The sequence below is a fragment of the Suncus etruscus genome, chromosome 9, assembly GCF_024139225.1.
Source record: "Suncus etruscus isolate mSunEtr1 chromosome 9, mSunEtr1.pri.cur, whole genome shotgun sequence".
NCBI classification, from domain to species: domain Eukaryota; kingdom Metazoa; phylum Chordata; class Mammalia; order Eulipotyphla; family Soricidae; genus Suncus; species Suncus etruscus.
In genome coordinates, this window is record NC_064856.1 from 97318992 (window position 1) to 97438965 (window position 119974).

Sequence of the window (119974 nt, forward strand, 5' to 3'; positions counted from 1 at the left end):
ACGTAGCCAGGAGTAACCCATGAGTGTCACCGGGAGTGGCCAGAAAAGCAAAAAACAAAAAACAAAAAAACCGAAAACATCTACACTAAAAATCCCCAGTTTAGGGGCTGGAGAGATAGCATGGAGGTAAGGCATTTGCCTTGCATGCAGAAGGTCAGTGGTTTGAATCCCAGCATCCCATACGGCCCCCCGAGCCTGCCAGGAGCGATTTCTGAGCACAAAGCCAGGAGTAATCCCTGAGGGCTGCCGGGTGTGACCCAAAAACAAACAAAAAAAAATAATCCCCCGTTTAGGGCCGGAGAGATAACTCAGTGGTAGGGCATTGCCTTGCACACAGCCGATCAAGGATGGACCACGGTTCAATTCCCGGCATCCCATATGGTCCCCTGTGCCTGCCAGGAGTGATTTTTGAGCACAGAGCCAGGAGTAACCCCTGAGCATCATCAGGTGTGACCCTCCTCAAACCCCCAGTTTAGGGGCCAGAGCGATAGCACAGTGGTAGGTAAGGTGTTTGCCTTGCACACGGCCAACACAGGACGGACCCTGGTTCAAATACCGGCATCCTATATGGTCCCCTGAGCCTGCCAGGAGCGACTTCTGAGAGCAGAGCCAGGAGAAACCCCTGAGCGCCGACAGGTGTGACCCCAAAACAAACAAAAAAAATCCCCAGTTCACATGAATAGATACTATTCCAATCCATTTCCTGCCATAGCATTTTTGTTTTGTTTTGTTTCACTCTATTAAACATTTATGCGGTTTTTTTTTTCTCCAGAAAGAGAATCCTGACTTTTTAGCTGCACACACTTACTCAATTGCTCAATCACACAGCAATAACATCTGCAATAGTGGGGCAGGAGAGGTCATAGAACAGGTAAGGAACTTACCTTGCTGGGATCCTGCCAACCTGGATTTGATCCCTGGCATTGCACATGGTCTCCCCAGGAGTCACCCTTGAGCACAGAGCCAGGAGGAACTAGGTCTTGAACGAGATTCAAAAACCGACAGAAGCAGTATTGGCAGTTATCTCCAGCCTGTGCACCAGGGCCTAGGTTTTCAGCCATGTTCATTCCTGGCAGGCTGGCTGCTGAGGAAGACGAAAGCAGGAAGGAGCAGGGGGAGGCCTGAGGAAGGGCATTTTGCTCAGGCACTGAGGGTAGCCCCAAGAGGCTGGAGAAATGGGCACCTGTGATTCAGTCCACTTGGTGGCCTATATGCCTGAAGCCGGCTGCTAGCCTGGTGGAGGGGAGAGAAGACAGATGGCTCAGACCGTGCAAACTCCAAACCCAGGGAGCAGACAGGTGGATACAGCAGCAGGAGGTGCTGGCAGGAGAGTGGTTGGTGCAAAGAGCCTGAATGGGGGAGGAAGTGAAGGCTACAGGGCAAGAGTGGAGACCAGAACAGGGTGGGCCATGAGAGGGTTTCTGAAGTGACTTACACTCAACCTAGCAGGCTTGGAGCAGCTTTCGCAAAGGCTGGCAGGAGACATGATTGTGCTGAGAACCCCCAAAGCATCTCTGCTCCCACAGAACCAGAGACTGAGGGAGGGAAAGTCTAGCTATGTGATCTGAAAGGGGCCATTGATTCTCAAGGTATAAAACCATCCAATGAGGAAACTGGGAACTCACTCACCTCCAAGTCATTTCACCTGTGAGTTTAGACACTGCCCCACTCCTGCTCCTCATTGGCTGGGTGTCAAATGCAGGTGTTACTAGCTTTGACTTGGCTTTGATTCCCCCCCCCCCTTTTTTTTAGGAGTTGGGTGGGGTTACACCCAGTAGTTCTCAGAGACTACTTCCTAGGGTGTTTGGGACTTTTCCCTGGCAGTGCTCAGGGAGTGTGTGGTTCAAAGGACTGGACTGGGCCTCCAGCAAGCAGAGTATGTGCTCTAGTCCACTGTACTCTCTTGCCGGCTCCCAGGCTCAGGTGTTCTGAACTTCACATCAGTGGCTCAAAAATTGAATTGTTTTGTTTTGTCTTTGGGGTCACACCTGGCAGTACTCTTGAGGCCATATGTGATGTGGGGTTTGAACTAGCATCTGCTGTGGTTGAGACAAGCGCCTTAATCGCTCAGGCCTCTAGTTATTCTTTAAGTCCCAGAAATGCTAGAGAATAATGCCACACTGATGGCTTATTTGTACGCATGCGGCGTGCGTGTGCGTGTGCGTGTGTGTGTGTGTGTGTGTGTGTGTGTGTGTGTGTGTGTTTTGTTTTGTTTTGGGTCCATACCCTGAGATGCTCAAGGGTCATTCCTGGCAGGCTTGGGGGGGACCATATGGGGTGCTGGGAATTGAACCTGGGCTGGACTTGGGCAAAGCAAGGACCCCACTTACTGTAGTGTAGCTCTGGCCCCTTTAACATTTTGGGGTTTTTGTTTATGTCTTTTAGGGGGGTAGTCATACCCAGAGGTGTTCAGAGTTTACTCCTAGTAGAGCTCAGGAGACCATATATGGGGCTGGAACCCGGGTCTGCTGCATCAAGGCTTGTGCCCTCCGTGCTGTACTATCTCTCTAAATCTTATTTGCTTGCATGTGTTTTGAGGCCAGTTAGCAATGCTCAGTGTACATGCAGCACCAGGTTAAGCTCAGGGCTGCAGTCTTGTTCTGAACCATCTTCTGGGCCCCTCTTGCTGGAGATCGTAAACCAGAGGAGTATTCAAGTTTCAGTCTCAGAGGGGGCTCCAGGGTGTTAACTACAACTTTGACAGGATAGTTTTTGAAGTCACAGAATCATCTTCCAGGCTCCTCTTCCTCCTCCTACTCCTCATATTTATCAACTATTATTTTTATTAATTTACTTTAGTTTTGTGCTGTCCCTGGCTGTGCTCAGGGACCACTCCTGGTAGTTAGTGCTTGAGGGACCATATGAGATACCAGAGATAGAATCTAGGTGAGACACATGACAGGCAAGTACCCTACTCTCTGTTCAGGCCCAAACTCTGAGGTTGTTTTTTTTGTTTGTTTGTCTTTTTGGTTTTTGGGTCACACCGGCAGCACTCAGGGGTTACTCCTGGCTCTACACTCAGAAATTGCTCCTGGTAGGCTCGGGGGGACCATATGGGATGCCGGGATTCAAACCACCGTGATTCTGCATGCGAGGCAAATGCCCTACCTCCATGCTATCTCTCCGGCCCCATTTTTTTGTTTGTTTTTTGTTTTTGGGCCACACCCGGTGGTGCTCAGGGGTTACTCCTGGCTGTCTGCTCAGAAATCGCTCCTGGCAGGCACGGGGGACCATATGGGACACCGGGATTTGAACCAACCACCTTAGGTCCTGGATCGGCTGCTTGCAAGGCAAACGCCACTGTGCTATCTCTCCGGGCCCTCCCTTTTTTTTTTTTTAAGGTCACATCTCTGCACACAGAAATCACTCCAGGAAGGCTCAGGGATCATAGGGGATGCTTGGAATTAAACCCGGTCTGTCCTGGGTTGGTCACATACAAGGCAAATGCTCTACCTCTGTGCTATCACTCTGGTCCCAAATTTTGAGTTTCTTTGTTTTTATTTTTGTTTTTGTTTTTTGGTTTGTTTGTTTTTTGTTTTTGGGTCACACCTGGTGATGCTCAGGGGTTATTCCTGGTGATTGCTTCAGAAATCACTCCTGGCAGGCTCGGGGAACCATATGGGATGTTAGGATTTGAACCACTGTCCATCCTGGGTCAGCTGCTTGCAAGGCAAATGCCCTGCCTCTGTGCTCTCTCTCTGGCCCCAAATTCTGAGTTTCTTTTTTTTTTTTTGGTTTTTGGGCCACATCCTGTGACGCTCAGGGGTTACTCCTGGCTATGCGCTCAGAAATTGCTCCTGGCTTCTTGGGGGACCATATGGGACGCCGGGGGATCGAACCGCGGTCCGTCCTAGGCTAGCACAGGCAAGGCAGGCACCTTACCTCCAGCGCCACCGCCCGGCCCCTTAAATGTTTTTTTTTTTTTTTCTTTTTGGTTTTTGGGCCACACCCAGTAACGCTCAGGAGTTACTCCTGGCTATGCGCTCAGAAGTTGCTCCTGGCTTGGGGGACCATATGGGACACCGGGGGATCGAACCGCGGTCCGTCCAAGGCTAGTGCAGGCAAGGCAGCCACCTTACCTTTAGCGCCACCGCCCGGCCCCTAAATTCTGAGTTTCTTAAAAAGAACTACAACACTCCATTTATGTAATTCCTCAAGCCCCTCCAGAAATGATCACTGAACTCAAAACCAGGAATAAGCCTGAGAAATGCAGGGTGTGGCCCAATTCCCCCCACCCCCCAAAAAAAACCTGAAAAAGCATCATTTGGGGGAAGAAAAGAGGATTCAGAAGGGGCCAAGGAACCGGAGCGATAGTGCAGTGGTAGGACGTTTGCCTTGCACATGGCTAACCCAGGATGGACCTGGGTTCAATCCCCGGTGTCCCATATGTCCCCCAAGCCAGGAGCCATTTCTGAGCACATAGCTAGAAATAACTCCTGAGCATCACCAGGTGTGGCCCAAAAACCAAAAAAAAAAAAAAAAAAAAAAGTGGGGAGGGGTCCAAGGTGTTGAATGGCTCAGCACCTTGACATCCCTCCCCAAATAAAGAACAACATAAATGTTATTTGTGAAATTTGCTGTGCTCCCTCCCATAGGCCATACAGCAAGGTTTGACTGTCAAGGTGCCTTGGGAGAAAGTGAGAGCAAACATTACATTGTTCTTGGAAAAGAAGTCAGAGTTACCCTGAGAACCGCCTGCAGAGCTGTTCTGTTTCAGCCAGGCAGAACCTTGTGTGGCACATCACAGATAGGGACAGTAGGGTCACTTGGGTGGGGACACTTCTACAGGTATCATCAGGGCTGCATGCTGCACTCAGGGGCCAGACTACCACTCCAAACTCCTGGCTCTTTTAAAATGGGAAAAAAAAACCCTGAAGTTTTGTTTCGCTTTAGTTTGGTTTTTGGTTTTTGGACCACATATGGCAGTGCTCAGGGCTTACTCCTGGCTCTATGCTCAGGACTCCTGGTGGGCTAAGGGGACCGTATATGATACCAGGATTGAATCAGGGTTGGCTGCGTGCAAAGCAAATGCCCTACCAGTTAAACTATTGCTCTAGCTGACTCTCAAGTTTTTTGTTTTGGTTTGGTTTTTGGGCCACATCCAGTGGCACTTAGGGGTTACCCCTGGCTCTACACTCAGAAATCATTGGGCCCAGAGAGATAGCACAGCGCCGTTTGCCTTGCAAGAGCCGATCCAGGACCAAAGGTGGTTGGTTTGAATCCCAGTGTCCCATATGGTCCCCCGTGCCTGCCAGGAGCTATTTCTGAGCAGACAGCCAGGAGTAACCCCTGAGCACCGCCGGGTGTGGCCCAAAAACCAAAAAAAAAAAAAAAAAAAAAAAAAAAGAATAAATAAAAAAAAAAAAGAAATCACTCCTGGCAGGCTCGGAGGACCATAAGGATGACGGGAATTGAACCCAGGCCCATCCCAGGTGCAAGGCAAAAGCCCTATCACTGTGCTATCGCTCTGGCCCCCAGCCTCAAGTTTTTATTTCTGTTCTTCAGAGTCTTTATGTCTCTTCAGAGTTACCTGTTTAATATTTTGTCAAAGCCCTTTCTTTCCCCCTTCTCTTAACTGCTGAGAAGTGTCTTCTCGTATTCTGGTAGCACTGCAGGGATGTTATGGTGTGGGAGTAGGAGGTTGGGGGAGAGAGACACTGAGTACTGCCTTGGGACCCCTTCAGTAATGATGCTTGCACAGGCTTCCCAAGTACCCTAAGATATCTCATTATGGAGCCATAGCAATAATTGCACAGCGGTAGTGTGTATGCCTTGCATGCGGCCAAATCTGGACAGACCTCGGTTTCATTCATGGCATCCTAGATGGTCTCCCGAGCCTGCCAGGAGCGATTTCTGAGCACAGAGCCAGGAGTAAACCCTGAGCGCCACCGGGTGTGACCCAAAAACCCAAACGCCCCCCTCCAAAAAAAAAAAAAAAAGATATCTCATCTTCTGTTATGGCAATAAGGAATTTAGGATTGAACTCACGGCTTCAGGCTTGCAAGACTGGGGCTTTAGTTACTGAGCCCTCCCGTCCCCTATCAAAATCTTTTTTTGTGGGGGGAAGGGTGGAATTTTTTGGTCATTCCTTGTGGTGCTCAGGGATTACTCCTAGTTCCATGCTCAGGGATTGATTTTTAGTAGATTCAGGGAACCATCTGTGTGCTGGGGATCAAATCTAGGTTGGCTACATACAAGGCTAGTGCTGTACTAAGCCCAAAAGTCTTCCTGTCTCTCCGGCAGGCTTAAGTACCACTGGGGTTTACCCAAAATACAACAACAAAGGGGCCGGGCGGTGGCGCAAGAGGTAAGGTGCCTGCCTTGCCTGCACTAGCCTAGGATGGACCGCGGTTCGATCCCCCGGCGTCCCATATGGTCCCCCAAGCCAGGAGCGACTTCTGAGTGCATAGCCAGGAGTAACCCCTGAGCGTCACTGGGTGTGGCCCAAAAACCAAAAAAAAAAAAAAAAAAAAAAAAAAAAAATAAAAAACCAAAAAAAAAAAAAAAAAAAAAAAACCTAAAAATCACAGACCCTTGGACTGTAATCAAATTTGTTTTGCCAGGTGCTTCTAGTCACATGTCATGAAAGTAGTAGTTGTTACTGGAATAAGTAAATGTGATTGTAAAAACATGCCATAAGACCCTCCAGTGTTCTTTCAGCCAGAACCGCCATCTTCCATTTTTTTCCAGTAAATCAGTCATGACTAACACAAAGGGAAAGAGGAGGGGCACCCGCTATATGCTTCTAGACCCTTTAGAAAACATGGAGTTGGGGCCGGGCGGTGGCGCTGGAGGTAAGGTGCCTGCCTTACCTGCGCTAGCCTAGGAGACGGACCGTGGTTCGATCCCCCGGCGTCCCATATGGTCCCCCAAGCCAGGAGCGACTTCTGAGCGCATAGCCAGGAGTAACCCCTGAGCGTTACCGGGTGTGGCCCAAAAACAAAAAAAAAACAGAAAACATGGAGTTGTTCCTTTAGCCACATATATGCGGATTTATAAAAAAAAAAAAAAAAGATGATATTGTAGAGGCCAGAGAGTTAGCATGGAGGTAGGGCATTTGTCTTGCTTGCAGAAGGATTGCCTGCCAGGAGCAATTTCTGAGCATAGAGCCAGGAGTAACTCCTGAGTGCTACCGGATGTGACCCAAAAACCAAAAAGAGAGAGGAAAAAAAAAAGGTGATATTGTAGACATAAAGAGAATGGACACTGTTCAAAAAGGAATGTCCCACAAATGTTACCACAGAAAAACTGGAAGAGTCTACAATGTTAACCCAGCATGCTGTTGGCATTGTTGTAAATAAACAAGTAAAAGGCAAGATTCTTGCCAAAAGAATTAATGTTCGTATTGAACATATTAAGTACTCTAAAAGTCGAGACAGCTTCCTGAAGTGGGTGAAGGAAAATGATCAGAAAAAGAAGGAAGCCAAAGAGAAAGGGACTTGGGTTCAGTTCAAGTGCCAGCCTACTCCACCCAGAGAAGCACAGTTTGTGAGAACCAATGGAAAGGAGCCCGAGCTGCTGGAACCCATTCCTTATGAATTCCTGGCATGAGAAGCAATTTTTTTTTAAAATAAAAGATCTATATATATAAAAGACCCTCCAGTGTGAGAAGAAAAAGGTTAAGTGCAAAGATGCTGCTGGGTGTGGGAAGGGACCCCCTCTGAGCTTGCCAGGCCACAGCCACATGCTTGGAGTTCCTACAAATAAACAGATGCAGGTCAGGAACTGCATAGATAGCTCAGAGGGTGGGGGCATGAGATTTGAATGCGCTTAGCCTTGGGTTCAATCCTGGTGCCACTGGGTTCAACAGTACTCCAGGAGTAGCTCTGGAGGTCTCTGAGCACTTAAAGGTGTGCCACTCAGGGTCTCCACCATGGACCTTCTGGTGGACCCAACCAGGTAAATAGACCGTGAGTGGTAAAAGGGGCTCCAAGCATTGCGTAAGAGGTGCCCCTCAATAAAATCTAGCCCTAAAGATAATGCCAAAGGAAACCAATCGAGAAAACAAATGGTTAGAAAGATTTTTAATGAATGTTTTTTAAAAAAATGAACTGTATTTGACAGAATGCAACATTAAATTCTGGCTGCAACATGATGTTCATTGGGGAAAATGAACTTTTTTACTTTAAATAGTCCCATTTAAAAAGTATTTGCCTTGAACATAGCTAACCTAGGACGGACCCTGGTTCAATCCCCAGCATCCCTTTTGGTCCCCCAAACCAGGAGCAATTTCTGTGTGCTAGCCAGGAGTAACCCCTGAGTTATGAGTGTGGCTCAAAATTAAACAACAACAACAACAACAACAACAACAACAACAACTAAAAATGATTATTTGGGGCCAGAAAGTAGGGTGTTTGCCTTGTACTCTACCAACCTAGATTTGATCCCTGACATCCCATATGATTCCCTGAGCACCACCAGGAGTAATTCCTGAGCAGAGCCAGGAGTAAGCCCTGAGCACTACCAGGTACGGCCCCAAAACTTAAAAAAAAATTATTATTATTTTTATATTCCTGTCCTATCCCTTCCCTTCAGTGTTACTGCTGCTGCTGGAGTGTGGGCAGGTCACATGTATGCACCTTGATGGTAGCTCTTGCTGGGAAGAACATGCCAGGTCATGATGCTCATGTAGTGCTCCCTGGGAGTGTTCTCTAGGGCATGCATATGATGGTGCTCACCAAGTGCTACACTTTCTGGCTGTGGCACTTACAGCACCTCTTTTTAGGGGTTGCATCCCCCCTTTTATGGCTGCAGTGTGACTGGAAACCAACCAAGTGCGCCTGAGGTTGCAAACAGCAAAACTGCTAGGATGGTGCTCAGTGCATGTGGAACACAGGGGACGTGAACTCATGACCAGATGCTCACAAGGCAGCTGCTCTAAGCCTCTGTGCTATTCCTCTGGACCCAAAGCTTTGACTCGGACATTGCCCATCCCAGACTATGTTCAGAGGTTGACCTTTTAAAACCTTTAGCAAGTCATGCTAGAGATATTTTGCTGTAGACAGCCGTAGAAGCACAACTTATCTCTACAGCAGTTTCATAAGCACATACCCCGTGTCTGATAAAGAAGCTTTTCTAGGCAGCACAATAAGATTTTGTTTCATGAAAAAAAATAATTTAATACATGAGGTATGCATCTTGAGAGCATATACACACACTGTGTGGAAACACACACTGGGAGGTCAGTGCATCAGTGAACACACCACACAGTGGAGGTCGTTTCTAGGCCCACTACTCCTCTCCTACACTTGTGTCATCTAGCCCATGGCCCTACGGGTAAGTGTATATATGCAAGGATGGGTACTCCACCATGGTGCTGCGGTTTCTCTTTGGTGGAAGGTATTTGCTCGGGGGCCAGTGAGGCTTTGGTACTGGAGCGGGCTCTTGACTGGTGCCAGTGCTTCTCTTTGGAGCGCAGGATAATGCCAGTCGTGACTTCTCTTTCTGTGAAAACAAGATGCCACAGCTGCATTCACTTTGGGTTACGGTTTTGAAAGTTCTAGTTAGAGTTGAGTCTGAGCATAGAGGGTGCTTATGAGAAGTGGCTGCATTTTCCCCAAACACCAGTATTGTTACCAGGCCAATGGGATCGAGTATTTCTGCCACAAGGACCTCAGCTAAAAAAGGTCTGGGGTCAATACTTTAGTTCAGGATCTGCATTGTCTAGAAACAGCACAGAGATGGAGGGACTGGACCTAATGAAGTGGCAGAAACACCAAGTCTTTGTCCAGGAGAGTGGTACTAGACTAGGGATCTGAGGGAATGAAGTCGAGGTGCAAGTGGCAGTACTGAGCCCTGGTTCCATAATACAGACTCATCTGCACTCTTCACTTTGTTTTTCTGTTTGTTTTGTTTTGGTTTGGGGCCACACCTGGCAATGCTCAGGGATTTCTCCTGGATCTGCATTCAGGAATCACTTCTGGCAGTCAAGGGACCATATGGGGTGCTGGGGACCAAACCTGGGTAGCACACACACAGCAGGTACTATCCCATTGTATTATTGCTCTGGCCCTGCACATTTCAGTTGTAAGAACAGCTTTTACCCACAGCCTTGAAATGAATGAGTAAAAAGGCCAACGTGGACCTTGCTGCTGTAAGGACAGAAACCTGATTTGGTTTGACATCTGGTTTGACAAACCTGTTCATGGCTTATCCAGTTATGCTCTAGCATAGGGGGCCGGACTGTCCAACACTCCTCTGTCCTCGAGGATCATCCTTTTTTTTTTTTTTGGAGGGGCCCACACCCAGAAGTGTTCAGAGATCACTCCTGGAAGGCTTGGGGGACCACCGTGGGGCTATTCCTGGCTTTGCATTCCATGAGTCATCCCTGGTGGTACTGGGAATCAAAGTGTATCAGCTTTATGCAAGGGAAATGCCTTCTTTGCTATGCTCTTGTCTAGTCTAGAAAGCAAACTCCTGGACCAGAGTAACACTACAGGGGGCATAAAGCATTTGACTTGCATACGGTCAACCTGGGTTTGATCCCTGTTATCCCATATGATACTGCCAGGAATAACTTCTGAGTATTGTTAGGGGTGGCCTACCTCCCCACTAAAAGTTCAACCCCCTGCCTCCTTGGCAGTGACCAGGCCCACTCTGCATGGTAACCCCACTGATGTTTTGTCTCAGTGCAGTGACCATTCCTCCTTCACTGTCAGGTTTCACATGACCCTTTCCCTGCAGTGACACAGCAATGACTCCCTATAAGTATAGCTGAAGAAACAAAAAATAAACTCCCCATGGAAAGCTTTTCGCTCTGGTGTGCTGGCAAATTCGGTTATATCTTCTGTGAAGTACCTGCATTCTTTCTTTGTTCTTAGTCAGAAGCGATGCAGAGGATTTTGATGAATCCAGGGAGATGGCTTTGTCACTCTGGTTTAACCATGACTAGAATAAATGAAGACATCCTCCTTAAATTTTTTTTAAATATGTAACGCTTCACAAATTTGCGTGTCATCCTTGCGCAAGGAGTCATGCTAATATTCTCTGTATCGTTCCAATTTTAGTATATTGCTGCTGAAGCGAGCACATCCTCCTTAAATATTTTATAGGGGTTATATCAATTAAATAAAACAAACATTACTTGAGGGTTGTTTTGTTGTTCTTTTTGCCAGGAGGGGTGTAACTGGAAGTGCTCAGGATTTACTCTTGGCTCTGTGCTCAAGGATCACTCTCCTGGTGGGGCTTAGGAGATTGTATATAGTGCTGGAATTGAATCTGGGTTGGTTTCATGCAAGGCAAGTGTCTTACCCACTGTACTATGGCTCCAGCACCGATATATATAAATAAATATATATATATATACACACATATATATATATTTCTTTATGGGCCACACCCATTAGCTCTTAGGGGTTATTTCAAACTCTGCGTTCAGAAATTGTTCTTGATAGGACCGGAATGATAGCACAGTGGCAGGGTGTTTGTCTTGCACACGGCAGATTCAGGATGGACCTGGTTCAATCCCTGGCATCCAATATGGTTCCCCTAGCCAGGAGCGATTTCTGAGCACATAGCCAGGAGTAACCCCTGAGTGTCACTGGGTATGGCCCAAAAAACAACAACAACAACAACAACAACAACAACAACAACAACAAAGAAATTGCTCTTGGCAGGCTTGGGAGACCATAAGGGATCCTGAGGGTCTAACCAGGATCCACTGTGTATAAGGCAAATGCCCTCCCCACTCTATCACTCAGATTTGAGTATTTTTTATTTACCTTTATCTTTTTTTTTTTTTTTTTTTTTTTTTTTTTTTTTTTTTGTTTTTGGGCCACAACGCTCAGGGGTTACTCCTGGCTATGCGCTCAGAAGTTGCTCCTGGCTTCTTGGGGGACCATATGGGACGCCGGGGGATCGAACCGCGGTCCGTCCTAGGCTAGCGCAGGCAAGGCAGGCACCTTACCTCCAGCGCCACCGCCCGGCCCCTATTTACCTTTATCAACTCATTAAGAAACACTAGTGCCGGGGCTGGAGTGATAGCACAGAGGTAGGGCCTTTCCCTTGCACGCAGCTGACCCAGGATGGACCTTGGTTCGATCCCCTGGTGTCCCATATAGTCGGTCCCCCAAGCCAGGAGAGGTTTTGTTTTTTTTTTTGGTTTTTGGGCCACACCCGGTGGTACTCAGGGGTTACTCCTGGCTCTCTGCTCAGAAATAGCTCCTGGCAGGCACGGGGGACCATATGTGACACCGGGATTCGAACCAACCCCCCAAGAGAGATTTCTGAGTGCATAGCCAGGAGTAACCCCTGAGCCCCCCCCCAAAAAAAAAAAAGAAAAAAAAGAAAAAGAAAAGAAAAAGAAAAGAAACACTAGTGCAGGGGCTGGAGAGATAGCACAGTGGTAGGGCGTTTGCCTTACATGCAGCTGATTAGAATAGACGGTGGTTCGTCCAAATCCCAGTATCCCATATGGTCCCCTGTGCCTGCCAGGAGCGACCTCTGAGTGTAGAGCCAGGAGTAACCCCTGAGCACCGCTGTGTGTGACCCCAAAAAACCCACAAAAAAAAAAAAAAAGAAAAGAAAACACTAGTGCAAAAAGAGAGGCAGAAAATAAATTTAAAAAAATGTAAAAGTGGGGCCGGAGAGATAGCATGGAGGTAAGGCATTTGCCTTTCATGCAGGAGGTCATCGGTTCGAATCCCGGCGCCCCATATGGTCCTCTGTGCCTGCTAGGAGCAATTTCTGAGCCTGGAGCCAGAAATAACCCCTGAGCACTGCCGGGTGTGACCCAAAAACCACACACACAAAAAAAATGTAAAAGTGAGGGCCGGAGAGAAAGCACAGCAGTAAGGCATTTGCCTTGCATGTGGAAGGTCGGTGGTTCAAATCTCGGCATCCCATAAGGTCCCTGAGCCTGCCAGGGGTGATTTCTGAGTGTAGAGCCAGGAATAACCCCTGAGCATTGCTGGGTGTGACCCCCCCAGAAAAATGTAAAAGTGAGGGCAGAAGTGGAGGTAAGATGTTTGCCTTGCATGCAGAAGAACGGTGGTTCGAATCCTGGCATCCCATGTAATTCCCAGAGCTTGCCAGGAGTGATTTCTGAGCGTAGAGTGGGGAGTAATCCCTGAGCACTGCTGGGTGTGACCCAAAAACTAAAAAAAAAAAAAAAAAAAAAAAAAAAGAGTAAAAGCTGGGGCCGGAGCAGTGGTGCAAGCGGTAGGGCATTTGCCTTGCAGGCACTAACCTAAGACCGACCACAGTTTGATCCCCAGGTGTCCATATGGTCCCCCTAGCCAGGAGTGATTTCTGAATATATAGCCAGGAATAACCCCTCAGCATCACTGGGTGTGACTAAAAAACAAACAAACAAAAACAAAACAAAACAAAACGAAAACCCAAAAAATTGGAAAAAATCATTTAAAGGCAGTGGGGAGCAGACATAAAAATAGGGGTAAGGCACTTGCCTTACCTGTGGTGATCCCTGAATTTATCCCTGAATACACATCTGGTCCTCCAAGTACTGCCAGGAGTTATGCCTGAGTACAAAGCCAAAAATATTATAATCTCCCAAATAAATAGCAAATCTTTGGGGGCAGCGCAATAGCACAATGGGGAGGATGTTTGCCTTGCACATTGCTGACCTGGATTAGATCCTTGGCATCCAGGGCTGGAGCAATAGCACAGTGGTAAGGCATTTGCCTTGCAGGCAACCAACATAGGATGGATGGCGGTTTGAATCGGCATCCCATATGATACCCCAAGCCTACCAGGGATGATTTTTGAGCACAGAGCCAGGAGTAACCCCTGAGCACCAGGTGTGACCCCCCCTCCCAAAAAAAGATCCTTGGCATCCCATATAGCCCCCCACAAGCCTGCTAGGAGCTATTTCTGAGTGCAGGGCCAGAAATAAACCCTGAGCACTGATGGGTGTGGCCCTACAAAATAAAAATTAATAAAAATCAAATTAAATACTTTTAATGAAAAGTAGCTAAGGGCAGATACCATATAGTTTTGTGCTGATTTCTTCCAACCTCCTCTTACTGCTGTTCCTGGGCCTGCATTTCAGATGTAGAAACTGAGGCCCAAGGGGGCTCACAGAAGGCATGGAGGTGGGGTTGTATCTGAACCCAACAGTACCCTCAGATCCTTATCCAAGTGGCCCACAGTCTTCATGTGAGGGAGACCCTCTGTGGGGTGTCCCTACAGTAAATGACCTTACAATAACACTTTAGTTTTTTATTTTGGGGGGGCTACATCTGGAAATGCTTTGAGTTTACTCCTTGCTCTGTGCACAGGGATCACTCCTGGAAGTTCTTGGGGGACTATACGGCGTAATGAGGATCGAGCCTGGCTTAGCCATGTGCAGGTAAACTCCCTAAGTGTTGTACTAACTCTCCTATTTTATGTATATATTGGGTTTTGGGCCATACCTGGTGGTGCTCAGGGGTTACTACTCCTGGTTCTGCACTCAGAAATCTCTTTTGGCAGGCTTGGGGACCATATGGAATGCTGGGGATTGAATTTGGGATGGCTGCATGCAAGTCAAATGTCTTCCCACTGTGCTATTGCTCCAGCCCCACACAGGGGCAATTTCTGAGTGCAGAGCCAGGAGTATCTCGAGTGCTGCTTAGTGTGAGCCCAAAATAACAACAACAACAACAACAAAATAATGGGCCATAGAGGTAGTACAATGGGTAAAGTGCTTGCCTTGAACACAGCCAATCTGGGTTTAATCCCTAGCACCCATTATGGTCCCTTGAGTCCCATCAGGAGGGAGCTCTCAGCTCTGAGCCAGGAGTAAATCTAAAACTTATCCAAGTGGAGCCCCTAAAACCCAAAAACAACAAAACAGTATTAAGCAAAAGAAACCATAAACAGAGTGAAATGCAGGTTCTGGGGTGTGTTTTGATGGGTGTGGGACACTGCATTGTGAGACGCTGGTCCTCACACCCTTGGACACTGCTCCACAGTATTTGAGCAATAGCAGTCAAATAACTGTTGAGCTCTATCTGCTACCACCATACGTGCCCCACATACACTGGGACCACTTCTGCCACAAGAAAGATGACTAAAATTTGAAGAGCCAGTGAACAACATGATGGCAATCACTGGTAATGCCATGATGAGGGGCCGAAGAAATAGCACAGTAGTAGGGTGTCTGCCTTGCACGCAGTTGATTCAGGACAGATGGTGGTTCAAATCCTAGCATCCCATGTGGTCTCCCATGCCTGCCAAGAGCGATTTCTGAGAGCAGAGCCAGGAGTAACCCTTGAGCACAGCCGGGTGTGACCCCCCCCCCCAGAAAAAAAGGTAATGCCATGATGAAAGGGTTGAAAAAAAAATTTTTTTTTTTGGCCACACCAGGTGGTGCTCAGGGGTTACTCTTGGCTATGCGCTCTGAAATCGCTCCTGGCAGGCTTGGGGGACCATAAGGGATGCTGGGGATCGACCTGGATTCATTTGAGGTCAGCTGTGTGCAAAGCAAATGCCCTGCTGCTGTGCTTTCACTCTGACCCCATGAATAGTTAAAACTTATGGGGATGGACCAGGTACCTAGTACAGCGAGTAGGGTTTTCTACACATCTACTTGGATTTGATTCCAGGCATCCCATCTGGTCCCCTCAAGCCTATCAGGAGTGATCCCTGAACATAGAGCCAAGGAGTAAGCTCAGAGCACAGCTGGGTGTAGGCCACCCAAAAAGTTACAGGGAGTCAAACTTAAGAGTTCTCATGAAGGGGCCGGGAAGGTGGCGCTAGAGGTAAGGTGTCTGCCTTACAAGCGCTAGCGTAGGACAGACCGCGGTTCGATCCCCCGGCGTCCCATATGGTCTCCCCAAGCCAGGGGCGATTTCTGAGCTCATCGCCAGGAGTAACCCCTGAGCGTCAAATGGGTGTGGCCCAAAAGCCAAAAAAAAAAAAAAAGAGTTCTCATGAAAAGGAAAATATGATTGTCAATTGAATATGTTAATTAACTCAATGGTCCTTTTCCCAATGAATACTGTATATCAAATCATTACATTATCTACTTTAAATACACCCCCCAAACATTTCAATATGTTTTCATCAGTGAGCTAAGAAAGAAGAGTGAAGCTAACATACCTTATTCAATCTTGAGTTCTCATTTTTCATGGTCGAAGCAGTGGAATGCCCTGGATTTATGAAAGAGGTGGACTGTTTTGGCAGAGCAGAAGGAAATTCTGCCTTTTCCTACAAAGAAAGACCACAAAGAGAGTATATGCAGTGGTTCCCTAGCTGTTCATAGACCTGAGATGACCCCATTCACCCAGTGAACTGCCTACCCCAGAAAGTTTTATCATCTTTGATGGGGGAGAATGATGTGGGCTGGCAGCCAGGAGAGAGTTCAGGAAAAAATTCTCTAGGTCTCCTGACTGGCTTCAGATCCAAGGATGCAGCCACCAGGCCTCCTGGACTAGCTCAGTCCCTCCATTTCCAAGACTACCTTGGCTCTGGGAACCAGAACCCAGACTTACCGCTCTGCCAAAGTGTGTGAAGGACCAATGTGGGCAGCTGAATTCGCCTAGACATGACCAGAAAAGCTCCAAAGGGTTCTACGCACTAATAAAGATGACCTTTCTGGTGGCTGGAGAGGTGACGCTAGAGGCGTCTGACTTGCAAGCACTAGCAACCATGGTTCGATCCCCTGGTGTCCCATATGGTCCCCCCAAGCCAGGGGCGATTTCTGAGCGCATAGCCAAGAGTAACCCCTGAGCATCAAACGAGTGTGGCCCAAACCCCCCTCCAAAAAATGATGACCTTTCTGTGCTATGGAGTGAACACCCACTCTCCCTGGCACTGCTCCAGAAATGGAAGAAACAGGAGCAGCAGCATTTTCTTACAGGCACATCTTCTGTTAACTTTAACTTGCGCATTGAGGCATTTTTCTGATACCGCTCATCTCGCTGTTTTCTAGTGGGCAGTGACTTCTTTTTCTTCTTCTTAGACACCTTCCTCTGCTGAATCTATGATTTCAGAAGGAAGATAGAAACTGGTCACCGAGGGTTCCAGAGATACATGCTCCCAAAGCAGCATCCTGGTATCCTACACTAACCCCACAAATCCCAGGCTAACCAAATTCAAACCCTTTGAGCACTGGAAAGTAGTCAATCCCCATAACATCCCCAAATCTCACCCTCCCAGATCCCTGGCCTCAGGAGCTCCTGTTCTAAATAAACAGGGAGCTTTAGTTCATAAAAGCAGGTCACTATGACAACTGTGCAGGATTGGAGAGATGGGAGAGCATGTAAGGCATTGGATTTGCATGTGGCCAACTTGTAATTTTTTTTTTTTTTTGTGGAAGGGACACACTTTATGGTGCTCAGAGATCACTCCTGGTTCTGTGCTCAACAATCACTCTTAGTGGGGTTCAGGGACCCATATAGAGTGCTGGTGGTTAAGGGGATCAGACACATCCAAGATCAGCTACCTTACCCATTGTATTATCTATCTTTCTAGTCCCTCACCTGGGTGCTGCCAAGCGTGATCTATGAGTACAAAGCAAGTAGCAAGCTTCAAGCACAGTCAGATATGGCCCAAAATTTCCCTCCAAAGAATTCAATGAGAAGATTATACTGTTTATTGCATGTATTAGTTGGACATTTCTGCTATATTTTATGTAGATCTTAGGTTGAAAAATTCCACCCAATTATCAAGTAGTGTCAGAGTGGTAGCTTGATTGCTATTGGGTTATACCCAGTGAAGTTTGGGATCTCCATCTATCTTGGGGTTAGTTATAGGCTGTACTTGGGGAACCACATCAAAGCAAGCACTCCAGCCCTCACAGCAGTCTCCCATTCTGTGCTATGCTTTATTTATTTTTTGGCCACATCCAGCTGTGCTCAAAAGTTACTCCTGGCTCTGTGCTCAGGGGATCACTCCTGGTGGTGGTTAGGGGACTTTATGTGATGCTGATGATCAAACCCAGGTTGTATAAAAAGGCAAACATCCTAGCCACTGTGCTATCAATTCATCCCTATCCTTTTTTATTATTTTAAATTATTTTGGGGGGGGTTGGGCCACACCTGGGGGGCACTTAGGGGTTATTCTTGGCTCTGCACTCAGAAATCACTCCTGACAGGCTTGGGGGACCATATGGAATGCTGGGAATCGAACCTGGGTCTATTCCAGGTTGGCTGCGTGCAAGGCAAAAGCCCTACCACTGTGCTATCTCTCCGGGCCCCTTCTATCATTTTTTCAAGGTAGTTCTTTTTTTTTTTTTTTTTTTTTGGTTTTTGGGCCACACCCGTTTGACGCTCAGGGGTTACTCCTGGCTATGTGCTCAGAAATCGCCCCTGGCTTGGGAGGACCATATGGGACGCCGGGGGATCGAACCGCGGTCCGTTCCTTGGCTAGCGCTTGTAAGGCAGACACCTTACCTCTAGCGCCACCTTCCCGGCCCCACAAGGTAGTTCTTCCTGGGTACAAGAGTCTATATAGTCTTACCTCATCTGCTGAGTTCAGCTGGTGAACAGGAAGACCATCGGAGAGGGAACTGTCCGATCCACTGGTGCTACTCCAAAGGGAGTGAAGAAAGAAAAGCCCCTATTAGTTATGTCCAAGCAGAGCGATCTTCCCAGCCCCAGTTTACATGGGATCAGGGACTCTAGTATGCCAGTTGTCCACTCTGTGCCAGCACTAAAAAAATTCTTCTTCATTCCTTCTCTCCTTTCCACACTGTCTGTGGCCCAGGCTGTTCATCAGGCAGGAAATGAATGTTTATTTATTTTGGTTTTTGTGTCACACCCGGCAGTGCTCAGGGGTTACTCCTGGCTCTAGGCTCAGAAATAGCCCCTGGCAGGCTCGGGGGATCAGATGCTGGGATTTGGACCATCGTCCTTCTGCATGCAAGTGAACGCTTTACCTCCATGCTATCTCTCTGGCCCCGAAATGACTGTTCTTGTCCCTAGCCCTGAGGGGTTCATAATCATGTGAAAGCAGATGGTACTGAGATGGACAGAGTGGCCCTTGGCAGAGACTATGAGAGGAAATCTGGGGGCTCCTCTTAGAGGGGGTCTCAGCCATCTTGCTTAGTGGTCAGTGCAGGGGCCCAAAGATATGCTGCTATAAGGGTATGAGGGGCATGGATTCCTAGCAGGCCGTGTAAGGTTCAGAGGCCTCCCAGAATGTGCCTGATTGTGCCTAGAGGACCATATGGTATCATGGATCAAATTGGGGTGGTCATTTCCATGCAAGACAAGTGTTCTCAGACTCTTTACTGTCTCTCTGGATCCAAGGAACTGTAAGATTCTTTATTTTTTTGGTTTTTGGGTCACACCTGGCAGCGCTCAGGGGTTACTCCTGGCTCCACGCTCAGAAATTGCTCCTGGCAGGCTTGGGGGACCATATGGGATGCCAGGATTCAAACCACGGACCTTCTGCATGCAAGGCAAATGACTTACCTTCATGCTATCTCTCCAGCCCCTATTTTTATTTTTGTTTTTTATTTTATGGGAAGAGGTTTTTGGGCACAACTGGCTGTGCACCGGGGCTATGCCCAGGTCCTGGGTTCAGGAGTGATCATCTGTGGTGCTGGGGATTCTGACCAGGGTCACAACAGCCATAGCCTCATTCATGGTCAATGCCTCACCTCTACTGAGCTCTCTCACTTTAGTATTGTTTTTAAGCCCACCATTTTTCCTTGAAAAGTCAGAAATATGGGGCCAGAGAGATAGCACAGTGAGTAGAAAATCTGCCTTGCACGTGGCTGACCCAGGTTTGATCTCAGTATCCGAAATGGACCTGAGCCCACCAGTAGTGATTGCTGCAGAGCCATGAATAACTCATGAGCATGAGTGTGCCCAAAAACTAAAAAAAAAAAGTCAGAAATGCATGTCTATAAGGGCCTCTCCCACACACACACTGGCCCCTTCCCTTTCTTTATAGGTGTGAGAAAAAACTGAGTCATCATTTCTTCCCTGAATAAGATAAATCCAATGTCCATTGGGCCTCAGTGATAGACAGTAGGGAGGGCATTTACCTTGAGAGTGGCAGATCTGGTTTGATCCCTGGAATCCCATATGTTATCCCAAGCCTACCAGGAATGGTCCATAAGTGCAAGTCCTTGAGCAAGCTAGACACAGTGTTGGAGAATTCCAAGCCCTCCTGTCCCCTCAAAGAGAAGAAAGGTCTGTACTTTCCCTTCTCTATAGTGAAGCTGACTAGTAACAGAAATGCACTTTCTCCTAGGGCTTCCATGCTGGAAAATGTTTGAGGCACCAATCCCAGTCCACTGGGAAGGGTCGGCATTCTTTTTTTTTTTTTTTGGTGTTTTTTTTGGGGGGTCACACCCGGCAGTGCTCAGGGGTTACTCCTGGCTCCATGCTCAGAAATTGCTCCTGGCAAGCACAGGGGACCATATGGGATGCCGGGATTCGAACCAATGACCTTCTGCATGAAAGGCAAACATCTTACCACCATGCTATCTCTCAAGGGTCGGCATTCTAATATATATATATTTAAGCCTCATTTTGATAAACTATTGAGTTCAGTTTTTCCTTTACATTTTGTTCCAGGCACCGCGATTTACAGTACTGATAAAGGCAGGATTTCATACACAAAGCATTTTAACACCACACCCTCCACCAATCTAAAATCCCTCCACGTGCCTTATTTCCAACTCTAGGTGAACGGATCTGAAGCAGAGTTGTTGCATGAAATAATACAAACCAGGCTGAGGGTGAAACACATGTAGTTTGGCAATCTTTTACCTGCCTGCCAGAACTGTTTTATTTAATACAAGGATCATCCCCAGGTAGGGGAGTAAAGACAGATAGCTCAGGTTATCCAGCCTAGATTTACATGTAAGACATTCTGTTTTGGGGTAAAACCAAGTTGTAAACAAACATATAGGAAGAAACCAGGGATGATCTTTGTTTTGGGTAAAATAAGGTATGATCTAATACACCAGTGCAAAGCATTCCTTCTCCTAGCTGTGATTCTGCTGGTGCACCTCAGCTTGCCCTGTACAATGAATAGCCACATCAAGTGGAAGGGAAGAAGCCTTGTTTCTCTGCTATCCTCTACTTCCTGCCCCTACTGGAAGCCCCTGAAGTCTCTTCCAGAAAATGTAGAAGCTAGTATGTGCATTCCACAGAGGTGGATCACACCCATGAGGAACATGTGTTTTGTGTCTTGGCAGTAGACTTGGGGAAGTCAATTCCTTCCCTCCTTAGTTCTTTTGGCCTTTCTCGCTCCATCTTATATATACTTCTTTTTATTGGGGCACTATGGTTTATGGAGTTCTTCATGATTGAGTTTCAGGTATATAAGGCTCCCTTTCCATGTCCATCCCTCCACTTCTGTCCACCAATGTACACAATTTCCCTCCATGCCCTGGTCAGTGGTCACTCCTGAGTAGGGGCAGGATGAGAGCCTTAGCACCATCAGGTATGTAGCTCTAATATGCAAAATACATTAAAAAATTACCGGGGCCGGGTAGGTGGCGCTGGAGGTAAGGTGTCTGCCTTGCAAGCGCTAGCCAAGGAAGGACCGCGGTTCGATCCCCCGGTGTCCCATATGGTCCCCCCAAGCCAGGGGCGATTTCTGAGCACATAGCCAGGAGTAACCCCTGAGCGTCAAACGGGTGTGGCCCAAAAACCAAAAAAAAAAAAAAAAAAAATTACCAACAATTGTCCACACAGTAGCCATAATGTTCCTGTTGAAAATGAAAGCTTTGGGGTCGGGAAGGTGGCGCTAGAGGTAAGGTGTCTGCCTTGCAAGCGCTAGTGTAGGACGGACCGCAGTTCGATCGCCCGGCGTCCCATATGGTCACCCCAAGCCAGGGGCAATTTCTGAGCGCATAGCCAGGAGTAACCCCTGAGCGTCAAACGGGTGTGGCCCAAAAAAAAAAAAAAAAAAGAAAGAAAATGAAAGCTTTCCGCAAACCCTTCTGTGACATTCTGTCCTCCATGGGGGAAAAGGAAGTTGCTGACAAAGGCCCACCACAGACACCTTACTCAGTCCCCCACAAACTCCTGAGACTGGGAAACAGGCTGCAGGAGACCCATAACCCAACCTAGCTGTGGAGTAAATCACAAACTGAAGGTCTGATTTACTCACTAATTTTCAAATATTGATCCAAAACCAAACCAGCAGGGTCAAAACAAGAAATAAAACAGAAATAGTCCCTAAATTGGTAATATCCCTGGTTTTTCTTTGACATAAAGTTTGTTACCTGGATTCAATGTCAGACAAAGAAATGTCACTCCAATTTCCTTCTAACATATCTTGTCCAAGTTCATGGAACTTCTTGTGGATTTCCTGTTGTAAGAGGCTTCTAAGCTCTAAGAGACACTGTGTGAACTGTGGAAGTGAAGGAACTTTTAATAATTTACTTACTCATTGGATATTTACTAATTATATGCTGGGTGAAACTTTATTATTGCTGGGGATACAAAGATGGCTAAGTTGAAGTTTCTGCTACTAAGAATGTAAATCAATAAATTATATGATCAGTTGGAAAAGTGTATTTTCTATTCATTTTTGGCCCATATCTGGTGGTGCTGAGGGATTAGACCTGGTAGGCTCTAGGTACCATCTGGGGTGCCAGGGACTGAGTCTGGGTTAGCTGTGTGCATGGTAAACACTTTACCCTCAGTACTGTCTCTCTAGCCCCTATTTTAAAAATTATTTAAAATAAAAATGTTTGGGCCTGGAGAGATAGCACAGCGGCGTCTGCCTTGCAAGCAGCCGATCCAGGACCAAAGGTGGTTGGTTCGAATCCCGGTGTCCCATATGGTCCCCTGTGCCTGCCAGGAGCTATTTCTGAGCAGACAGCCAGGAGTAACCCCTGAGCACTGCCGGGTGTGGCCCAAAACAAAAAATAAATAAATAAAATAAAATAAAAATGTTTGGGGGTGGCATGGGCCACACTCAGTAAAGCTGAGGACTTATTCCTGGCTCTGTACTTAGGCATCACTTCTGACAAGTACTTAGCAGATCATATAGGATGCTGGGGATCTAAATCAGATTAGTTGCATGCAAGGAAAGTACCCTACCAGCTTCACTACTGTTCTGCCCTTTTTGAAATTATTTAAATTTTTTCTTTCAGAAAAAAAAAAGAAAGTTTTCACATTGTAAATTTGTTTAGAAACATACACAGATAGATAGATAGATAGATAGATAGATAGATAGATAGATAGATAGATAGATAGATAGATAGATAGTATTCTGACTTTACTTTTGGTGAGACTATGCTTCTTGAAATGTTTTTATTTGTTTCCTAGATAAACTAAAGCATATTATTTCTCTTTTTTTTTGTTAATTTTTGATTTAGGATAGAGGTGTCTTGAGAGTACTTGAATTTAAGAGGGAGAATTAAGCACAAAGAAGAGAGGAATGAGAGACAAGGCATCAGAGGGCATAGGGTAAGCTCAAAGAGGTATGACTGAGAAAAGGTAGAAAAGTTATTTGTGGGTATCCCCTTCCCCAACTTCCTATTTATCTCACCTGAATGATCAGAACAGCCCACACCTGGAATGGGCGGGTAGAGGAGTCTGACTAGGGGGAGTGTGGGGATAGGAGAGAGAGCCAGAGAGGGGAGACTGGGAGATTATTAAACAGAAGCTGCCAGGGGGCTGGACTCAGCAAGGAAGCATGTAGAGCAGCAGTAAAGGAAATAGAGCTCTGGAGTAAAAGAGAGGAGAGACAAAGACATGGCTTAAAAGCAGCAGAGGAAGAGAAGAAAGGAAGCATGGAAAGCAGCTGACAGGGAGATAGAGGCAGAGAGAGCCAAAGGAGGAGCAGAGAAGAGGCTATGGTGGTTAGGGCCATGAAATAAAGCTGGCTAACTCCTAGGAAACTTTAACTGACTGCTTGTAAATTTCTATGCCGTTATCCTGCACCTTAAGACCCAATGACTGAAGGGGCTACAAGCACCGAGCTGGGCCAGGCCAGACCAGTGAAGCCTCGCCTCACCTCACCACATGGACTCATTACACTTTATATATCTTATATTAAAACAACAGTTATTAACCTGGAAATACATTACAGAAGTTAAGATACTCTTCTTTTTTTTTTTTTTTTTTTTGGTTTTTGGGCCACACCCATTGATGCTCAGGGGTTACTCCTGGCTATGCGCTCAGAAGTTGCTCCTGGCTTGGGGGACCATATGGGACGCCGGGGAATCGAACCGTGGTCTGTCCAAGGCTAGCGCAGGCAAGGCAGGCACCTTACCTCTAGCGCCACTGCCCGGCCCCAAGATACTCTTCTTACTTGAGGCCAAAGTTAGATTCAATCCTTCTGGACTCTGAATACTACGGAAACAAGCTCCAAGCAGAGTGGTGGGTGAAACCACACACACACACACACACACACACACATGCACACACACACAATTTCAAAGTCTGTATCTAAGGATTTGAGAGATAGTAAAGCAGATAGGGCACTTGCCTTCTACACAGCAAACCTGGGTTCAATCCCTGGCACCAGCTAGGGTACCTTAAGCCCTGCAAGGAGTGATCCTTGAGCACAGAGCCTGAAGTAAGCCCTGAGCACTGCTGGATAGGTTTCCCCAAACAAAAACAAACCCCAAAAATGTCTATGCTGGGGCCAGAGCTATGCTACAGGAGACAAGGCACTTGATTTGCCTCTGGCTGACTCAGGTTCAATCCAAGGCACCCTATATAGCCCTATCCATCAAATGATTTTTGAGTACAGAGACAGGAGTACTTGGTGTACCTCAGGGTATGGCCCCCGGACAAACCAAAACAAAAAAGAGCTTGAGAAAAATATTCAAAGGAGAGTAAAGATTACCTATAATCCTGATGAGTTTAGTTAGGGAAATAACTACATTTTGAACTGTCCTAATAACGAGAATGTATGAGGAAAATGGAGAGCCTGTCTAGAGTACAGGCGGGGGACAGGTGGGGAGAAGGGAGACTTGGGACATTGGTGATGGGAATGTTGCACTGGTGATGGGTGGTGTTCTTTACATGACTGAAACCCAAACACAATCATGTATGTAATTAAGGTGTTTAAATACATTAAAAAAAAAGATTACCTATAATCCAACAGGGCTAACTGTAGACCCCCATGAAACCAACCTAGTTCATGTACCCCAAATTCCTGACCCCCTTTTACCTTGGTTTGATCTGGATCACATAAATCCAGGAGGGTGTCACAGACAAGATGACCTAGAGACTTGAGATCCTCAGTGGTAAAATGGGTGTCTTTTTTATTGCCTGCAAAAAAAAATCCATAATCATACCTTGGCCTCAGATTATAGCGAGAAAGAAAGAAACTGAGTGAAAGAGGAGAAAGAGGAGAAACATAAATATGAAAAGGGGAGCCAGAGATCAAGTGGTCTCAGGTGCATTGGTAGTGTTAAAAAAGGACAGAACTGGGGCTGGCGAGATGGCGCTAGAGGTAAGGTGTCTGCCTTGCAAGCGCTAGCCAAGGAAGGACCTCGGTTTGATCCCCCGGTGTCCCATATGGTCCCCCCAAGCCAGGGGCAATTTCTGAGTGATTAGCCAGGAGTAACCCCTGAGCATCAAACGGGTGTGGCCGAAGGAAAAAAAAAAAAAGGACAGAACTAGATATCCAAGTCAAAGGCAACAACAAATAGAATCAAGAGACCCAAACTTTAATAATCTAAACCTAAAATGGACTTGTTATACTGGCAGACTGGGGACACAAGGATGTTACTGGATGTACTTGGGGGACACTGGTGGAGGGAGGTGGACCTGGTGGTGGTGGTGGGATTGGCCCTGATTTATTGTATGTGTGAAACCCAATTATGAAGGACTTTGTAAATCACAATGGTTTCAATATAATAAATTAAAATAAAATACTCCAGAATCATTTATGAGTAAACCATTTTTCCTTTGGGGTAGGAATTGGGCCACACCCAGCAGTGCTCAGGAGTTAGTTGGGTATTGTGCTAGCGACAACTCCTGTTGGTGCTCAGGGAACCAGAGAGTGCTGAGGACTGAACCTGGGCTTCTAACGTGTGTATGGACACATGATTGGTTGAAGCAATGTGTGGTTGCCAATATCTACTCTTGACAACCAAACTAAATATAAATGCAAAGAGAGCATTCCAGCCCTTGAGCCATTTCCCCAACACTGCGTTAAATTACAAAGAGCAAATGAAAATTTAATTTATTAACATATCTTTCAAAATACCACTTCTGGGTCTGAGAGATAATTCAACAGGCTGAGTCTGCTTTGCAATGGAATTCTGGATTCAATCCCTGGTACCACCTAGTCACTTGAGTCCTTTTAATTCAAAACTATTTTTTTAGAGGCTGGAGAGATAGCACAGCTGTAGGGCATTTGCCTTCTAAGTGGCAGGACTGACGTTGGTTTGAATCCCCGCATCCCATAGGATACACTGTGCCTGCCAGGAGCAATTTCTGAGCACAGAGCTAGGAGTAACCCCTGAGAGTCGCCGGGTATAGCCCCAAAACAAAAACAAAACAAAACTAATTTTTAATTTAAATTTTAAAGTTTATTTTTTTTGGAGGGGCTACACCCGGCAATGCTCAGGGGTCACTCCAGCTCTGTGCTCAGAAATACCTCCTGGCAGGCTTGGGGACCATATGGGATGCCAGAAATTGAACCTGCGTTCAGCTGTGTGTAAAGCAAATGCCCTACCGCCGTGCTACCACTCCAGTCTTCAAAACTTTCTTTTTTGTTTGTTTGTTTTTGGGATACTTTCAATGGTACTCAGGACTTATTCTTTGCTATGTACTCAGAGAAAGAAATAAGCATTACTCTTTGTAAAGTAATGTGACCATAGGGAATGCTGGGATTGAACCTAGGTTAGCAACAGGCAAGGCAAGCACCTATCCACTGCACTGACAGCTCCAGGTCCTCAAAATAATTTTTGATTTGTTTTAGGACCACACCCATCTCAGAACTTACTGCTCGTACTGCACTCAGGAATGAGTGGCTGGCTGGCTGGCTCTGGGACCATATTGGTTCTGGAGATTGAACCTGGGTTGGCTGCATGCAAGACAAATGCCTTTCCTGCTGTTCTATTATTCTGACCCCTCAAAAGAATTTTTTTGTTTTGTTTTGTTTTTGGGCTACACCCGGCAGTACTTAAGGGTTACTCCTGGCTATACACTCAGAAATCGCTCCTGACAGGCTCAGGGCACCATATGGGATGCAGGGATTCGAACCACCATCCTTTTGTATGCAAGGCAAACACTCTACCTCCATGCTATCTCTCCGGCCTCCTCAAAAGAATTTTTGACAATATAAAAGTATATAATGGTGATGTTCTAGCCAAGATTGTAATTTGTGGAAAGCACTATGCCAAGTACTATCTCTTGAGACTGAATCTACAATTTGATTATAGAATTTCCTATTATTTTTGCTGGCTAATAAAAAACAGACTTCAAAGAGATTAACTAACTTCCCTTCAGTCAGACCATTTCTAAGTAATGGAGTTGAAATTCAACCCAAAGCTCTGGGAGACCATTAGTTGTACTGTGCAGCCAAGTGTACTATTTCACTCCCTTACCTGGATACCCAAATTTAGCATCCTTCACAGACAAATCCTCTTGGTCAGTATCTCTCCACCACACAATGGTATTTCATGGTCCCCAGGCTTCACTCAGGCTTCCCCTTGCCAGGCTGGCCAATACAATGTCCATACAAGGACACTTACCCAGGGTGGAGCCGCCAAACGTGGTCTCCATGGTGTAGCTGTTGAGGATTCCCATTCTCCACATCACGACCCGTCCTGTGCCCTCTTTGCACTTTTGGACCTTAAAATTACAACTGTGAAAAGAGAACTAAAGAGAAAACCAAATTCTGTTCAATCATCAACTGGCCAATGTAAGATCCCTCAATGTGTTATGATGGTGCAAGATGGTTCTCTTGTAGAGTCCATACTATTTCCCAAGTCAGGAGTATTCCACAGAAACACTAAGTTTGAGGGTTTTTAATAAGCTTGAGAGCAGAACCAAAGGGCCTCCATAGTCATATTAGTGAAGGAGATGAAGGCAATCCAGACACTGCCTAGATAGGAAGGATAAATTCTGTTTCTCAGGGGCCGGAGAGATAGCATGGAGGTAAGGCATTTGCCTTTCATGCAGGAGGTCATCGGTTCGAATCCCGGCGTCCCATATGGTCCCCTGTGCCTGCCAGGAGCAATTTCTGAGCCTGGAGCCAGGAATAACCCCTGAGCACTGCCGGGTGTGACCCAAAAACCACAAAAAAAAAAAAAAAAAGAAAAATTCTGTTTCTCAAATGGTTACCCAAGAACCCTTTGCAACCTCCCTTCTTTTCCTGGACTAGTTGGCAGAACCAAGATTCTGAGACAACCGGGCTGGGATGCAGGCTGGCTTTGGATGCATGGCGAGCCTTCCTTCAATCTTTGAAGCTGGTTGGTTTTTATTCTCTGTATAAGATTTGTGCATATCTCACCCCTCTACATTTTTGGGGGTGGGTCTTAGGTTTTTCTTTTTGAAAAATAATATTTTGTGGCTTTGGGCCACATCTGGCAGTGTTCAGGTTTTACTCCTGGCTCTGCATGCAGGAATTACTTCTGGTAGGCTCAGGGACCATATGGGGCGCTAGGGATTAAACCCAGGTCATTCTACCTGCTGTACTATCACTCTAGTCCTTCTTATATTTTTTATGTGATAAAATCTTCACCTATCATTTAAATAACTTTTGTTTTGTTTTGTTTTTGTTTTTGAGCCACACCTGGTGGTACTCAGGGTTACTCCTGGCTCTGAGCTCAGGAATCGTTCCTGGCAGGTTCAGGGACCATATGGGATGCCAGTGATCGAAACTGGGTCTGTCCTAGGTCAGAAGGCAAATGTCCTACCACTGTGTTATCTCTCTGGCCCCAATCTTAATTACTTGTGTCCTGCGTTACATTGGTGGCTCAAATAACATTAGCATTTTATTTCCCCTTCCATCCCTCCAACCGCTAACCACAGGATGAAAGATAACTGATAATTTAAAAGAAATGGCTCCACTTACAGGTGTTTGTTTTATATGCTGGAGGCCTGTTTCAATCTCTGGCACTACATGGTCCTTTAGTACTCCACGTGTGGTCCAGAAAACAAACATGTTCAGAGGTTGAACATGTACCCAGGCAAAGCAGCCAAAGCAATTCAAAATATCACCAGGAAAAAAATTGAAATTGGGCCAGTGAGATTGAACAGTAGGTAGGGCATTTGTTTTTCACATGACTAACTTGGTCCCTTTAGGACCTCCCCCAGGAGTGATCCCTGAGCTCAGAGTCAGGAGTAGGCCCTGAGCACACATAGTTATGGCCCCAAAACAAAACAAAAAGTAAAGAAAGGAAAGGAAAAAATCCAAAGAGTTGACTTTGTTGACACTGTTGACACTGTTTTCTTGGCTACTTTTTGCTTGTTTTTTGGGTCATACCCAGCAGTGATAAGGATTTACTCCTGACTCTGCACTCAGGGATCACTCCTGGTGGGATCATATGGGATGAAAGAGACCAAACTTGGGTCAAATGTGTACAAGGAAAGAACCCTAATCACTGTACTATTGTTCTGCCCATCCCCCTTATTACATTGTTTTCTGGACCACATGTGCAGTGTTAAAGGACCATGTCATGCCAGAGTTTAAACCAGGCCTCTAGCATGTGAAACAAACACCTTGTATGTGGAGCCATTTCTTTGGTCCTGACTTACACTCTCAAACCTCCTCTGCTATAAATAAAATAAATAAAAACGAAATTTAAAAGCACTGCTAGTAGATAAGATTAATGGACTGAGTGCACTATTTCTGCAGCTCAGAATCCTCGAAAATTCTTAAAATCCATGTTATTGGTACCTACCCAAGATTTGAAAAGAGGACAATGCGGCAAATCAAACGCTACATACAGTAAGTGGTAAACTCCCCTGTGCCTCAGTCAGTGACAGGACAGAACGTTACCCAATGGGCTTACCTTATCAGGAGCATTTTTGCTTAACATTAAAGGGAAGACACGTTCATGAAGCCAGTACTTTCGATCGTTGCTATTGCAGCCATATAGGAAAATGTTATTTTTACGGCTGTGGCCATGGAAATCACAATACAAGGTAACTTCCCTTTCTTCCAGAAGTCTACAGAATGAGGAAATAGGGCCATTAGTGGACATACAGATGCAAGCAAATAATTGGGAATGTTTTGGAGCCTCTTCCTAAGTGTACTATTGATATCTTCCCTGCTGAGAAAGTTTCAGTCCCTAATGGCCTAGAAGACTCCATACCCAACCTCAGGCTGCTACAAATGGCTGAGCCTGGTTCAGTATGCCCCCTGCAAAAAAAAAAAAAAAAAAAAAAGTGTACCTCTTAATCATGCTCCTGGTGTACCAAATGCAAGGGAAGGACTCCTTCAGCACAGTTTTATAATGCCTGTTCAAATCTCTTCCAGCCAGCGAACACCGATAATTCCCCACAATCACTCCATCTGGATTCAACATGGGTATCACTTTGAAGATAAAGATGTCTCTGAGGAGCTGGGCATCTGGGGAGTTGCCCAGAATGAAGTCCAAGAAGCCATTCATGACCCAAGAGCCGTTGCTTTCCCCGGGGTGCACCCGAGCACTCAGCACCACGGCCTTCTTGGCAGCTGCCTCCTGAGGAGTCCGAGACGGGTTGGTGATGGTGAGCAGGTAGACAGCGTTTCCTGCGAGGCTCCTGCAGAGAGTTCGGAGTTTGCAGAACTGGGACTGGATGGGGTTGTTGGCCACTGAGAGGAGGTAGCACTGCAGGTCAGTGTATGTATACGGATAGAAGTGTGCAAAGTAGCAAGTGTCCTGGTCGTGGGGAAACTGCACGGTCCATGTGAGACAGTAGAACGGCTGCCCCTCCTCCATGTGGTTCTTATAGTACTTGATCTCACTGCCTTCTCGCCTCCAGCCAATTCTGTGCGTTTCAGCATCTGCTTGAGAGTACATGAGGGGCTTCATTCCTACGGCATAAAGGCTCTTGGGTTTATGTAGGTTGACAATGGTGAAACGATAGACAACATCTTTTCTGGTGTTCTGAACTTGGAAATAGAACCACTGAGTGTGTTTATTTGTGTAGAGGTCTGTTCGCAAGGTGAGTTCATACTCATACGTATTTCTGTAAGGGAGAAAAAAGAGGGATTTCTCTGGAAAAAAATATCACCTCTCTCAAAAAATAAGTCTGAGATTGTTTCCCCTCGTAAACCTAAATGTTATCACTACAGAAAAGCCCATTCTGTTTAAGCCTTACTTTTCATATTTATCTAGTTCTCTAATTTAGATACTAAATGAGCAAGAACTTGGGGGAAATCAAACTTATTTGGGGTCAGACAGGAAGTAGATGGGCTAGAGAAGCAGCTCAAGAGACTGAGTGTAGGAGCCAGAGTGATAGTACAGTATGAGTAGAGTGCTTGTTTTGCTCATGGTAGACCTGGGTTCCATCTCTGGCAACCCAAATGATCCCCTGAGCACTACCAGGACTGCTCCTACATTCAGATTCCTGAATTTACATTCAGATTCCTGAATGTAAAGCCAGGAGAACCCCCTGAGCATCGCTGGATGTGACCCCCAAACAAAAAATTAAACTAAGTGTAGGCTTTCATAAGAAAGACCAGTTTGACCCTTGGCAACACATGATTACTTGAGCACTTCCAGGAGAGAAGCCTGACCAAAGAGTTAAGACAGCACCTGAGTGTAGCCCAAGAAACTAAAAAAAACTCACACTGGTGCTGAGACTGTTTGGAAATGTTGGAAATTCTTTGGTCTTTCTGCAGTGCCAGTAGCAGTTTCTTTTTCTTTTTTTTGGGGGGGGGGCGGGGTTTGGGTCACACCTGGCAGCACTCAGAGGTTACTCCTGGCTCTACGTTCAGAAACCACTCCTGCAGGTTCGGGGGACCATTTGGAATGCTGGGGTTCGAACCACCGTCCTTCTGCATGCAAGGTAAGTGCCCTACCTCCATGCTATCTCTCTGGCCCCACAAGCAATTTCTTTTTCTTTTTTGGCTTTTGGGTCACACACAGCGATGCACAGGCTCTGTGCTCAGAAATCGCTCCTTGCAGGCTCAAGGGACCATATGGAATGACGGGAATCGAACTGGGGTCCATCCAGGATTGATCTCGTGCAAGGCAAATGCCTTACTGCTGTGCTATCACTCCAGCCCAGCCAGTAGCAGTTTCTGACCCTTTTCTATCAGAGAAGCCAGAGCCCTGTGCTGGCTGACAGCTACTTCCTGGCCATCACCACTGTGAAGGAGCCCCTGGAGCCTCCTGTGCTAGTCGCCTCAATTATAAGGTCTTCAATTATATGAAAAGAAAGGCACATCTTGAAGTGCCTTCAGTTTGTTGAAAGGAATAAGGCAAAGAGTTCAAGGGATTGGAGCACATCCAGGGGCTTCAGGTTCAATTCCCAACACCATATGGACCCTTGAGCACTTCCAGGAGTGACCCCCAGCAACAAAGTGGGAAGTCTCCAGGTATGACCTCTGAGTAGGTCATATAAATAGGATCCATGACATGCCTAGCTCATGTTGTTAGTTTGCTCAGACACAAACTGGACCTCATGCAGGTGAATGGGCTGTCTTGGCCCTGACTGGGCTCCTTTCTGCTTTCAATTCCCATCAGCAATGTCAAACCTATTGCTCTGCATTGGAGTATTGATAAAATAGAGGGAATAGTCATTTTTTCCCATCCCCAGGAATAGCCATTTTGTCTTGCATTTCATTTGCGGGGAGGTTGATTATACAACATGAGCTACATATTTGGTGGTCACACAATAACAACAAGTTCAATCCCTACCATGACATGGCCCCCTGAAGACCCCCCATGTGTGGCCCATGACCCCTAGCACCACTGAGATCCCACAGCACTACATTACTGGCCTGATTATGAACCGTCAGACCCAAGGCATATATATACCCAAGGCCAAATATCCCCAGGAAGAACTCTAGGACTCCTGAGCATGGTTTAGGAATACCCCCAAAATAATAACAATAAGAAAAAAATGTAGAACTTAGAAAATAAAATGCAAAGTCAAAGTGAAAAGTATTTACCTATACACCTATTTCAGAAATGCTAGATAAGGGCCACAGCGATAGTACAGCAGATAGGTTGCTTGCCTTGCACTCTGCCAACCAGGTTCTTGGCATCCCAGATGATACCCCAAGCCCTGCCAGGAGTGATTCCTGAGCACAGTCAGGAATAAACTCTGAGCACTGCTGGGTGTGACCTCCCCCCTAAAAAGAGAAATGCCTGTCCTTTCTATCTCATCAACATTCCAAGTCAGAGTAATAGGCCTGACATTGCTGATGGGAATTGAAAGCAGAAATTGAAAGCCTAGTCAGGGCTTAGATAGACAGCACAGTGTGCCAGAGTACCAGTTCATCCTGCAAGACATCCACTTCCTATTTGAGCATAGTTAGATATGACTCCTGAACCCTGAACTAAGAGTAACCCCTGATAACCACCAAACCATGGCCCTCGTATAAACAAATAAGGAGTGTAATATGGCACTAACTAGCAATAGGTGACATTCAAACTCTTTTTTTTTTTTTTTGGTTTTTGGTTTTTGGGTCACACCCAGTGGTGCTCAGGGGCTACTCCTGGCTATCTGCTCAGAAATAGCTTCTGGCAGGCATGGGGGACCATATGGGACACCGGGATTCGAACCAACCACCTTTGGTCCTGGATCGGCTGCTTGCAAGGCAAACGCCGCTGTGCTATCTCTCCGGGCCCGACATTCAAACTCTTGATCCAACTGTTTCAACTAATAATCCCAAACCACAATTAATCAAAATAGAAATTCTATAGGAGTGCTAGTTCTGTTAATTCAATAAACTAAAATTTGTAAGTATTTTGAAGCTGGAGAGACAGTACAGTGAATTGGGTGCTTGCCTTATATAGCTGACCTGTATTCTCTCCCAGGCTGCCCAAATAGTCCACTAAGCCCACCAGAAGTGATCCTGGAACATAGAGCTAGGAATAATCTCTGACCACTGGCTCCACAAAAATAAAAAAATTGTTTCCCCATCAACTGGGGTAGGATAAATAAGACATGAAATTTTATATAAAGGGAGAATATAAACTATTAAAATAAATATATTGGCACGGGGGAGAAATAGTACATCGGACAAGCTGCTTGCCTTACACAGGACTGACCGAGATTTGATCCCTGGCTGGTCCCCAAACCTGCCAAGCATGATCCTTAAGCAAAACCAGGAGTTATCCTTGAGCACCTCTGGGTATGGCTCAAAATCTAAAATCACATAAAGGCAGCAATATGCAGTTCTGCTATAGAAACACGTTGGCAGTCTATTAAATGAAAAACAGCAATTTGTAAAACACTTATGAATATTCTATTTGTTTCTTCTTCTTCCCTCCTCCTCCTCCTCCTCCTCCTCCTCCTCCTCCTACTTCTTCTTCTTTTGTTTTTGTTTTTTTTTTTGTTTTGTTTTTTGGGTCACACCCAGCAGTGCTCAGAAATTGCCCGTGGCAGGCACAGGAGACCATATGGGATGCTGGGATTCGAACCACTGTCCTTCTGGATGTAAGGTAAATGCTCTACCTCCATGCTATCTCTCCAGCCCCTTGTTTCTTTTTTTAATTTTATTTTATTTATTTTTTTTGCTTGTTGTTTTGTTTTAGGGTCACACCTGGCAGCGCTCAGGGGTTACTCCTTGCTCTATGCTCAGAAATCGCTCCTGGCAGGCTTGGGGGATATGGGATGCCGGGATTCAAACCACTGTCCTTCTGCATGCAAGGCAAACATCCTACCTCCATGCTATCTCTCTCTGGCCCCTTATTTGTTTCTTTTTGGGCTATAGTGAGCTGTGCTCAGGGCTTACTCCTGACTTTGCACACAAATCAATCAATCCTAGCCAGGCTTGGTGGACCAGATAGAATGCTAGGGATTCAAACACCGGTTGGCAGCATATAAGGCACTTATACAGTACAGCACTTACTTGCTGTACTATGGCTCTGACTACTACTCGTGGTACACTGCTTAGGGGAATGGATGGAGATCCCTATAGGTGATACTTAGGATACCATATGGTGCGAGGGACATACACTAGCATACAGTAGCATGTGCACCAACCCGTTGAGCTATCTCCCCAGCTCCTGTTAGGGCTCTAGGCGTTGGGACCATATCTAGCATTGCTCTGGGACCATGAGGTGATGAGGATCAAAATCAACTGTAACACGCAAAGCATAAACATTTTACACTTGATCTTAGCCAAAAGGCTGAGAAGCAATAGCATAAACATTTTAACTAAATTCTAATTTATCTTAAAGGAAAGAAAATAATTTTTTTTTTTTTTTTTTTTTTTGGTTTTTGGGCCACACCCGGTGACGCTCAGGGGTTACTCCTGGCTATATGCGCTCAGAAGTCGCTCCTGGCTTGGGGGACCATATGGGACGCCGGGGGATCGAACCGCGGTCCGTCTCCTAGGCTAGCGCAGGTAAGGCAGGCACCTTACCTCCAGCGCCACCGCCCGGCCCCCGAAAGAAAATAATTTAATGTTTTTTCTTTTGTTTGTTCTGGGGTCACATCCAGTAGTGCTCAGGGGCTACTCTTTTTTTTTTTTTTTTTTTTTTTTTTTTTTGTGGTTTTTGGGTCACACCCGGCAGTGCTCAGGGGTTATTCCTGGCTCCAGGCTCAGAAATTGCTCCTGGCAGGCACGGGGGACCACATGGGGCTCCGGGATTCGAACCGATGACCTCCTGCATGAAAGGCAAACGCCTTACCTCCATGCCATCTCTCCGGCCCAGGGGCTACTCTTTTTTAATTGACAATTTTTTTAACTGAATCACAGTTACTAAGTTGCTCATTTCTGAGTTTCAGCTATGTGATGTTCTAACACATCCCTTCAACAATGCCCATTTCCCACTACCAATTTTCTCTGTTTCCCTTTCAACCTCCCCACCTGCCTCTATGGCAGACATTTTTCTTCTGTCTTTCTCTTTCTCCCTCACTCAACTCATTTTTCCTTATTTTCTTTTATTTATTTATTATTGGGGGGGGAGGTTTACACCTGGCAGCGCTCAGGGTTACTCCTGGCTCTACACTCAGAAATCGCTCGGGGGGACCATATGAGATGCCGGGATTCAAACCACCGCCCTTCTGCATGCAAGGCAAATGCCCTACCTTCTTGCTATCTCTCCGGCCCCTTATTTCCTTTTAGATACTGTGGTTTGCAATATTGTTCCTGAAGGGATATCATGCATATCACTTTACCTCCTTCTGGCACCCTGTTCTTGTCCAGAGTGATCATTTCTATCATAACTATCACTGTTATAGGGGTCCCTTCTCTGCCCTAACTACATTCCCTCCTCTTTGTGGCATGTTTCCTTATAAAGACTAGTCTTTCTTCGGGGCTGGAGCAGTGGCATAAGCAGTAAGGCCTCTGCCTTGCTCGTGCTAGCCTAGGACGAACCGTGGTTAGATCCCCCAGCTTCCCACATGGTTCCCCAAGCCAGGAGCGATTTATTATTTTTTTTATTTATTAGAGACAGGGTCTCGCTTTGTTGCCCAGGCTGGAGTACAGTGGCTATTCACAGGTGCAATCCCACTACTGATCAGCACGGGAGCTTTGACCTGTTCCGTTTCCGACCTGGGCCGGTTTGCTGCTCCTTAGGCAACCTGATTGTCCCCCGCTCCTGGGGGGTCGCCATATTGATGCCTAACTTAGTGCAGACACCCGATCGGCATAGCACACTGCAGCCCAGATCTCCTGGACTCAAGCGATCCTCCGGCCTCAGCATCTTGAGTAGCTGGGACTACAGGCACACACTACCATGCCCGATGCCCGTTGCAAGGAGTGATTTCTGAGCGCATAGCCAGGAGTAACCCCTGATCATCACAGTGTGTGGCCCAAAAGCCCCAAAACTAACCAAACAAACAAGACTAGTTTTTCTCTTACCATACTACCCTTTTTTTTTTTTTTTGCATTTTTTGGGTCACACCTGGCGGCCCTCAGGGGTTCCTCCTGGCTCTGCACTCAGAAATTGCTCCTGGCAGTTTCGGGGGATCATATGGGATGCAGGGATTCGAACCACCATTCATCCTGGTTAGGCTGCCCAGGCAAATGCCCTACCTCTGTGCTATCTCGCTGATCCCCCATACTATCTTTTATATTTCACAAATGAGTGCGATCATTCTTTGTCCCTCTCCCTCTGGCTCATTTCACTCAACATAACACTCTCCATATCCATCAATGTATAAGCAAATTTCATGACTTTATTTTTCCTGAGTTGCATAATATCCCATTGTGTAGATGTACCATAGTTTCTTTTTTTGTTTTGTTTTGTTTTCAGGTCACACCCAGCAACGTTCAGGGGTTACTCCTGGATCTATGCTAAGAAATCGCTCCTGGCAGGCTCGGGGGACCATATGGGATGCGGGGATTCGAACCACCATCCTTCTGCATGCAACGCAAATGCCCTACCTCCGTGTTATCTCTCCAGCCCCAATGTGCCAGTTTCTTTAGCTACTCATCTATTCTCAGGCACTTGAGTTATTTTCAAATTCTGGCTATTGTGAATAGTGCTGTAGTGAACATAGAGCTCATCAGATGCCTTTTCTGCATTGTTTTTTGAGCCTCAGGGGCTACTCTTTTGTGTGTGTGTGTGTTTTGTTTTTTGTTTTTTGGGTCATACCCAGTGGCACTCAGGGGATACTCCTGGTTCTGCATTCAGAAATCTCTCCTGGCAGGCTCAGGGGATCATATGGGATGCCGGGATTTGAACCAGGGTCAGTCCAGTGTTGGCCACGTGCAAAGCAAACACCTTACCATTGTGCTGGTGTGCCAGGGAATCAAATCATGGGGGAACTCCATGTAGAACCAAGAACTGATGCTGGTTCTCCGGCTTGCAAAGCATGTGTTCCAGCCCGCTGAATATTTTTCTAGGCCATTTAAAAACTTTTATTGTCAATTTGGTTTTTGGGCCACACCCTGCTGTGCTCAAGCCTTACTCCTGGCTCTGTGTTCAGGGATCATTTATGGCAAAGCTCAAGGGACCAAATAGGGTACCAGGAATCAAACCAGGGCTGGCCACATGCAGGGCAAGTGCCTTAAGCCTTATCTCTGGTCCTCCAGCCTTTTCTCATTTTCTTTCTTCTCCTTTTTTCTTATTTTTGCTCTGGGGTCATACCTAAATCCCTGAATGGTGCTGAAGTATTACTCCTAGCGCTCTACTCTTGGTGTGTTAGGATTCTGGGGAATCAAACCCAGGCTGGCCATGTGCAATTGCAAGTTCCTTACCTACTCTACTATCTTTTTGGCCCCCATCATTTTTAGATAAGTTTCATTCTAGGAGGAAAACGACACAATCACTTAATTCTTCACCATCCTCATAATCAGTTCCTAACTTATCTCATTTTTGGGGTGGGGGTTTGGTTTTGGGGTCACACCCGGCAGTGTTTAGGGGTTACTCCTAGCTCTATGCTCAGAAATCACTCCTGGCAGGCTCGGGGGACCATATGGGATGCTGGGATTCAAACCACTGTCCTTCTGCATGCAAAGCAAACACCTTACCTCCATGCTATCTCTCTGGCCCCCCTAACTTATCTCCTGACTGCTGATCTGCTTCCTATAGAATTTCTCCCTTTAAATCACCCATCCGGGGCCCGGAGAGATAGCACAGCGGTGTTTGCCTTGCAAGTAGCCGATCCAGGACCAAGGTGGTTGGTTCAAATCCCGGTGTCCCATATGTCCCCCGTGCCTGCCAGGAGCTATTTCTGAGCAGACAGCCAGGAGTAACCCCCGAGCACCGCCGGATGTGGCCCAAAAATCAAAAAATCAAAAATAAAATAAAAAATAAAAAAATAAATAAATCACCCATCCGGGAAAGTCCTCATTGTTACTCACACTCGGACAGCTTTTTGTAGATTCCCACTCTCAAACCTTGATTCAAACAGTAGAGTATTATCTTCAGGTCCTTGCAACGTGACTGCCAGTTTCTTGATGATTCCTCGTTTCCCTCCCACTCTGGAGTTGGTAAAGTAGGCATCTTCCATGGGCACTGCAGGAGAGAGAGCTGCTGAGGCTGTTTCTACTCTGAATCTGCTCATCCTGCTAATATTCAGTGTCAGTAAACCCCTTTATCAAGCAAGAGTTTAACACATTGACATTGGTGTGGCAACTTGTATTAAGTCATATTCAAGTGAGCCACCTGATGTACACACCAGCATCAGTGTGCCAAACAAATGTATTTTTCCAAAGATCTTTAAGTAATTTAGAGTGCTTGTATACCTTTTAAATCTCAAATGCTGCTATTACCACTTAAACCTGAATTTGGAGCCAGAGGAACAGTTCCTCAGTAGGACATTTATCTTGCATGCAGTCCCAGTCCCCCAGCTTCAATTCCTGGCATCCCATATAATCTCTTGAGCATATCAGGACCGATTTCGAAGTGCACGACCAGGAGACCCCCAAGCTCCACCTGGTATGACCCCAAATTTAAAAAAATTGAATTTTGGGGCTGGATCAGTGGCACAAGTGGTAGGGCGTTAGCCTTGCATGCACTAACCTAGGATGGACCGCATCCACCAGGTCCCATATGGTCCCCCAAGCCAGAAGTGATTTCTGAGCACATAGTCAGGAATAACCCCTAAGCATTACCAGGTATGGCCCAAAAAGAAAAAAAAATTGAATTTTGTTTTGCCTGTGCCTGACCCAGGTATGATCCCCAGTACCATATAAAGGTTCCCCAACCTCCACCAGGAGCGATCCCCGAGTGCAGAGCCATGAATAAGCCCTGATAAGGCAGGTTTGGCCTTAAAACAAATCCTCTAATTTAAAAGTATGTTGTTAAAAAATAATATTCTGGGGCCGGGGAGGTGGCGCTAGAGGTAAGGTGTCTGCCTTGCAAGCGCTAGCCAAGGAAAGATCGTGACCGCGGTTCGATCCCCCGGCGTCCCATATGGTCCCCCCCAAGCCAGGGGCAATTTCTGAGTGCTTAGCCAGGAGTAACCCCTGAGCATCAAAAGGGTGTGGCTGAAAAAACAAAACAAAACAAAATTTCTAGGGACCGGAGCAATAGCACAGCAGGTAGGGCTGCTTTGTAAGCAGCCAACCCGGGTTCAATCCCTGGCATCCAATATGGTTCCCTGAGCCTGCCACAGTGATTTCTCAATGCAGAGCTAGGAGTAATCCCTGCACACTGCTGTGTCCCCAAAACAAAACAAAAAGTTCTAATTGGAAGTTCTGAAAAAACATGTAATAATCCATTCTAACAATAAAATAAATCTCAGGACTGGTAGGCTGGAGATAGTACATGGATTAAAAAACACATGCATAGGGCCCGGAGAGATAGCACAGCGGCGTTTGCCTTGCAAGCAGCCGATCCAGGACCAAAGGTGGTTGGTTCGAATCCCGGTGTCCCATATAGGTCCCCCGTGCCTGCCAGGAGCTATTTCTGAGCAGACAGCCAGGAGTAACCCCTGAGCATCGCCGAGTGTGGCCCAAAAAACCAAAAACCAAAAAAAAAAACAAAAAAACAAAAAAACACATGCATAGCATAACTTCCCTAATTACATTAACTTCTCCAAAGCTGGGAGAGAACCCTGAACACAGAGACAGCCCTGAGCACTATTAGGTGTGGTCCAAAACGACAAGAACAGCAAAAATTATATGGTCTAAGAAAGAGCTCAACAGGTTAAAGTATAAGTTTTGCATACAGGAAGCCCAGATTCCATTCCTAGCACCAGATGGTCCATGGAGTACACATGCCTTGGATGTAGCTGACCCGGATTTGATCCCTGGCATCCCATAAAGTCCCTTGATCCCTACCAGTGTGATCCTTGAGTGCAGAATTCTGACTACTGTCAAAAACACAAACCAAAAATGTTATAAAAAATATTTACTGTCAGAAAATATAACTTTAATGTTTGATTACTCACTATTCAGCATAAGGCAATACCTGAATCTAATTGATAGACAACTGTGCCTTTTTCTTCTCCTACAATTTCTGGTAACCTTTCATTTCCTGTAGGTTGATAGAAATATTCTGGATGAGGTGGAACCCATTCTGAAAGAAAAAAATATAGAAAGTAATAAGGGCCAGAGAGAAAGTACAGTGGGTTAGGCACTTGCCTAGTATGTTCTTTGTTTTTTGGTTTTTGGGTCACACCCGCAGTGCTCAGGGATTACTTCTGGCTCTGTGCTCCAAAATCGCTCCTGGAAGGCATAATAAATCAGGGAACCTACTGCTATTTTCTCTCTGGCATGTTCTTGATTTCAGTTCAAGCCCCAGTATCTCATATGGTCCCGAGTACAGTCAGGAACAATCCCAGAGAGCAGAGACAAGAGTAACCCCTGAGTTGGGGCCAGAGAAATAGCATGGTGGTAGGGCATTTGCCTTGCATGCAGAAGGACGGTGTTTCAAATCCCGGCATTCCATATGGTCACCTGAACCTGCCAGGAGTGATTTCTGAGTGTAGAGCCAGAAGCAACCCTGAGCGCTGCCAGGTGTGACCCAAAAACCAAAAAAAAAAAAAAAAAAAAAAAAAGGAGTAACCCTTGGGTATTTCTGAATGTAGCCCTAAAACCAAAACCACAACAAAAAAGAATAATAAAATATTCTTGTTTGTTTTGCTCTGTTTGGGGGTCACACCTGGCAGTGCTCAGGGGTTACTCCTGGCTCTGCTCTCAGGAATTGCCCCTGGCAGTTTCAGAAGATCATGAGATGCTTGGGATTGTACTTGGGTCCTACCCACTATGCTATAGTTCTGGCTCACATAAAAGGTTCTTTTTTTGGTTCAGAAATCGCTCCTGGCAGGCTTGGGGGACCATGTAGGATGCTGGGATTCGAACTACTGTCCTTCTGCAAGCAAGGGAAACCCTACCTATTATGGTACCTATATAGGTACCTATATGTGCTATCTCTCTGGCTCCACATAAAAGGTTCTTTTTTTTGGGGGGGGGCACACCCGGCATTGCTCAGGGGTTACTCCTGGCTGTCTGCTCAGAAATAGCTCCTGGCAGGCATGGGGGGCCATATGGGACACCGCATTCAAACCAACCACCTTTGGTCCTGAATCGGCTGCTTGCAAGGCAAATGCCGCTGTGCTATCTCTCCAGGCCCACATAAAAGGTTCTTAATCAGAGCTGGAGATATAGCATGGAGGTAGGGCATTTGACTTGCATGAAGGATGGTGGTTTGAATTCCAGCATCCCACATGGTCCCCCAAACCTGCCAGAAGCGATTTCTGAGCGCAGAGCCAGGAGTAACCCCTGAGTGCTGCTGGGTGTGACCCCCACCCAAAATAAAGGTTCTTAATCAAAACCAATATAAACTTGTATAGGGCTTGATAGGTTAATCAAGGGGCTGGAGCATATGCTTTGGATGCAAGAAGTCTGGGTTCAATCCCCAGACCTGCCTGATCTCCCACATACAAAATATGGACTCCAGTTCTCTTTGGTTCCAAAAGTATAAACTTTAAACAAGATAATTAACAATATATCAGAGGACCAGTAAGATAGCACAATGAGCTGGAACACATGATTTGCATTTAGGTAGCCCAGGTTTGATCTTTAAGACCTTAAGATCCAAGGACCAGAGCAATAGAACAGTGTTAGGGCATATGCCTTGCATATGGCTGACCCAGGACGGACCTGAGTTCAACCTCCAGCGTCCCATGTGGTCCCCCAAGTCAGGACAGATTTCTGAGCGCATAGCTAGGAATAACCCTGAAGTGTCACCGAGTGTGGCCCAAACCCCCGTCCCAAAAAAAGACCTTAAGATCTGGAGCTGGAGCAATAGCACAGTTGCCAAATGTGGCCCAAAAACAACAACAAAAATATCACAAGATCCCCAGAGCAATCCTGAACCATCGTGAATAATCTCAGAGCCAGGTGAACCCATGAGAATTGATAGGTGTGGGTAGTCACAGCCACTGCCATTTCTGCTCATTGGCTAACTCCACAGACTCATTTTATTCTCAAAAGAGATATAAACCAAATCATGAAAAATCATAGGTACACTGGTTTTGTAACTAAAAACTGGGACACTCTCAAGAAAACAGGTTATCCTCAGCCCTGCTGAAGCTCCGGCAGCTGTACCCAAAACCCACAATTGCTGATTTACCTTGGCCCAACTTCACTATACATAGACACCTAACTGACCAAAACTCTAGGTATGTGGGTATTTGGGCTGAGATCTTCAGGACTTTGTAAGGGTCAGTGTGGGCAGCCTCTCCCTCCCCTGCCTTATTGTACTTTTGGAAGAACTAGCAGCCATAACTACGCCCCACAGCCACTGCTATGGCAGCCACAGAACTGCGAATCCCTAGACCTCAATGGCCACATATTTGAAAGTCCTCAATACTTCCAAGTATTTCAATACTGACACCCAGTAGGAACACACCAAATTAGATGTTAAGGTAGCAAAAAAAGCCAGTTAGGTTAACAAACAAAACCAATGACAGAATGAAACAACTTAGTAAACCTTCAATGACTTAATGATTGACAGTGAGATATAATGATTTTCACAAATTTTCTTTTGCTATAGTTTATTTATTTATTTATTTTGTGTCACACCTGGATATGCTCCGGGGTTACTCCTGGCTCTGAGCTGAGCTCAGAAATTGACCCTGGCAGCCTCAGGGGCCCATATGGGATGCTGGGATTTGAACCACTGTCCATCCTGGATCAGCTGCACACAAGGCAAATGCTCTACTATTGTGCTATTTCTCCAGCCCCTTGCTGTAGTTTATTTTTGATAATTCCATTATCACTTAGTGTAAACAAGCAATATAAAGTAAATTTTGTGCCTACCAAGGGGGCATGCATTGGGGTGGGTGAGAATCCAGGGACAATGGTGGAGGGATTGGTGTTGGAACATAAAATGCAGAAACAAATATATTATGAGCAACTGTAACCTACAGTGTTTCAATAAAGTGATACAATTTTTTTAAAAAAAGAACTACTAGGGGCCGGAGAGATAGCGTGGAGGTAGGGCGTTTGCCTTTCATGCAGAAGGTCATTAGTTTGAATCCCGGCATCCCATCTGGTCCCCCGAGCCTGCCAGGAGCAATTTCTGAGCATGGAGCCAGGAGTAACCCCTGAGTGCTGCTGGGTGTGACCCAAAACAAACAAACAAAAAAAAAGTACTATATGTGGCTGAAAACCAAAAAAGAAAAGTGGAAAGGAAGGAAGGACGAAAGGAAGGAAGAAAGAAAGTTTATATTCTTTTTTTTTTTCTGGGCCATATCCAGTGACGCTCAGGGGTTACTCCTGGCTATGCACTCAGAAATTGCTCCTGGCTTGGGGGACCTTATGGGACGCCAGGGGAATCGAACCACAGTCCATCCTAGACTAGCGTGGTCAAGGCAGATAGATAGATGCCTTACCACTTGTGGCACCACTCTGGCCCCCTTTTTTTTTCTTTTCTATTTTTTGGTTTTTGGGCCACACCCGGTGACACTCAGGGGTTTCTCCTGGCTATGCGCTCAGAAATCACTCCTGATTTGGGGAATCATATGGGAGATGAGGGGATTGAACCACTGAACTGTGGTCCATCCCAGGCTAGCACGTGCAAGGCAGATGCCTTACGGCTTACACTACCACTCTGGTCCCTTCTTTTTTATTTTTTTTTAGTGTAAATTTTTTTTTAAATTTTTGGGTCACACCCGGCTGTGCTCATGTGCTCAGTGCTCAAGGGTTCCTCCTTGCTCTACCCTCAGAAATTGTTCCTGGCAGGCTCAGGGAACCATATGGGATGCTGTCCTTCTGCATGCAAGGCAAATGCCTTACCTCCATGCTATCTCTCTAGCCCCTGTAGTGTAATTTCTGATTTTGTTAAGTGTAGACCAGTTTTTCAGACTTCATCATGTCAGGGTGAGCAAACAGATGCTGAGTTTGTCCCATCTTGAGTACAGTGAGTAGAGCACTTGCCTTGCACATGGCTAACTCAAGTATGATTCTAGGCAACCTATATGGTCCCCAGGGGTCTGGTGGGAGTGATCCCTGATCATTGATTGCAGAAGTGATCCTTGAGTACAGAGCCAGGAAGAAGCCTCAAGTACCACCATGTGTGGCCCCAAAACAATATACAATACTCGAAAAGGTAAATTCTGATAATAAAGTCAGTTTAAGAAATGAGTTCACAACACTTTACCAATATGATGGATATTTTCCTTGATGACTTCACATTCTACTGGCCATCTTGGAGCCTGCAGTGGGCCATCGCTAGAGAAAAGGCCAAAGAGATCTCGGGGTTCTCGGAGACGAGGGATTACTTCTCCAAACTCATTATAAAGAAGCTGTTTGCTTTTAAGATGCCGTGAGCTCAGCGTAAGGAAATCTAAAGGCAAAGAGTACAGTGAACAGCATTTTTTTTCTCAGTGGAACTTGTACTGCTCAACTCATTGCTAAGTCCCTGCACTTGAATATATATACACAGGGCCAGAGAGATAGTACAGGGGTTAAGAAAAATTGCCTTACAATCTGCTGACTGTAGCTTAATTCCTGGCTAAGCATTGCCCAGGGAATGGCCCAAATCGTCTCCTGAAAAAATAAAGTTGGAGCTGGAGAGATAGTTCAATAGGTAATGCATTAGCCTTGCATACAGCAGATCATGTTTGATCCTTAGCACCCAATGATTCCCTGAGAATTGCCAAAAACTGACTCCTGAATTCAGAGCCAGACACCTTGAGCACCACTGAGTGTGATCCCATCCAAAAAATAAGTAAAATAATGAAATGAAATGAGTGCAGATATGCAATTCCAATATTTTGCCCTCCTTAGTAGATTTACCACAAAGTGACAGCATCACAGTGATAAAACTTAAGTTATATACTTAATAAACTAAGGCTTAGCTTAGGTGTAAAGTTTTGTTTTTCATTTTGATTTTTGGGTCACACCCAGCAGTGCTCAGGGTTCCTCCTGGTTCTACTCAGAAATTGCTCCTGGCGGGCCCGGAGAGATAGACAGCGTTGTTTGCCTTGCAAGCAGCCAATCCAGGACCAAAGGTGGTTGGTTCGAATCCTGGTATCCCATATGGTCCCCTGCGCCTGCCAGGAGCTATTTCTGAGCAGCCAGCCAGGAGTAGCCCCTGGGCATCGCCGGGTGTGGCCCAAAAACCAAAAAAAAAAAAAAAGAAATTGCTCCTGGCAAGGTTGGGGGACCATATGGGATGCCGGGATTTGAACCACCATCCTTCTGCATGCAAGGCAAATGCTCTACCTCCATGCTATCTCTCTGGCCCCTAGGTGTAAAGTTTTTTTTTTTTTTTGGTTTTTGGGCTCCTGGCAGGCATGGGGGGACTATATGGGATGCTGGGATTTGAACCACTGTTGGTCCTGGGTCGGTCGTTTACAAGGCAAACGCCCTACCACTGTGCTATCTCTTGGCCCCTTAAAATATTTTTATGTTATACTTAAGAGTGAAACTATCTATAGGTTAAAAATTCAAGCTTGAGGGGGGGCAGAGAGATAGCATAGCAGTAGGGTGTTTGTCTTGCGAGCGGCCAACCCTGGACCAACACTGGTTCGAATCCCGGCATCCCATATGGTTCCCCATGCCAGGAGCAATTTCTGAGCGCAGAGCCAGGAGTAACTATTGAGTGCCACCGGGTATGACCTCCCCCCGCCAAAAAAAAGAAACCTTGGGCTGGAGAGATAACATGGAGATAGGGCATTAGCCTTGCATGCAGAAGGACAGAAGTTAAAATCCCAGTATCCCATATGGTTCCCAGAGCCTGCCAGGAGCGATTTCTGAGCATAGAGCCAGGAGTAATCCCAAGCACTGCTGGGTGTGACCCAAAAACAAACAACCAAAAATTTCAAGCTTATATGGGGCTGGAGTGATAGCACAGCAGTGGGGTGTTTGCCTTGCCTATGGCCAACAAAGGACAGACCCCGGTTCAGTTCCCAGCAGCTCATATGGTTCCCCGAGCCTGCCAGAAGCAATTTCTGAGTGCAGAGGCGGGAGTAACCTCTGAGTGCCGGGTGTGACCCAAAAATAAAAATAAATAAAAAATTTAAGCTTATAACATAAGGACAGGGACATCAAAATAGAGGATGGAAAGGGATGATACAGAGAAAGAACAGGAGTAGAGAGCTTAGAAAACAGAAAGTGGGGCCCGGAGAGATAGCACAGCGGCGTTTGCCTTGCAAGCAGCTGATCCAGGACCAAAGGTGGTTGGTTCGAATCCCGGTGTCCCATATGGTCCCCCATGCCTGCCAGGAGCTATTTCTGAGCAGACAGCCAAGAGTAACCCCTGAGCACTGCCGGGTGTGGCCCAAAAACCAAACAAACAAACAAAAAGAAAACAGAAAGTGATAAAAAAAAATAGGGGAAAGAAAGCCTTTCAGAGAACCAGAGGGATAGAACAAGGGTCAATGAACTTCCTTGCACATGTATGATCTGGGTTCTATCCCTGTATCTCTGGCACCACATATGGTGCCCGACACCATCAGAGTGATCACCAACCATATCCAGGAGTATCCCTGAGCCCAATGAGTGTGGTTCTCCCTGTTCCCAACTTTACCCTGACCCACACATACATGAAAGAGCTTTCAGGAAGAAAGAAAAAAAGAAAGAAAAATGAAATAGAGACGAAAGGTTGAAGGCCATTCAGTGTGAAAATTCTTGGTTTGGGCTGCTAGGGAATCTGTGTCTTCAGGTGAAGGACTGGAAGTACCTCTCTCTAGAGCTTCTTTCTGTCGGATTGAAGACAAACATCTGGACCCTAGAAAGAGGAAGGAGGGTTTGTTGGGCTTTTCTTTCCACCTGTCTCTTTCCTTTATATTCCACCTCCCCTATCAGCCTCACATTGACACCCCAAGTCTGCCAGGAGTGATTTCTGACCACAGAGCCAGGAAGTAACCCCTGAAAACTGCCAGATATAGTCCCCAAACTCAAACCAACCAAACAAACAAACAAAAATATATTATGTGGGCATCCCTCTGTCCCCAAAACAATCAGAATAATGAAAAAGGGTGCCGGCATGACAGCGCAGCGGTAGGGTGTTGGCCTTACACGTGGTTGACCCAAGATGGACCTGGCTTCAATCCCCAGTGTCCCATATGGTCCCCCAAACCAGGAGCGATTTCTGAGCGCATAGCCAGGAATACCCCCCTGAGAGTCAGCCGGGTGTGGCCGAAAAACCAAAAAGAAAAGTGAAAAAGACTTTTGCCTGAACCCTGTGGGTTGATCTGGAGTTGGCCACACACAGGCAAGTACCTTAAGCCCTGTACAGTCTCCGTGGCCCAACCCCAAATTCTAAACCTAAATGTTAAGCTTTAACCTTTTTCCTTTAGTGGTTTTAGGCCATAGCTGTTGACGCTCAGGGGTTACTCCTGGCTATGTGCTCAGAAATCGCTCCTGGCTTGGGGTACCATATGGGATGCTGGGGGATCGAACTGCCGAAGCTTTAACATTTTAACTTGCATCTTCCATTAGTGTGATGCTGTACATCAGCTCCTAAAGCTTGATTGTTTTTCCTTAAATGGTCCTCTTCACTTTTTCCTTGATTTATCTTATAGATTTGTAAGGATTTGAATCCTTTGACACATTTGTGGGAAATATCCTTTTGTTTGTTTTGTTATAGGCACACCCTGAAGTACTCAAGGCTTACTCCTGGCTCTGTGCTCTGCGAACCATATGAACTATATGAGCTGCTGAGGATTGAACCAGCTGCATGCAAGGCAAGTATCTTTCTTTTTTTTTTTTTTTGGTTTTTGGGTCACACCCGGCAGCGCTCAGGAGTTACTCCTGACTGTATACTCAGAAATTGCTCCTGGCAGGCTCAGGAGACCATATGGGATGCCAGGATTTGAACCACTGACCTTCTTCTGATTGCAAGGCAAATGCCTTACCTCCATGCTCTCTCTCTGGTCCCGCAAGGCAAGTATCTTAACCTATGTACTATTACTCTAGTCCTGGAAATGCCTTTTGTTTTTGTTTGTCTTGGGCCACACCCAGTGGCATTCAGGGGTTACTCCTGACTCTGCACTCAGAAATCAGTCCTGGCAGGCTCCAGGGACCATACAGAATGCTGAGAATAAAACCCAGGTCTGTTCTTGGTCAGCTGTATGCAAGGCAAATGCCATACTGCCATGCAATTTCTCCATCCCCTGAAAATGCCTTTTGCAGTTGGTTCCTTTACTAATGGTGTACTTTCTATATAAATGCTTCAATTTTTGGTGTGGTTTTGAGCTAAAGTCTGGCAGAAATACTTAGGGTTTACTCCTGGTGGAACTCAGAAACCATATGTGGTCAAATCTGGGTCAATCATATAAAAGGCAAGTAAATGCCTTATCCACTGGACTATATCTCTGGCACTCTACAAGTTTTGATATTTTTTTCCTTTAGTTCTTTCTTTTCCCCTTCCCTTGTTATTGTAGTTTCTCTGATGACCGGAGGTCACATGCTTGGTTGCCATGCAGCACAATTTAGTTGTGCTCACTGAGGATCACACACCTTGGCTATAGTGTTCTCCAAGGATTGCACACTTAATTGTGGTGCTCACAGTTTGGAGGAGGATCTTTTCATTATTGCAATCTTAGCCAGGTAGTGTTGAAGAGATCCCAGGATTGTCCCAGCATTGCTGAAGATGGAACTCGAGACCTCCCTCCTACATACTGGGTATGAGCTTATCCTTCTGCGCCTTCTTCTTTTCTTTTTTTTTTTTCCGGGCCACACCCGTTTGACACTCAGGGGTTACTCCTGGCTAAGCGCTCAGAAATCGCCCCTGGCTTGGGATGTCCTTCCTTGGCTAGCGCTCGCAAGGCAGACACCTTACCTCTAGTGCCACCTCGCCGGCCCCCTTCTGTGCCTTCTTCAGCCCCTACAGAACCTTTTTGGCTGTGGGGTTTACTGGGGTTTGTACTTGGCTAGGCAGCTCACTGAGCTGCCATACTTGCCAAGGATCACACACACCGTGTGTTGCCAGGAATCCCAAACAGCTTGAGAATGTAGGGGGTGGGAATGGGGATCAAACTCTCGACCCCACTGACCTCAAAGTTGCAAGGCAAGCTGAGCATTCCAGGCTTCTAAAATGTTTGCCATCTATGGGCTGAAGAGAAAGTAAAGGGATTGAGGTGCTTGCCTTGCATGCAGCCAACAGCACCACAGCACTACCAGGAGAGACCCCCTGTACAGAGCTGAGCATAGAACCTGCAACCATCTACTGTGGCACAAGCTCTCCAACTACCAACTACCAACTGCTGGGCAAAAATTTCTTTTTCCTCAATTAAAATGATACAGGGGCCGGTGTGGTGGCATAAGCAGTAAGGCGTCTGCCTTGCCTGCGCTAGCCTAGAATGGACCGCAATTCAATCCCTGGTGTCCCATATGGTCCCCCAAGCCAGGAGCGATTTCTGAGTGCATAGCCAGAAATAACCCCTGAATGTCACTGGGTATGGCCCAAAAACCAAAAAGAAAAAAAAAGATACAAAGGCTACACAGGGACCAGAGAGATAGTACAGTGGGTAGGGCATTGTCTTGCATATGGCTGACTTAAATTTAACCCCTAGTATCCCAGGTCTCCTGAGCGCTGCTGGGAATAATCTCCCAGTACAGAGCCAGGACTAAACCTTAAGCACTACTGAGTGTAATTTTCCCTCCACCCTCCAAAAATAGGGGGGCAGCAAAGAGATAGTATTGCTTGTAGGCACTGCCTTGGACTAGGCTGACTTAGGTTCAATCCCTGACACCCCATATGGTCCCCAGAACCCACCAGGAGTGACCCCTGACAGTAGAGCCAGGAATAAGTACTGAGAACAGCTAGGTGTGGTCCCTCAAACTAAAACAAATGAAACAAAATGGTAAGGAAATAAAAAGCCTGCAGCAAATGGCATGTTAGCTAAAGGTTTTAGTAGAGAGAGATGAGAAAGTTTACATGGAAAGTGTCTGAAAGACAGTACAGGGATCAATCACTGGCCTTGCACATGAAACAGCGCAGGCATTGCTTAGAGTCCCCTGACCTTTGTCAGAAACAAGCCCTTACACTGCAGGATGTAAAAAAAAAAAGTCAAAACAAATGAACAAGAACAGTGAGGTTCTGTGAAAGCATGTGCAGGCTCCCATGAGCTGGTTCCATGAACCTGGCAGAACCACAAGGCTGCCCAGTAGTCTGCAAGATGCCTTCTTGGTGTAACTGCTCTGCACCGTTTCTGAGAAGAGAAAGATGAAGGAGCAGGCAGGGACTCTGGATTGGCCCAACTTGGGTTAGATTGGCAGTTTGGTTGGTGGCCCACCAGAACTAGCTTTGGGGGGCTGTTCAGTTAATGAGGTATCTGGTTACAAGCCAAGACTTTGAGTGAGTCCTCCTTATAGAGGAACTGTGGCGGATGGAGCTGCAGCAGCTCTCAGGAGCCCTCTGTACAGAGATTGACACTATGAGGCTCACTGGGCAAGTTTGGAGCAGCAGCAGAAGCAGCTGATGGTGACACTGGGGAACTAACCTGACTAAGATTAAGTCTGAGACCTAGGTTGCTCGACCTGGGAAGTGGGGCTCTCTGGACTCAGAGGTGCCTAGGAGTCAGAGAGATTCTTTGTCTTTAGCGCATCTCCTGCTATGCTGACTGAAGCGAAGTTGGTGGCCCTGGGTGTGATTGGGGACCACTAGGCCTTCACAGGGAGCAGGTCTCTCAGGCTCCAAGCAGGGCCAGTTTCCAGCCCAGGCTGGAGTCACCTTTCTCTCTTAGACATGTCCCTTCCACACGTAGTAACTGCTATGTGACCTCAGAGAGGGGAAACGTCAAGTGTGCTCAGTCCTTTCCTCACTAGTGGTCCAGGCACCCTCCTGGAGCCCTCTTTCTCCATATGCTTTCTTTTATTTTCAGTCTTTTTATTTTTTTTAAGCTTTTGGGTCACATCTAGTGATGCTCATGGGGAAGATGGAGAAAAGTGAGAATAGTGTTGCTTGATTAGTTAGGTGTTGAGAGAGAAATTCAATTCCTTTTCTGTTCTGTGCCTTAGTGAAAAATAGTATTGTGGGGAGTGTACACACCCAGTTGTGCTCAACGTTTACTTCTGGTCATGCTCACAGGACCATATGGGGTTCTAGGGATTGACCCAGGTCAGCTGCATGCAAGGCCAATCAATGCCTTATCCATGTCCTATCTCTCCAGCCTTGTGAAAAATAATTTTTGCTCATGCTAGCTGGAATTGGTTTCTAGTACTCTTTGTTTTGTTTTGGGTCACACCCAGCAGTGCTCAGGGGTTGCTCCTGGCTCCCTGCTCAAAAATCACTCCTGGCAGGGCCTGAAAGATAGCATGGAGGTAAGGCGTTTGCCTTTCATGCAGAAGGTCAGTGGTTCGAATCCTGGCATCCCATATGGTCCCCTGAGCCTGCCAGGAGTGATTTCTGAGCGTGGAGCCAGGAGTAACCCCTGAGCGCTGCTGGGTGTGACCCAAAAACAAAAACAAACAAACAAACAAAAAAGAACAAAAAATGTAGAAAAGATCATTCACAATGTAGTATATTTGAATTGAAATTGATAATCCCTGTTGGGTCCCATTTACTTCTTTATTGGTTGTTTGTGAATCCACAAAGAGCTCCCAGAATGAGAAATTGATTCCCATCCTCTTGTCCCCTTTTGGGGGGAAATCTTGGTAATATTTATCCGCAGCAAATAATTCACACAGACAGGAGGGTTACGGAATAAAAGATTGGGCGAAAAGACTCCTTTATCAGTCTGCTGCTAGCTCCAAAACACACCTTGAGCCAGCCAGCCAACTCTGGCAAAAGACCCCGAACGCCTGGCACCCAAGCTATTTATTTGGCTCTCAACAGCGCCCCCCACTGGAAGGTCAAGGTGGGACAACAGGCAAAGGATAATCTTATGGAAATATTTTCATATACAACAATCCCAAACACAGCTTTTTGGCTTTTGGGCCACACCCGGTGATGCTCAGGGGTTACTCTTGGCTACGCGCTCAGAAATCCCTCCTGGCTTGGGGGACCATATGGGACACTGGGGATTGAACTCAGGTCCATCCTGGGTCTGCCGCATGCAAGGCAAACTCCCTACCGTCGAGAGAATATTTCTGAGTGTGTGACATCAGAAATTCCTTGGCTTCATTCATACGGTATATGTATGGCTCAAGGCATTGAGGTTTCTGGGGTCACATATAATTACTCACAAAGCAGTGGCTCCTTTCTCAGGTGGTCTGATGATATCAAGTCACTTCCTTCTCCTAAAGAACTATTCAAGAGGTGTCGAGAATTGTTCTTCCAAACAGGCTGATTCCTTGTAGAGTTTGGCAAACTGCGTTTCTGATCTGAGAAGTAATTTAGTCAAAATTGCAGGAAGTTTATTACTGAGATATACTGATCATCAAAACTGAAACTATATATTTTTTTAAATTTTGGGGCCATACGTGGCAATGATCAGGAGTTATTTGTGATTCTGCACTCAGGAATCATTTCTGGTAGTCCTTGGGGGACCAATATAGGATAAAGAGGATTGAAACTAGAAATTGACAGTGTGCAAGGCAAGGGTACAAAGTACAAAGTACCTGCTATACTATCTCTTGAGTCCTTGATAAAACTTTCATTGTCTCCCTCTGCTCCCTAAACTGGTCTTTATAATATATACAAGCTATCATTCAAAGAGTTCCTACTTTCCAACTTACATGCATTAAGACCATGTTCTGCATTTTACAATGAGGGACTTGAAAAGTATGGTGGCTTTATTGAAAATAAAGGGGGGGGGGGCGGAGAGATAGCACAGTGGCGTTTGCCTTGCAAGCAGCCGATCCAGGACCAAAGGTGGTTGGTTCGAATCCCGGTGTCCCATATGGCCTCCCCGTGCCTGCCAGGAGCTATTTCTGAGCAGACAGCCAGGAGTCACCCCTGAGCACCGCCAGGTGTGGCCCAAAAACCAAAAAAAAAAAAAAAAGAAAAGAAAGGGGGGGGGGTTTCGGATGGAAAGACAGCTCAATGGTTGGGCACATGCTTTACAAGCAGGAGGCACAAGGTCCCAGGACCACATATGTTCCCTGAACACTTGGCCACAGAGGCAGCCCTCACTACCCCCCCCCAAAAAAAAAAAAGAAAAAGCAGGGGCCAGATAAATAGCATAAAGGTGGGGCATTTGCCTTGCATGCAGAAGGATGATGGTTTGAGTACCAGTATCCCATATGGTCCCTGAGCCTGCCAGGTGTGACCCCCCAAAAAAAACAACAAAAAGGAAAAAGGAGGGAGCCAGAGAGATAGCATGGAGGTAAGGCCTTTGCCTTGCATGCAGAAGGATAGTGTTTCGAATCCCGCCATCCGATATGGTCCCCTGAGCAATTTCTGAGCATAGAGCCAGGAGTAACCCCTCAGTGCTGCTGATGTGACTACCTCCCTCCCCCCCAAAAAAAGAAAAGAATAAGGAGCCAGAATGATAGTACAGTAGGTAGGGCATTTACCTTGCATATGGCTGACCTAGGTTCAATCCCTAGCTGGAATCATCTCTGAGTGCACAAACAAGAGTAAGCCCTGAGCAACTCTGGGTATGGTCCAAAAACAAAAGAAAAAAGGCTTACAACATCAAAACATCTGCCAATTCCCAGGGAACCTTCAGAGAGCCCTTGCTAAGTGAAGGTGGGTCCTCAGAATGGGACCAAAAGCAGCTTTGTACTCTGCTGAAACTGGTTTTAGTTAAAAAGAATGAGTTACTACTACTAGTTTAGTAGTAAAGCACATAGTTTTACATGATAAGGTTCAGGGTTTAAACCCCCCCCCCCAAAAAAAAAGAGGCTGATGGATTGGATTTTGGGCCACTCAGAGATAATGCCTAGTGGTGCTCGCAGGACCATATGAAACACCGGAGGAGAAACTGGGGTCAGTGTCATGCACGGCTAACACCCTACCCGCTGAATATTATTGCTCTAGCCCCAAAAGAGATCTAAAAAACATGCAATGTCAGAGACACTCTCAACCTTCTGATGCAAAGTCTTTTAATGCAGGAAGCCCAGATTTGGTCTCTAGTATCACATGGTACTCCCTTGACCACCACCATGAGTTGAATGACCCTTGAGTACCAGGCCAGGTGGAACCACTGGTAGGTTACCAGCCAAATCACTAAAATTAGAAAAGTGAGACACATAGATAGTAAAACAACCAAAGCAAACGCTTAATTTCTAAATACCAGGAACATTAAAAAATCAAAATTAGGGCCCGGAGAGATAGCACAGCGGCGTTTGCCTTGCAAACAGCCGATCCAGGACCAAAGGTGGTTGGTTCGAATCCCGGTGTCCCATATGGTCCCCCGTGCCTGCCAGGAGCTATTTCTGAGCAGACAGCCAGGAGTAACCCCTGAGCAATGCCGGGTGTGGCCCAAAAAAACAAAAACAAAAAAAAATCAAAATTAAAAAAAAAAAAGACTATCAAAATTTGGGGTCGAAGCGATAGCACAGCAGTAGGGTATTTGCCTTGCATGCGGCTGACCCAGGACAGAACTCGGTTTGATCCCTGGCATTCCATATGGTCCCCGAGCTAAAAGCAATTTCTGAGCTCATAGGAATAACCTTTAAGTGTCACTGGTGTGGCCCAAAAACCAAAAAAAAAAAAAAAAAAAAAAAAGAATCAAAATTTATAAAGAATACTTTTCTTGGGGCCAGAGAGATAGAATGAAGGTAGGGTGTTTGCCTTGCATGCAGAAGGATGGTGGTTTGAATCCTGGCATCCCATATGGTCCCCCATGCCTGCCAGGAGCGATTTCTGAGCGTAGAGTCAGAAGTAACCCTTGAGCACTGCCAGGTGTGGACCCCCCCCAGCAAAATAATACGTGTGTGTGTGGGGGTGGTGGTGGTGGTAGGAGGCATTCCTGGTGGTGCTCAAGTCTTACTCCTGGTCTGACTCAGGGTTCACTCCTGGTTTGGACCACCAAGGGTACCAGGGATCAAACTTGGGTCGGCTGCATGCAAGGTCCCAGGATACCTTATATAATAACATAAAAAAAAAATAAATTTCTGTATTTGTAAGCAAGAGTAAGTAAGAACTCTTGCCTTGCATATTAAAGGTATAAGTTTCCTCTCTGGCATCACACAGACACACACACAATTGTAAATTGTAAATACTAAAGAGTTAAATAAATATACAGCTAGATTATACTCATAAATTGGGTTTGAGACTCTATTGAAAAGTATTGCGGGCTGGGGCCAGAGCGATGGCACAGGCAGTACAGCATTTGCCTTGCACGTGCTAACCTAGAACCGATTGCGGTTCAATCACCGGTGTCCCATATAGTTCCCCAAAACGGGTGATTTCTAACCACATAGCCAGGCGTGATCCCTGAGTGTCACCAGGTATGGCCCAGAAAACCAAAAAGAAAAAAAAGTATTGGGGGTTGAACTTAGGGTTGGCTGTGTGTAACCCCTTAAGCCCCTCTCTCCAGTCACACAAACATTCCAAATAGTTTGTTGTTTTGGGGTCACACCCAGCAATGCTCAGGGATTACTCCTAGCAGATGTGAGGAGATCATATGTGATACTGGGAACTGTACTTACCCCCAAATTATTTTTATTTTTTGTTTTTGTTATTTTGGGGACACACCCAGTGTTGCTCAGGGTTCACTCTGCACTCGCTTGCAAGGCAAACAAATGTGTTACTTGCTGCTCTAACACTCCAGCCCCTCAAATAATTTCTAACTTTTTTTTTGGGGGGGCACACTGGGTGGTGCTCAGGGGTCACTCCTGGCTCTGTGCTCAGAAATCGCCCCTGGCAAACTGGGGGGGGGAAACTTATGGGATCCGGGATTCAAACCACTATCTGTCTATAGTCTATACTATCCAGCCCCAGGGTCAATTAGTTCTAAAGTTATATAAGCAAGCGCTTCAAGAACCCTTCAATAAGGTGAGAAGACCAAGATACAGAATAGATCTGGATGCCATCTGGTGGCACCTGGTATTACTGGTACAAGGCCACGCAGACCTGGTGAAGCGGCACATGGGTGGGAAAAAGAAAATGATTTGCAGGATTTGTACTGCGGGTGGGTCTGGGGCCAGGAATCTCCTCTGCTGAGCCACTCACCTTCCTGAGCGCCAGAGCAAGGGGAGGAGCGGCGGTTACCTTTAAAGTAGCCATAGTAGCGGAGGTGATGGAACATGAAGTCTTCGTAGGGGTCAGACCGGGTCTGCAAGGCAAGGAAGGCCTGGTTCACCAGGGAGTCCCCTAAATTTAACTCCTCCCGCAAAACGGAAGGCAATTCCCAGCCCGAATTTAATCTTTGTTTTTGTTTTGTTTTATTTTTTGGGGTCACACCCAGCTCAGGGGTTTACTCCTGGCTCTGCTCTCAGAAATCAATTTGCTCCCTGGCAGGCTTGGAGGACCTCATATGGGATGTCAGGATTCGAACCACCGCCTGTCCTGGATCAGCTGCTTGTAAGGCAAACGCCCTACCTCTGTGCTATCTCTCCGGGGCCCCCCGAATTTAATCTTGGGGATGGGTCCACCTTCGGATTCCTTAGCTTTGTGGGGGGGCGGTCCTGGTCCTGGGGCGAGGCTGGTACTAACCTCCGGCTTTAGCTCTTTTTCCAGTGCTGAGAACATGTTACTGTCGCATGGTCCAGCCAAAGTCCCTGATTCAGTGGTGCGAGCCCCCTGGGCCCCAAGGTCTCCCCGATTTTCCAAAACAGCGGGTTTACTGCGGAGAGGCTGGAAACACACAGCATGGCAAGTGAGACAAGCTTTTGGGGGGGCGGTGTTAGCCCTTCATGGACCCCCCATATTTCCACTCTGCCCGCCCTGCTCCTTCTGGCCGACTCCCCTCATTTTAGACAAGCCAGGGCCGGCCTGGGGAAGCACCCCAAGAGAAGCCCACCTGAGGAGCGAGGGCCGGGGTGGCTCCCAGCCATTGCTTCCCCGCGAGCCGGGCCCCGAGCGGGCCTCATGCTGCTTCCCTCGGGGAGAGAAGCCCAGCGGGTCTCCGCGAAAGGGAGGGAGGAACCCCTAGTGGAAAGCCAAGCCAAGCCGGGGCCCCCCGAAAACGGAGTCCAGGGTGCGGTGGCGAACGAAGGGCGGTTTCCCAAAGGCCCACAGACTCCTGGGGCTGAGGGGAGGGGTGTGCACGCCCTCGGGGCAGCAGGGCTTGCTCGGCGGGAGGTCTCTCCCCCGCACTGCAGGTGCAGAGGCGCACCCCGGCCGCCCGCCCGCTCGCTCAGCCGCCACCGCTTCCTGCGCGGACCCCGGTCGCCTAGCAACGCGGGCGGAAGTGGAGGGGCGGGACGGACGGGCACTTCCGGGGAGGCCCTGCGGTTCCTATGGGGAACTCTGGAGGTTGCAAGTTTCTTCCCTTTAACTCGGTATTTGCAACCCAACTTCCAAAGGACTCATGAGTACTAAGTATACTGATGCCTGAATGACGCCTCCCAAGCTAGTCTGGCCAGCCCAAGCGAGCTCACTTCTTCTGACCTCCTTCTCTTTCTATTACATCCCCAGAGATAGAACTGAAAAGTTTGATCCTCGTGATCCCACATGGTCCCCTGAGCCTGCCCAGTGGTAGTTTCTGAGCACAAATACAGGAGTAACCCCTGAGCCACCGGGTATAAACTCCAAACCATCATCCCCTCAAAAAGAAAGTGCGTTAAAACCAAACATTGGGACCGGAGAGAAAGCATGGAGGTAAGGCGTTTGCCTTGTAAGCACAAGGACGGTGGTTCGAATCCCTATGGTCCCCCAAGCCTGCTGGGGGCGATTTCTGAGCATAGAGCCAGGAATAACCCCTGAGCGCTGCCGGGTGTGACTCCCCCCCCCCCAAAAAAAAAAAAAACCAAAAAAATCTGGAGAAACTCAAACATTGTCCTTTCCAATGATCAAACCAAGATTTTTAACGGGTCAGAGATAGTACAGCAGGTAGGGCGGCTAGCGCCTCATGAACCACACCCCCTACCCTTATCCTCCCAAATAGCAGAAAAAGGAATTAGTCCTCGTCTGGGTGTGGCTCCTAAATGAAAAAATTTGACACCACGTGGATCCCTGAGCGCTGCAGTGTGGCTCCCTCCCACCAAAAGTCTTGGGGGTCCCCAAGGAGCAGCAAAATGAATATTTAAAATGCATAGCACTGCAAATACAATTTTTTTTTTTTTGGTTTTTGGGCCACACCCAGCAGTGCTCAGGGGTTACTCCTGGGGACCATATGGGACACCAGGATTCGAACCAACCACCTTAGGTCCTGGATCGGCTGCTTGCAAGGCAAACACCGCTGTGCCCAGCAAATACAATCTTGAGGTCAAATTCCTGCAGTGAACCTAAGTACCCTATTGATTTCTACATAAGAAATCTGCCAGACATAGCATCACAAGAAGTGAGACTACAGCAAGCACAACTAAAAAGCCATGTATATTGTTGCATGGTCAATAAATGAGACCTCTTGCACACCTGAAAGCACAAGCAGAATGTGAGCCTCAAACGACGGGACTGGGAGGCAGAAAGTCATTACATAATCGTTTACTAATAACAGCTATAGAAAAGTAAAAACAAATAAGAAGTATAAAAAAAGCTTTATTAGTGAATATATACAAATTTACATGGTCAGAAACTGGAGAAATACAAAGAGTTTTAAAATACAATTTGCCTTTTCTTCAGTTTAAAGTGACTTTTACCTGATTGTGATATAATAGAAAATTCAGAACAGTAAACTGCTTTTTAAATACTGGAATTTTATGGAGAATACATTCACACATAGAAGGGAGGTGGATCTAGGGGTAAGGTAAGACAATGGAGACATCAATACATAAAATGGCTTACATTCACAGCCACATACAAGAGGAGAGACTCAAGGCTCTGTCTGAGTGCTAGTTGCTGCTCTTGTCCACCAAATGTCAACTATTCCACTGTGTGAAAGGTCTGAGCTGTTTGTTCTAGAACTGGTGAGATAAGACAGAGGTGGCCCCTGGGTGGGCACAAGGTGAACAAAGTGCCATACCTCAGCACTTCTGGGATGGCGAAGAGGTCAGCAAGAGATCCTGATAACCCGTAAAACACGGTCAAATGCAAAGCTGCCTTAATTGCACTTGTTTCGGAGAAGTTAATGAGGGTGCCATATTAAGAATTTAAAAAGCTCTAGTGAAAGCAAGAATTTTTGGTCACTCATTCCCCGAGGTGTCACTACTAGACAGCTGTTCAAACTGCTGAGCGTAACAGACAGGAACCGCTGAGCTGGCCAGTGAGAATCAAGGCAGCCAGGCCAAAGCACTCCATCATCTTATCTTTCAGCAAAACAAAACTTACATTTCACAAAATGTGAAAGTTCTTATCCAGGAAGCTCTTATGTTCTCCCTAGTAACATTTATAGTTTATTGACAAGTAAAACTGGTTAAGACTCTGAACTGAACATAAACTAGGGGGAAAATTTAACTGTTTGGTGTCATTTTTCTTCTCTTTAGTCTTGCTCGCCAATCTTCAGGAAGGGCTTCAAAATTAGCATTCCTTTCTGCCATGCCACTGCAAAAACAAAATACAGGTTATTTTAGTGCAAAGTAAAAGAATGAAAGCATTTCATTCTCAGGGCACAGAGGGTAGGTAGGGTGCTTGCCTTGCATACACAGCTAACCCAAGTTCGATTCCCAGAATCCCCTATGTTCCCAAGCACAGGAGTGATTCCTGAGTGCAGAGCCAGGAGTAAACCCAGAGCACTGCCAGATGTGGCCCATAAAAACAAAAACAAAAACAAGAGAGAGAGCGAGAGCGAGAGAGAGAGAGAGAGAGAGAGAGAGAGAGAGAGAGAGAGAGAGAGAGAGAGAGAGAATTTCATTCTCAAGCAAAAATCCTTAGTGAAAACACAAATAAAACACCAAGATTTCATTTATGTTCACAAAACTGCTTGAAGTACCTTCAAATTTTTCCTTTTTTGTACTCAATCTGTGGTACAATGAAACCCTACCCCCATCTTCCGCCTTAAACTTACCTGAGGGTAAGTAAGCCCAGCCCATTTCTGTGAGGGGTCCTTGGTAGGTAACAAAAGGACTGCCTCAGGGGCAGGAAGGGGATTGAGAGAGGATGGGGGGTGGTGGATTAAGAGAGATTAAGGAAGAGAGAAGGAGGAGTGCTGGCAGGATAGAGTTATGAGACAAGTTTAAGTGCAGGGCTGACTATGGAGCCAGTGTAAAAGGTTTAAGTACAGGAGCCACACATGGTGAGTAGGGCCTTGAATAAAGCTTCATGTGTCCTGAAACCTGATTGATGTCTTTTCCTCGAGGCTACCCTGAACCCTCACACCTGCTAGCTGGAGTTGCATGTGCATGGCCAGGGCCAGCAGAGAAAGGCCCCTCCATCCATCACCACCCAGGACTATAATTAATGCTTTTCAACAGTACAAGAAGACTGCAAGGAGCAGAGAACCAAGCCTGGGAACTCCAGCACACAACAGAATCTCTAGTCTTAGCACTACTCCCTCTGCACTCTTCAGATTTGCTGCGAGGTGGGGGGAGTAGGAATTGAGTTCTTACATGGGGTGCCAGAGATCAAACCCAGGTCAGCCATCTGCAAGGAAAGCACCTTACCAACAGCACTACTGTACCAAGTGTACATCTATTTTTATTTTTCTTAGTTTTGAAGCCACACTTGGTAATGCTCAGAGGTTACTCCTGGCTCTGCACTTAGGAATTGTTCCTGGTGGGCTCAGGGGACCAAACTCAGGCAAACACATTACCTGCTGTACTATAATAATAGCTCTAGTCCCTTAGCGTGTTCGTGGACCACATGGAATTGAACTCAGGCTGATAGTGCAAGGCAAGTGCTCTACCATTGTGCTATTGCTCTGACCCTGACATTAGTTTTTAATAAAAAATACCTTTAAATTTTTCTCACTCTGTAGGAGTTTTAGACCCTTAAGACAGATTTAATCGGCAATATAACATCAGAAACCTCTGGACCTAATGACTTTGAGATTCTCAGTTCTAACTTTCGTAAAAAGACATGTCTTGAATAGCACAATAGATTCTAATTATGAAGGAAGAATTAATGAGAAAAATCCCTAACTGTACTGAGATATATTTTCCCAAAGATTATAAACCAAACTTGAAAAGACTTGCAACAGGGTTCCTAGAGGGGCCGGGCGGTGGCGCTGGAGGTAAGGTGCCTGCCTTGCCTGCGCTAGCCTAGGACGGACCGAGGTTCGATCCCCTGGCGTCCCATATGGTCCCCCAAGAAGCCAGGAGCAACTTCTGAGCGCATAGCCAGGAGTAACCCCTGAGCGTCACAGGGTGTGGCCCAAAAACCAAAAACAAAACAAAACAAAACAAAACAAAAAAAAAAAAAAACAGGGTTCCTAGGATAACTGCACAATAAAGTGCCTTGTCTTTCCATGGTACCACCCCATCCGTAGTCCCCCAGACTGCTGGTTTGGGATAGCCGCGTGCCAAATAAAGTATAATGAAAGGAAACTAAACTCTGAAGTATCCAAAAAAACAATCAAATGTGTATCTAAGCTATCACCAAACAATAAAAAAGGCGTAGACAGTAGGGAAAATACAAGTTTAGATTTTATGATTCTAATTTTTTAACCATTTTAAAAAATATTTACATTTTATTTCTTTTCTTCACTATTTTCTTTTTTTTTAAGTATATTTAATGGGGCCAGAGTAGTGGCGCAAGTGGTAAGATGTTTGCCTTGCTTGAACTAGCCTAAGATGGACCGTGGTTAGATCCGCTGGCATCCCATAAGGTCCCCCAAGCCAGGGGCGATTTCTGAGCGCATAGCCAGGAGTAACTCCTGAGCATCACCGGGTATGGCCCACTCCCCCAATATATAATAAGCATGATTAAAGACATGGTTGTAGTTGGGTTTCAGTCAAAAGAACACCCCCCCTTTCACCAGTAAAACACTCCCATCAATGCCCCCATCTCCCTCCTCTCCCTGCCTGTAATCAAGACAGGAATTGTACTCTCACTCATCATTGTCATAATAGTTGTTAGGGTAGTTATTTTCCTAACTGCTTCATATTGTGAGCTGGTCCTTCCAGCCCTCATCTCTATTGTCTCTGTATTACAATATTATCTTTTATTTTTCTTAAATCCCAGAGCTGAAGACTATTCTGTATCTGTCGCTCTCCCTCTGACTCACTCAGCATAATAGGTTCCATGCCCATCCATGAGTAAGAAAATTTCATGACTCCATCTCTCCAGATGGCTGCATAGTATTCCATTATGTATATGAACCAAAGTTTCTTTAGCCACTTTTTGATCATTCTAATCATTTTTATTATAAAACTCATTTTTGGGGCTAGCGTGAGAGCAGTATATGGGCCAGAACAATAGTACAGTGGAAAAGGTGCTTGCCTTGCTAGTAGCCAATCCTGGTTCAATCCCCAGCATCCCATATGGTCCCCTGAGCATGATCAGTTGTGATTCTTTTTCTTGGTTTTTGGGTCACACCCGGCAAGGCTCAGGGGTTACTACTGGCAGGCACAGGGGATGAAACAAGATGCTGGGATTTGAATCACTGTCTGTCCTGGATCAGCTGCAAGGCAAAATATGCCCTACTGTTGTGCTATCTCTTTGTTGTGCTTTCCCTTTAGTTGTGATTCCTCGAATGCAAAGCCCAGAGTAACCTGAGCATTGTCAGTAACACCCCCCACCCCAACAACTGAGTTATTTTTTATTTTAAGGTAGGGGCCCTCCTTAGCAGTGTTCAGACCCAGGGGCTGATTCATAATTGGCAAACAGGGTTGAAGTTCAATGCTTAGGTCTACCAATTTGAGCCTACTCTTGCCCAGTGGAACCCAATTAGTGCTACAGAAAAGCCATGAATGTTGGGCTTTAAATTTAAGTTCCGTGATACTGAGCCATCCCCTTAGTCTTGTTAAGTTCTGTCATATTATTTTTGTTTACTGGTTGTTAGGTTTTTTTTTTTTTTTTCTTGGAGGGGAGCTATACTCAGGACTTACTTCTGACTCTGCACTAAGTGATCACTCCTATCGATGCTCAGAGGACTATAAGTGATGCTGAGATCAAATCCAGGCTCTTACTGGACATTTACACAAACACACACACACACACAAAGGCATCAAATTCCTTTCCTTTTCCTTAAAATTTTTCTTTTTGACCTCTGAGTCACACCTCAAGAGTGCTCAGATCTTTTTTTTTTTTTTTTTTTTTGGTTTTTGGGCCACACCCGGTGACGCTCAGGGGTTACTCCTGGCTATGCGCTCAGAAGTCGCTCCTGGCTTGGGGGACCATATGGGACGCCGGGGGATCGAACCGCGGTCCGTCCTGGGCTAGCGCAGGCAAGGCAGGCACCTTACCTCCAGCGCCACCGCCCGGCCCCGAGTGCTCAGATCTTATTGTTGGTTTTACATCCAGGGAGCACTCCTGGTGACTTGCTACTGTGATTATCTCATTGAAGACACATTTGTGGTCAATTTACTGAAGAGTTCTTACTTATTTTGACAAATTTGGGTTCTTAAATAACTTTAGAGATCTTTCTTTAATCCACTATTTTTGGAAATGATTATAAAATACGATTTTAATTTTATTTTAAGTTTTTTTCATTTTGGGGCCACAGCCAGTGGTGCTCAGGTTTCACTCCTGGAGGGACTATGGGGAACACATGGGTCCTGGGAATTGAGTCTCGGTTGGAAAAATGCAAGAACTGCTTGTATATTGTGCCTGTTATATTGCTCTGGACCACTTAACTTTTTACATGTAGCTATACAATTTCCAAAAACATCCACTGAAGATATTTTCTTTGCTCTATCTCATATACTCAACACCATTTTCATAGATTAGCTGACCATAAACACTAGAGTTTAAACACAGCACTATCATTTCTGTTCCATTGGTCTGCAGAGCTGTCACCCAGATTTGTAGCATACTTCAAATTTGGGGGATACAATGCCTTCCATTCTTTTTGTTCTCTTTGAATAGCTCAGGCTATTTGGAGCCTTTTTTTTTTTTTTTTTGGGGGGGGGCCCACACCCGGCGGTGCTCAGGGGTTACTCCTGGCTGTCTGCTCAGAAATAGCTCCTGGCAGGCATGGGGAACCATATGGGACACCAGGATTCGAACCAACCACCTTAGGTCCTGGTTCGGCTGCTTGCAAGGCAAACGCCGCTGTGCTATCTCTCCGGGCCCTATTTGGAGCCTTATGGCTTCATACATTATTAGTATTAGTAGAATGTATTTATGGGCCATACCTGGCGATGCTCAGGGGTTATTCAAGAAGTGTTCAGGGGACCATATGGGATGCCGAGAATCACCCCCAGATTGGCTGTACACAACGGAAATGTATTGGTATCACTCCAGGCTTATTTTTAATAGTTTTATCCCAAGTCTTTGGAAAAAGTCTTTGAATTTTAATAGATACTGCACAAAATTTACAGAGTACCTTAGCCATGTGTTATATTTTTCACTATATAAGTCTTTCATCTCCCTTCTAAGAGGATTTCTAGGTAATGTTTGGGACATCATTTTAAAAGGTATAATCTTTAAAATTTTTTTAGTTCATTGTGTATAGTAATAACAACAGATTTTTGTTGTTGTTGTTTGGCCACACCAGGTGACACTCAGATTACTCCTGGCTATGCGGTCAGAAATCGCTACTGGCTTGGGTGGACCATATGGGACTCCGGGGATCAAATCCAGTCCTGGGCAGCTGTCTGCAAGGCAAACGCCCTACTGCTGTTCTATCACTCCAGCCCCAGATTTTTGTGTTTGTTTTTTGTTTTTAGATTCATTTATTTGACATTAAAGAACTGCATAAGGGCCCAGAAAGATAGCAGAGCGGCATTTGCCTTGCAAGCAGCTGATCCAGGACCAAAGGTGGTTGGTTCGAATCCCGGTATCCCATATGGTCCCCCGTGCCTGCCAGGAGCTATTTCTGAGCAGTCAGCCAGGAGTAACCCCTGAGCAAGGCCAGGTGTGGCCCAAAAACAAAAACAAAAAACTGCTTTAAAGAATTACATTCTCATACTACTTGAACACATCATTCAAAATAATTATGGGATGGAGTCCAGAAAAAAATGAAAAAAAAACCAAACACCTTGTACAGAAAGTTTTCGTGCTTCAAATCTCACTGAATCTAGTATTACTGATCGTGCATTTTATGATCCTTGGCTTCTTCCAAATCATTTCTTTGACTAATCGTTTCACGCCAGTTTTGATCTTGATTTGCCTCCTCACTCGAGGATCAGTAACGGTCTTCGGAGCATCATGGAAGGAGGGGGCGGAGAGTTCGGCAGCCGTGGAATGAGGCATGGTATTTTGTGTGTTTATTTTGTAACCAGCCATCTTAGTGAATTGGGTTTATTTTGTGTCTTTGGGCTACATCCACCAATGGTTCTGTGATGAGGAGTAACTGTTGGTAATGCTCCAAGAGTTATAGTATGCTGGGGATTGATCTTGGGCCAATTTGTATAAGGCAAGCTCTGTACCTCATACCAGCTATACTATCTTTGGTCCGAGTTTATTTCTAGGAATATTTTGGTGAAGTGTTTTAAGAATTTTCACTGCATAGTATCTGGTTCTCTGCAAATATTGATAGTTTGTTTCCAAGTGGATTCCTCTGATACCTTTTCATGTCTTACTGTTGTATACTGTGATAAGGACTTGCAAAACTGTTGGTGACAGTTGACATACTTGCCTTGTACCTAATCTTGGGTACGGCAAACTTTCGGTTTTTTCTCATTTGAGTATGATAATGTATAGCCATTAAATCTCTCGAAGTATATTCTTTCTTTTTTTTTGTTTTTGGGCCACACTGATGACTCTCAGGGGTTACTTATGCTATACGCTCAGAAATCACTCCTGGCTTGGGGGACTATATGGGATACCAGGGATCGAACCCAGGTCCTGGGTCAGTTGAGTGCCCAAGACAAATGCCCTACCATTGTGCTATCACTTCAGCCCCCACTGTCTTTTTTTCTTTTTTTTAGGTTTTTGGGCCACACCCGGTGATGCTTGGGTGTTACTCCTGGCTATGCACTTCGAAGTCGCTCCTGGCTTGGGGGACCATATGGGACATCGGGGATCAAACCTCGGTCCGTCCTAGGCTAGCACTGGCAAGGCAGACACCTTACCTCTAAGCGCCACCACGCCGACCCGTCTTTATGAGATTGGTCTACTAAAAATTTCTGGTAACTCTTGGTTTAATCTTGAGAATTCTTTCCTTTCTTTCAGGTTCTCTAACTTGGTAGCAATAAGTTGTTCAGAGTAACCTCTGAATTTTTCTGGTGGGCCAGAGTGATAGTACACTAGATAAGGTGTCTGCCCTGTACTTGATTGACCCAGGTTAAATAAGGCACCGCTTATGGTCTCCCGAACCTGCCGGAAGTGATCCGTGTGTGCAGAGCCAGGAAGCACAGCTTAGAGTGGCCGCTCTGATCCTGTTCATTTTTTTTTTCTTTTCTTCTTAGTGAGTCTAGCTGATTCCTGATTTTGTTGACATTTTGTATTGTTTTCTTTATCATTAATTTTCACATTAATTATTTGGTTTTTGGGCCACACCTAGTGACACTCAGGGGTTACTCCTGGCTATGCGCTCAGAAATCGCTCCTGGCTTGGGGGACTATATGGGATGCCGGGTGATCGAACTGTGGTCTGGCCAAGGCTAGCGCAGGCAAGGCAGGCACCTTACCTCTAGCGCCACCGCGCCGGTCCCCACTTTAATTTTTATTATCTCCTGACTTCTATTTTATTAAGGACTTATTTGCTTTCCATTTCTAGTTTTGTTTTGTTTTTCAAATTTTTAAGTACGAGGTTAGTTTGTTGATTTGAGACCTTCCTTTTTTGGTGTGCAACTAAGTTATAAATCTTCCACTTATGGGGCTGTAGCATAGCAGTAGGGTGCTTGCCTTACAAGCAGCCAATCCAGGACTGACGGCGGTTCAAATCCCGGCATCCCAAGTGGTCCCCTGTGTCTGCCAGGAGTAACCTCTGAGCGCTGACGGGTATGAGCACTATAAACAAACAAATCTTCGACCTATAACTGCTTTTGCTGTGTCCCACAGATTCTGGTAACGTGGCTTCAATTTTGTGGCTTTGTATTTTAAAAAGACAGTTGGTATGGTTTCTATTTTTCTGATCTGTATGGACGTTCAGTCATGACAAGTATCTTTTCAAGTTCTGGTAGGTGGTTTCTTCATTTCTGTTTTAAAGTCTCTTATGAATTCCTCTTTGATCCAATTGCTATTCACAGTTATTTAGCTTGATTTAACTCGGGTTGGCTGCATGCTTACCCACTGTACCACCACCCTTGAATTTAACAACAACAGATTTTTTAAAAGGTACAACAACTCAAATTATTTATGGTATTCCTACTTTCTATTACCTGACCAGCTGTTGCTGTTTCCATTCTTCAATACGCTTCTGAGCAGTCGATTCCCGGTCCTCTTCACTAGAACTAGAGTTCTCCTCTTCATCTAACTCACGCTGGATACTCTGCCACTTTTTTACCAGAGAAGGCATTTTAGTTTTGCTCTTCTTCGTCTGTAACAAAAGCAAAGGAATATATAAAATAGGAAATGGGCCTACTATATAAGACCTTCAGTTTAATCTAATAATAAGAACTTTTAGAGACAGGGCTGAGAAATGGAGAACTGAAAAGATAAGAGAGTATAAGGGGGTTTAGTTTGTCTTGCACGGGGCTGACCAGGTTTAACCTCCACCCCCCAAATGTTCCTTGAATAGAGGTAGGTGTAATCCCTAAGCACCATAATATGTGATCCTTAAATTAAAAAGTAAAACTTCGGGGCTGGAGAGATAGCACAGTGGTAAGGCGTTTGCCTTCATGCAGCCGACCCGGGGTGAACCTGAGTTTGATGGTCCCTTATGCCACCAGGAGTAACTTCTGAGAGCAGAGCCAGGAGTAACTCCTGAGCATTGCTGGGCGTGGCCCCCAAACACAACAAAACAAAAAGTAAAACTTCACAAGTACAACATCAAGGATGAACAGTGATGATAGGCAATTTGATTATTTTTGCTTTTTTGCCTTTTGGACCATACCTGGCAATGGTCAGGACTCACTCCTGGTGGGTTTGGAGAACCAGACAAGTTGCCAGGGATCAGTCCCAGGTCAGTCATGTGCAAGGCACAAGTGCTCTACCCACTTATACTATCACTCTGACCTATATTCATTTGATTTGGGGCCATACCAGGCAGTGCTCAGTATGCTGTCCTGGATCACTAGGGATCACTCCTGGTGGTGTTTGGCTATCATAAGGTGCTAGAAAAATGAACATGGTCAGCTGTGTGCAAGGCAAATGCGCTCGCTACCTGCTGTCCTATCACTAAGGCCTGATTTACCTTTTTTAGGTGAAGTCACTAGTAGTGCTCAGGGGAGTCATAAAATACATGGGATCAAACACAGGGCTTAAAACTTACTAGCTAAAGCAGTCAAACTTAAATTCCCATAGGAAAATGAAAAGTGCTGGTATGTTAGCCCTAGTTCATGTATTAAAGGTCTCAAGGCAACTATCAGTTCAGCATGCCCAGAAATGTGCAACAAACAATCCTTTCACCTGTTGTAGCTCAGGAATGACAGGTTTTTCTGTCAGAGTTTAATAGAACAAAAACAGGTAGAAAGGGGAGCCAGGGTCTTACAGCAATCCCATTCAGAAAGTTCAGCCAGGGGCCCTTGTGGTGGTGCGAGAGGTAAGGTGTCTGCCTTGCCAGCGCTAGCCTAGGACGGACCGAGGTTCGATCCCCCGGTGTCCCATATAGTCCCCCAAGCCAGGAGCGACTTCTGAGCGCATAGCCAGGAGTAACCCCTGAGCATTACCAGGTATGGCCCAAAAACCAAAAACCAAATAAAAAGAAAGTTCAGCCAAGCCCTCAATACAAATGCCAATACCATCCAATCAATAACTAACTCCTCACACCCCTACAATATTCTAGCAAGTGTTCTTATGAGCCCAAGGCAATGTCTTTTCAATTTGACAAAGGAGTTTCTAATAGAGGTCCCTTTGCTTTTAAAGTGATATATCCCTTTTAGGGGATCGATCTGTTCTGAGTCTCCATACCTATATTCCACTCCTCACCTATTAGCTAAGTTTCCAAGATTATACTAAAAAATGTCTTACTTAATCATCCTATCCAACAATCCCCTGGGAGGTGCCGAAAAAAGATAAAAGGCCTATGTGGGATAAGACTTCCCCCTCTGAGGTCTCTGCCTTGTGTACTATGACTTACCACAAACTTACTACTCTACTCTCTTGTGTAAGCACCTTGCTATCTGGTAAATTTTTTTTTTTTACCAATTTGCCTTCACTCATGTCCCTGGGGACTCAGCCCTTTAAAATCTCCCTTTATTAGCTATATATTCCTGCACATGAATTATCTCCTCAACCACAATAGATTACTTAAAAGTGAATATAAGGGCCGGGCGGTGGCGCTGGAGGTAAGGTGCCTGCCTTGCCTGCGCTAGCCTAGGACGGACCGCAGTTCGATCCCCCGGCGTCCCATATGGTCCCCCAAGCCAGGAGCGACTTCTGAGCGCATAGCCAGGAGTAACCCCTGAGTGTCACCGGGTATGGCCCAAAAACCAAAAAAAAAAAAAAAAAAGTGAATGTAAAATAAATAAATAAAAATGAGACTTCAGAGGTGCAAGAGACCAGAAACGTATGCTTTGAATGTGTCAGACTTTGATTCAGTCTCCACCCATGGTACCCTTAGTATCATTGGGCGTGGCTCAGGTATTTACAGTACAGCAACTTGATCCTAGTACTAAACCCTCCAAATCAGCAGAATATTACTAGGCCCAGCTCCCAAGACCCTTTAGAAATGCTTGGAGGCTTCTGTCCCCTACCCACTGGAAAAAGGGGATACACTTCACATAAACAGTGTGAAGTGTATAAGTCCTTTTAGGATACCACCTAATATGCCAACAAAGCCATTATGCAGAGCTAGAAGAAGAAAACAGGGGTCAAAGAAATAGCACAGCAGTAGGGCGTTTGATTGCATGCAGCCAACCCGGCAGGGACCTGGTTTGATTCACGGCACCCCATATGGTCCCCAGCCTACCAGGGGCGATTTTTGAGTGCATAGCCAGGGGTACCCCTGAGCACTGCTGGGTGTAGCCCAACAACCAACCAAACAATCAAGCTAAAAATTAAAAAAAAAAAAAAAAAGAAGGGCCCGGAGAGATGAGATAGCACAGCAGTGTTTGCCTTGCAAGCAGTCGATCCAGGACCAAAGGTGGTTGGTTCGAATCCCGGTGTCCCATATGGTCCCCCGTGCCTGCCAGGAGTTATTTCTGAGCAGTCAGCCAGGAGTAATCCCTGAGCACCGCCGGGTGTGGCCCAAAAACCAAAAAGAAGAAAACAAGAAAGAAGAAACAATAGACTATTTGAATCACAGTCCAAACTGCCTAAATTTCTTTTTTTTTTCTTTTCCTCTCCTCTCCTTCCCCCTTTCAAACTGCCTAAATTTCTAATGAAGAACAAGGATATATATATACACACACACACACACACACATATATATATATATCTACAATTTAATAAATTTCAAGTATGATAAAAAAACTTTTTTAAAGCAAAAAAGGGACAGAATTAAATACCCCAAGTCAAAGGCAACAACAATGAAATCAAGAAAACCAAACTCTGGGCCCGGAGAGATGAGATAGCACAGCGGTGTTTGCCTTGCAAGCAGCCGATCCAGGACCAAAGGTGGTTGGTTCGAATCACGGTGTCCATCCATCTTTATCCACCACCATCGTTAATTATTTAATACTACAGTCCCCCATGCTGCCAGGAGTGATTTCTGAGCACAGAGCCAGGAAAGCCCCTGAGCGCCACTGGGTATGGCTCAAAACCAATAAATAAAAAAATGGGCTTGTTATACTGGCAAGCTGGTACGGGATGCACTTTGGGAACATTGGTGGACACTGGTGGTGGGATTGACTGGCCCCAATTCATTTTATGTCTGAAACCTAACTATGAAGAACTTTGTAAATCACAATGGGTTTCAATAAAATGAAATAATAATTTAAAAAATGCAACTAAAAAAAAAAAAAAAAGCAACTGGAGGCTGAAGCAATAGTACAGAAGGTAGGGCACTTGCCTAGCTGAGTTCACTCCTCAGCTCCATATGGATTTGCCAGGAAAATCCCTTAGCACCAGCAGGTATAGGGAAGGAAGGGAGGAGACTGTAACAGATGTCTTTAATAATCTTTTAAGTGCCAGCAGAAGGTATGAGCAAGGGATCATGATTTGCATGTGAGATACCAGATTAGATCCGGACACTGAATCATTTCCTGACCACCAATGGGAGTGATTCCCCAAATACCATTGGATGTGCTCACTGTTCTTCAAACACCACAGCAAATAAAGGAGATAGCAAGCAGAAGAGCACATACACAAGCATATATACTCACAGACAGTGCTTGGCATCTCCATGTACAACTCTAATGTCCCCTGATCACAGGCCCATCAGACCCACAAATTCAAGTTGAATAAAGAGCAAGAACATGTGTTATGCATGGTGAGTAATGCAATAAATGGGCACTAGTGGCCTCCTAGTCACAACATCAGCAGCAAAGGATGGAAATATTGTTGAGGCAAGGGAGTGTAGCTCAACAGCAGAATAAAGGCCTTGAAAACATGAGATCCTCAAAGTATCCCTAAACAACCCCATATCCCCGTTTTAAGAGTCCAAAGGCAGGTGTAGTGGCTTAAAACAGCTGTTTGCAAGAATATGGCCACAACCACTCAAAATAAGATAAGAAAGTTACTTTTAGGGGTTGGAGCAATAGTACAGCAGAAGGACATTTGCCTTGCACATAGCTGACCCAGGTCCAACCTGGTTTTGATCCCCAGTATCCCATATTGTCCCCCAGCCTGCCAGGGGCGATTTCTAAGTGCAGAGCCAGGAGTAGTGCTGCTAGACATGGCTCCCAAACAAACAAAAAACAAAAGTAACTTTTACACATACATCTTAATAAATATTTTGGTTGAAAACTTAAAAAGAGAGACTGAAGCAATAGCACTGTGGGTAAAGCATGGCTGACCCATGTTCCATCCCTGGCATCCCATATGGTTCTCCAAGTCTGCCAGGAGTTATTTCTGAGCACAGAGCCAGGAATAATGCCTGAGTGTTGCCAGGTGTGGTCCCCAAACAAACAAACAAACAAGATACTATACCTTTTCCTTCTTTCCCTTTTTTGTCTTGTCAGGTGGTGGTACTTTAGGAGCAGGTGGTGGTGGAGGAGGTGGAGGTGGAGGTGGCGGTGGTGGAGGTTCTATAATGGCTGTGGAAGGAACAGCACTCCTGGCTTGGATTGGCTGCAGAGTCGAAGTAGTGACTCCAATTGGGACAGAACATTCAGCGTAACTCATAATTGCAGGGGCTGCTGCCAGTCCTAGGTAATTTGACTGGAGGCTCATTCCTCGGGGCTGATGACCCATTCCTGTTGTTGGATGACTAACTGATATGGCCTGGTGTCCAATCCCAGCAGCCCCATGACCAATCCCTGTTGCCTGGTGACCTAACAAAAACATAACATGAAAACTATAAAAGACATTGTAACAAACCCAAAAACAAGAAAAAGAAAAAAAAATGAGATTAGGGGTTAGATCACCTATAAAATGATTCCAACACTATTTTTCCCTAAAATAGAACCTTTTTTAAAATAGCAAAATATTCATGGGGAATGGTGGTCCTTAGGATAGATCAGTGATAGAACACATGAACTGCAAACACAAGATTCTTTGATACCCAGGTGAAGCCCATTCCCAGGGCAATTTGGGACCTTTGGTGCCACAAGATACATAGCTTCTGGAAGCACCACAAGTAATGTGGTCACTATAACAGGGAAGGGGAAATTTTGAGGGAAAGGCCACACTTGGCAGTGGTACTGAACCTAGGTCAACCACATGCAAGGCAAGTAAGTATCCTGTTTGCTGTTACCATTCCAAATCCAGACAATAAAAACTAAAAACAATTTCTGAATAGCTTAGCAATAGTAAGAATATCAAACTACTGGGGGCCGGAGAGATAGCATGAAGGTAAGGCGTTTGCCTTTCATGCAGAAGGACAGTGGTTCGAATCCCGGTATCCCATATGGTCCCCTGTGCCTGCCAGGGGCGATTTCTGAGCATAGAGCCGGGAGGAACACCTGAGCGCTGCTGGGTGTGACTCAAAAACAAAAAAACAAAACAAACAACAAACTACTGACATATAAATGCACAAAACAATCTGAAAGTGCAAGATGCCCAACTGTTAACTGATTTTTTTTAAGCCTAAAGAAATGCTTATAAATGGGTTTTTTAATGAAAAGTCTTTAAGATTTCTTCACCTTATAATTCAAGAAACAAAAAGATATCATACATTTTAATCAAGACACTTACTTGCAGATAAAGCTGACTGGCTGTAGAGAACTGGAGAACTACCAATGGTAGCAGATCTTTGAACCACTGCAGTACTGATTTCTGCAGCTTTTCTCTTTACTGCCTTAGTAGAAGGAGAACTGGAGATGGTAGAATCAACTGAACTCTGTAATACAAAAATGCGAGTCATTGGCTAAAAGTCTTGATTAAACCATCTCCACTTAAATAAAATATGTCAATTGTGCTCCAGTTTCCGAATGTTCCTCTAATGCCAAATGGCATTCCTTACCTGGCTAGTTACAACTGTGGTTTGCACTGAAGGTTTTAATGGAGTATCCTCCTCTGTTCCTGGGGCAGGAGGTTCCTCACTTCCCTCATCCTCCATTTCTACCTCCTGGATTTCTCCATCTTCTGCTGGAGGAGGAGGTGGTGGTGGTGGAGGAGGAGGAGGGGAATCTGGAGGTGGAGGTGGGGGTGGCGGCATTTCCAGTGGTAACGGAGGCTGGAGTACAGGCACATTTGACTGAAGAAGGGTCCAGAATGGAGTGAGTGGCATGAGTGATGAAGAAGAAACTTGACCAGAAAAGGAGTCTTTACAAAGAGAACCTATGAAAACAAACAGGAGTCAGGGAACAAGACAAAAATTCTATGGCTTATAATTTATAAAAATGGTCAAGAAATTGTCGAGACAAATATGACACAAGTACCTACTCTACAACAATGTCATTAATAAACAACTTGGTTCAAATAATGACTTCCATGGGAAGATACATTTATCTTCCTCATAGTGTTGTACTTTGGGCCCACATTTAAATATGGGTAAATAAAGCACATCATGTCAATTAAATTGACAAACTCAATCCCTCAGCTTCAATACACAACTAGAAGCAACACTGAAGATGATTACTTCAAAAGTAAAGTGGTAAGAGAATGTGTATTTGCAATAGTGATTTCATGTGTTTTATATTTTCTTATCCCAGTAAATGATGAGGGACAACCTAGAAAAGTACCCATTTAAAACATCCCTAAACTCTGCCCATTTCCACTAATTTGAGCTATACTTAAAAGTATATATATCCTAGTCTTATCATCCCTTTACATCTTTGTGTATCAATATTGCACTCATTTACTGAGTTACTATGAATAGAGGGAATTAAAATTTTTCTTTTAAATAGAGAAAGGAATGATCCAAGGATCAACATTTCTAGTAAATAATAACTAAAATACACCAAAAGGAATGTTGAAGGATGTAGAGAGTATGAAATGGCTTAAATCTCCAAGTTAAAAGTCACAAATAGGATTCAAAAAGATAGTACTGTGGGTAAAGTACTTTAGTTGTTATGTGGCCACCCCGAGTTTGATCCTCAGCACCACACATGATCCCGAGTCCCACCAGCAGTGATCCCTGAGCACAAAGCCAGAAGAAAGTTCTAAACAAACCACAAAAACAAAAACCAAAAAAACCCCATGATGAGGGCCAGAAAGATAGTGCAGTGGATAAAGGCCTTGCACCAATCAGGAGTAATTCCTGAGTGCAGAGTCTAAAAACCTGAACAGTTAATGTGGCCCCAAAACAAACAAAAGACCAACCCTGCCTAAGTTCTGTAAACATTAATCACTGTCCTTTCTTTGATGGGCAAAGCATTAATGATTAGAAAAAACAGGATATACTTACTTGTAGCCTTCCCCATCCCTCTTTAGCGTCAATAGGGAAGTTTCAGAATATATGGGACTATTAGATATATCCCAGGAATGTTGAAGGGAATTTTCTCCCTAAAATTGTAGAATTTAGGAGTAGAAGAGATATGAGAAATTATCTAGTTCAACCCTCTCAATTTAAAGGTAATGAAACCCAGGAGAGAAATTACTTGCCCAAGATATTTAATTGCTGATGGCCACATCTAGGGCTTTTACACCAGTATTTATCTGGAGTCCCAAGATTTTTCTAAACTTAAACATGTATTACTTCTTATGGGGTAGAGCTCCAGTTGCAGTTATCTGTCAAATTTCATAGTCAACAACAGTTGTTAAATAAGGGCTGTATTATTAAAATTTCCTGGGCAAGGATTAAGCCTTTACCTTTCTATGATCCAAATACACCTTACTGACATGCAAAAGATTTAAAATCACCATAAATCTGTGACTTTTAGATTAGTTTCACTTTTTAAACAACAGAAACATAATTTAAAGGATTATTAAGAACATAAAGAACATGATTCACACATTTGATTACTAAGAAATTAATAAAGAGAACACATCAGAGGATGTAGGGGAAATGCAGTTTTTCCAGCTAAAATGCTTCCAATGGCTCAATTTTTTTTAACCTAGTAATATATAAGTGAATCTATATATCATTAGATGCTGACTAGGTATGGTGAAGCATTTTATACTGCATACATAGTAGAAAATCAAAATCACACAGAACCTAAGGAATAATAAATAACTGCAATATATAAAAGGTAATTAGAATTTATATATTGGTAAAAAAAAAAAAGGAATTTATATATTGCTTAAGATGTCATGTAGAAGCCTAAAGTAAATATCATGTTGAAAATAAGAGACATGCTCCATAGAGAAACTTAAACTAATACTGTAGGTGTAAGATAAATATGACCATTAGCAAAGCTAATTAGCTTAAGAAAATTCTATATAATACAAGACTTGAAGACTTTAGTAGGAGATAAGCACAAATATCTGTGTGGGTGGAAAGAAATGGGTGCATTGGTGGTGGTAATGTACTGGTGAAGGGAGGTGTTCTTGTGACTGAAACCCAACTACAGTCGTGTTTGTAATCATGCTTTTAAATAGAGATATCTTAAAAAAATAATAATCCCAAACTATAAAAAATTTCAAAGTTGACAATTAACAGGGCTAGAATGGTAGCACAACTTATAGAGTGCTTACCTTAAATACAGTCAACCTGGGTTTGCTCCCTGGTGTCCTATACAATCACCCAAATCCCAACAGGGGATCAACCAGGAGTAAAGCTCTGAGCATCACAGAATATGGTCCAAGAAATAAATTAATTGAAACTGACCATCTCTCGTTTAGCAAAGAATTTCAAGAAATCCTAGTTGAATATTCATGTCATTTAAAAATGACTCTTCTTCATTAATAAATTTAACCCAATTGGTTTACTTTAAAATTTAGAACATTTGGGGCCGGGCGGTGGCGCTAGAGGTAAGGTGCCTGCCTTGCCTGTGCTAGCCTTGGACGGACCGCGGTTTGATCCCCGGTGTCCCATATGGTCCCCCAAGCCAGGAGGGTCTTCTGAGCGCATAGCCAGGAGTAACCCCTGAGCGTTACCGGTTGTGGCCCAAAAAAAAAAAAAAAAAAAAAAAAAAATTTTAGAACATTTAATTCTTCAAGTCTTAGAGAACATTAAAATCAAATACACAACTCTATCATGTGCTAATAGATTAAAAAACTTAAGTTCAAGACAGACTACTTTAGAATTACATTTTTTTTGATTTATGGTCCGGAGAAGGCTTGACTTGCATGCAGCCAACCAGGGTTCAATCCCTGCATCTCATACAGTTCCCTGAGAACTATACAAAACAACAACAAAAAAACTCAAAAAACCTGGTGCCAGGGCCCGGAGAGATAGCACAGCGGCGTTTGCATTGCAAACAGCCAATCCTGGACCAAAGGTGGTTGGTTCGAATCCCGGTGTCCCATATGGTCCCACGTGCCTGCCAGGAGCTATTTCTGAGCAGACAGCCAGGAGTAACCCCTGAGCACCGCCGGGTGTGGCCCAAAAACCAAAAAAAAAAAAAACAAAAAAAAAACCTGGTGCCGGAGAGAGAGCATGAAGGTAGGGCATTTGCCTTGCATACAGAAGGACAATGGTTAGAATTCTGGCAACCCATATGGTCCCCTGAGTTTGCTAGGAGCAATTTCTTTTTTTTTGTTTTTTTTTGTTTGTTTGTTTGTTTGTTTGTTTTGGGGGGGGGCCACACCCGGTGGTGCTCAAGGGTTACTCCTGGCTGTCTGCTCAGAAATAACTCCTGGTAGGCACGGGGGACCATATGGGACATCAGGATTCAAACCAACCACCTTAGGTCCTGGATCGGCTGCTTGCAAGACAAACACTGCTGAACTATCTCTCCAGGCTGCCAGGAGCAATTTCTGAGTGTAGAGCTAGGAATAACCCCTGAGCGCTGCTGGGTGTGACCCCCTCCAAAAAAATAAATTAATTAAAAAACCTGGGGCCGGAGAGATAGCATAGAGGTAAGGTGTTTGCCTTTCATGCAGAAGGTCAGTGGTTTGAATCCCAGCATCCCATATGGTCCCCCGTGCCTGCCAGGAGTGATTTCTGAGCATGGAGTCAGGGGTGACCCCTGAAGTGCTGCCAGGTGGGACCCAAAAAGCAAAAACAAAACAAAACAAAACAAAAAACCTTTTGGTGCTCTATAAGTAGGATTCCAAGAGTTTCCTATTGCCCTATAAAAGAAATTTTATTTACTATCTTTTTTTTTTTTTTTTTTTGGTTTTTTGGGACACACCCATTTGGTGCTCAGGGGGGTTACTCCTGGCTATCTGCTCAGGAATCGACCCTGGCTTGGGGGAACCATATGAGAACAGTTTACGGTCTTTTACTCACCAGATAGTATATGATGCAGGTGCTAGCCTTGCATGCATTCAACCAGGTTTCATCCTCAGTACCCCATATAGTCAGTCTCCCTAAGACTGCCGGGAATGATCTCTGAGCACTTCACAGGGAGTGTAAAACGCATCCAACCCAAAAAAGGGAGAATGGTGCAGGAGAGATATCCTGGAGGTCAGGAATCTGCCTTTCATGCAGAAGGAAGGTGGTTGAATCCCTGGTTCCTCCCCCACCCCACTCCCGTGCGTGCCAGGGGCGATTTCTGAGCCTAGAGCCAGGAGTGAGTGACCCCTGAGTGCTGCTGGGTGTGGACCCCCCCAAAAGGAGAGAAAATAACACTTTAAATTGCTCACAGAATGCTTAAAAATAGAAAACTAATACTCCACTTTGGAACATTCAAGAAAGAGACATTAGACAATGGTCAGGAGAGGAATCACCCACCCAGAACCATCATCAAGCCTCTTCAATTCACTAGCTACTAAAAAGCAAACAACAATAAAACCAACTTATTAGACATCCATCACTGTTACAAAACAAGGAAAGTAATCAAAAGAAAAGCTCATTAAGTGAGCACCCAGTAACTTAAGTAATCATATTCCTGATATATATATAACCACTTTTGTGATATGTTCATAATTATCACTGTGTTGTATGTGTACATTTAGAGTATGCTCATAAGATTTTTAGGTCATTTAAGAAACTAACAAAACCATTAAGATTATGACCAGATTCGTTGAATACATTAAGGACTTTTTTCAAATAGATTTGGGAAGGCAGTGGAGTTTAGAGCACAACCATTTTGATGAGGACTCCAGTTTTTCAGAAATTCAAGTTCTTAAAATTCTATTATAAATAAATGTAGTGTACTTTCATACTCAGTTGTATAAAGCTAGAAACCACTCCAAAGACCTGTCTTTAACTGTTATCATTTTAACAAAGTTGCTCGTTTTTTTTTCCCCTGAGTAAGAAAAAAAGCTTTTCTTGGGGGAGGGACAGGGGAGGTATTCAGGGTTTACTCAGGTATACTCCTGGCTCTGTGCTCAGAAATCACTCCTGGCAGTGCTCAGGGGGACCATATGGGATATCATACAAAGCAAACAAAGGCATACGCCTTACCCACTTTGCTATCGTTATGGCCCCTGATTTTTATTTTATAAATACTCAGGGGTACCCCTGAAAATTCTCTGGGTATAACATGTTATGTCAGGGATTCATACCAGAGTCAAATGTAAAGTAAGCATCTTAACCCCCTCTACTATCTCTCCAGCCCTAAAGTTGTCAGTTTTGTAATAAAAGGTCTATTAGTTTTTAGTTTTTTGGTTTTTGGGCCACACTTAGTGGTGCTCAGGGGTTACTCCTGGCTATCTGCTCAGGAATAGCTCCTGGCAGGCACGGGGGACCATATGAGATGCCGGGATTTGAACCAACCACCTTTGGTCCCGGGATGGCTGCTTGCAAGGCAAACGCCACCGTGCATCTCTCTGGCCCCTAGTTTTTTTTTTTTTTTTTTGGTCTTTTTTCTAGTTTTGGTTTTTGGGTCACACCTGGCGGCGCTCAGGGGTTACTCCTGGCTCTGTGCTCAGAATTGCTCCTGGCAGGCACGGGGGACCACATGGGATGCTGGGATTTGAGCCACTGTCTGTCCTGGATCAGCTTCGTGCAAGGCAAATGCCCTACTGCTGTACTACCTCTCTGGCCCTAAAAGTTTTGATTATGCTTCATTATGGACTTATTTTTGTCATCTAAGATGCCCTTCATGGAGGGTTGAGAGGGAGTGAGAGGACTGTCTTCTTCCATAATGTGAAAATACTGTCTGAATTCTTCAGAAGAAATAGAAATTCTCAGAGTAAATTAAATTACAATGGAAGTAGTTTTTTAAAATAGGCATAAATGTAAGTAACCAAGACATCCAAAGTATTTTAAATAAACCAAGTTACTCTGATGGCTTTATTTGCTACTTCAATTATCATTTTGCTTCTTTAACAACCACACATTTTTAAAACTATGACTAGTGGATATGAAAAATGAAATGAAATCAACTAACTTTAGAAAACTGAACCATCTAAATACAGAACTACTTATCACTCCATATAGATATTGTTAAGTCAACCGTCTAGTTCTTTAAAATTGGTTAGTGTTCTCATTAGAGTAAATCCAGTTTTAAGTTATAACAGTTATGAGACAATCTTCAAATATTCTTTCAGGGCTGGAGATACTACAGGTGTTAAGGTCTGTACCTAAGCTGATCTAAGTTTAATTCTTGACATTACACTGTTCCCAGCGTGTCATCAATTGTGGCACTAGAGACTCCCAAGCACTGAAGCGCTCCCTCATGCTTTCCTATTGAATCGCAAACCAGGGAGCCCAATTTCAAGGATCCATGAGTATTATGTCAAAGCCCTTCTTCCTTGTGTGTAAGCATAGATACACTCTCATCATTTATATGTTTAGAGGTCAGCTCTTAATTGGATGCTGATTTCTAGTCACTTCATGTTTTCTTCAGTGTAACTATGGTATTCTATTTTTGAGGTCAAACCACTACTGTTGCTTCAAAGTCAGTATGAATATAAAATTTCTTCTGTTCTAACAACACATGCCATTTTTCTCTAAGACACCTTCTCTGGAATTAATGCAGGCTGAATTATCCCACCTGTGGCATTCTCGGAGGCGTCGGCAGAATTTGAGTCAGTTCCAGTTTTATCTTTCAAAGACTGTTTAGGAAGAGTCTCGTCTCTATTTTCTTGTGCTTGGCTTTCATCCTCCTCCTCACCATCTGGGAACTCCCATTGAGAATCGCCCGACTGTTCGTTTACATAGAAATACCGTCTATGATCCCTAAATTACAAGAAAGAAAAAGCCGAGTTTTAAGATCTGTTCTCCTACAAAGACACTTCCATTTGGTCCAGTCCCAGGACAGCAGTCTTGCTCTCACGGGATGAACCGCTTCATACTGGACTGCTATTCACAAAGGCAACAAAGAGCTTTGACAACTGAGGATGGAGAACCAAGGATGATTCAAAGCTATTTGCACTGCCAGCAGCTCTGTGAATACAGCCCTGAGCCCTGTCACTTCAACAGATGACTTAGATAACACCTCTCACATCTTTTTATTTTTTAGTTTGCTGTGTTTTGCTTTGCCAATGCTTAACAGGGTTTTCAAGTTTCATTAATGAAGGGTCTCAATCTCCTAGAACACTAAATTTCCCTTCCAAAGAGAACAACGAAGTTTGCAATAGGTGACTCTTCCCCTCTTGGACCGTGGAATTCACATTTCATACTCTTGGTATCAAACAGTGAAAGCTAAAGAGAGGGAGAGGATTCTGGGAGCTGAAAAATAAAAGAGCAAAGATTTCAAATAACGAAAAAAAAAAATCAAGAAAAGCCAAATATAAAAAGAAATGTTTTCATCTGACCTGCTGGCAGAAGATAGTAATCTTGTTCTTCATTCACATCTTCAACCACGAAGCTTTCCTTAACTTCACCGAGGGTTAATCAGGAGTAGTTGCTTCCAGAGGTCCTGTAAAGCGCACAGAGCTCTCGCATGCGCTTAACCCCCAAGCCCGCCCTACTCCGTGCAACACTCTGGAGAGTAAAAACCAGCTTTGTCCAATCTTGGGAAAAAATCCGTTACAAGGAACACTTTAAACATTTCTTTTTTTCTCCGTGCGGCTGGCCCAACTCTGTAAGTGCTTGAGATGCTTTGCCTGCCCTGTACCGCTAACTGCAGCGGTTATCAGTCTCCAGACAGGCTGTCAAGTCGGCAGGTGGTGGTGATCACAAATCATGTCTGAGATCTCAAAGGTGAAAGGTGAAAAGGGGAGTAGAGTGCGTACCTGTCCCAGTGGCAGGACCAGCCTTTAGGAGTGGCGTTTATTTCATACTGTTTTAGTTGCTCTGCTGCATCTTGTAGTTTTCGTTTAAGGTAGTTTCCATTAAGAGCCCCTTCCCGCCAATCTGCAATCCGAGTCTAGAAACAAATAAAGGCATATTATGTTAGGACAGAGATTTAAGAATGTCCTAAAGGTTCAAAGAGATAGTAAACAGGTAAACCCCTTGCCCTGCATACAGCTGACCTGTATTCAATCACCTACATACATTATGTTCCCTGGACTCATGATCAGAAATTAGGTACTAAGCACCAAAGAGTGTGCCACGCAAACAAACAAAAAGCTAAAATTTCATAAACTTCCTGGTATATCATTATATCGCAAAAGATGAAAATAAAGGAGCAAAAAAGATTGCTCAAAGGGCTAGAGTGCATGGCTTTCCATTCTGGAGTGCTTGATTTATTTTTTGAATCACATAGGCTCCCAAGCTCAGCCAGGAATAACGTAGAGAACTACCATATTTGAACCAGAAACTTGAAAAGAAAAAAAAAAGGTGCGAGAGGGAGGGGAATCAGAGTGTTAACAGAGTATGCATGGTGCTTGTCAACACATTTGTCAACATCGGTTCAATTCTACATCCAATAAAGTCACCAAGCTCTAACAAGAGTTATCCCCGAGCACAGCCGGTTATGTCCCAAAATACAAAATTAAAAGTAAAAAGTAATGAAAAACGGGGCCAGAGAGATAGCATGGAGGTAAGGCATTTGCCTTGCATCCAGAAAGACAGTGGTTTGAAGCCCGGCATCCCATATGGTCCCTCATACCTGCCAGGGGCGATTTCTGAGTGTAGAGCCAGGAGTGACCCCTGAGCGCTGCCGGGTGTGACCCCCCCAAAAAAAGTTATGAAAAATGGGACCGAAGAGATAGCATGGAAGTAAGGTGTTTGCCTTGCATGCAGAAGGTCATTGGTTCAAATCCCAGCATCCCACATGGTCTCTGAGCCTGCCAGGAGTGATTTCTGAGCATGGAGCCAGGAGTAACCCCTGAGCGCTGCCGGGTGTGACCCAAAAACCAAAAAAAAAAGTTACAAAAAATGAGGATGCATCCCAGTTTATTTTTACCCCATCAATCTTATTATCTGTGAAAAACAGTGAAAAGGGGCCCAGAGAGATAGCACAGCGGTGTTTGCCTTGCAAGCAGCCGATCCAGGACCTAAGGTGGTTGGTTCAAATCCCGGTGTCCCATATGGTCCCCCGTGCCTGCCAGGAGCTATTTCTGAGCAAACAGCCAGGAGTAACCCCTGAGCATTGCCGGGTGTGGCCCAAAAACCAAAAAAAAAAAAGACAAAAAAAAAAAAAAAAAAGAAAGAAAAACAGTGAAAAGAGTTATTCCTCCTTAGACTTGACTAAAAATGTGTACTCAGTGATCTTAACCCTTTTAAGGTGGAGCTTATTTTGTTAGTAAAAAAAATAGAAGGCTTGGTCCTCAGAAAATCAGTCAGCATTCAATAAATCATCACTACCAATCCTACCCTGCACTGCTTTTGGTGAAGTATTATATATAGGGTACAAATATGACTAAAGCTATCTTCCTTCATGGGTTGAGAGCGAGGAGAGATGTAGGCTGGCCATACCTGGCAATGCTCAGGGACCACTCCTGGCTCTTTGCTCAGGTAAACACATTTCTCTAAGGACCGAATCTTGGTCTGGGTCTCAATATTCAGCATCTCATGGTCCCATGAACAAAGTGGGACTGAGCCCCTGAGAACCTTTAAGTGTGACCCAAAACAATCACAACCCCCTCCCCCAAACCCAATCACAAAACATGCTTATTTATACCAAAAATGGCTGAATTCATGGTCCCCTAAACAAAATAGAACTAAATCCCTGAGAACCTTTGAGTATGGCCTAAATTAACAATAAAACATGCTTATTTATACCAAAAATGACTGAATTACCTCAGTCTGTAAGAGGAGCACATGAAAGTTGGAGATGGACTGTCTATTAATGCCGAGGAACTCAAATTTACTTGTCAGGGTATTTGCCAGTTCTCCGATCTGAAACTGGAGTACATGGAACAAAAAAAAAAGGGGGGGGGGGAATTAACAATAACACATGCAGTATGTTCTACGTATATAAAATCTTTCATAAAGATACGAGAACAATAGATCTACTTATAGCCTTTCTTAACAGTTTTCTCTAAGTAGGCAGGAGATAAAATTCTACAATACATATAAGTTTGTAACTGCATATGGCTCAGGGAAATTAAATATCTATTAAATATTTAATATATTCTAATACAACGACTTCAACAATTGAAAAAATATATATCCAAATTGACATTTTGAGGGCCAGTGCAATAGCATGGCAGGAGGGTCTGCCTTTCATGTGTCTAACCCAGATTCAATCTCTGCATCTCATATGTCCTAAACCTGCCAGGAATAACCCTCTGAGTGCCCGCTGGGTGTGGAAAAAAGCAAACAAACAAAAAAAGACATATTTGTCTATTTAGTGCTGAAATTCGTCACTGTAGGCTATAACAGAATCAACCTCCTCGCTTTTACAAAGCTATACATCATATTTCTGCACAAACCATTCTTAAATTGTAACATACTTAATATAGTTTCTACTAAATCAAATTTAAAACTAATTTGCCACCGTACAGCAAGTAGTTGATGCAGAAATTAAATTTGTACCCTTTTTCTTTTCAGTACTTCAGAATTACAGAAATCTATACTTGAATTACTACTTTCCAATGTAAGCTAAGTTATAGATATACTTGTTTACAATTTACCTTTTATTTCTCTACATCAGTTTTATCACTATGTTTTTTTTTTGGGGGGTAGGGCCACACCCAGTGACGCTCAGGGTTTACTCCTGGCTATGTGCTCAGAAATCGCTACTGGCTTGGGGGACCATATGGGATGCTGAGGATCAAACTGAGCTCTGTCCTGGGTCAGCCACATTCAAGGCAAACGCCCTACTACTGCTCTACTGCTCTGGCCCCTATCATGTTTTTAACTCTATGACCTTTTCAGGTAAAAAGTAGGTGACTTGGGGCCTTAGCAATAGCACAGCGGTAAGGAGTTTGCCTAGCATGTAGCCGACCCTGGACAAACCCGGGTTCGATCCCCAGCATCCCATATGGTTCCCCCAAGCCGGGACAGGAGCGATTTCTGAGCATAAAGGTAAGAGTAATTCCTGAGAGCTGTCAGTGTGGTCCAAACATCAAAAAAAAAAAAAAAAAAGGGGGGGGGGAGATGACTTGTGTTTAGAGACAATAAGTTATTTTCATTGGTACGTATATAATATTATAACTTTAGCATAAAATAAGTCAATATTTGGCTTAGAGTACTTATATCAAGAATTGAGATATATAAAAAAAAAGAATTGAGATATGAAGATTATGATCAGAAAGGGATTATTTCAAATGTTAAAAAAAAATCTTAAAAGTGGGCCCGGATGGGCCCGGAGAGATAGCACAGCGGTGCTTGCCTTGCAAGCAGCCGATCCAGGACCAAAGGTGATTGGTTCGAATCCCGGTGTCCCATATGGTCCCCGTGCCTGCCAGGAGCTATTTCTGAGCAGACAGCCAGGAGTAACCCCTGAGCACTGCCGGGTGTGACCCAAAAACCAAAAAAAAAAAAAAAAAAAAAAGTGGGCCCGGAGAGATAGCACAGCGGTGTTTGCCTTGCAAGCAGCCGATTAAGGACCAAAGGTGGTTGATTCTAATCCCGGTGTCCCATATGGTCCCCCGTGCCTGCCTGGAGCTATTTCTAAGCAGACAGCCAGGAGTAACCCCTGAGCACCGCCGGGTGTGGCCCAAAAACAAAAACAAAAATCTTAGAAGTGTTGGTATTTCCAGAGCCTGAGTGACAGCACAAGCAGTAAGATGTCTGCCTTGGCTAGGACAGACACTAGCCTAGGACAGACTGCATTTTGATCCCCTGGTGTCCTATATGGTCCCCCAAGCCAGGAGCGATTTCTGAGCGCATAGCCAGGAGTATCCCGAGCGTCATCGGGTGTGGCCCAAAAAACAACAACAAAAAGTGTTGGTATTTCCTGGGTTCCTACCAAGCAAGACAAGGTGTACTAAAATCAAATCTTATAACTTCCTAGGAAAATGTCATATTTAAATTACTTTGTTTGGGGCCAGAGAAATAGCACAGTGGCAGAGCTTTTGCCCTGCACGCAGCTGTCCCAGGACAAAAAGTAGTTTGAATCCCAGCATCCCATACAGTTCCAGAGCCTGCTGGGAGCGATTTCTAAGCACAGAGCCAAGAGTAACCCCTGAGTGCTGCCAGATATGGCCCAAAGTAATAGCATAAAAAGCTTAGCATTGCTTCATATAAATAAATACATACTTTCAGATCCTGTTCCTCCTCGAGTTTAGGTGCTGCTTGTACTTTTAACTTCTCTGGAGAGTCTTCTACTTCAAGCTCTTTGTCTGAATTTTCTTCTACTTTTTCAGAATTTTCAGCACAAGTTACTACAAAGGAAAGCATGAATTAAATCAAAAGAACCAATGCTGATAGTAACCCACATTTACCTCCTTGTCTTTTTTTGGGGAGAGGCCACACCCAGCTGTGCTCAGGGGTTACACCTGGTCTACACTTAGAAATCACTCCTGGGGCTGGAGAGATAGCACGGAGATAGGGTGTTTGCCTTGCATGCAGAAGGATGATAGTTCGAATCCTGACATCCCATATGGTTCCCCGTGCTGTGCCCGCCAGGAGTGATTTCTAAGCGTAGAGCCAGGAGTAAGCCCTGAGCGATGCTGGGTGTGACCCCCCCCCCCAAAAAAAAAAAAAAAAGAAACCACTCCTCATAGACTCAAGGAATCATATGGGATTTCAAAGATCAAACCTGGGTTGGCTGCATGTAAGACAAGTGCTCTACCCACTGTGCTATTGCCTTAGCCCCTCCTGCTCTCATTTTCTTTTGGGTCAGATATACCCAGCAGGGTTCATATGAACGTATGTAGCGTCAAGGATAAAATCTGGGCTCCTTTAGGGTCAGACTGGTAGTAGAGCACTTTTATTTACAGTACCACCACCAGTAGGAGTGATCCCTGAGGCACAGCAGTGTGGCCGCCTCCTCTCTATAAGAACCTCATGCATGCAAAATAAGCACTTGACCCGAGTGACCTCTGGCACCCCCACATTTTCTTACCTCTGTAGCAGAGGCTAAAATATAAGGCTATTTAGTTGTTTTTCCTCTGCATGTTTTCTTTTTGGTTCACTCCCAATGGTTCTCAGGGCTTACTGCTGAACGCACTTGGGTACTCAGAGAACCATGTGATTTCCGGGATCAAACCTGGTCAGCCATGGATGCACGGCAAACACTACTCCACTCTCCACCTGTGTTTTCTCATTTTATTTATTTTTTGTTTGAGTCATATTCAGCAGTGCTCAGGACTTATGATACTCCTGGCAGGGCTAAAGTAACTATACAAGGTGCCAGGAATTAAACCTATGTTGACCACATGGAAGGCAGCACTTTTCCACTATCCTATTGCTGTGGCCCCTGTACTTTCTAATTTAAGAAACATAGTGACTTACATTTTGTGTTTAGAAAGCAAATAAAAAATAAAACAACCATAAGCTTTATATATAAGCTGCATTTTGTCTTGAAGACATTCCTGATAAATACCTGGGGGCCAAGAACAACACACAGAACTGTGAAAGAGAAGTACAGGCAGTGGTTCTCAAACTATGGTCCGCGGGCCACATATTGTATTTGTATCTGTTTTGTTTCTTCATTGCAAAATGCAGTGTGCATAAGAATTCGTTCATAGGGCCCGGAGAGATAGCACAGCGGTGTTTGCCTTGCAAGCAGCCGATCCAGGACCTAAGGTGGTTGGTTCGAATCCCAGTGTCCCATGATGGTCCCCCATGCCTGCCAGGAGCTATTTCTGAGCAGATAGCCAGGAGTAACCCCTGAGCACCGCCGGGTGTGGCCCAAAAACCAAAATAAGTTTTATTTTTACTATAGTCAGACCCTCCAATGGTCTGAGGGACAGTGAACTGGCCCCATGTTTAAAAAGTTTGAGGACCCCTGGTGCAAGGGTTCAAACCCAAGACCCTAAATAGACCGCAGATACACTCTTATCACTTGTGCTTCCTTCCAGGGCTCTTGGGCCAAACTAAAAAGCTAAAAAGCTAAAAGCTACTCATTACTCCGTGCTTAATCAGTAGTTAGTTGTTTTCAGGGTGACCATACAATGCTGGGAACAAACCTGGGCTTTTTCAGCATGTGCTCAACCCTACTGAGATTTCTCTGACCTGCTTTTACTTTGCGAGTGGCAGGGGCAGAACTCTGGGCCTCACACATGCTAAGCCACATCTTATGGAATCGTTCTTGAAATATGTACCTATAGACTTTTACAAACTGTCTGCTTCAGTTTTTCCTTTTATTCTTTCCAGAATATCATTTGAGTGTGACCCATAAACCAAAAATAATGAACCAGACAACTCTGGAATTTTATCAAGTAGTTGTGAAAATAAGGACCAAGATATGAATAACACGGGTATTTTTTTTTTGCTTTGGTATTTTTTTGGGCCACACCTGGCAGAGCTCAAGGGTTACTCTAGTTTTGCAGCCAGAATCATTACTGGCGGGCTGAAGACCATATGGGAAGCTAGAAATCAAAATGCTATCACCCCAGGGGCTGGAGAGATAGCACATCCAGTAGAGTTTATTCCCTCTTCTCCTCCCTCCCTCTCTTCTTCCCCCTCCCTCTCCCTCCCTTTTCAAAAAAAGAAAAAAAAAATTAAAAGTCCCAGGGTTTGTTTCCTGGCATCCCATATGGTCCCCCAGCTTGCTAGGAGTGAGTGCAGACCTAAGAAACTCCTGAACACTGCCAGGTGTGGCCCAAATATCAAAAAACAAAAGAAAAAACCCCATCATGTTTGTAATCATGTTGCTTAAAAAAAGAGAGATACCTTATGGACCATAATATCCCTCCAACAAAGCATTATTTTTCCAGACTTTGATGTTTGGATCACACCTGGCCAAGCTAAGAGACACAGTGTTCAGGTTGCTCAATAGCACCAAGGATCTGTGCAATGCCAGAACCGAGGCTCCAGCATACAAGCATACATGCTTTCCATTTGAGCCATCTCCTAAGACCCAGAACGCAGTATGTTTAAACAGCTCTTTAAGAGACTGGAGAGAGAGCATCAATCTATAATGAACTTGAAGAAAGTCAATGACTATGTCAAGTTTCTTATCCACACCCTCCCATAAGAAATAAAGCAGGAAAAGACAGAGAAATTAAAAGCTCAGTTCCCAGAACTTCTCTAAAGGGTAAACATGGTGGCCAAAGAAATAATAAGGGGTTAAGGCAATTGCCTGCACATAGCCAATCCCAGTTCAAATACTGGCTCAAGACCCCCAAGTAAGGTCCCATGATCACGCCAGGAGTTATCCTGAGCACAGAACCAACAGGTGCATCCACAAATAAATGAAAGGTAAAGTGAATCCTTGTTGAAAGACAAGAGGAAAAGGAAAAAAATAAAGGATTTTTCCCTGCCTCTCTCAACTTATGTAAGACTAATGTAAAGCATAAATTACCAGTTTCTCCATTTTCTGGAGTCTCTTGTCCAGTTTTGCTAGAACCCCGGCTGGTGGATTCTGGACTGGCAGCTCGAACAAACATCTTCCATTTTCCTCTTTTGGACATAACTCTACGCATTCCATCTTGAGATGCTGCCTGGCTGACATCAGAACATGGACTTGACCCTGACACACTACCATCTCCTTCCTCCAAAGCTCGTAATTCTGCCTACAACAAAGACAATCAAGTCAGAGTGTCAATATATACCACCTATTTACCAACACGTGAGTTGCAAGAATGACAGCAATGTATTCTTGGAATTCAAATTTATTGAAGGCAAAGGTTTAATTAATCAGAATCAAACCTTATCCTCCAAGTTCTACTGCTAATGAATAAAGATTCATTCATAGGCCAGAGTGGTAGCATAGCAGACAGGTCGTTTGCCTTGCATGCCACTGACCCAGGTTCGATCTTCAGCATCCTGTATAGTCCCTTGTCTGCCAGAAGTCACCCCTGAGCACTGCTGGGTATGGTCAAAAAATCAAAATATAGGGGCTGGAGAGATAGCATGGAGGTAAGGCGTTTGCCTTTCATGCAGAAGGTCATTGGTTCAAATCCCAGCATCCTACATAGTCCTCTGAGTCTGGAGCCAGGAGCAACCCCTGAGCACTGCCGGGTGTGACCCAAAAACCTAAATAAATAAAAATAAAAATATAAAAAAAAACCCTAACAGATTTATTCATGATTAAGGTCAACAAATATTCAACTGAAAGAAGTTCTGGACAAATTTTCAAGGATGTGTACACATTAAAAAAAAAAACCTTAACTTGGGGGGAGGGGTCAAAACGATAGCACAGTAGGTAGAGCATTTGCCTTACAGTCTGCCAACCCGAGTTTTATCTCCAGCATCCCAAATAGTCCCCCGAATATGCCAATTTCTGGGGCCAAGGAGAGCATGGCAGTAAGGCATTTGCCTTACACAAGGCTGACCCGGGAACAAACATGGATTTGATTACCAGCATCCTGGATGGTCCCCCCCAGTCTGCCAGGAACAACTTCTGAGTGCAGAACCAAGAGTAATGCTAGTGCCACTGGGTGTGACCAAATAAAAAAAAAAAAAAAGAAGAATCTCTGAGTACAGAACCAGAAGTAACTGAAAAGCTTCAAGGTGTGGGGTTCCCCTAAGAAAAAATCCTTAATCGGCAATAACTTTTCCCAACCAGCTTTGATTTATCGTGGCTAGAGAGATACTACTGTGGGCAGGACACTTACTTGCATGCAGACAATGCAGATTCAATATGCAGTGCCCCAATAGAGTCCTGAGCCCCACCAGGAATGATTCCTGGGTAAAGAACCAGGAGTAAGCCTTGATTACTTGCTGGTTGTGGTAAAAACAAAAACAAAAACAAGCCCACAAAGAGTAGTGTCGGGCCAGAGAGACAGCATGGAGGTAAGGCATTTGCTTTGCAAGCAGAAAGACGATGGTTCGAATCCCAGCATCCAATATGGTTCCTCGAGCCAGCCAGGAGTGATTTCTTTTTTTGTTTTTGGGTCACACCCGGCATGGAGATAAGGTGTGCAGAAGGATGGTGGTTCAAATTCCAGCGCCCCATACAGTCCCCTGAGCCTGCCAGGAGCGATTTCTGAGCATAGAGCCAGGAGTAACTGGAGTGTTGCTGGGTGTGACCCAAAAACCAAAAAAAAAAAAAAAAAAAAGATAATAAAATGGAGGGTCTGGAAAGATAGTGCAGTGGCTAAGGTTCAATCCCTGGCATTCCATATGGTCCCAAGCACTGCCAAGAGTAATTCCTGAGTGTAGAGCCAGAAGGAGCACTTGCGCATCACCAGGTGAGAACCAAAAACTTAAAAAAATAAATAAAATAGAAAAATAACAAAACAAAAAAGCAAAATAAATAAATAAGGATGGTAACTGGAGGCAGTACAGCATTTGCCTTGTATGCAGCTGACCTAGGTTGGATTCCTGGCATCCCATATGGTACTCCAAGACTGCTAGGAATAATTCTTGAGAGCAGAGGCAAGAGTAACCCCTTATCATGGCTGGGTGTGGCTCAAAACCAAAATAAGTAATTAGTTCCCTGGATATTCTCTTTTTTTTTTTTTTTTTTTTTTGGTTTTTGGGCCACCCGGTGACGCTCAGGGGTTACTCCTGGCTATGTGCTCAGAGGTCACTCCATGCTTGGGGGACCATATGGGACGCCGGGGGATCGAACCGCGGTCCGTCCTAGGCTAGCGCAGGCAAGGCAGGCACCTTACCTCCAGCGCCACCGCCCGGCCCCTGGATATTCTCTTTTAACTATTTTTTATTTATTTGCTTTTAGGCCTTACTAGCAGTGCTCAGGGAACCCAATCTACTGCTGAGGAATGAACAGGAGTTAACCTCTTTGTTCCTTCTAGCCCATGAACCTTTATTTTAAAAAGGAAAGTGTTAGGGGGTCATGACAATAGTATAGCAGATAGGACATTTACCTTGCACATGGCTGACCAGTTCGATTCCCCAAGACCTCATATGATCCCTCAGAACTTGCCAGGAGTTATCCCTGAGCTCAGAGCCATGAGTAAATCCTGAACACAGACGTATTTTTGGCATAGTCCAAAAATTACACGAAAGATTGGTAAGTACCTTGCATGTAGATAACCCCAGTTTAATCTCAGAACATTGGACATGAATCATACCCACTAATCTCTTCACAGCACCCTCCCCAAATAACAGAAGGAATTTAAGTGTGTATTCCCCTAATTCTTCTCTAAGTCCCCCAGAACTCAATTGCTGCTAACTGTTGTGTTAAAAACAAAGTCATCAGATTCAGAGAAGTGGCGTATCATAAGCTTAGAACAGCAACTTTGCAAGCAAAATTGTCAGTTCAAACTTCTGGTATTGGGCCAAAGTGATAGCACAGTGGTAGGGTATTTGCCTTGCACATGGCCAACTCAGAACTGACCTGGGTTTGAGACTGCCAGGAGTAATTTCTTTTCTTTCTTTTTTTTTGGTGCTGGGGGGGTTTACACCCAGCAGTGCTCAGGGGTTACTCCTGACTCTTATGCTCAGAAATCACTCCTGGCAGGATCAGGGGACCATATGGGATGCTGGGATTCAAACCATCGACTTTCTGCATGCAAGGCAAACACCTTACCTCCATGCTATCTCTCCGGCCCCAGGAGTAATTTCTGAATACAGAGCTAGGAGTAATCCTGGAGCACTGCTGGGTGTGGCCCCAAAACAAATCAGGATCACCAAAAATGCTTGGAAGCTGAGGCTTATGTGAATGTACAGCAAACAGGGAATTTGCATTGTACATGGTCAAGCAGGTTTGATCCCTGGCTCCCTAAATAGCTAAGCAATTTCTTCCTTCCTTCCTCCACCCTCCCTCCTTCTTTCCTTCCTTCCTTTCTTTTTTTTTTTGGGGGTTACACCTGGCAGTGCCCAGGGATTTTACTCCTGGCAGGCTCGGGGGACCATATGGGATGCTGGGATTCGAACCACCGTCCTTCTGCATGCAAGGCAAACATTACCTACATGCTGACCCCCTGAGGAACAATTTCTAAGGGCATAGCCAGGAGTAACATGAACATCACTGGGTAAAGATTACCAAAAATTATCCAAAATTTCTATAAACTGAAAGATGAACCCAAAATATAACCATACTAAGGAAATTCACTATAACCCAAATTTTTAAAACTTTTTTTTTTTTTTTTTGGTTTTTGGGCCACACCCGTTTGATACTCAGGGGTTACTCCTGGCTATGCGCTCAGAAGTCACTCCTGGCTTGGGGGGACCATATGGGACACGGGGATTGAACTGCGGTCCGTCCTACGCTAGCGCTTGCAAGGCAGACACCTTACCTCTAGCGCCACCTTCCCGGCCCCTAAAACTTACTTTTTTCCTTTCCAAAACCAGCTCCAGTTCCAGGGTATCTTGCTCCTCTTCTTCTTCACTTTCCCCAGACTGAACAACACTACAAAGATCCTCCTGAGAAGGGTCTTCTATAGCGTCCAATGAAACTTCCTGTGTCTTCACTATAGTTGCTGCTGTTTCTACTGCTGTATTTGATTCTTTCACTTCTGTAACGGGTTCTTCTTTACATATTACTTTTCTCCTCCATCTCTCCTCTTCCTCTTTTATTCCCTCAGGCAATAAGGGTGCAAGCAGTGATGCTGCTACCCCTTTCCTCTCCTCCTCGCTGTTCGAGAGTGCCTGAATTCCTTCGTTGACTTCCTAAAAAAATAAAATCACTTCATTCTCAGAGGAATTACATTTCAATATCGAGTTTACAGTTCATGTTCAGTTATTGGATACTCTTAAACCTACCAGGGTACTCTACTGTCTGGAGAAGTTTGCATTCTCTCTCTTAAATGTGTTTTTTACTTTCTTCTCTATTTCCTAAATAAAATCACATTATTTACTAAAAAATTACCACCTACTAACAGGTTGCTTATACAACATGGGAGAAAAAGAGAGAGTCAGACTTTAAAAAAGATCAGAAACTTTATCAACACGGCAGGATAAATCTTCAACTTGTTTAGTTTTGTCGGGGGGAGAAGGGGCACGCAAACCCAGGAATAAGCTGAGTAGAGCTAAGAGTAGCTCAAAAACAGAAAAGAGGGCCGGAGCAGTGGCACAAGTGGTAGGGTGCTTGCTTTGCACACTGACCTAGGATGAACCATGGTTCCATCTCCTAGCATCCTATATGGTTCCCTAAGCTCAGGATTTTTGAATGCATAATCAGGAGCAATCCCTGAGCATCACCAGGTGTGGTCCAAAAGGGAAAAAAAAAAAAGAATGGGTGCCAGGACTCGAACCAGGTCCCTCCTGGGCCGGCTGGATACAGGCCAAATGTCCTATGGCTGTGCTATCTCTCCGGCCCCAGCATTGCAAAGTTTTACACGGATTCCAAATGGGAATATTCTCTAGAAAAACGGATCTAAAACATCTTGCCTAGGGGCCGGTGAGGTGTTGCTAGAGGTAAGGTGTCTGCCGCGGTTTGATCTATCCCCCCCTGCGTCCCATATAGTCCCCCCAAGCCAGGGGCAATTTCTGAGCGCTTAGCCAGGAGGAACCCTTGAGCATCAAACGGGTGTGGCCTAAAAAACCAAACAAACAAACAAAACATCTTGCCTATAGGCCGAAGAGATAGGACAGTGTTATGGCATTTGCCTTGCATGCAGCAGACCCAGGAGGGACCCAGTTAGAATCCCAGCATCCATATGGTCCCCCTGCCTGCCAGGGGCTATTTCTGAATGCAGAGCCAGGAGTACAGGAGTAACCTCTGAGCACCACTGGGCGTGGCCCAAAAACCAATCAATCATCAATCAATAAAAAAAAAATGGGGCCGGAGAGATAGCACAGCGGTAAGGCGTTTGCCTTGCACACGGAAGGACCATGGTTTGCATCCCGGCATCCGATATGGTCCCCCGTGCCTGCCAGGGGCGATTTCTGAGCGTAGAGCCAGGAGTAAGCCCTGAGCGCTGCTGGGTGTGACACAAAAACCAAAAATAAATAAATAAATAAATTGGGGGGGGGGCAGACTGGTGGCACTAGAGGTAAGGCATCTGCCTTGCAAGTGCTAGCCTGGGGCAGACCGCGGTTCGATTCCCTGGCGACCCATATGGTCCCACCAAGCCAGGAGCGATTGCTGAGCATATAGCCAAGAGTAACCCCTGAGTGTCAAATGAGTGTGGCTCAAAAGATCAAAAAAAAAAAAAAAAAAAAAGAGAGAGAGAGATGGGGCCGGAGAGATAGCATGAAGGTAAGGCGTTTGCCTTTCATGCAGAAGGTCATCGGTTCGAATCCTGGCATCCCATATGTTCCCCCGTGCCTGCCAGGAGCAATTTCTGAGCATGGAGCCAGGAGTGACCCGAGCACTGCCGGGTGTGACCCAAAAACCACAAAAACCACAAAAACAAAAACAAAAAAAAAAAAGAGAGATATAAAAAAAATTTGTTTTGTTTTTGGGCCACACCCAGGGTTGCTCAGGGATTACTCCTGGCTCTGTACCCAGAAATCGCACCTGGCAAGCTCAGGGGACCATAAGGGATGCCAGGAATCAAACTCAGGTCCATCCTGCGTACACCCTGTGCAATCAAACGCCCTACCGCTGTACTATCTCTCTGACCCCGTCCATCTTGCCTGCTTGGTGGCTCTCATGACCAAAAGGCCTTGTGAAGCACCTTAACTCCCAAGAGGACTAGAGTGATAGTATAGCAGGTAGGAAGGATGCTTGCCTTGGACACGACTGACCTGGGTTTATTCTCACACACCAAATAAGGCCCATGAGCCCAGGAGTGATCCCTGAACACAGAACTAGGAGTAAGTCCTTCTATACATATATCAGAGTAACAAATTCTATGCATCTGAAAATAAGTAAAAGGGACCCAGGAGACATTTCAAGTGGAGAAACACATGCCTGTCATGTGTGCAGCCCCAAGTTCAAACTGTAACATTGCTAATTCAAACACCAAGCATTACTAGGTGTGAACCCTAATAAAAAGGAAAAAACACTTTGTCAACACTGACCTTTTTAACTTCTCGTTTGATTATGCCAGGTCCACTTTTCGTACTGGACACAGAAACATTCTTTTCCTTGGTAAATGTATCTGTATTTACCACAAAGTTAGGTTCAGTACCTGTTACAGAACTAAAAAAAAAAAAAAAAAAAAAAAGAAAGAAAACACACATGTAAATTTACATAGAAATATACTTGGCAAGAGAAATAGAAGGCTAGTATCAACAAATGACTAGACAAACTTCTTTTGAGGCAATTTTTAAATCTTATTTCTTACCTGGGTTGGTAATGTTGTACTCCCTGTACCTGGGTGGCAAGATATTGGGGTAACTCCCAAGTCACTTCATTGGTTTGTGTGTTCCAATAATAGTAACAACCTGTGTTTTCATCCCAGACTTCTTGCCAATCTCCCATCTCAATTCCAACTAAAAAGCAAAACAAAAATTTTATGGGTTAGAGAGGTAGTACTAGGGTTAGGATTCTATTGTAAACACTACCACCTCACATGTTAGGTGTGGTTCACCCTCTGCTCTTCAAAATAGGCCCCACCTCAAAAAAATTTTTTTTTAAGGTGCACAAATTAAATTCCTTCATACTTCTGTCCTTATATTTAGTTTAGCAGAAGTACCTGGCTTAGTGAAAGCATTTTAATGTCCAAAACTATTTCCCGGCTGGAAGATAGATAGTGCAAAGTACTAGATAGAGCACATGCTGTTATGTGAGAACATCCATTTTACTTATAGCAATCATATGGTCCCTTGTTGGTGTACCTATCTGAGACCCTGGATTTGGGTGTAGCTACCTAAGACCCACCCATTTCTGGGAGGGATCTTGGGAACCAGATATTAGGTGTAACCTTACCTGCAAGACCCCGCCCATTCCTGGGAGGGGTCTTGGAATAGGTAGATAAACCCTGGAGCCAGGGGATTAGGGTCTCAGCCCTGCTGCACTCGCTGGCTTTAGGTTCTTTGCCTCTTTTGGTCTTTGACCAGGATGGAGGCCAAAGGAAGATGGCTGAATTATAAGATGCAGGGCTAAGAATGGCTGAATGCTTGAAAGGTTATGAGATAGGCCACACACCTGTGGTGGTCAGGGCATGAATAAAGATGATGCTTCCTAATGCCTGCCTGTGAGTGAGTGATTTCGCCTTTCACCTGGGCCTGGGACCCACCGGCTGGATGGGGTTGCGGAGCCACGTGGCATGGGATGGCAGAGAGAAATCCATCGCCATCCACCGCCATCCAGCCCCATCGTTATTTACTTAATTCAACAGTCCCTCAAGCTCAAGTCAAGAGTAATCCACATACCACTTTTGGCTAAAAATGTCTAAATGGTCTGGTTAGTGGCTCACAAATCCTTTAGGAAGGAGACTTTTTAGGCAGCTTAAATCCCCAGAAGAAGGCCAGAGTGGAATGAGTGCTTTGCCTTGTAAACAGTTGACATGGGTTCAATCTTTAGCACAATACATGGTCTGTCCCCAGTGCATGGGCACTAAAGATTCCTGAGTACAGAGCCAAAAGTAAGCCGATTTCAGATAAAGCCTCAAAATAAAACAAAAACACACTAGAAAGTGAGCCTAAAGAGCAGTGAGCATGGTTGTATTAGGCTTGTGTCTAATGCTGGACACAAAATGGTTCCCCATGTATCTGTGGGAGCAATCTCTGAGCCAGAAGTTCATAAGTACTGTTGAGTACATCCCCAAACTAAACAAAATACCAGAATTTTTAACAGTAGGGCTAAAGCAAAAGTGGTTTATTTTATTTTAATCTTTTAAAATCTAAACACCTAAAATATTGAAAGATGAAGCTTACCTCCTGCCAACGAACATTGAGTGTCATACTGCCACCCTGATGCCTGGGCTGAGTCCGTTCCATTTGAAGTAGTGGAAGAAAGAGCAGATGTGGATTCCTTTGGCTCTGGTCGAGGTGGTGTTGGAGTTGGAGGTGGAGCAGAAGCTCCTATAGGAGCTGAAGGCTGAGGAGCTGTTATAGCATCAATCTCCTTCAGAATGAAAATAAAAATATATCTTAAGTCATATCAAAATATGAGAAGCTAACACTAAATAAAACTCAATTCTCAGATCCTCCAATCAGAAATCTCATCTAAAGAGGTAGGGCAGGGAAGGAAACTGGGGACATTGGTAGCTGGAAATGTACACTGGTGAAGGGATGGGTATTGGACACTGCATGACTGAACTCAATCATGAACAACTTTGTAATGGTGTATTTCAACTTAAAATTTTATGGGGAAGAGGGAAGAAAAAGAAACCAACCATAAACTCTCATTTCTAATCACCAACCCCCCCAAATTTTAATCTCCATTTTTTTTGGGGGGGGGCCACACCCGGCGTTGCTCAGGGGTTACTCCTGGCAGGCACGGGGGACCATATGGGACACCAGGATTCGAACCAACCACCTTTGGTCCTGGATCGGCTGCTTGCAAGGCAAATGCCGCTGTGCTATCTCTCCGGGCCCTCCATTTTTTTTTTTTGGTTTTTCGGGCCACTCCCGTTTGATGCTCAGGGCTCAGAAATTGCCCCTGGCTTGGGGGGGACCATATGGGATGCCGGGGATCAAACCACGGTCCTTCCTTGGCTAGCGCTTGCAGGGCAGACACCTTACCTCTAGCGCCACCTCACCGGCCCCTGTAATCTCCATTTTTATCCTCCTCCTCAGTCTTTATAAAAAGAGGTTGTGTTGAATAAATGGAGATGAACCAGCAAAACATAGATAGGGTGGTAAGTAAGAGGGAACTGCTTTGACTGACAAGTAAATTAACCACTGAGGTTTCAAGTATCAGAAATATAATCACATAGAAAATACCAATCATCAGATTGGAATGAGAGTACAGCAGGTAGGTAAGGCACATGCCTTGCACATAGATGACCCTGAGCGTTACCGGGTGTGGCCCAAAAACCAAAAAAAAAATAAAAAAATAAAAAAATCACCTAAACAAACAAGTTAAACACAAAAGACAAGACCCTAAAGCCCCAAATAAAGGAACCACTAACCGCTAGGAAGTTGGCCAATGTACTATCAATATCTGCTGACTGGTTTCCATTCCCCTCTTTGGGTTGTGCTGGTTTTTCTGAAGTATCACTCTCTTCATCATCACTGTCAGCATATGCACCAAGTAAACATAGACCTCCTAGAAGTAAAAAGATAAACATTAAGGACTGGTAATAATACAGGGATCAAGGTACTTGCCTGCAAACTACAGGCCTTGGTTTGACCTCTAGAACTGTATAGTTTCTAGAATATTACCAGGTATATCCCCTAAACTCAGAACAAAAATAAATACACACTAGTTGGGTCAGAGGTATAGTACAGTGGACAAAATGCTTACATTGAATGCAGCCCCCCCCCCCAAAACCCCCCCCACTAGTAATAGTATTTGTTTCAATAAGTATTCACAAGAAAATATAACCTGGGGCACCAGAGCAATAGTACAACAGGTAGGACATTTGCCTTGCACTCGACTTACGCAGGTCCAATCCCTGGCATCACATATGGTCCATCACTGCCAGGAATGCGCCCTAAGTACCGATGTATGTGGCCCCAAAAAGATACTATAGGAGGTATGGGACCAACACTGGTTAAATCACCAGCACCTGAGCTAGAACAATAGTACAGCAGGTAGGCATTTGCCTTACACATGGGTCAACCTAGCTTCAGTGCCTGACATCCCATGAGGTCCCCCCAAACCCTGCCAGGAGTGATTCCTGAGTATAGAGATAGAAGTAAGCAAGCTAGGAGTAAGTATGATTTAAAAACAATTAAAATAGGGGCCGGGCGGTGGCGCTAAAGGTAAGGTGCCTGCCTTGCCTGCGCTAACCTTGGACGGACCGCGGTTCGATCCCCCGGTGTCCCATATGGTCCCCCAAGCCAGGAGCAACTTCTGAGCATATAGCCAGGAGTAACCCCTGAGCGTTACTGGGTGTGGCCCAAAAACCAAAAAAAAAAAAAAAAAAAAAAAAAAAAAACAATTAAAATAGGGCTAGAGAGATAGCACAGCTGTAGGGTGTTTGCCTTGTTCGCAGCAGATCCAGAAGACAATGGTTGGAATTCCGCCATCCCATATAGTGACCCAAAAAAAAAAAAAAAAAAGAATTCTGATTACAGGGCAATTCCCAGGTCCAGAGTGAGTCTCTTAGGAAACAGGTTTCATAGCACACACAAAAAAATCTCTTCCAAACACCCAGTATAAGTGGTAATAAATGAAAAAGCATTAAATCCAATACTTGAGAAAACAGTAGTGCTTAAGATAATTCATTAGGGGCCGGAGAGATAGCATGGAGGTAGGGCGTTTGCCTTTCATGCAGGAGGTCATCAGTTCGAACCCCGGCGTCCCATATGGTCCCCCATGCCTGCCAGGAGCAATTTCTTTTTTTTTTTTTTTTTTGTTTTGTTTTTTGTTTTTGGGCCACACCCGATAACGCTCAGGGGTTACTCCTGGCTATGCGCTCAGAAGTCGCTCCTGGCTTGGGGGACCATATGGGACGCCGGGGGATCGAACCGCGGTCCGTCTCCTAGGCTAGCGCAGGTAAGGCAGGCACCTTACCTCCAGCGCCACCGCCCGGCCCCAGGAGCAATTTCTGAGCCTGGAGCCAGGAATAACCCCTGAGTACTGGCCGGGTGTGACCCAAAAACCACAAAATAAATAAATAAATAAGATAATTCATTTTTCGGGCCCGGAGATATAGCACAGCGGCGTTTGCCTTGCAAGCAGCCGATCCAGGACCTAAGGTGGTTGGTTCGAATCCGGTGTCTCATATGGTCCCCCGTGCCTGCCAGCAGCTATTTCTAAGCAGACAGCCAGGAGTAACCCCTGAGCACTGCCGGGTGTGGCCCAAAAACAAAAACAAAAAAAAACAAAACCGTTTTTCGGGGCCAGAGAGGCAATTCAGCAGGTAACACTTGTATATTGCAGGACCACCACTGATTCCTAGTCTGGGGATGCATGCATACTATGAGTGCTCCCTGAGAGAAGCTGGGAATGGGTCAAAAACAAGCCAAGAGGGATGGTCTGGTGTGTGTGTGTATACATACCTGGTGGTAAGTGGGACCTCATGCAATGCCAGGAATTGTACTCAGGCCTCTTGTATGAGTTCTGCTCGCTCTGTCTCAAGCCTTATAATCTATTTCTTTCTCTGTTCTTGACTTTTTGGGGGGCCAGATGGGCAGTGCTCAGGGTGTATGCCTGGCTTTGTGATCAGAAACTACTCCTGACACGGCTCAAGCAGATGTGGTGCTGGGGATCAAATCTGCATCTAACAGTTTCAAGACAAGCACCCTACAAGCAATAAATTGCCTCTGAAGCTGCAAAACTTTTAGGGGCCAGACACAGTGTTGTGGGCAGGGTTCAGTCCCTGGCACTCCATAAGGTACCCAAAACTCCACAAGGATTTCTGAATGCAGCCAGAAGCAAGTCATGAGCAGCACCAGGAGTGGCCTCAAAACCAAATTTCATTTCTTTCCTTTCTTTTTTCCGGGGGTGGGGGTGGGGAAGGGCATACCCTGAGACGCTCAGGAGTTACTCCTGGATATGCGCTCAGAAATCACTCCTGGATTGAGGGACCCTTTGGGAAATGAGAGATGGGTCCATCCTAGGTCAGCCGCATGCAAGGTAAATGCTTTACCGCTGCACCGCCGCTCCAGCCCCCAAATTCTGTTTCTTTTAGCAAACAAATTCCATGTTCAAAACTTTTCCAGAGGCTGGATAGTATAGCAAGTAGTGATTGCATGTAGATGACCTAGGTTTGGTCCCCACCACCACCAAGAGCAATTCCTGAGTGTAGAACTAGGAGCATCACCCAAGTATCACTGATATGACCAAAAAAACTAAATAACAGGGGCTCAATTAACAGCCTTGCAAATAGCCGACCTAGATTTGATATTCCAGATTTGATATCTGTCACCCCAAGTGGTCTCCTGAGCCTGCCAGGAGTGATCCCTGAGCATGGAACCACAAGTAACCCCAGAGCATTGCTGGGTGTGGCCCCAAACAAACAAAAAACCTAGCAGCTGCATTTTTTTGGTTAGAGGGCCATGCTCAGAACTAGTTTTGAGATCAAGGGTCACCCCCTGATAATAAAGGGATAGAGTCAGCCCTTATTTTGACTCATTTTTATTTTACTTTTTGCTATTTTTAGGGGGGTCACACCCGGCTGCATTCAGGTGTTACTAATGGCTCTACAACAAGAAATCACTCCTTGCAGGTTCGGGGGACCATATGGGATGCTGGGATTCAAATCATTTAGGGGTCTCAAACTTGCGGCCCGCGCCCTCCGTACATTTTGTGGCCCTGCCCTAGAGGAATCTTTTTTTGTTTTGTTTTGTTTTAGTTGTTTGGGTCACACGCCCCAATGTTCAAGGCTTACTACTGACTTTGCACTCAAGGATCACCCCGACTTTGCCTCCTGCGGCCCCCCGGTTGAGTTTGAGATCCCTGAATAATAAAGGGTCAGCAGAATGCAATGCAAGCACCTAATCAGCTCAGCTAAGACATTTATTTAAACAAGTGATAGCTTTAAACTCTTGCTTTCAAAAGCTTGTAAATCATATTACAGTACCTGCTGCAATATTATATGTTTAAGCAGATCATTATAGAAATGTTGAAAGAATAAAAAGTGGGGCCGGAGAGAGAGAACAGAGGTAGGGTGTTTGCCTTGCATGCAGAAGGACACATTGAACCCCGGCATCCCATATAGTCCCCCGAGTCTGCCAGAAGTAATTTCTGAGCATAGAGCCATTAGTAACCCCTGAGCACAGGCGGGTGTGACCCCCCCAAATATAAAATAACAAAAAATGTAGAATAAAAATTAGCTAAAATAAATGTAAGAGGAGCTGGAGCAGTGGCGCAGGGCATAAGGAATCTGCCTTGCATGCCTAGGATGGACCAAGGTTCGATCCCCTGGCGTTCCACATGCTTCTCCAAGTCAGGAACGATTTTTGAGCACATAGCCAGGAGTAATCCCTGAGCGTCACCAGGTGTGGCCAAAACAAAAACGAAAAAAGAAATAAATGTAAGCTCAGTACACCTCTGAAAATTTAGTATGTACATTAAAAAATACTGGCATACATAATTATGAAAAGAAGCGTTTGCAATACATATAAAATTGCTCTATTATGGGGCCAGAGCATGGAGGTAAAGCGTTTGCCTTGCATGCAGAAGGTCGGTGGTTCGAATCCCGGCATCCCATAAGGTCCCCTGAGCCTGCCAGGAGAGATTTCTGAGCATAGAGCCAGGAGTAACCCTTGAGTGCTGCCGGGTGTGACCCAAAAACCAAAAACAAAACAAATGCAAACAAAATCCTCAGAGGACTATGCACATGTCTCCTAGAGATGTTGCTACAGAGAAGCAAAGCCATTCTTCAAGATCAAGTCCTTAGAGACTTTTTTCTGTGAGCCGACTATAAAATCTTTAATGAGTGATGCTATAAAAATTGCTAATCAGCTAACTTTAACTAGAATGGGCCACACCCAGCTATATTCAGGTCACACCTGGTGGTCCTGGGTTGCCATCTGAACCAGTATGGCTACAGTCACATGCAAAGCAAGAACCCTAACCTCTGTTCTACTCTAACCCTGCCCCAGTCAATCAAATCAACTCTTCCTTGTTCAAGTTTCAAACAGTAGTGTCTTTTACATCTAGTAATTACCATTCTCTCATAAATTGGCATGAACAGTGCTTTTAACATTTTTAGTCACTGAAACTAATAACAGTAATAAAAGCTATAGAATCTGTCCCAGAAACACATGCTTATATGCAATTCAGATGATTCACAAACTTCTGATGTTCATTTATATTCAATATGTATCCCTTCTTAGAAAATGTGTAAATATTGTTTATTAGAGTAGTCTATGGGGGGGGGGTTGGGTCATACCCAGCAGCACTCCTTGCTCTAAGCTCAGAAATTGCTCCTGGGGCCGGGCGGTGGCGCTGGAGGTAAGGTGCCTGCCTTACCTGCGCTAGCCTAGGAGACGGACCGCGGTTCGATCCCCCGGCGTCCCATATGGTCCCCCAAGCCAGGAGCGACTTCTGAGCGCATAGCCAGGAGTAACCCCTGAGCGTTACCGGGTGTGGCCCAAAAACCAAAAAAAAAAAAAAAAAAAAAAAAAAAAGAAATTGCTCCTGACAGGCTCGGGGGACCATATGGGATACTGGGACTAGAACCACCGTCCTTCTGCATGCAAGGCAAATATAAATCTAGTACACTAGATCTACTTTAGAGAGCTAAATGGCTAAAAGCTCTTACTTGCAGGCAGGAGACCCAGGCTGAACCACCAGGCCCACTTCAAGATTCTAGTATGATTTTCTTTTTTTGTTGTTGGCTTGGTGGACCATATTGTATGCTAAGGATCAAACCCGGGCCTGTCCCAGGTTGGCTGCATGCAAGGCAAAGGCCTCACTACTGTGCTATTGCTCTGGCCTGGCCCCTCTAATATGATTTTCCCCTCAAATACTGCCAGAAGCACAACCCTGAGCAGAGTGAGGTGTGGCTCCAAGGTACCACTAAGGTGATGAAAGCCAAAAATATTTTATGTGCCGGGCGGTGGCGCTAAAGGTAAGGTGCCTGCCTTACCTGCGCTAGCCTAGGACAGACCGCGGTTCGATCCCCGAACCCCCGGCGTCCCATATGGTCCCCCAAGCCAGGAGCAACTTCTGAGCACATAGCCAGGAGTAACCCCTGAGCGTCACCAGGTGTGGCCCAAAAACCAAAAACCAAAAAAAAAAAAATTTATGTAACTTGTCAGAAAAAAATTAGTATTTGGGGGCCGGAGTGATAGCCCAGCAGTATAGCGTTTGCCTTGAATGCAGCTGAACCAGGATGGACCTCAGTTTGATCCCCGGCGTCCCATATGGTCTTCTAAGTCAGGAACAATTTCTGAGCACAGAGCCAGGAGTAACCCCTGAGCGCCACTGCATGTGGCCCAAAGACGAAACAAATAAAAATAAAAAATAAAGTAAATGCTAGAGGGAGGGACCCAGGTTTTGCTTTGCATTTTGCTTTGCATGAAACGGCTGATGATTCCCCCAGCCAGCCAGGAGTTACTCCTGTGCACAACCATGTATAGCTAAAAAAATAAAATAAAAAATAAAATGAATGCTGGACAGTTGATTTGAACTTACGTTTGTTTATAAACAATTGTAAATATTCCTTCATACTTAACAATAGTTAACAAGGGCTATTTCCAAGGGTTGCTGGGGTGGGGATGTGGCTCAATAGGAAAGCATATATTTCTATGTAAATCCTAGATTCAATCCGTCACAGGAGGGAAGAAAAAATGGTAGAAGAGAAGGGAGAAAAATGGTAATAGGTTCAAAGTGCTTGCCTGAACACACCCAGTCTTGGTTCAGTCCCAGTCACCTAAATCCCCATGGTCCCTCAAGTCTCACCAGGATTGATCCCTAGGCAAGAGCCAGAAATAAAACTGAGCACTGCTGGGTGTAGCACAAAAACAAAAATTAAACACTTTCAAAACATGATGCCCCTAAAATGCCAAGCTGTAAAATAAGCCATAAAATGAGTACAAAATATCAGGAAGGGCCATAGAGATAGTAATGTAGTAAAGGGCTTACCTTGCATTCAGTTGGCCTAGGTTAGGCACCACCCCACCCCACCCCACCAAATCCCAGCATGCCAGGTGTAAGCCCTGAGTGCAGAGCCCCGAAGAAGACCCACAACCACCCAGAGTGTGGTCAAACTCAAAATCGTAATAGAAAACAGTGAAAAGTACTTTGGCTGTCAGAAAAAGGAATGATCAATTATATAATAAGTATATAAACTAAAGGCAGAAATCAAGGGGCCTGCCCTGCATGCCACCTACAGGGTTCAATCCCCAGAACCCCAAGATCTTAACACATTTTATTCCCTTCTCCCATTATCTGTATCAAACAGAAATAGCCTCCAAAATAAAGTGCATGCAAGTCAAAAAGCTCACAATAACAAAAAGATCTTACATCTTTGTTTCACAAAATACAAATTAACAATAGCAAAGCATTAGACCAAATAAAATATTCTAGAAAAGATTTATTGAAGTATACCTGTTGCTTTAACAGCGGTGAGTCTAGTGGTCATGACTGGTTTGGGAGGAGCAGGAACAACTCTGGGAGCCTCCACCACCACTTCCTGTTCATCTGAATTTGGGAGGGAAAAAAGGAACAAATGAAAAGAAAGTCGGGCCAGAGTGATAGGACAGAAAAGGGCGTTTACCTGGCACACAGCCAACCCGGGTTCCATATTCCAGTATCCCACATAGTCCCTGGATCTAAGAGTGATTTCTGGGTGCAGAACCAGAAGTAACAAAAAGGAAAAAGAAGTCTAAGAACCACTTAAGGCAGGTGCCAAATCTGTGCTCTAACTTCGTAAATCAAGTTTCAAACTTGGGGCCGGGTAGGTGGCGCTGGAGGTAAGGTGTCTGCCTTGCAAGCGCTAGCCAAGGAAGGACCGCGGTTCGATCCCCCGGCGTCCCATATGGTCCCCCCAAGCCAGGGGCGATTTCTGAGCACATAGCCAGGAGTAACCCCTGAGCATCAAACGGGTGTGGCCCAAAAACCAAAAAAAAAAAAAAAAAAGTTTCAAACTTAAAGATAGGGCATGAAGTCAAATAATAGGAGATAACTAAATAAGCATAGGCAACTGTCTTCCATTTTCCTAGTCTAATGTTAAGAAAGCCTGGGGGGGGGGTCAGAGCAATAGCACAGGGGTAGGACCTCTGCCTTGCAGGCAGCTGACCCAGGATGGACCTGGGCTCCATCCCCCGCATCCCATATGGTCCTCCAAGCCAGGAGCGATTTCTGAGCATGTAGCCAGGATTAACAACCCGAGGGTCACTTGGTGTGGCCCAAAACAAAACAAAACAAGAACGCTGTGGAGGGGCTGAATTAGATAGGATCCTACTACTTGCCTTAAATGTGGCTGGCCTGTGTTTGATCCCATACAGTTCCTCTTTACTCCTGAACACAAAGCCAGAAGCACGGAGCACTGCCCAGTGTGGCTAAAGAAACAATCACCCCCACCTCAAAGAAACAAAACAAAAACCAAAACAAGGGATATACATGGAGGAGCATATGCGACAGACCAGCAGTAAAGAACTTGCCTTGCACGAGGCCAACTGACCAACGTCAACACTTGGCAACTCTAATCACTCACATCTAGCCCAACAGGAGTCATCCCTGATAACCAAAGGTTGTGGTCCCCATTCCCCCCCAAAATAAAATGCACAAGGATTTCACTGCTAGCCTTACAGAGCCCACCTTTCAAACCCCAAAAGCGCACATGGTCTCCTAAGCCTGTGTCAGGAATGAGCCCTAAAAACGAAACTAGAGGGCCCGGAGAGATAGCACAGCGGCGTTTGCCTTGCAAGCAGCCGATCAGGACCAAAGGTGGTTGGTTCGAATCCCGGTGTCCCATATGGTCCCCCGTGCCTGCCAGGAGCTATTTCTGAGCAGATAGCCAGGAGTAACCCCTGAACAACGCCGGGTGTGGCCCAAAAACCAAAAAAAAAAAAAAAAAAAAAAAAAAAACGAAACTAGAGGGCAGGAGGGATAGCATGGAGGTAAGGCATTTTCCTTTCACGCAGAAGGTCATCAGTTCGAATCCGACTTCCCGGCTTCCCATATGGTCCCCCGTGCCTGCCAGGAGCAATTACTGAGCCTGGAGCCAGGAGTTTCCCCTGAGTACTGCCGGGTGTGACCCAAAAACCACAAAAACAAAACAGAAGAAAAAAACACAAAACCAGAAGTAAGCCCTAAAAGCTCCACCGGATGTGGCCACCTAAAGTCACTGGAAATTGCAAACACCCTTCTCCCCAAATTCCAAAACATGCGGCCACTCACATTCCTTCATGTCTTCAGGAGCCTTAAAGCAAACCCAAGTGTAACAATTTAGCACATTTTCCCCCATCAGAAACTAATGAAGTGGTGTTTCTGGGTTGTTGGGTTTTTTTGTTTGTTTTTGCAGTGTCGGGAATCGAACCAGGTCTCATGCAAAGCCAAGACACACACATCACTCACTACCGCCGAACCACAAACCAGGTCCAAGAGATTTTTTGTTTTTTGGGTTCCCTCCCCCACCCTTTAACACCTCCAACTGAAACGGTGGCAGCTTCCTCCCTCCAAGCCCAGGGCCTGCAATGACTTTGTCAACAACATCTGCTCTAAATTAAAAAATTAAATTAAAAAGATCACTGTTGCACTGGTGAAGGGTGTGTGTGTGTGTTATATTTTTATATCTGAAACCCTTATACAAACATGCTTGTAATCGTGGTGCTTAAATAAAAGATACCAATCATTAAAAAAAAAAAAAAGTAAACCAGAAAAATAAAATAAAGATCACTCTGGTCTGGAGAGAACAGAAAAAAAAGAGTCAGGGAGACACAAACACAGGTCCATTTGTGCAGAGACAGGGTGGGGGGGGGGGTGATTACCTACCACCTGGGACGAAGGGAGGGCGACTCCCACTAGGATGGGCATCAAAATTAAAAAAATAAAATAAAAAGCCATACAAAGCTACTAAAATAACTTACCTACAACGCATATTTATAATTTAATGGTATACTGATAAGATATATTTGGATTAGAATGCATACTTATCATTTAATTGCATACTTATAAATTATATATATTTGGGTTCTGAATCCCATAAATAGGTGCATTGCATAGAAATGAAACTGAATAACTGTCTATCAATTAAACTTTTTATGTTAAAAAAAAAATAAAGCCAAAATACGGTCCGATGACTCCTCACTATGGTCTCAGCAGAATTTGGGCAAACACTAAGGGAGAAAGGAAAAGCAAGAATCAAAAGACCCTTTTTGTCCAAGGATGCCCAAGCTGGGCCTTTTGCAAAAAAGCACTCTGCCGTCTCCCCAAAATATCCCCAAGATACCCCAAAGGGCGATCTCCCAGGGAGGGACAAGGCAGGCAGGAAGGGCAGGCCCGGGTCATGCCACACCTGACATGGCGCCGCCGCCTCACCACACTCCGCCTTGACCTTCCCTTCCGCCTTGACCGGATCTACTTTCTTTCCCTCGAGTCCCTCCGCGGCGCCTAGGCCGCAGCCCCGAGCTCGAGTTGCTCCTTCCGCCCCGCGCCGCGCTCACCTTCCTCGGAAGGCAACTCTTCCGGCGCTGAGGCCGAGGCGGCGGCGGCAGGGGCCGCGGCCGCGCTCGTTGTGCTCGTGGGCACCGCCGCCACCACCGCCACACTGGGCGCCGCCGTCGCGTCCGGTTCGGGATCAGGATCCGGCTCTGGGTCCCGACCCGGCGTGCTGCTCCGCGGGCCCGGCGGAGAGAGCTGCAAGATCGGCCTGCGACCCGGGACCGCCCGAGACTTCTTCCCCATCGCGAGCCTGGGCGCGAAGCCACACACGCGAGCGTTTAGAGCAGCCCGGGAGGGGCGGGCCTAGTTGTGCGTGGCGTGGCTTGCGTCATGAATATTCATATCTCGCGAGACCGCCTCCCCGAGAGGGAGCCCGCTTCTAACCGGCGGGGGACGCGCGCCCACGCATGCGCTGTAAGCTCCGTCTGCTTTTTCTGGCTCCGAGCCACAGACACAAACCCGAAGAGGCGGGCTTTTCTTTCACGGACTCAGACGATTGGTTGCTTGGACCCGCTCGAGGTGTGAGTAGCCAATGGGAAAGGAAAGAGGATTGCCCCCAGCCAATCGCACGATGGTCCGGAAGTCTGAAGTCTTCCAGGACTTCCTGCTACACCCATGTGCTTTTTTTTTTTTTTTGGCGGTGTCTTTTCTTTTCCCGCCTTGTCCTCCATCTTGTTGCTGTGCTTGTGCTTGGCTCCCTACTTGCTTGTAATATCGGAAAGTATTTCCTGCCCCCACTTTTACCCTTTTTATTATTGTTAGAGCTGGCTTTTTAGCATTGAACATTTGAGTCGTGGTTTATGCTTTTTTAAAAAAAATTTCTTTTCAAAAAAATACAACAAAAAAGGAGAAAATAAAAAAAACGAAAACAAGAAAAAATTTTTGTCCTTTTCGAGGGGCTGGAGCTTAGCACAAAGGTAAAGCATTTGCTTTGCACATGGCCAACACAGGACAGACCCTGGTTCGAATCCCAGCACCCCATATGGTCCCCCAAGCCTGCCACAAGCACAAAGCCAGGAGTAATCCTTGAGCACCACCTGGTGTGACCTAAAAACCAAAAACTTTTTCTTATTTTTATCTTTTTTTTTTTTTTTGGGAGGGGGTCACACCCGGCAGCGCTCAGGGGTTACTCCTGGCTCCACACTCAGAAATCGCTCCTGGCAGGCTCAAGGGACCATGTGGGATGTCGGGATTTGAACCACCGTCCTTCTGCATGCAAGGCAAACGCCCTATCTCCATGCTATCTCTCCGGCCCCTATTTTTATCTTTTTGAGAACAAAGTTGCTGTCTTGATATTTCTTTCCTGCTTGGGGGTGGAGGGTGGGGGGAGACAGGGTATTCTGCAGACAAGGTGGGTAAGATAGAATCAAGTGTTGAATTAGAATATTGGAGGGCTCGGAGAGATAGCACAGCGGCGTTTACCTTGCAAGCAGCCGATCCAGAACCTAATGTGGTTGGTTCAAATCCCGGTGTCCCATAAGGTCCCCCGTGCCTGCCAGGAGCTATTTCTAAGCAGACAGCCAGGAGTAACCCCTGAGCACCTCCGGGTGTGGCCCAAAAGCTAAAAAAAAAAAAAAAAAAAAGAAAGAAAGAATACTGGGGCCGGGAAGGTGGCGCTAGAGGTAAGGTGTCTGCCTTGCAAGCGCCAGCATAGGACGGACCGGACCGTGGTTCGATCCCCGGTGTCCCATATGGTCCCCCCAAGCCAGGGGCGATTTCTGAGCCCATAGCCAGGAGTAACCCCTGAGCGTCAAACGGGTGTGTCCCAAAAACAAAGAAAAAAAGAATACTGGAGCCTTTTGAGCCCAGAGCCAAGCTGACATGCATAAGGGACTCCCCCCCACCCCAGTACTGCCCCCCCCCACGGGCAAGGTCACCGTTTTGATTTGGGTTTTTAATTTCTCTTTGAGCCACACCCTGCGGTATTCAGGGTTTACTGCTTGCTCTGCACTCAGGATCATTCCTAGTGGGCTTGTGATACCATACGTACTGTTGAAGATAGATCCATTTGGCTGCCTGCAAAGCAAGTCCCCTGCTCACCCATACTATTATTCTGGCCACCTCAGCTGCTGTTTTAGGGTGTCTTCTTATCATTCTCACTTCCCTCTGTCCATTGGAAGCCACCTGCTTGGAGCGTAAATCACCTCTTTCGGTTTTAGCCATTCAGGATAGTTGGATTAACTACTGCATCACATCATGAAGTTATTTTGAGGGAGCAGAAAAGGGGCTCCTAAGTGTTGCCCAGAGTGTCTGAGGCCCACACATGCAAAAAGATGCTAGAGACCCAGGGATCAATGCTCCACAGGTCCTGTAATGCTGGGGGGTCCACCAGAGCTTCCAATGGTGCTCTGGGTCTTCAGGGCCACAATGTTTTTGTTTTTTGGGCCACACCCAGCGGTGCTAAGAGGTTACTCCTGGCTATCTGCTCAGAAATAGCTCCTGGCAGGCATGGGGGACCGTATGGGACACTGGGATTCAAACCAACCACCTTAGGTCCTGGATTGGCTGCTTGAAAGGCAAACACAGCTGTACTATCTCTCCGACCCCTCAGGGCCACATTGAACAATGCTTGGGGCTGGAGCTGGAGAGATAGTCCAGTGGTAGGACATTTGCCTTGCATACAGCCGACCCAGGACAGACCCAGGTTGGGTCCCTGGCATCCCATATGGTCCCCGGAGCCTGGCAGGAGTGATTTCTGAGCACAGAGCCAGTAGTAATCCCTGAATGCTGCCAGGAGTGGCCCAAAAACCCAAAACAAAATAAATGAGAAAAAAAAAATACATTGAGCAATGCTTGTGAGCCCTTCTGGGCCCATTGAACTACAATCCTCGATGGCGAACCTATGGCACGTGTGCCAGCGGTGGCACACGAAGGCCTTGTAGCTGGCATGTGGGAAGGGGTCTGCAATTAAGATATGCAGCGCAGGGGCCGGCGCTGTGGCGCTAGAGGTAAGGCGTCTGCCTTGCCAGCGCTAGCTTAGGATGGACCATCCCCCAGCGTCCCATATGGTCCCCTAAGCCAGGACCAACTTCTGAGCGCATAGCCAGGAGTAACCCCTGAGTGTCACCGAGTGTGGCCCAACCCCCCCCCCAAAAAAAAAGATATGCAGCACAGTGGGAGGTGAGTGTGCTGGTGTCTGCTTTGCAGCTCACCTGGCAATGGGGCTGGACTGGCCATTGGGAGGACCGGGCATTGTGAGGCAGTTTGGGCACTTGGGCTCAAAAAGGTTAGCCACCACTGGGTGCAATGCTCCATGCTCAGGATATCTTGTGTCAAGTATTGTAATCTAGGTTGATGTTGTGAAAAGCATGACTCCATGAGCCCTAACCTAACTTTTTTGTTTGTTTGGGTTTTTTTTTGATGCTCAGGGGTTACTTCTGGCTCCAGTGGTCCTCAAACTATGGCCCGCAGGCCACATATTGTATTTGTATCTGTTTTGTTTCTTCATTGCAAAATAAGATATATGCAGTGTGCATAAGAATTCATTCATAAAAAAAAAAAAAAAAAAAAAAGAATTCATTCATGGGGCCGGGAAGGTGGCGCTAGAGGTAAGGTGTCTACCTTGCAAGCGCTAGCTTAGGACGGACCGCGGTTCGATCCCCCGGCATCCCATATGGTCCCCCCAAGCCAGGGGCAATTTCTGAGTGCATAGCCAGGAGTAACCCCTGAGCGTCAAACGGGTGTGGCCCAAAAACCAAAAAAAAAAAAAAAATTCATTCATAAGTTTTGTTTTTACTATAGTCAGACCCTCCAATGGTCTGAGGGACAGTGAACTGGCCCCCTGTTTAAAAAGTTTGAGGACCCTTGAAGCGCTCAGAAATTGCCCCTGGCTTGGGGGAGACGCGGGGGGATTGAACCGAGGTCCTTCCTTGGCTAGCGCTTGCAAGGCAGACACCTTACCTCTAGCACCACCGTGCCGGGCCCCCTAACCTAACATTTTTATCTTTATTGCCTCCCATCCATTTCCCATAAGAAATTAATTTTATTATTCAAGACCCAACTTTCTTTTTTTGTTATTTGTTTGCTTTTGATTTCACCCAGCAGTGCTAATCTATACTCAGGTTCACTCCTGGCTGGGTTCAGGCGTCCATATAGGATATTGGGGGATTGAACCTGGGTCAGCCATGTGAAGACAAACATCTTATCCATTGTATTCTCTTGCCAGCTTCCCAAAATGCTTTTTTGGGGGTCCACACTCTGCGGTGCTCAGGGGTTACTGAGCTCAGAAATTGCTCCTGGCAGGCTTAGGGGACCATATGGGATGCCAGGGATCGAACCCAGGTCTGTCCCAGGTTGGCTGTGTGCAAGTCAAACACCTTAATGCTGTGCTATTACTCTGGACCAATACAGTAGCTTTAAAGCAAGACCAGGACTATAGAGAGCACATTGGATAGGGCATTTGCCTTGCATGCATCTGACCTGGGTTTGATCCTTGACACCATATATGGTTTCCAGAGTCCCATCAGGAGTGGTCCCTTGAACACAGAGCCAGGAGTAAGCCCTGAGCATGCAAAAATATGACACAGAAGCTAAAATAACAAAAAAAATATATCAGGAGAGCAAGACAGTATAAGCCAGAACAAAGTATAAAAGAAGGTACACTGGGGGCTGGAGTAATAGTATAGCTAGCTAGGGTGCTTGCCTTGCACTCAGCCAACTGACTATATAAGGCATGTGATCCCCTGAGCATCTGAGTACAGAGTAAGCCATGAGCATCACTGTGTATGGCAGAAAACACACACACACACACACAACACACACACACAAATGTACCCATTAATCAGACTGCCATAATGGAGGTCTCCAAAAAGGCAGGGAACCCCCCCTTAGTATAGTTCTATACATACTGTATATGCAGATATATAGTATATACTGTATAGCATAGCATAGCATAGTATGGTTCTGGGGATTGAACCTGCATTGACATCATGGAAGACAAGGCCCCTACTTTGTATACTAGCTCTTTTGTACCCCAGCCCCAGTTAAAATAAATGTTTAAGGGCCAGAGTGGTAGTAAAACAGGTAGGACACTTGCCAGTCTGTGACTCTGGCGAGTCTTTGTGTTTCTGGGCTTAGATGGCAAGCTTCTGCTTTCTATAGGTAAAGTAGTTCTGGAAAGTGGGTAAGCAGAAAATAAATGGCCAATTATGAGAAGGGAGTGAAAAACGATTTGAGCCACTGCTGGGAAGAGGGTGATTGGACCAATCTCCTAGAGTTTGGGAAATAGAATTAGCACAATGAGGGCATCACAGGTGAGTGTGTGAGCAGGCACAGCAAGCTGATCATATGAGTGCCTCAGGCATCTGTGATTGATAACTAAGACAGGCATCTTTCTAGGGGGTTATGCTATACCACTACATAGATGGTGCATGTTCGAGTCTCAGGGACTCCAGCCAGTGCTAGGGATGGTAATCAAAGTATGTATTCTACCCTGGACCAACCCTCTGCCTAAACCATACTGTTACACTGTTTATTTTGGGGGGGGGGGAGTGTTAAGAGGAGAGGATCTGGACCAGCTGCTCCTTGTTCAATGCTAAGGGTTGGACCTGTGACTTCTGTATAAAAAGCTGTACTCCAGATCTCTCTTCTGTCCTGAATTTATTTTTGTTCGGGGGCCACATCCATCTGTGCTTAGGGCTTACTCCTGAGTCAGCACAGGGGTCACTCCTGGCAGGCTTAGGAGAACCATATGTAGTGCCAGGATTCCAATCTGGATTAAATGTGTGCATGGCAAAGCACCCTATTTGCTTATTATTATTCCAGACCATGGGACTAAGTATTATTCCTGATCATTTTGTGCTTAATAATAAATAGGTCAGATGGATAGAAAAGTGCAGACACAGACCTGTACACAATATACACATCTTTGGCACCAGAGTAAAAATGAACCTTGAATTTTAAGTCCCTAAGTGTACATTGCTTGGGCTTGTGTTTCCTCATGGTTTAGATAATGGGAGGTGCCAGGGAGCAAACTCAATGCCTTAAGCATGGCAGGGGTGTACTGAAGCCACATTCCAAGCCCCTGAACAAACACATTCTTGCATCAACTCTAAAATTCCACATATTGGGGCTGGACCTATGGTGTAGCAGTAGGGCATTTGCCTTGCACATGGCTGACCCAGGACATACTGCAGTTCAATCCCCCCGGCATCCCATATGATCCCCCAAGCCAGGAGTGATTTCTGTCCAAAAATCCAAATAAGTAAATTCCAAATATTGATTTTTAAGTTGCAAACACTCACATTTGGATGAATAACAAATTTGTCTCACCTTTTTTTTTTTTGGAGGGGGGGGGCACACCCAGCAGCGCTCAGAGTTTACTCCTGGCTATCTGCTCAGAAATCGCTCCTGACGGGGGGGGGGGGGGGGGGGGGGAGGGCGGCGAGGTGGCGCTAGAGGTAAGGTGTCTGCCTTGCAAGTGCTAGCTAAGGAAGGACAGCGGTTCGATCCCCAGGCGTCCCATATGGTCCCCCCAAGCCAGTGGCAATTTCTGAGTGCTTAGCCAGGAATAAACCCTGAGCATCAAAAGGGTGTGGCCCAAAAAAAAGGGGGGGGGCTAGAGAGAGCACAGCGGCATTTGCCTTGCAAGCAGCCAATCCAGGACCAAAGGTGATTGGTTCAAATCCCGGTGTCCCATATGGTTCCCCGTGCCTGCCAGGAGCTATTTCTGAGCAGACAGCCAGGAGTAACCCCTGAGCAACGCCGGGTGTACCCAAAAACCAAAAAAAAAAAAAAAAAAAAAAAAGAAATCGCTCCTGCCAGGCACGGGGGAATCATATGGGATGCCTGGACTCAAACCGACCACCTTAAGTCCAGGATCGGCTGCTTGCAAGGCAAACGCCGCTGTGCTATCTCTCCAGCCCCTTGTCTCACCTTCTTTCTGACTATGAAAACATTCCACTTTCAGAAATATGACTATAGGTTAGCGTGACATGAACACCCTGGTTTCATCTTCCACCCACTTTACCCAATAAAAATCTTTCTGCCCAGTGGTTCCACAGATCTATCTCCTGCTTCAACTCATCTATCTGCCTCCAACCTTTTTTATTTTTTCTTCCCAGTCCTAACCTGCAAAACCATCTCACCAATCCTCTTCCAGTGTGGTTTTATTTTTTGGTGGGAGGGAACAGATTTAGCTGTGCTCAGGGCTTACTCTTGGTTCTGTGCTCAGCGATTATAACTGGGAGGCTTTAGGAACTATCTGTGGTTCTGGGGGTTGAACCTGCATTGACATCATGGAAGGCAAGACCCTAACCTTGTATTTAATCTCTCTTGTACTTCAGTCCCAGTTAAAAAAATGTTTAAGGGCCAGAGTGGTAGTAAAGCAGGTAGGGCACTTGCCTTGCATGGCCCAACCTGGGTTCGATCCCTGGCACCTCCATATGGTCCCCTGAACCTTCTAGATTTAGATCTCTGAGTACAGAGCCAGGAGTAAGCTGTAAGCACTGCTGGATGTGGCTCCAAAACACCTCAAAAAGTTTGAAACTCTGGGTCACACCCTCAGGGGTTACTCCTAGCTAGCTCTATGCTCAGAAATCGCTCCTGGCAGGCTCTATGACCTATGGGATGCCGGGATTCGAACCACCATCCTTTAGCATGCAAGGCAAATGCCCTGTCTCTATGCTCTCTCTCTGGCCCCAATCATGATTTACAAAGTTGTTCATAATATAGTTGTTTCAGTCAATGTTCGATACCAATTCCTCTACCAGTGTCCCAACACTAATGCCTCCAACAATGTCCCCAGTTTCCCAACACCCCAAACTGTCTGCTTAGCAGGCATAAAGTTATTTTTTTTCCTTGAATTTTGGTCACACCAGATAATGCTCAGAGCACTCCTGGCAGTGTTATGGGACCATATGGGATGCTGGGGATTTAACTCAAGTTGGCCATAAGCAAGGCAAATAACTTATCCTCTGGACTATTTCTCTAGGCCCACAAATCATTGATATTGCTTGTTACAACAGAATGGCAAATAAAATTATTATTATTTTTTGCTTTTTGGGCCACGCCCTGTAACGCTCAGGGGTTACTCCTGGCTATGTACTAAGAAATTGCTCCTGACTCATGGGATCATATGGGACACTGGTGGATCGAACTGAGGTCTGTTCTAGATTGGCTGTGTGCAAGGCAAACACCCTACTGCTGTGCTATCGCTCCGGCCCCAAATAAAATTATTTTAAAAAGTTCATTAAGGGGCCGGAGAGATAGCATGGAGGTAAGGCATTTGCCTTTCATGCAGGAGGTCATCGGTTCGAATCCCGGCGTCCCATATGGTCCCCCGTGCCTGCCAGGAGCAATTTCTGAGCCTGGAGCCAGGAATAACCCCTGAGCACTGCTGGGTGTGACCCAAAAACCACAAAAAAAAAAAAAAAGTTCATTAAAAGAAAAATTTGGTGGGCCGGAGAGATAGCATGGAGGTAGGGCGTTTGCCTTGCATGCAGAAGGACGTGGTTCAAATCCTGGCATCCCATATGGTCTCCTGAGCCTGCTGGGGGCGATTTCTGAGTGTAGAGCCAGGAGTAGCCCCTGAGCACTGCTGAGTAACCAAAAACAAAAACAAAGACAAAAACAAAAAAAAAAAAAAGAAAAATTTTGTGATACTGTACTATCTTACAATGTTATTACTAGAGTCATTGGCCTGTCCCATTTGAAAAGACCCCAGAGTTCTCAGCCAAAAGACCAGTCAACCTGGGGGCGGAGCGATAGCACAGCTGTAGGGCGTTTGCCTTGCACATGGCTGATACAGGACGAACCTGGGTTTGATCCCTGGCAGCCCATATAGTCCCCCAAGCCAAGATTTCTGAGTGCATAACAAGGAGTAATCCCTGAAAAAAAAAAAAGACCAACTTTGAGCCGGAGAGATGGCATGGAGGTGGGACGTTTGCCTTGCATGCAGTATGGTGGTTAGAATCCCTGCATCCCATATGGTCCCCCGAGCCTACCAGGAGCAATTTCTTTTCTTTTTTTTTTATTTGGTTTTTGAGTCACACCCAGCAGTGCTCAGGGGTTACTCCTGGCTCTATGCTCAGAAGTCGCCCCTGGCAAGCACAGGGGACCATATGGGATGCCGGGATTCGAACCACCATCCTTCTGCATGCAAGGCAAATGCCTTACCTCCATGCTATCTCTCTGGCCCCTACCAGGAGCGATTTCTGAGCGCAGAGCCAGGAGTAACCACTGAGTGCTGCCGGGTGTGACCACCCCCCAAAAAAAAGATCAGTCTACGGAGAATGATTCAGTGTCTCCAAAATTAGTTCCTTTATTTTTTTCTTTAATGAGTTTAAATTCTTACTGTGGTCAGCCATGACCCAGATTCATAAAATTATTCTACTGGTGCCACCTACATGTACCTCTCTCAGGAATCATTCTTTTGGTAGAGGGATCTTGGGGTGCCAGGAATTGAACTCAGTGGGACAATGCAAACACCCTCCTTGCTGTTCTATCACTTGGGACCTTTCAGAGATTTTATTATTTTTGGTTTTTGGGTCACACTCAGCAGTGCTCAGGGGTTACTCCTGAGTCTACGCTCAGAAATTACTCCTGGCAGGCTCAGGGGACCATATGGATGCCAGAATTCGAACCACCGTCCTTCTTGCAAAACGCCTTACCTCCATGCTATCTCTCCGGCCCATCCTTTCAGAAAAAATGTTTTTTTTTTTGGCTTTAGGGTCACACCTGGCAGTTCTCAGGGGTTACTCTTGGCTCTAGGCTCAGAAATCGCCCCTGGCAAGGTCAGGGGACCATATGGGATGCCGGGATTCAAACCACTGTCCTTCTGCATGCAAGGCAAATGTGCTACCTCCATGTTATCTCTTTACCCTCCCCCTTTCAGAAATTTTAATTCAACCCAGATCATGGTCTTTGCAGGGCCTGGCCCCTTTTTGCATTCCTGCAGGAGTGGAGGAGAAACAGAAGGGCTTGATGTAAGACCATGTTAGTTACCCAGTTTTTTTTTTTTTGGGGGGGGGGGGGGTTTGGGCCACACCTGGCAGTGCTCAGGGTTTACTCCTGGCTATCTGCTCAGAAATAGCTCCTGCAAAGCATGGGGGACCATATGGGATGCCGGGATTTGAACCAACCACCTTAGGTCCTGGATCAGCTGTTTGCAAGGCAAACACTGCTGTGCTATCTCTCCGGCCCCAGTTACCCATTCTTTTTAAAATGAGTGGGGAGAAACTCTGGAGCCCATGGAAGCTGCTAGACATGGTGACCAAGCACTGCTAGGTGTGGCTCCCCCAAAAATGGATATAAAATTAATAAAATATGAATAGTGCAAAATCAAA

General features: G+C 45.4%; 2 protein-coding genes and 1 non-coding gene across 3 annotated transcripts; all 3 read right to left on the reverse strand.

The window, feature by feature from the left end:
- Positions 1-8932: 8932 nt before the first annotated feature.
- On the reverse strand, positions 8933-57406 carry AGBL2 (AGBL carboxypeptidase 2). The gene is made up of 16 exons (XM_049779978.1): positions 57332-57406; positions 56888-56951; positions 52972-53109; positions 44996-45181; positions 40799-40906; positions 38746-38899; positions 30222-31001; positions 29840-29996; positions 27575-27701; positions 25039-25139; positions 22133-22260; positions 18403-18469; positions 16800-16922; positions 16042-16149; positions 10798-10887; positions 8933-9444 (listed from the first exon to the last, which is right to left on the reverse strand). The coding sequence occupies exons 1-16, from the start codon at positions 57365-57367 to the stop codon at positions 9271-9273; spliced, it is 2541 nt and encodes an 846-aa protein (XP_049635935.1). The 5' UTR covers positions 57368-57406; the 3' UTR covers positions 8933-9270.
- On the reverse strand, positions 10923-11028 carry LOC126019891 (U6 spliceosomal RNA). Its single transcript, XR_007499502.1, has one exon. It is a non-coding gene; the product is annotated as a U6 spliceosomal RNA (small nuclear RNA).
- Positions 57407-59297: 1891 nt separating the features above from the next.
- Positions 59298-109974, reverse strand: FNBP4 (formin binding protein 4). Its single transcript, XM_049779587.1, has 17 exons — positions 109694-109974; positions 106635-106727; positions 99598-99734; positions 98399-98588; positions 96865-97012; positions 96599-96719; positions 93962-94300; positions 90084-90294; positions 86873-86997; positions 84467-84571; positions 82516-82649; positions 81333-81517; positions 74366-74682; positions 74098-74242; positions 72892-73235; positions 68082-68239; positions 59298-60259 (listed from the first exon to the last, which is right to left on the reverse strand). The coding sequence occupies exons 1-17, from the start codon at positions 109932-109934 to the stop codon at positions 60169-60171; spliced, it is 3084 nt and encodes a 1027-aa protein (XP_049635544.1). The 5' UTR covers positions 109935-109974; the 3' UTR covers positions 59298-60168.
- Between the last annotated feature and the right edge of the window lie 10000 nt (positions 109975-119974).

Excerpts from the sequence above, each read along its gene's own strand:
- AGBL2 (XM_049779978.1), bottom strand. The coding sequence starts at position 57,367 with ATGTTCTCAGCACTGGAAAAAGAGCTAAAGCCGGAG. Across the intron at positions 27,702-29,839 it reads GCAAAAATGCTCCTGATAAG|TTCTCTTTTCACAGTTGTAA; the intron begins GTAAGCCCATTG and ends TTTTCTCTTTAG. Across the intron at positions 10,888-16,041 it reads AGAACTCAAGATTGAATAAG|TCATGGTTAAACCAGAGTGA; the intron begins GTATGTTAGCTT and ends CATTTATTCTAG.
- FNBP4 (XM_049779587.1), bottom strand. The coding sequence starts at position 109,934 with ATGGGGAAGAAGTCTCGGGCGGTCCCGGGTCGCAGGCCGATCTTGCAG. Across the intron at positions 106,728-109,693 it reads AGAGTTGCCTTCCGAGGAAG|ATGAACAGGAAGTGGTGGTG; the intron begins GTGAGCGCGGCG and ends TCCCAAATTCAG. Across the intron at positions 82,650-84,466 it reads TGCTCCTCTTACAGACTGAG|ACTCGGATTGCAGATTGGCG; the intron begins GTAATTCAGTCA and ends ATTTGTTTCTAG.